The sequence below is a fragment of the Ananas comosus genome, linkage group 3, assembly GCF_001540865.1.
Source record: "Ananas comosus cultivar F153 linkage group 3, ASM154086v1, whole genome shotgun sequence".
In the NCBI taxonomy this organism is placed as follows: Eukaryota; Viridiplantae; Streptophyta; class Magnoliopsida; order Poales; family Bromeliaceae; genus Ananas; species Ananas comosus.
The window spans coordinates 11,208,239-11,332,456 of record NC_033623.1 but is presented as its reverse complement, the minus strand read 5'-3'; the positions used below and the strand labels follow the sequence as shown (position 1 = coordinate 11,332,456).

General features: G+C 35.6%; 11 protein-coding genes across 18 annotated transcripts in view; 6 read left to right on the top strand and 5 right to left on the bottom strand.

The window, feature by feature from the left end:
- LOC109708189 (vacuolar iron transporter homolog 2-like) lies at window positions 6,727-7,616 on the top strand. The gene has a single exon (XM_020229825.1). It carries the CDS (start codon window positions 6,758-6,760, stop codon window positions 7,484-7,486), a length of 729 nt encoding a protein of 242 aa, XP_020085414.1. The 5' UTR covers window positions 6,727-6,757; the 3' UTR covers window positions 7,487-7,616.
- LOC109707259 (endonuclease MutS2-like) lies at window positions 17,502-36,992 on the bottom strand. Of its 7 annotated transcripts, none has more exons than XM_020228404.1 (23): window positions 36,600-36,992; window positions 36,383-36,511; window positions 34,450-34,617; window positions 34,286-34,369; window positions 33,268-33,318; window positions 32,661-32,717; window positions 32,490-32,572; window positions 31,307-31,427; window positions 31,150-31,209; window positions 27,411-27,659; window positions 27,164-27,247; window positions 26,902-27,049; window positions 25,334-25,461; window positions 24,513-24,560; window positions 23,333-23,463; window positions 22,130-22,212; window positions 20,756-20,859; window positions 20,440-20,510; window positions 19,108-19,379; window positions 18,390-18,639; window positions 18,152-18,286; window positions 17,962-18,060; window positions 17,502-17,838 (listed from the first exon to the last, which is right to left on the bottom strand). In XM_020228404.1, exons 1-20 carry the CDS (start codon window positions 36,927-36,929, stop codon window positions 18,443-18,445), a joined length of 2,598 nt encoding a protein of 865 aa, XP_020083993.1. In that variant the 5' UTR covers window positions 36,930-36,992; the 3' UTR covers window positions 17,502-17,838; window positions 17,962-18,060; window positions 18,152-18,286; window positions 18,390-18,442. The 7 variants fall into 7 exon arrangements, with proteins under 7 accessions (XP_020083993.1, XP_020083995.1, XP_020083992.1 ...); XM_020228406.1 differs by having other exon boundaries at window positions 18,432-18,639; XM_020228403.1 differs by having other exon boundaries at window positions 18,152-18,639.
- On the top strand, window positions 40,143-44,767 carry LOC109707462 (elongation factor G-2, chloroplastic). Its single transcript, XM_020228724.1, has 4 exons — window positions 40,143-40,540; window positions 41,618-43,032; window positions 43,507-44,019; window positions 44,315-44,767. The coding sequence occupies exons 1-4, from the start codon at window positions 40,273-40,275 to the stop codon at window positions 44,483-44,485; spliced, it is 2,367 nt and encodes a 788-aa protein (XP_020084313.1). The 5' UTR covers window positions 40,143-40,272; the 3' UTR covers window positions 44,486-44,767.
- LOC109707463 lies at window positions 44,790-46,866 on the bottom strand. The gene is made up of 6 exons (XM_020228725.1): window positions 46,721-46,866; window positions 46,532-46,587; window positions 45,885-46,008; window positions 45,688-45,794; window positions 45,277-45,343; window positions 44,790-45,172 (listed from the first exon to the last, which is right to left on the bottom strand). The coding sequence occupies exons 1-6, from the start codon at window positions 46,788-46,790 to the stop codon at window positions 45,096-45,098; spliced, it is 501 nt and encodes a 166-aa protein (XP_020084314.1). The 5' UTR covers window positions 46,791-46,866; the 3' UTR covers window positions 44,790-45,095.
- On the bottom strand, window positions 49,689-56,001 carry LOC109707672 (hsp70-Hsp90 organizing protein-like). Its single transcript, XM_020229130.1, has 7 exons — window positions 54,917-56,001; window positions 52,984-53,272; window positions 51,213-51,298; window positions 50,516-50,739; window positions 50,356-50,422; window positions 50,188-50,247; window positions 49,689-50,091 (listed from the first exon to the last, which is right to left on the bottom strand). The coding sequence occupies exons 1-7, from the start codon at window positions 55,811-55,813 to the stop codon at window positions 49,978-49,980; spliced, it is 1,737 nt and encodes a 578-aa protein (XP_020084719.1). The 5' UTR covers window positions 55,814-56,001; the 3' UTR covers window positions 49,689-49,977.
- On the top strand, window positions 56,847-73,285 carry LOC109707398 (tubulin-folding cofactor D). 2 transcript variants are annotated; one of them, XM_020228635.1, is made up of 17 exons: window positions 56,851-57,210; window positions 57,661-58,208; window positions 58,973-59,075; window positions 60,148-60,324; window positions 61,204-61,395; window positions 62,423-62,539; window positions 63,164-63,268; window positions 64,879-65,049; window positions 65,188-65,403; window positions 67,159-67,357; window positions 68,160-68,365; window positions 68,533-68,757; window positions 68,850-69,374; window positions 69,986-70,255; window positions 70,641-70,685; window positions 71,833-72,006; window positions 72,317-73,285. In XM_020228635.1, exons 1-17 carry the CDS (start codon window positions 57,007-57,009, stop codon window positions 72,605-72,607), a joined length of 3,768 nt encoding a protein of 1,255 aa, XP_020084224.1. In that variant the 5' UTR covers window positions 56,851-57,006; the 3' UTR covers window positions 72,608-73,285. The 2 variants fall into 2 exon arrangements, with proteins under 2 accessions (XP_020084225.1, XP_020084224.1); XM_020228636.1 differs by lacking the exons at window positions 71,833-72,006; window positions 72,317-73,285 and adding an exon at window positions 71,245-71,435 and having other exon boundaries at window positions 56,847-57,210.
- LOC109707820 (pectinesterase-like) lies at window positions 74,922-78,197 on the top strand. The gene is made up of 3 exons (XM_020229349.1): window positions 74,922-74,952; window positions 76,732-77,427; window positions 77,509-78,197. Exons 1-3 carry the CDS (start codon window positions 74,922-74,924, stop codon window positions 78,195-78,197), a joined length of 1,416 nt encoding a protein of 471 aa, XP_020084938.1.
- Window positions 84,801-91,043, top strand: LOC109707068 (vacuolar-processing enzyme beta-isozyme 1). The gene is made up of 9 exons (XM_020228134.1): window positions 84,801-85,134; window positions 86,101-86,265; window positions 87,731-87,887; window positions 87,959-88,044; window positions 88,130-88,329; window positions 88,670-88,718; window positions 88,816-89,019; window positions 90,007-90,213; window positions 90,612-91,043. Exons 1-9 carry the CDS (start codon window positions 84,892-84,894, stop codon window positions 90,792-90,794), a joined length of 1,494 nt encoding a protein of 497 aa, XP_020083723.1. The 5' UTR covers window positions 84,801-84,891; the 3' UTR covers window positions 90,795-91,043.
- Window positions 91,113-94,606, bottom strand: LOC109707069 (cysteine-rich repeat secretory protein 15). The gene is made up of 4 exons (XM_020228135.1): window positions 93,959-94,606; window positions 93,478-93,815; window positions 91,567-91,665; window positions 91,113-91,363 (listed from the first exon to the last, which is right to left on the bottom strand). The coding sequence occupies exons 1-4, from the start codon at window positions 94,594-94,596 to the stop codon at window positions 91,359-91,361; spliced, it is 1,080 nt and encodes a 359-aa protein (XP_020083724.1). The 5' UTR covers window positions 94,597-94,606; the 3' UTR covers window positions 91,113-91,358.
- LOC109707214 (auxin-responsive protein SAUR36-like) lies at window positions 104,273-105,234 on the bottom strand. Its single transcript, XM_020228337.1, has one exon. The coding sequence runs from the start codon at window positions 105,049-105,051 to the stop codon at window positions 104,491-104,493; it is 561 nt and encodes a 186-aa protein (XP_020083926.1). The 5' UTR covers window positions 105,052-105,234; the 3' UTR covers window positions 104,273-104,490.
- Window positions 118,067-124,218, top strand: part of LOC109708019 (protein YABBY 4-like) — an 18,305-nt gene continuing 12,153 nt past the window's right edge. The window contains exon 1 of the mRNA XM_020229586.1: window positions 118,067-118,074. The gene's annotated coding sequence lies outside the window, so the exon portion shown is untranslated. The remainder of the gene's footprint in view (window positions 118,075-124,218) is intronic.

Here is a 124,218-nt window from a genome sequence, read left to right as displayed (position 1 = left end):
TAACACGGTGGACAATAATAATATTACATTGTTTTGTAGAATATTTTTGTTCTTATTTCTTCTTTTTCTTTTTTCTTTGGGCTTTTTTTGCAAATAGCCCCCTGAGCAATTTTTATTTTAAAAATAGCCCTATCAAAATTAAAATTGCAAAAATGGCCCTATCCCTGCCACGCAGGCGCCACGTCAGCGCCACGTGGGCAGGGCTGGGGCCAGGGTATTAAGTTGAACACGGTGAATCATTCACCGTGTCTAAACACGGTGAATGGTTCACCGTGTTCAACTTAACACACGGGCCCAGCTCTGCCCGCGTGGCGCTGACGTGGCGCCTGCGTGGTAGGCCCAGGGCCATTTTTGCAAATTAAATTTTGATAGGACTATTTTTAAAATAAAAATTTGTCAGGGGTCTAAATGCAAAAAAAGCCCTTTTTCTTTTTTTCTGTGGACTCATTTTTCAGAGTCAGTGAGAGACGATAAACGTTAAAACGGATTAAGGTCTCTGCACTTCGGAAATTTTTGTGTATCCATTTTGTTTCCTTTGGTTTGGTTTTAAACAATATTAAAATAGCATTCATATAGTGACAATAACTTTCTTTCACTTCTTCTTACTATTTTTTTACCTGTTTTCGGAGGCCGAAGCTGTTTCCACTTTGTATGCCTAGTTCATTTTACTTAATGAATGAAGCAGATAGCTCGCTATCTATTTCTCAAAAAAAAAAACTTACAATGTGTAATGTAAAGAGTATGCACGTACAATACGATTCTCTGTTTCAGGTACACACTTTTGGATATGTTAATGTGAAATTTTTGTACACACGCTAACCACTGATCCAGTTCTTAAAAAAAAATAATGAAATAAATTACAAAATTAACTGTTGCATACATATATCTATAAAACGAACTTATCAACTAAAGATTTCAAACTATATTAATACATTTATTCCCATTGTGAAAACTTAGTATTTTAGACTTGACTTTGATATGTGAATCTGACCAAACTATTTTGATTGCTCCAATAATTTAAAGAACATTATTATGTATTACTAATAAACATATACAAATACATTTATTAATTAGTTAGTTCATACACGCAGATCACCCAACGTGTTTTCTGATTTTGTTAGTGTATAAATTAATAGTCCTTCCACTTTGCAGCCCAAAGCATTGTCCTTTAGAAAGGCAACATAGTAAACTTTGGCCTGATTTGCTGAACTTTTTACGCGCAAAATATTCGGCCATCACACTATTCTTCAGCTGTTTTAGAGCAGCTTCTAACATTGCGTCCCGCCACCGTGAAAAGAATGACGTGCAGAAGTAGAGCAAAACAGGCCCTGATGCATTGCACCCCGATGTCTCAACCAGAAGTAGAACAAAACAAGCCCTAATTCTTTTACATGAGCGCTCATGCGCTCATGCCATTGGGTTATGTGGCTAGTCTCAAGTTCAGCATGAATCATCTTGTGCCCGATTCAAAAGTGATGGCTAAATAAAAACTTGACATGTCAGTAAATGAAGTAATCACTGTTCTCTAGAAACTTAACTACTGGAGAACGTGTCTTTAATAATTATATTCAACACTTTCCCCTAGTAGGACTTGAAATCAAGATCTTCTGCGCTCTGATACCGTATTAATTAATATGAAACATCTCTAAAAATTTAAGTTACTAGAGAACGATGTTTTTAGTAATTATATTCAACAAAAATTAATGCTTGATTAACAAATAAAGGATTCCATGCCATATAAACATCAATGCTTTAAAGAGTTCTCCATGTACTTTAACAAAGTTAATATGATATTTTGAAGATTGTATAAATCATTTTATACTTTTACATTATAAGTGTAAAATAATTTTTTAAAAAATGAACAAAACGGCTAGCATACTATCTTTCTCTCTCAAAAAAAAAAATCATATAAATATAATATTGTAGGGAGACTTTTTTGTGACAAATATTCAGCATAAGATTTGTACGTACTAAACTAATCTTTTTATATGATAATTATTAAAAACTATTTTTAATAGATCATGCTAGATGGTGAAGGATTTATTCAAAAGCAACATAACAATATCATGTTGAAAGGATGTCATAAAAAAGTAAATATTTTGTATATGAAATAACCATTACGAATTGATTCTCTTGTTTGCCACATCTAGTTCTAGAAATTTTTTTAATAATAAAATATGAACCTCGGGAAAACTTACGTACTAGGATGTGGCCCAAATGCACTGCATAAACCTAATAAGGTTATAATTAACCAGCTTTTGCGTCCACGTATACGTATTGAAGCCTTTTTTTTTTTTGCGTCCACGTATACGTGATTCGTTGAAGCTTTTTTTATTTTTGTATATGAGACCAACACAAAGTGTTATCATAGCTGCAATGATAGAGATTATATATATATCTGTCATTATTCTCTTACTGCTTACATTTCAAATGTGATCTCTTGGATATGCTTTAATATATATTCATAAACTACTATAGACATATACTTAAGTTTTCGTGGACCTTCTATATGTAAGTATAGGATTCGTTCAATGAGATCACTTTGATATGTTGGTACGATTTAAACTCGAGGCTTTTGATAGATCCAAAATATAAACTTGAATTAAATGGATAGAAATTAAATAAGATAGAGGCCTAGTACGTAGAATCCAAACTCATACCTCCTGTTCCAATACTACATGTATATAGTGGCTTTTTTTCAAAGTTTAACCTCCCACAGGACGGTAATATTGACATTTATAACTAGCTAAATACAACAATAAGTCGCAACCAGGTTCACAAAGGTGATCATATGATTCTTGCCAATTGAACTCCTTCCTACCTAGCTATTAATCTCTTAGTTTACATAACTAGTGTCATTGATCAAATACTTACAATTTTGGTGTTCTTTAAAAACCTTTAAAAAAAAAAAAATTGGTGCCCCTTAATTAAGGTTTTTTCTTTTAACTGTAGAACACAAGATGATTTCCTTTGCGATACTTAAGTTATCTTAAACAAACCAATCCAAAGATCCTCCTCATTCGACACCACAAAATCTATGCCTCTTGAATCGTATGTGTACATACATGCTATTTGTTCTTATCTGCGTAAATCTCACGGCGACCCGCACACGTAAAATGCATGAGCATGTCGAAACTCTCCCCCACTAATGTTGCATAGTTCCTTCCATTATTTTCTCTTTGAGCACTCCAAATATGCACTCACACCACTTTAGTTGTTCATCAACATATATTCTATTAATTTCAGGTATTTGTACGAGCAACTCACAGCATATTCCCAAGTTACTTCAGATGGAGAGTCATTCTCTTTGCCCAAAAAAATATTACGAAATAAAAGTCAAAGAACTGCCTCAGATGATAACTATATACTTTCTATGTGCAGGGGCAGATCCCAATTCAATTTTGTTTTAATTTACTTTATGCAACGCAAAGAGACGTGCTCTAATTAAGAACCAACATATCACGCCCAACTTAGTTAATAACTAAGCCATTTAATTCTAAGCCGTTCCTTATCTTTATTTATTTTTTATTAGGTGAAAATGTATGGAGATTCCCTCAACTATAGGGCACTTTGAAATGGTACCCTCAACTTTAATATTTTTCGACTCGAACCTTCTTAGGCTTCGTTTGGAATTGCAGAGAGATTACATTACATTCAGTGAGAAAGTACGATATGAAAATAGCATGTTTGTTTTCGTACATAGTATTACATTCTACATATCGCGATCCGCACACGTAAAATGCGTGAGCATGTCAAAACTCTCCCCCACTAATGTTGCATAGTTCCTTCCATTATTTTCTCTTTGAGCACTCCAAATATGCACTCACACCACTTTAGTTGTTCATCAACATATATTCTATTAATTTCAGGTATTTGTACGAGCAACTCACAGCATATTCCCAAGTTACTTCAGATGGAGAGTCATTCTCTTTGCCCAAAAAAAATATTACGAAATAAAAGTCAAAGAACTGCCTCAGATGATAACTATATACTTTCTATGTGCAGGGGCAGATCCCAATTCAATTTTGTTTTAATTTACTTTATGCAACGCAAAGAGACGTGCTCTAATTAAGAACCAACATATCACGCCCAACTTAGTTAATAACTAAGCCATTTAATTCTAAGCCGTTCCTAATCTTTATTTATTTTTTATTAGGTGAGAATGTATGGAGATTCCCTCAACTATAGGGCACTTTGGAATGGGACCCTCAACTTTAATATTTTTCGACTCGAACCTTCTTAGGCTTCGTTTGGAATTGTAGAGAAATTACATTACACTCGGTGAGAAAGTACGATGTGAAAATACCATACTTGTTTTCGTACGTAATATTACATTCTACATATCGCGATTAGTAAATTACAATATATTTTCTATGGTCTCACCGGAGAACACAGAAGCCTATTCCTATATACTTTGCCTAATACCGTTAGATGGGCCTTAATACCAAACTAAGCCTTAATTAATATCGGTCTTTTTTGTAAATCGAATTATCCTAATTACGTTCGTTAAATGATGTGCCTGCAGTGATTAGAATCATTAAATTTGATGAAATTATCAATTCATCTAATGAAATCCCTAACATTTCTACTAACATTTAAGGGTCTGTTTGGACATCTTATATTTTTATTGTAGAGTAATTATATACTGTGGTATATAGTCGATGCATTCCAACATTATTTTACAACAAATTTGTAATACTTTTGAGGTACTTTTGCTGTTTCTCAATACCCTAGAAAAGCATCCAAATATCTTTTTGTAACTATATACATTGTTTTGCATAAAAATACTGTAATATACCAATTTATATGACATCCAAACATGCTCTTAATTAAAAGGAAAAAATAGTGGTTTCGAAAAAAGAAAAATTTTAATCTAGCATTCACAAAATCTTTTTAAAATTTCAATATTAAAGAAAAATTGACAAAACTAGCGAAAAAATAGTGGTCTCGAAAAAATTTATGTCTAGTCTGTAGGTATACAACTAGTATTTTATAATCAAAAAGTTGAAAGTTGAGTGAGCCATTTTTTAAGAGGTTAATAGTTGAGGGGGTCTCTGTACATTGTTCCACAACTGAGGAGCCATTCTTTTTGGTGTAAGGCTTAGTTTGGTATTGAGGCATATCAAATGTTATTATATAAAATGGAGTTGAGGAAAAAGCATATAGGCCAGGATATGCTTCTGCGTTCTCCGGTGGGAATGTAAAATATATATCGTAACCGACTCATCGCGATATGCAGAACGCAATATTACGTACAGAAACAAACAGGCCATTTTTCCAACGTACTCTCACCGCACGTAACGCTATCTTCCCGTAATCCCAAACGAAGCCTAAGTCTTCGTTTGAGATTACAGAAAAATTACGTTACATGTAGTGAGAAAGTATGATGGAATAATACTTTGTTTGTTTCCGTATGTAATATTGCGTTTTATATATTGCAATGAATCGGTTATATATAATATATTTTTTGCGGTCCTACTGGAGAACGCAGAAGCATATATATTCCTATATACTTTTATCCTAACTCCATTTTATCCGATAATGTTAGACAGACCTCTATACCAAACTAAGCCTGAGTAGAGCGGTAAAACTCAAGTTCCATTATTTTCGGTATTTATTTTGGTGTAAGTAAAAAAAATAAATAAAACTCAAGTTATATTAGACCTCCACTTTATCTACGCTTGATTTTTTTTCTTTAGAGCGCCCAACTCAAGTTATACCATACTTAACTTTTTCTAAAAAATTTACATCAAAATAAACAATAAAACTAAATAAATTATTTTCACCAACATTAAGTTATACCAAAATAAATAGAAAAAATAATTAAATTTAAACTTCAGAGTGCATAAATTATATCAAAATAAATAATAAAAAAATAACTATATTTTTAAAGGGAAAACTTCAAAAAACCCCCTCGTGGTTTCAATTTTTTTCACTTTAGCATCCTGTGGTTTAAAATATATCAAGTTAGTACCCTGTGGTTTCTCACTTTATCACTTTAGTACCCTATGATTTAAAGTATATCAAGTTAGTACCTTGTGATTTTGCACTTTATCACTTTAGTACCCTGTGGTTTTAATTTTGTATCAAGTTAGTACCCTGTGGTTTTTTAAACCATAGAGTACTAAAGTGATAAAGTGTGAAACCACAAGGTACTAAAGTGATAAAGTGCAAAACCACATGGTACTAACTTGATACACTTTAAACCACAGGGTACTAAAGTGATAAAATGAAAAACCATAAGTACTAATTTGATATATTTTAAACCATAGGTTACTAAAATAAAAAAGTATGAAGCCACAGACTGATTTTTTGAAGTTTTCCTTATTTTAAAAAAATTTAAATACCACCGCACTGAAATTATGTTGGATTTAAAGACTCGCTGCTAAAGTAATAAAGCGCCCCTTCGCGTGGTGGCCACGCGCACTTTCCATATTTTAAGGTTCCCAAAAGTGTCATTTTCGAAGCATCTCCGTTTTCACACCACACAAAGCCAAAAAAGCAAAAACAATTGAGTTCAAGATAAGTTCAGTAACGGTCAATGGTTGTGTCACGTCATGTGTCCCTCCTCCCAACGGAATAACGGATCCACTGAAACCGCACTTGATCTTAGCCCGATTCTTTAGACCAAACCCAAACAATTCTCTCTTATTAATCCCCTCACACTTTTTCCATTATAAATACCACCCCTTTGGCGTGTGCCCTCCACACTCTCTCTGTCTCTCGATCCAACCATTCCTCCTCCTCTTCCGTAGCCATGTCTTTTCGTCTTACCTCGCTCGTCCACGCCTCTACCCCTTCTGAATCCGAATCCGAATCTGAATACCCCGGCTCGGGACGAGACCCGGAGGCCGTGCCTGAGGACTTAGAATCCGGTAAGCCGGAGATGTCGTCGGTCAACTACATGGCCCGGGCGCAGTGGCTTCGCGCCGCTGTGCTCGGCGCCAACGACGGGCTCGTCTCCGTCGCGTCCCTCATGATCGGTGTTGGCGCCGTGAACCAGACCGCCAGGGCGATGCTCGTGTCGGGGATGGCAGGGCTCGTGGCCGGCGCCTGCAGCATGGCCATCGGGGAGTTCGTCTCCGTCTACGCGCAGTACGACATCCAGGTGGCGCAGATGAAGAGAGAGAGCAGCAGAAGCAGCAACGGCGACTGCAGCAACGACCGCAGGGAGAAGGAAGAGGAGAGCCTGCCGAACCCGCTGCTGGCGGCGGGCGCGTCGGCGCTGGCGTTCGCGCTGGGGGCCGTGCTGCCGCTGCTGGCAGGAGGGTTTATAAAAGCGTGGGGGGTGAGGGTCGGCGCGGTGTGTGCGGCGAGCAGCGTCGGATTGGCGGGTTTCGGCGCCGTGGGGGCGATTTTGGGCGGCGCCGATCCGGCGAAGTCGGCGTTGAGGGTGCTCCTTGGGGGGTGGTTGGCCATGCTGGTCACCTACGGGGTACTTAGACTCTTTGGGTTAGCTTTTAATATGCAAGTGTCCTCCTCTTAAATATTATTCCATGGGTCTTAATTAGCTAAATAAAATGGTATTGATGGTTTGTGTGATTTAAATTAGTGGGGAGTAATAATTTGTTGTAATTTATGGCATGTGATATGGTAAGAATATATGCATGTGTTGTTATTTATTCGGTGTGAGTACAAATTATTAATATTTATATAGTATATTATGAATGCTTTAATACATTGTATAATTTTTTGTCATCTCGAGCTCGAGGCAGAATGCTTAGATGTGAACCACGCTGTTGCTCTTGTTGCATGCTCTGAGAAGCGCGATGGAATTACACCCAAGCATAAACAGCATAAACACAACAATGGAATATAGAAAAGTTGGAATCAAATTTCTCAAGCGGAGTCGGTAAAGAATGTGTGATCGCCACATCAGGGCACTTGAATTTAACAAACCACGTTGTAATATTATTGGCTAGCTAGGAGGTTATATATTATTTACTTATATTGATGCTTTTTTTTTCCCTTTATTTAAGTACATGTTTGCTACCGCATATTATCTACAAATCAATCTACGGCAAAGAAGGGTGCAAACAGAAAATTAATTGTACAAAAAGCACCCCATGAAATAAACATTGATTCTAAAATCTTATACTAGCCTAAGTTGCTACTTGAATAGATCTATATTCAACACTCCATTGGTGTACACTTTATACTTTATAGGACAAAAAAACTTGAACCTGGAATTATATGGGTGCAACCTTATTTCTTTTTTTTTTTTTGAGAAAAAAACAAACGTGCAACCTTATTTCTAAGTAAATAATTTCTTGATTTGACAAAAAAATAATTTAATAGTTTAATATAATATCTTAATTCAGTAGAGAACGACGATTCAAAATATTAATCTTAGGTTCAGTAACCACCACGTACGCCCCGTCTATTCTAACCAATGAGATCTAGCTAGTTTGTTACTGCGTTATCAAAATTAACCTCTAAGTCAGTTTGTTGTAGTGGAAAAAACAGAAAGAATAAAACATAAAAAAAAAGAAAGTAAATTTATAGAGGAAAACTGTTGAATATGATTTGAATTTTTGTATCGTAAGATTTTTTTTAACTCTATTATGTTTGAGTTACCTTATTTAGTTAAGATAATATCAATCTTTGTTGATTTGTATGCTTAGTTGCACTAGAATTTAACCACTAATATAAATATATTATTTTTTTCATGAATTTAATACGACATATGAGAGAAAATATAAGATATATTTCTGAATTAGGGTTTTGTATGGATATACTATAAATTTTCGCTCTATTTTTGTTTATGAAAATAGGCGAGTAATCGAACCACATAATATTTGTGTATTTTATTTTTCTTCTTTCTTTCTCGTTTTTTTTTTTTTTTTGATATTTTCATTCTTGACGAGTTGGATTTTTTTTGCATTTATCATAACAAACTGGTATCGAAACAAATCTAGTATATATCAGAGTAACTCGCCTATTCGTAACGAAAACTCTTAGTTGATTCAAAATCAAGTATGCTTCACCATTTTTTTGAAAAAAAAATTCCGTTAGTTAATTTCACACGAAAATTAAGCATCTTAAAACCATCAAACTCATTGAATACAAGTCACATGCAAAGTCCTACGTACCCCATCCGTCGCCTTAGAGAGAGAAACTCCTACACTCCTACTTAATCCCCCTCGTTCTCCTTCCCCTCACTGGTCGCCATGGCTTACCGGGAAGGGAAAGGGGGGGGGCTTTTTCATCTATGTATCCCGCATTCTTTTATGTCTTATTATCAGTCCTTTTTCTACTACATGTTGTATTTTGCTCTGCGTTCACCGCCCTTGACCGATACGCTGAGTTGAGCTCGGCATGTCTGTCTTTTTTTCTTTGCAACCATTACCATATTCCCCGACCGTCCCTAGAGCAAGTGGCAAAGGACTTGATGGTTGGTATTCGAGACCCAAGTTCGAATCCTAGTTGATTCACATTTCTAGCTAAGTTTATTTCTAAATGAAATAAACGAAGCGGATAGCGTACTACCTATCTCTCAAAAAAAAAAACCATTACCATATTCCTCTCGAGCTGTGTGATGTCCCCATTGGCCTCTTCCCGTGCAGCTCACAACGCTTTCGGTGGATCGAAGCTGTTTGTGGCATAGGGGTACGTTCAACCCCCACCTTTGACAAAAAAAAGTCTAAAATATGCCAATCACATAGAGTGATATGATGTTTCCAGTTAATCATTTTGCTTCTCTTGGATTCACTTGTTTCATCATAACATTAAAAAATATATATTTTTATCATATCTTTTGAAAAAAATTTATTGGCACCTGAACATAAATGATACGATTGCATTGCTTGTGTGACCCGCGTGACCCTGCGGCCCGAGCACAATGTTAGGCGGAGAGAATGCGTCTCAAGCGGTGGCTTATGTAGATCTGTTTAATCTATACAGACATTCTTATGTCCCGTCTGTTTTACAATAATAGCTATCTTTGTCCTCCTGTATTTTACTTTTTACTTCCTAATCCTTGATACCGATCAATAAAATCCTGATGGTGTTTTCTTCGGTAACAAGAAGTCTCATTCGATCTATTAATTTGAGGTATGTACGCTAGCAACTCGCAATTTATGAACAGTATATATACTCGATAGTTGTAATTACTGTAATTTCAGTAGTATACATCTTCAACTACAATGTATTTATAATAACATCTGACAAAACGGCTCACTCCTACGGTGTAGTTCCCTTATTAGAACTTAGTTCTGTAGCTTCACCCTACTTGGCCTCATGCTAACGCATGTTTAATTAGGTCTACAACAACCAACCAAGAAAAAAGTTAAAATAATAATAATAATAATAAATATACTTACAGAGGAAAAACTGTTAGCTGATTCAAAGTCTAATATTCAGCACCATTTTAGAAAATTTATTTCGTACGTTAATTTCTTATGAAAAGCATCTAAAGACCATCATATTCGTTGAATACAAGTCACATGTTCGAGATAATTTTACATAGCTATACTAGCTACTACGGCCATTAATATAAATCATGTGAAATATTTCAAACTTGGTGCTCAGAAAATTTTACGTGCTCGTTATGCGTCCTTTTCTATTATATTAATCTCTTCGCCACAGGCCTACTCCTTTTTCTTTAAGAAAAATAATTAAATTTATTTTATTTTAAAAAAAGTATAACAATAAAAAAACTATAATTTAGAGAAAAAAAGATAGCATGCTACCCGCTTTGTTTAATTCTTTTATAAATAAATTAAGTTAGAAATGTGAAATAATTAGACCTCGAACCTGGGACCTCGGATATCAACCACTAACTCCTTTGCCCCTGCACTATAAACAAGTATTAGAGAAAATTTCTTAAACCAACACATATAACATGATTGTAACTTTCGTTATCTTGTCTTTATATATTAGTGGTGTGCTAGCACCTATACTACAAAGGCTTTTGATTTATTTATGCATGTAATCCCAAATACCGTATGTGTTTGGCAATACATCAACAACACTGCGTATGACCTGTATAGTAGCATTCATATAATTGATACATCAATAATTAAACATTATTTGCTTAGTTATTACTAGCGAAGGATTATACTCTTAAATTTCAATATGACACCTAATAGGACGTCAACTCTAAAAAAGTTAAAATAATAACCCACAATTATATGCAAAATCCATCACAAATGCATATATACCAAGAGATTCACTAAATGCTATTAATGAGTACCTTAATATCATCTATGTGATAGATAATATTTAATTACTTGAAATTTTACATTCTGGATACAACAACTAATTTATAAATCTTAAATCTTTAGAATTACGTCAATCACGAACTATTATATATACAATATTGATTCATAAAACAGTATTTTAGAAAGATAAATTTAAAATTGCTGTATCCAAAATTACTCATTTAAAAGACGTTTTATGTTATTTCCTATTTTTTACCAAGAGGTCATTGCAATAATTTGTCTTTTGCCAAAGCAGGTCGCGTGGTGGCCACACGCCAACTCTTTTAGTTTAATTCCACTAGTCCACCAATCCACGAACTAGACTTTTAATTTTTATTTATTTCCTATGAGTTGCCTTGTCGTCACCACTTTGTGCTAATTTAAGAGTAACATTATTGGTATATTTTAAAATAGGGTCCATCTTTTATACCTACTCTATTCAAAAATTATTAATTTTCTATTTATCACAAATATTTTTTAAAAAATTTTACTAAACATTATTTATAATTTAATGAATTTTAGAATAAAAAATGTAAGATCTATATTTTTTTTAGAGTGTACAAATAGAATTTCTCGCTAATTAAGACTCGCTTTTCTAAAGGAATCCGCGTGGTCGCCACACGCCACTCGTTAATTTAATATTAAAAAAAATGACTACATTAATTAACGATGGTGTTCCTATGAGCTGTACCCTCTTAATTAGGTTACTTTCCCAGAAACTACAATCTAATCCTCTTATTGACTCTTTAGAATTAATAATCCTTCGTTACAATTACCACTTACAATGGTGTGGTGTGTCAGATGCTACTTGCCGAAGCTTGTTAATTGCTATAAATAATTAAGCAGCAGTGGAGCACCAGGTCTCAAATTGTGTCTTTGATCCATTCTCCTTTCTCTTATACACACTCTTCCTGGGTTTTTTTTGGATTTTTCTCCTCGCCCACACTGAAGGACTAGAAGAGCTTTTCGTAAGCATTAATTTTTCAGGTGAGTAATACAGATTCTTCGAGTTTAAGAGAAAAATATTCACTATCTAGTATCATGCATTTCTATCATGCAGTGTACAATTAACGCGATTCTTAGAGCAACCATGGCAAAATCAAATTAAGTAGGCGTTTGATATGTTATGCAGCTTTTATATGCTTATTTAAGAGATAGTTGTAATGTAGAACTGGTACAAGCTGATAAAATTAAGTTGAGATTCAGACATATAATACCAATTAGAAGGCGTTTTTAATAATTTTCGGAAGAATAATAAGGAAATTTTCGCTGCGTCCCGCTTTCGCTGACCATGCTGTAACGTACCATTGCACCAAATCCACTTATCACCTCAGGCCCAAATCCGAGCATTTAGCAAGCAAAACAAATTAAGAAACATCGTTTGAACAATTTAGTTATAATTTGAGCTCACTATACTCTAATTTTCACAATTTTCGTTTGCGACAGAGCCTGCGAATTCGACAACATATTGAACCTCAAACTGTTTACTGAGTAACTAATTAACCAAGGCCATCATGCAACGTATGGTACAAAATGGCCTGCTAAACTTCTCCCAGCATGCATCTTCTGAAGAGAGATCACACTGGAACATAGAGGAGTGGTACACTGAACAGGGCACATCATCAAAAGGAGCTAAACAACCTCCTTATGCAAAATCAACTTGTCCTAGCCATGTTAAAGATCGTCGCGCCTTCGAAAGGAACCTCACAAAGGTAAAGAAAGAGTGGATGAAGGTGAAAGAGGAGATGAGCTACGCGAGGCTTTGCAGCGAGCATTTGAGCGAGTCGATAGTGGAGACTGACAAGAAGATCGAAGAGATGCTCCAGGAGCTTGACCGCACCGATAAGTACGTACGAGATCTAATAGCCGAAAATGGCGCCTGATGCATTAATAATTCTCGTAATAATAGTACTCTTTTTTCTTTTCTGTCCTCCTGTTCCTTCTTTGTGATTAATGGTGAAAAACAAATTTTAAGTCTTGCTTTTAGAAACAAATGATTGTTTCATGGACCTGAGTTCGAATCTCACTGAGCTCCAAAAACTTGTTGTTTCACATACTTTTTAGAATACTCAAGGATATGCAAGCAGTGTCGTACCGCTCAACTATAAATCCTCAAAATATTCTCAACTTACTCTTTTTTTCATTTTCTAAGATACTTTCTCGATTTCGTATTTTTATATTTCAACAATCAATACCATTAAGCACTATCTACTTCTTATGAACTTTCCTAGAAACTTACAACTAGTTCTTGTATATACTTTTAAAATTTATTGATTTTCAGACCATTTGTACAATAAGTAAATAATATTAAAAAAATACAAAATTTAAGTTTTAGAAAATTCAGGATAAGTAGATTATATTTAGTGATGTCAATCATTGATTTGAATATCCCGTCATTAGATATGACTAAACTAAAAATTTTTTTTTTTTTTGAAATCCAGTTGCTTCATGTATGTAGCTATATTTATTTTTCTGAGGATGACGCCGGTAGCTTTTTACCTTTTTCTAAAAAAATAAAATAAAAATAAACAGGTTGTAGCTGTTAAATATATAAATATTATACACCGTTCACAGATTAAGCTCTCTAATAGCTTAAGCTTTTAGAGTACAACGGTTGTTTCACATAGTATCATAGCAGGATGTCCTGAGTTCAAGTCACGCCGAGCTCCTAGCATATTAATTCACAGTAGCAATTATCCAAAGTTAGCACCATCAAATCACCCAAAGTATCTTGATGATTTAGTCAATCCTAGCTGGTTAATTTGGTCACAGTTTTGTCTTTTCCTTTTCATTTTAATTACCTTTGTTTATATTAAAGGCTGGATTAGTTAGAGTTCAACACCTAATATTTAGTCACGGGGTTTGGCTCGGAACATTCCTTGACCCATCTCAAATGTTCAATGTATTATCAGTTTTGCATCCTGGGATTGGTTTGCTTATGTTGTTTATATAGTATTGTTTGGTAAAATACTATTTGAGAAATACCATTAGAAAAGGCGCATTCTTTGCTGATTTCGTTGTGATGTATAGTATAGTATTATTTGATAAAATATTATTTAAAAAAGTACTAACAAAGACATATTATCAAATTTCTCCACCTAATTTCTCTGTGGATCCGAATCTCATGATCACATCCGAATCTCAAGATCACATTTTCACATTTCTACTCTCCTTTAAAAAAGATGCTTCACAGCATTCTAATTTTCAAATGTCTAGATTGAAAATACTTCAGTTAAAAAAAATCAGAAAAAGCAGGACGAAGAAGACACACTTTGTGAATAGTTACGCCACGGAGTCGAGTATGGAATTTGGACCAGTTAACACCGAAGGCTGCATTGGCGGAAGTAAGAGAAGGACACACAATGACAATAGGACCGATTTTCCTAGCAGCTATCTGGTGGGCGACCTAACTAGAAAGAAATAACATTACTTTCTAAAAGAAAGGCAAAGATTTTTAGTTGGTGCTTTCTTAGGTCTTAAAAATAATAAATTTGTGGAACGAATCTTGTTAACATCCATTTCTTTTTCTTCCTCTTTTTCACTTTTCGCTTCTTTTTTTTTTTTTTTTTTTTTTAATGGATGAAGCGGATACCATTTAATAGTCACCAAGCTCACTATCATGTTAATCTCAGACGGTCCTAATTGGTAGGCTCGTCGCCATTCACACCAGTTGGCTTTGGCGGTCGCACACTCCCAAAGAAAATTTAATCAATAGTACAATAAAGATTAAATGCCTCTCACATGTCTCTCACATTCACTTGACCTATGTCGAATTGCTTAGCCGTGCTTAGCCAACGGCTAACTCTACATAGAGAGGTGGAGAGGTATATAGAGAGAGAGAGAGAGAGAGAGAGAGATTTGATCATGTTACACCTCCAAACATTGCTCTGCATTGCGCTACTAGTAAGTATAAGCTCTTCTGAAGGCCATGAGGAGATCACTAGTTCACTGCACCGGAAGGTTCAGCCACCTTTAACACCTCTTCTTCGCATCCGCGGTGATCGACATGATCCACCACCAACGCCTTTCGGTTCAGGAGACCCGGACCGTGACCCGCGAGCTATAATTACGTCTAAACGAGTTCCTGTATTCGTTCCCACTCCACCACAGCCTATGCATCGCATCTCCGCGAGGCAGCCCCGTCCAGACCCCCAACCGCTGCCGCCGCCACCGCCACAGACAGTGGGCACTGATCCACCGCCGTCGACAGATCCGCCGCCTCCCTCAAATTAAACAATGTTATCGAGTTATAATTGCTCTGACTTTTCCCTTTTTCGGATTTTTTACTTCAGTTTCTCTCTACGTGATTTTCTTATCAAGTAGGAGCACACGTTATTGTCTCTCACAGATTTGTCTAAAGATATATGTGGCTGGAATTGGGTTTTGCCTTTTGACCCAGTACCCACTGGGATAGGCAGGGTCCATAAATATGCAATTTGAACGAGTCATACAAATTTAAAGAGCCTCTTGTCACGGACTTAAGCGAAATCGTTTGTGACGAAATGAGCAAAACTAATTCTCTACTTGCTAAGTTAGGATCTACTCGTCCTAAGATTAAGTACAAATGAGTAAATAGATTCTAATTTAGCATTTGCTCACTTTCCGAAGGAGCGTCGCACAGGCTAAACTAGCGATTTAACTTAAGTTCACGACACTCTGGTCCTATATCTTTCTTCTCTCTCGCTGGCCGAAAACGGTGGGTCGTTCGTATACTTAATCGTTATCCATCGGGTCAAAAAGATTAGGCGAAAACCCACAGTATCAACAATACCAGATCAGATCCGTAGATTTCTTATCAGTTCACTTTTACTAGTCCAAAAGTATAAGCTAATAACTAAAAGCATTCCAGAAATTAAATGCAAGCGGCGGAGCGACTTAACAGCAAATAACTGATTAAACTAAAGCGGAGCTTCTTTAATCTGCCTCAGTTGTTTGAAATCCTGACAACTTTTTCATTACAATCGCTTTGTCTCTCACTGACATTAGATCAGAACCTTCAATAGCCCGCCTCTTTTCTAAGTTTTTTTTTAAAAAAAAAAAAAAAAAANGAAAACATATATAAATATGTCTATATATATATAAATAATAAACACTTTATACTAATTAAAGAGCTAATCAAATCCAAATGGATTATGGATAGAAAAAAAAAAAAAAAAAAAAAAAAAAAAAAAAAAAAAGCTTTAGATTTTCCGATGTCAAACAATCGGCCCTAAAGCATGAGCTGTAACAGCAAGATATGGGGCCCAAATCCTGCCTAAATTAGGTAAAGACTTTTGGCCCAATCAAATCACACGTTTTAGGACCACACCGAAAAGCCATCCTTCGCCTATAAAATGCACCATTTCACCATCCATAGACCATAGTCCATTTGATTTATTCACTCAAGAGAGAGAGAGAGAGAGAGAGGGGGAGGGAGAGAGCAAATGGGAGAGTTTACCCGGTTGCTTCTTGTGTGTATTCTTATACTCGGAATAGCCACAAGCCCTGGTCATTGCTGGAGAATAGGGCCTTTCTATCCCATGCACAGCTTCCGTAAGGTAAAACCAGCAGGCCAGCCATTTGTGGTCAGTCGACGAGCTCATCCAGTACCGCCACCGCCGCAGGGCCACTGGAATATCTTCCCCTCTCCCCCGCCACCACGGCCGTGACCACCGCCACCACGAACTCTACCGTGATATCATGTACCAGTATTCCGTCCAACAGCAGGCGATTCCCTGGCTAAATCTTTAGGTGATTTCAAATGGAAGCAGTACCAAACCGACGGCATTACATAAAGCAGGTTTTGAAGATATGGGAGTTTCGTAGCTTTGTATTATGGAATTGACTCGTGATGATGGGTTTATATATTTGGAATAATATTTGATTACATTGTTAATAATTCCCAGTACTAGAAAGTAGAAACACTATCTCACTGAATAGGCAAGAGTGTAACTCCTACTGATCAAGCAAATGGCCCCCATTCGAATTGCAGATGTTAAAAACTTAATTATTTAAAATAATGTTACCCAGCAACCATGAATTGCTCCTGAATTTTGAAATGGGGTACAATTGGGGCACACTTTTGCATACCCAGTTACCTTCTCTTTTTTCTTTTTTTTTTATTTTTGAGAGATAGGTAGCACGCTACCCGTTTTATTTATTTCATTTAGAAATAAACTTAGCTGGAAATGTGAATCAATTAGCATTCGAACTTGGGACCTCGGGTACCAACCACCAAGCTCTTTGTCACTTGCTCTAGGAATGGTCGGTTGCATACCCATTTACCATGAATAGGACTGACAATAGCAAGCAACTATTCACTTCAAGCCAACTTTAAAATCCATGCTTTAGAAAACTTACTTTAGGTTTGTGAATAGTTTTCTTTTCAACGGTTAGATTATAAGCAAGCAGAAAATCATATACAACGTCGATGTATGAAAAATTTCTGCAGTCTCACGATGATCCGAAATACCAGAGTTCATCTCCACTGCTGATTTAAACAAGTTTGATATCACATCAGTCTAATCGCAGAGATTGACTCCACATCGGAGATAGACCGCCGTCGGACAGACGCCACATCAGCTAAGGTTGCAGTTGATTTGCTCCCAAGCATGGAGCTAGTCTCCTCTACAACCATTTTTTCTTTGTCGTAATTTCACTTGAAGCAAGAGGGACATGGAAAAAGAATTATAATCACTTTCTGCTTGAAGCAAGAGGGACATGGAAAAAGAATTATAATCACTTTCTGCAAGATGGAAGTGTTTGTCGAATGTTGAAATACCTATTATAGAGAACAAATATGAGGTGGGACAGAGGGGAGTAATATTGCACAGGGCACGACTGATGTGGTGCAGAAAATAATTTCTTTGTCGTAATTTCACTTGAAGCAAGAGGGACATGGAAAAAGAATTATAATCACTTTCTGCAAGATTGAAGTGTTTGTCGAATGTTGTTATTCCTACAAAAAATACCTGTTATAGAGAACACATATGAGGTGGGGCAGAGGGGAGTAATATTGCACAGGGCACGACTGATGTGGTGCAGAAAGTAATTTCTGTCACATCCTTCTGTAAAATCTCGTGGAAGGCTGGCACCTTAACATGGTTCTGCATTTTGAACAAGAACAGATGTATGGAGTGCATATTATAATTGATATACGACCAAGACTAGGAAAAAGGAAAAGAAAGAATTTGCTGAAGGGTAATCTACGTATAGATATAGCAAAATTTATCTTGATCTGCAGAGATCTACGGTTATGGAGCTCATTGTTTAGATGTCCTCAGATGTTGAGTCACAATGTCACCAAATTTCAGTTTCAACTTCATGTTCCCTGCTTGGAGAAGAACCAATCCTTTTGATGCTTCCACTTTCAACACCGATGCCTGCTTGCCTAGTGAAGAAACATACACTACATCTCCTACCTCTGGAACTTTGGTCTGTTTCCCTGAAAAACAGATAACTGACACATGCTGATAAAGTACAAATTTAAATAGTGAACAAACTATGGCGACATTTAGCATGAAACAGCACTGGAAGGCCTTTTTGAAAAAAAAGGGAAAAAAAGAAAAAAAAAAGCCTATTCTGTGAATTCGCAAACAAGATGTTGCTTTGTTCAATTTTGTGATCTTAGTCAACTTTTAGGACCAAACTCTCTCTCCACCGCAGGGCCATGTTAGAGAGTTTTGAAAGATTAATGCACAATTTAGGCTGATGGATGCATTGTTTTCATATTGTCCACATGCCATTATTCAGTCCAAAAATATGAAAAATGGAAAGTAGTAAAAACTGAAAATAGAAAATGAATTGTGTTTTTGCCGAAATAGAGTAACTGGATTTTTTTTTTTTTTTTTCGCTCTGCAAAATGCCAATAGATAAAAGAAAAAATTTGTAGTAGCTTAGATTGCCTCCAATGAAGGTTTTCTTGTACCTATCTGCCTGATCCTTTCTGTAGGATCGCTAGTTGGTGGTTGCTGGTTGAGGTTTTCGATAGACTTCTCGACACTCTCTGCTCGCCCACTTCCTGATGGTTTTTCAGCTATTGCGCGTTCACGAAACTGTTGCATCTTACTGCGTAGGAGAGAGCGAGCTATAGCTGCATTATCCAAGATTGCTTTTGTCTTTCTGCTCCTCTGAAGAACGACATGATCTGAGATCCTCTGCTTTGCCACAAAAAGATTTTCGTGGAGCTTCTTCGATAGCCTGGATGACATATAAAGAGACAAAGCTTTAACATGAATGCAAGCTTCAATGTTATAAAAGTAGAATTCCATTATGTTTCCTGCCTCGAGAACAAGTATGCTTGTTTTGACGGATAAATACAGCTGCACTACAAGGCAAAGCAGGAAGAACCAAATAAAACAACAAGTGACTAAATTTTTTTAAAAAAACATGTTTCTCATAGAAAGAATATTAAGAAGACACTCTAGAGTCTAACAAAGTCTAAGATTTCTAGTCAAATTCCATGAAGAGAGGTCCACCATTCTGCATTAATGGGGAATTATATATACAACTTTAGACTGATGATCAATACTCTGCTATCTTTTTCCGGCATTCAACTTATTATTCATATGGAGTATTAGTTCCACCATTCTCCCAAGGGATGCTTACAAATCATCAGAATCAGTAGGCAAGACTGGCTGGCCAATTGACAGAGCATAGCATTTAATTCCAAGTCAGAGCACAATATAGTTTAGTAGAATATGCACTCCAGAGTGCCTAAGCAGCCATTGTAGTGCATACACTGACAAGAGTGAACAGATTTTGCAGATCTTTTAGCATGTCTGCATTATGTGTTCACTTTATTTGCTTTAGTCAATTTATTTGCGCACAAACTGAGCCAGAAACTAAATTATGCTCAAGATTGAGGAACATATGAGGTTGCAATTGCACATATAACAAAGAAACAATATGATCAACAAGAAGATAACAAACAACAAGGTGTTAGTGAGCAATATTGCTGACTATGTTTATCTAGTTTGCTTCAAGTACTGTGCATCTTGCCAGTCGATATCCAAAAAATGATTGTCCTGAATGATTGTCTATTTTGCTTCAAGTACCATGCAACTTAAGTTGATATCCACCAAGATGATTGCCTTGAGCAGTTTCACAGAAAATGGCATATAAAAAAGAGGTAAAAAAAAATGAAGGCCCAGCAAACTCTTGCAACAACTAACAATCCCAGGTGCCTTACAACATCTTAGGCTACAATATTTACACAAATATAGAATTTAAGCAAAAAGAGGAGAAGAAACAACCTTACATTAGAAAATGCTGCGCCTGTTGAAGATGTTGTTGGAAGTCTTGTTTAAATCTTTCCATATCAAGAATAACCTGCATTACATCCATATAAAGGACAGTATAGTAAACCAACCTCGAAGGAAACAGAAACAGAAACAGAACAGTTATATTTACCTATTTCATATTTTAGATGCATCTACTATTCAGACGAAAAAACACAAAAGCATAGTACAGGAATTTCCAAATGAATTGAAGCCATGAAGTACAGATATATAAGGTTCAAGACGTCTATGCTGAATTTCCACAAAAGTCGTAAGAAATAATTCAGACATATTTACCCCATTGATTTCAGCACTAGCTATTCCATGTAGGTTGCGCGCACCATCAATTACAGTATGGGGCAAACCTAATCTTTCAGCAATATTAATAGCATTTGAACGTCCTGTAATAGAGAGATAAGCGAACCGTGATGATATGTTAGTGAAAACAGTAGAAAAATATGTAAAGCATGCCCAACCATATAAAGTAGGCAGTGCATAATCATCAAAATAGAGAAATGAAAGTATGTACAGAAAAGAAGAAATTCTTTGACGAAAACTACTCAGCAACACTCTGCTGTGCAATCTGGATGTACTTACAGAAATATTCACTTGCACATTCTAATAAAATTACATTGAAAGAATTACGAAAAGAAGGCTTCAAAGATCATGATATGGTTTGCCTAGTGTCATAAAAATTAAAAGAAAGCAAACGCTTGTGATGTAATTTTAGTTCTTTCAGTTGGTTTGCAGCTTAGGCCTAGTTTGGTAATGAGTTTTCGAAAGCACCCAATTTTATACTTTAAAAAGGTCCAAAAGGTCCAAAAGTCTTCCCTCCATTTATGGTATAAAATTGCAGTGGCCACCATCACCAAAAAAGCATATACACACCAGAGAAAAATGTGCCACAATCTAATAGCATAAAATGAAGGGAAGATTGAAAGCGCTTTTGGATGTTTTTGACATTTTCGACATTCTATAAACCTGGGTGCTTTTAGAAGCACATTACCAAACTAGGCCTTAGTATCTTTTTGTCCTTACTTTTGGAATAGTTTCTCTACTGTGACGGGATGTAATCAGGTATTTAACAAAGAAAAGTTTGGAATCTATCATAGTGGTGAAGTTATGATCATCTGAGCCCTGCAAAAAATCCACCAAAAAAAAAATCCACAAGTTAAACGGACCCCTAAAACATGATTCGTTATTTGTCACTTTCTATAGTAGATAAACAAGGATCATGCTGGTATCTGACGATGAAGCAAAAACATACCAACTGCCAAATAATAAATAATAAAAATGAGAAAGGAAATGGCATTGCATAAATACATTAGTATTAAATATTTGTGTGCTTATGCAGCTGAAGTCTGTACGCCATGATTCACCCTCAGTTATCTATCTATGACTACATAGCCATCACCAGATCATTACATATTTGATAGGTGGCTCCGCTGCATGAGTAAGTGCTTGGACCTTATTTAGTGTTCTCAACAGGTTGATTCCCATAAGCAGGAATATGTAGCTCTTTGTAAAACACTACATGCAGATTTCCTTTTTGAGTATCATATGTCTAAAAAGCTAAATAAGGCAGTTCAACACAAAACTCACACCTGGGTTGCTATTTTTTAAGATTCAGTATAGCAAAGAGAGTTTAGATAAAATGAGGGAAAGATGAACCTGGAATTCCCCATAGTATCTTAAATGTTGGTCTCAAACTCTCTTCGTCGAATTCCACGCATGCATTCTCAAATACACTATTTCTGTGACAAGAAATTCATGAACATTTTAATATGGCAACCAAAGGTTGGTTACGTTGGTACTATTATGAGAAATAACATACCTAAACGATTTTTATACAGATAATTCTTAATTTGTACACAAGTCTAAGGACCTTATGATAATGTACTAGAGATAATAGAGGCCAAGCTTAACAAAAGAACTCATATTTAACATCACGATTGGCCAGGTCAGGCATACCATATTTCAGGAATTGTACTTCAAGAACATATAGGAAATTAGAGTTTATAGCTGGCCTGATATCTAAAGTATGGATATGAGAAACTAAAATACAATTACGTGTCAAGTACTCAAGTGTCAACAAATTACCATATGCCCATTGAATAAACATGACAGACATGCTGAACATGTTCATGCATTTTGGCCGTGAATTACAAGTGGGTGCACTTGCACTAGTGCGAATATGAGCCATCAAACCCTGGCCTTGAAGAGGCTCAACATATTAGATACTGATATGATAAATAGAAGAGTTTACAGCTGGCCTGATATCTAAAGTATGGAAATTACAGCTGGCCTTGAAGAGGAAATTAGAGTTTACAGCTGGCCTGATATCTAAAGTATGGATATGAGAAACTAAAATACAATTACGTGTCAAGTACTCAAGTGTCAACAAATTACCATATGCCCATTGAATAAACATGACAGACATGCTGAACATGTTCATGCATTTTGGCCCTGAATTACAAGTGGGTGCACTTGCACTAGTGCGAATATGAGCCATCAAACCCTGGCCTTGAAGAGGCTCAACATATTAGATACTGATATGATAAATAGAAGATCAATAGCATCAAGTGGATTAAATATCGGTGAGCAAATAAGAACTGATAAATCGTGATGAAGCCCAAATATGTAGCCAATTTAAGTATGTAACTACGTAAATGTGACTCAACGAAATGACACTGCCTAAGAGAGACACTGTTACTCAGGGCCACTTGCAACATCTTCATTTAACCAAAAAACACTAGTTTACAACTTAGTCATTATTGCTATTTGCTAGAGGCAAAACAGAGACTTCAATGCTTGGCATTAGAACAAGTTGGCACAAAACGCACTGTGTCATTTAACATTGGAACTATCATATACCTGTATTTTAGTGTTTTAAGCTCCCCATGATGAGTTGTAACTATCGTAAGGAAGGAGCCAGATTTAGCAAAAGATTCTAATAGTGACATCCCTAAAGCAGCCCCTTCTAGTGGATTTGTCCCTGCTCCAACCTATGAAAACAGGAGATGATAGTCTATTGTTAAATGCATCAAACAACACTAAAAGCCTCTACTATGATAAAAATACATAAACAAACAACTTCTCACCAACAGCAGACCCTGTCATATCCATTGCAAGCAGTTAACTAATAAAATGATAAGCGCATAAAAGCATAAGGCCTATATGTTTGATAAAATATGTTTAACCCATTAAAAGAAACTATTAAAGTGGTAATAAGTGAATAACCAACAAAAACGTCCCTTGCAGAACATGAGCAAATAAATGAAGGACGACTCTGTAATAACCAACCAAGATCCAACTCTGATTATCCAGCTTGATGAAGAACGAGGGGACCAGATATCAAACAGTTAGTGTGTCTGATTTGAACAAGTACATTTTCTTATCGCATATATAGGAAGCTTTTCTCAAGCCTGGCATCCAATATTGATCAATTATAGAAACACATATAGCTAATAATGGATTGTGAACTCGATTGAAAATTGTATTATCAATTTTCCCAATAAATAATAACCCGTTCCAGAGTCAGAAGGACACAAAGCATATACAATAGCACATATTGCATGACTTTCTCACAGATAAAGAAAATTCTTTAGATATCCTTCCAAAATTACAAACTTGCAAAGAGAAGCAATTAGTGATAGAGATCATCAAAATGAATGAAAGAGAATAAATCCTTGGATGCACAGGTTTTCTAACATTACACCACTTGACTTTTCAAACCCTACACTTTATATGTAGCACAAAGTGTTATATCTTCTGCAGTAATGCTTCACTGTTGATTCTCAGAGATAAAGCAGATGAAGATATCAAAACAAGAGTTTTGTGGCTTCATTTGTTGCAAGGAGCTCAATCAACAGTCTACACATTTAACTTGCATTCATTGATGTGTAAATTTGAAATTTCCAAGCCATTATTTAAATCCAAACATCTATTCGTCTTATATGCAATTTTTCGTAAATAAGAATCACAATTGACGAGATTATTCTGAGAAAAAGCACTTTCATAAATAAAGAAATAGATATTCACATATAACACTTACTTCATCTAGAAGCACCAGCGACTTAGACGTTGATAGTGAACGGATGGCCTGAAAAGGTAAATTTGGAAGATCATTCGATTTATATTGAGGAACAGACAACCAATCACATCAAGTTCTACTCTCATAAGTTAAATTACAGGTAAAGAGAACACACACTGTTAGTAAAAGCCTCGTATTCTTGCCCGTTGGTTTTTCTCTTGTGTCAACATCAGGACATTATTTTGATCAACTTATAAAGAAGACTGCTGCCCTTTCCTGCTAATTTAGAACCAGTTTTTCCGTTTTGCTAACTGCTGAATATTAATATCAAAAACAACTTTCTCTTAACTTTAGCTTTTAGATCTAACAGTATCTTTCGCATGACATCAGAGAAAGAGATCCTAAGATCAAATTCCGCCAAGCTTATAGTTCCATTTAATTTCCTTCCATTTTATTAAGTTCATGTTTTTGGCTTATCAAAATGTCTCAAACCCAGTGTAATACCACTATTTAACAGCAAAACAACGATGGTAAATGTTGTACACCTCAAGTCTAGAAAAATACTCGAATGAAATGCCACATAATCCTAAAGAAGGTTTCTACGATGCCTGATGTTAACTACTTTAACTGTGTCGATGATACATATTAAGTCAAGGAAATTTAATCACCTCAATGATTCGTAAATTTCAGAAATTCAATATGCACATTAACAATTACTACAAGTTGTTTGATTTCCACGTTTCCAAAATAATGCATGGCAGTGTGAAATAAATGAACATAGTAGTTTGATACAGCACAAAACTACCCAAAATGTGGATTAAGAGAAGACAAAATAAACCTACACCAATTTGCTTTAGGTGGCCAGAAAAGGTAGACAATGATTGGCTCAGAGACTGCTCATCTCCAATATCAGCAAAAATTGCATCAAACCATGGGATTTTAACTGGCTCAGATGCTAGGACATAAAGACCTGCAGTGTCCGTTAGATAAGGTCAGTTGACAAAATCTGCCATTTTTCCCTCAAAATTTACAAAATAACTATCCAAATGCCTAATTGATCACCGAAAAAGACAAATCAGAATGATTAATAAACCTTTCGATTAAGATCTTCATATTAGATCGAAAGACGTCATTATAATAACATTATATAGCGCAAGATCGAGGGAATTATAGCGCAAGATCTTCATATTAACATACTTGTTCATACTTGCATACTTGTTCATATAATATGAAGATCTTCATATTATATACCAGACTATCATATTATATAATGTCATCGATCTTGCGCTATTTAATATCCAGTCTTGTAGGTCACACAAGACTGGATATTAAAGTTGCAAAACGCATTGCGATAACACTCAAATCACATAAATTGTGAGACCCCAAATAGTCCTATATATGAGATATAATAGGGCTAAAACTCTTAACCCGGCTTAAGCACTTTGGGTGGTGGCAAGGCCCAAGAGGTTAAGAGAGTTAAGCGTGCTAGGATGGGAGTAGTCCTAGGATGGGTGACCCCCTGGGAAGTCGGGGCGACACAGATGGTATCAGAGCCAATTACCAGCCAGAAGTGTGAGATGAGTCTCGACTGAGCCAGGGTCTGAATGACGGGCTAGCGAGATGAGTCTCACATCGCCTGGTATTTGTGAGTCTGATCCTGACGAGGACGTCAGGGCTTAAAGAGGGGGAGATTGTGAGACCCCAAATAGTCCTATATATGAGATATAATAGGGCTAAAACTCTTAACCCGGCTTAAGCACTTTGGGTGGTGGCAAGGCCCAAGAGGTTAAGAGAGTTAAGCGTGCTAGGATGGGAGTAGTCCTAGGATGGGTGACCCCCTGGGAAGTCGGGGCGTCACATAAATAATATACCTTTGCCAGCATCAGTGATATTAAAAAGCCACAAACACCTATGCAATACATAATTTCTAAAGGCACCAATATGCAAAGAACAATTGAAATAGCTGAAACATAATGGAAATAAAAGAAAATGCAACAAATAAAAAGCATACTATCGAAAAAGACACTTCATAGCACTACACACTCGATATAGATAGCCTGCACACCATGAAGCATCTCAATGCATGCCTCCCCTTAGGTTCCTACACTATTCCTGGCCTTGTAATACTTGATCACATCTACAACCTCCTTTTTTTTCCTGATAAATTTAACTAGAATCCATTGGAAGCTATATTTTGAAATTTTTTCATGTAATGAACATTACCTTGGAAAAAAACATGTATAAAATAAGATAGTCTGGTATATAATACCACGAAGTTCTATTTTTACTTTCTTTGCAACAAGTTTGTCAAAGATAGTAGCTAATTGAGTAATAGGATGAGTGCAACAATCAACGCATTTAGAGAAAAAAAAAACGCAGAAGACGAAAGATAGCTCTGTAAATAGGTTACCTGTCTTAGCCATTAAGGATGCAAGACCAACTGTCTTCAAGCTGATTGTTTTGCCCCCGGTATTGGGACCAGTTATTACAAGCACATTAGTTTTCTCAGAAATCATAAAATCCACAGGAATTGGATGATTCTTTTCCAATTGAGAAACCTGAAATAAATATTCTCAATGACATTAACAGTGCAACAAATTTATGATGAGTAACTTCTCCAAACAAATCTGCAGGAAGAATGAATGCTATTCCATTTCAAAATTTCATTTCACCCTGAGTATCATGGACTCAAGATGCAATTTCGTTTCATCTTCGGCAGCCATATTCTTCCCATGCATGTTCCTTCTCCGGATCTCCTACAAGTTCAGAGAAATTGTCATGAGATGCAAAACTCTAGAAATTTAAATGTTGTTTATCAGCATTAAAAAGTGCATGGTTCAGGCACATTTAAGAATATTGAAAACAGAATCTTTTACTCATTAATTCTGGAGGAAACTAAAGAGGCCTAATCCAACTTACAGCAGTAGCATTACCAACTTCCTTCCTGGCATGGTGCAAGTTTTCATGATGCCGGTGAAGCAATAAAGGATGGTGTGCTTTGGGCATATAAAGTTTCCATGACCTCTGAGGGAGATGAGTAAAAGAAGTGATGCCAAAAGTTTTACCAGGATAGAAGTCTCGTTTTGGCAATTCATCATTATCCCTAGGCATATATAGGTCCGGAAAGGTACCATTGTAGGCAATACCATACTTCGCTCGTGCAGTGACCTACAATGCAAATGGAAAAAAAAAAATCCTATAAGGTGTCAACAATTTTGGAAACAGAAGAGGGCAAAAGATACCATATGCATGGGATTATAACTATAGCTAGAGAGTAAGTTAGGGAGACCACAGGAAAAAGACCAAATTTATCAACTTAAGAAGAAAATCAAGTAGTCTATGCATGACATCAACTTGCTTCTCTAGTTTACCTTAGGATACAACATGGAATTTATCACCTAAAGTTCTAACAGAAAACTTGAAATTTCTAGTTATTTGAGCATTCTAGTTGCAAAGGGTCGTAGGACGCTCTCTCTTCATTTTTCTTTTCTCTTCTTGCCAGATTTAACATAATATCCTCTCACTCTCTTTATTCATTTCTTTCTTTTCTTTGCATCAGTCTTCTAATTTTTTTCCCCAACGATTTGCCGTTACCAAGAGCTGTTAAATACTAGCAAGAACAAGTAAAAACATAGGAATTCAAGCCAAAAATCAAAATCAAACTTCTGCTGAATGAACATCGAGGTTGCTTGTCCCTTCACCACCTATGCACTAGTCAACCAGTTGACCTTCCATCTGGCGAAGTATGCAGCCTAGGAGTTCAGATTGGTCATCAATTACTCAGCCCAAAATCACAGACTTCGTTCAAAAGCTTCAGAATCTGTGCTTCCACAGACATTCAACAATTGATTGTATGAAATCATCAAGCTAAAATAATGAGGGAATAGCCAATGGTGTCCAGTGTGCTTACACCAGTTCACATTGGTCATCAATTACTCAGCCCAAAATCACAGACTTTTGTTCAAAAGCTTCAGAATCTGTGCTTCCACAGACATTCGACAATTGATTGTATGAAATCATCAAGCTAAAATAATAAGGAGAGAAAGTGTGCTTACACCACAATGCTGGCAACAGATTACTAATATGGTCTTTGTACTGCTATAAGGTGCTCTTTGAATCATTCCTCTATGTTCACAGTCACTTAGGACGGTAGTTAAACATCAGCTTCACAAGAAAAATGACAACCATTATACGAAGATCTCTCCCAAGAACTCTCTCTTTGACGATTATTATAACCACTTGCTGATCGAACTGATAGGTTCGTCAAGACATAAAAACAAAAGAACTGCAGAGTGCTTAAGCACTTCTGAGTCTGATATTCTTCCAGCAGCAATCTACGATACTTGCATGGGATCCAAGAAGCCTCTGACTTTCTTTGATAAATAAATATACTTTTCTTTCAACATATCAATACTCCTTAATAATACTCTGACTAATGAAATTTTGTTTAATATAGGCAATTCCGAAAGCCGCAGAATTTTGTGAAGCGGGGTTGGAGAACTTGAACTGCATGGAGATCATGTTCTCTGAGGTAGTTTTGACAGGAGAATCTGCATGCCTCCAAATCCATTTCTGGCATCATGCCTCTAAATCCATTTCTTAATGCAACAAATATAGAACATTAGAAGGTAGTGGAGATTCAGACGATGCTAATTTCAGGTCTGTCAACTTAACTGGATGATCGTCGACTAATAGTTGTTACTATGGCACTTCGTAACATTATTAAGATGAACTGAATACAAGATGAAGAATTCAATAGGTGCGATCACAATCCAGACTACATGCCTAGAATATAAGGAAAAAACTAATAATAGAGATAGTGCAGAAAGATTTTGCAAGTGTATCATTAGATGATAATATCATAGTTCGAACTCGTGATTGAATTTCTACCTCTTTAATGAGGGTAGTAAATAATTTATGTTTAAATTAATTTTTGGATTATGTATAAATTTACTTATTGTCATGCATACTGGGACTCTTTTGATATTCTGAATTAAGTAAAATTTTCTTAATTACGTTATTTGTAAATTATGCGTTTTCTAGTAGATATTTTAAATATATTTTTTGAGAAAATATTAAAAATAATGTTTTGTTAGTATTTTTATCAATTTACAACATTCCACAGCACTTTTCAGAGAAATATTAGCCAAATAGTGTTCAATTGCAGACATCACTCATATGACAGAATTACCAAGCACTCTATAGCTATTTTAAACGGCATAGCATGATATCCTACAACACTTCTACAACCGCATTACGCTATACAGCTTGGCCAAATCGGCCCATAGTCATTCTAGAAATTGGTCATAGTCATCATAGTCATTCTAGAAACCGGCCCATAGTCATCATAATAAATTCAACATAACTACGTTCGCTACCTAACATAACTATGTTCACCACCTGCTATTATGTGTATGTCATGCAAGAATAAACAAGTAGAGTTTTTACGGTAAATTCTATAATTAGGAGAATAGATGTTCACTACATCTGCACACGCCGGTAAGAGATATTGATCACCATAGTTAATTGAACATAACTATGATAGAAATATATGTAGGAACATGCATGCCAATAATATGCACTCTATCCTAAGGTTCTGTTTGGTTTTGGAATAAATCGAGGACAACGAAAATTATCCCTGCTATTCTGCTAAACAGTGTAAAAAAAAAAATAGCAAGATAACTATTCTGGTCAAACCGGGTTATTCTAGAAAATTCTAAAATAACTTTGGGAACAACTATTCCACCTTTTTATATGAATAGAGCTATTCTCATGCTACACTTAGCTTATTAATGGTAATTAAAGTAATATAAAAAATGGTTATATTATATATATTATTGTTAGGTATATTTAAAAAACTTATAATATAATATATAATAATAATAATATAATATTTAAATATCTTATTATTATTGTTATTAGTATTGCAACAACTACTAGTGCTACTATTATATTATATTATAATTTTATAAATTTATATTATACTTTTATCATATAAAATGAAATAATTATTATATGATCTAATAAATATATTAAATATATAATGTTCTAAAATATGTCTTTAATTATTTATTTATATTATAATTTTATATTATACTTATATCATATAAAATAAAATAAATATTATATGATCTAATAAGAATATTAAATAATATAATGTTCTAAAATATAATGTATTTACTTATTTATTTATATTATTTTTGAAGTATATTTATATATTATTATTGAAGTACGCTATATAATGTTATTGAAGTATTTTATAAAATAATACAATTATAATAGTATTTTATAAAATATTTTTATTATTTTATACTTTATGAAATATATTATTTTTTATGTGTTATTGTACATATATTAAATATTCTATATATGATATATGTAGGTAAGAACAATCTTAAGAACAATCTTGGCATTTAAAAAAATTTTAATCTACTTTTCTACTATTCTTCATTATTCTTAATAAAATTACCAAACAAGATTTTGGTTATCCTAGGGAATAAAAAAAATCAAACCAAACACATTATTTTTTTATTCCTCTGTATCCTAGAACAGTATGTTATCCCAAGAATAAAAATATTTATTCTTTTAAACATTGTTCCATTACCAAACGCAACCTAATAATCAAAAAGAAAGGGTATGAAATAGTCAAATGACCAACCACATCCAATTGAATAATGGTATGCAAGAGATTCCGTATATCATCGAGTTCTGCCACCATCTGTCAATAGAAAGGAAACAGAACAATTACATAGTTATAAATATAAAATGAGGAACACCAGCGGTTTCTAATAATTGATTTCCTCAAAACCTTCAACCTTATCACTTAATTTCGATAGGACCTCTTCCTCAGCTGTGGCTACTAGTGCTCTTGCTCGTTGCAACTCATCATTCAGTGGGATAGCAGCGATTGGCTCCATCACACTCCCAACACCTGAACTGCAACAGATCATGTGTATCAACCCAAAAAACACCTTTTGGGCATTTAGGATGAAATCATCACAATAAGCTAATAAAGTATGAGGAAAACTCTTTAAAAACAAAATGCAGCTATATAAGTTTGCAGGCAAATAAACTTAAAAATTTTTAAAGCCCTTCAAAAATCTCAATTATAATTATGAAATCACACTAAGGACACCTTGAGAGAAAATGTAAACAACATGGTATATGCAAAATCTTAAGATCATAAGAAAGGAAATGTAGTAGCATAGCAGCATAAGAAATATATTCCATCACAACAACTCATGATGACATTCAAGCTCTTCTAAATCAAATGGGAACTAAATTATATCGGCAACAGTGTTTACATTAAAACTTAGCTAATTTAATTTTTCAATCGACCTGTATTGAAAAATTAAACTTAGCTATTTTGACTAAACATTAATGGAAGCTACCTAAGATGAGCACATGATGTTTGTGTTATAACTTAGCTAACTTAGTCTTCCAATCTTCTGCCTACCTACCTGTATTGATTACACAATATTACCACCTCCGTACAGAAAACAAATGGAAGAAACATTACTTCACAAAGAGTATGTTTGCTATGCACAACTAGCAATAATTCATAGTTGGTTACAGTTCTCATTAACATGGAGAAACTCTATACCCTAAATCTCAAGCTTATAATAAAGCAGGTCTTCTGCATTGACTTGACCTGTTGAGTATAGCCGCTATACAAATAAAATTGCAATTTGTTTCGAATAACAAAATAGCAAAACTTAAGGTCTCAAAGGATCTAATACCCAAAAAATTAAAGGATTTGATACCCCATCATAATCTACTACCATGTAACTATAGAATATAGCTCCAGCACGTTCAAGAGATAATAAAGATTAATTATAGTTCAGCAAAGATTATTGCAGTCTCAGAGATATTAAATTATTGATAGCACAAAGAATAAAGAAATTCCAGTACGAAATTTCTAATTTAAGCTAATTATGCATTTTACGCACAAATTGGTACAGCATATCTAGCCAAAAATAAGTACAGCATTCAATAAACCTGGATAGGAGTAATCCGTTAAAATTTGCCATTTTATCTGGCACTACTTCAATGCAGAATCTTCCATTAACGATGCACGCTTGCTGAACCAAAGGAAGGGGAAAAAAAAAACCTTTACTATTCTATAAATGAAAATGATGAGAGTATGATTCGGGACAACTGAAACCATACCGGAGAGACAGCTTCACTTGAATCATTTTTAACCAACTTATCCATTAGTTGATATAACTGAAGAAGAGAAAGAAGGATGCACCAGTTACCAAATAAAGAAGAAAATGCAAGAATCTAAGTTGAGTAATGCTCAGAACACAGCAATGCAAATTAGAGGGGCCGTGCAGTTCAGCAGGCTTGTCTCAAATACTATTGACTCTCATAAGGACACACATAAAGACATGAATAGCACTCTTTTAGTGCAAAGAGCAAAGGAAGGTGGCTAAACGGAGAAGTAGATAAACAAGCAAAGAAAAACAGAAGAAATCGAATTCCATTTGAAAAAAACCAATTGAAAGGCTTCAATTGCTCCAGAACTCTCCAAAGAAAAGCATCTGATACAATAAAAGATAATAACATAGGACCATCTTACAAGTGTATCAATTAAGAGACTCTTGCAGATATCATTTTATATGCATTTGCAATAGTAACATCTTTTGCGCTATATTTTATCAATATTCGAAGTTTGAAGGAAGAAAACCAAACCACTCTTAATATAAAAGCATTTGCCATGCTACTAAAAAATAGTTATTCTAATAGAAAGAATTCTAAGTTTAATGCCTTATACCTTCCTTTCAAGGACCCGAACTTGCTCTCGATATCGCTTTAAATCAGAACTCTGAAATGACAAAGTTTTTAGAACTAAGCAAAGAAGATATTCCTGTTGTACTGCTGCAAAAGCAAAAGCATTAAGTAACAAAAAAGACATTTATAACAAATAAGGACATAGAACAAAACAGATCAATATTATAAACATAGCACGTGATCATCAAGTTCTTTCAAAATGCATACAGCTGACAAAGACAAGTTGTCATATTGTGTTCCATTTATCCACATGACAAACTGTGCATGAGTAGACATTTTCTAAAGTCATCTAAGATAAACAACAAGGCTCTGTTGAGTTCTCCTAGTGAAGGAATGCAAATGTACTTTCTCTTTACAAGTAGTAAACTTGTTCTTTTAATTTAACTGGACTCTTCTGAAATGGGAAGAGAAATAGAAAGCTTTTATGAATGCAAACATATTTTCTAGAGTCACCATAACTAAGATCCCTGATTTTACTTCAACATGCTTCATTTTCAGATCCATACAAGGAAGAAGAACTAGAAACAAAAGGCATCATACAGTGACCTAACCTGAGGATGAGGAGTTTAAATAAAAAGTTGATTTATCACCTAACCTGAGGATGAGGAGTTTGAAAAAGAAGAGTATACCTGTCACTCTAATGTTCATGGGGATAGAATATTGAAGTCAAAGAAGACAACAATAAAAATTTCCTCAGAACTTTAGAATCTAGTAGAAGAAACTACAAAAAAAAAAAAAGAAAAAAGGAAAAAAGCCAAATACATTAAGAACAGAGAATAAAAATCCACCATTCCTTTTGTTATCTTTCGTTCCCTGGGATTTGCATCATAAAAATATGTTGAAGCCAAAAAAAAATTTCTATTCATGGTGGATTCCAGCAGATACAGGAAAGAAAGGCACATCTAAGAGAAACCTCATAGAGATTCAGCGTTACTTCAGTTCTACATCTTCTGGATATAAGCAACCAAGAAGTCAAAAAATAAGGGTCGTAGGAAACAAACTGCGCTATCCTTGACAGAGCCATCTTCGTCTATCACCTGTTGCACTGACTTGATAAATGTTCGACTTATGACAATATCTAAAATCTGAAAAAACAGAGCTTGAATGAGACATAAAACTAATACACAGTGATGACTTTTTGGCTGAAAATTATACAACTATTTACCAGTTCTGTAAGTGGCATGAAACGGTCATACCATTCTTCATCTTCCTTCAAGGCAATTTTCACACTTACTTGCAAGGTTTCAGCAAACTGTATGAGGCAGAGAACAGCCATTGCTTCTTTTCCATCCAAAGGAAAACCTCTAGAGACACGATCTATTGCTGATTTTACCTATGCAAGGCTTAACAGGAAAACATTAGTATGCCAAAATCACAATGACAAATGAGGCACATGCTGCCAAAGAAAAGGCAAGAGTATTTCTGGAAAATATTATTTTCTACAAACTTTTTGACTAAAAGACAAGCTAGCTAATGAAAAAATTGTTGCCTAACCATTACTCCATGTTGACCAAGTTCAATGAAAATTCATTCAACTCTGGCAATGGTTTTGGTAAAGAAAACAGTAGATTCCGTGATAGACTGTAAAACATTGAGAACCTCCCTTACGGCCGAAATTTTGATTCAGCATAGTAAAAGAATGAAGAAAAACAACCAAAGAAGTTATCTAGTTCGTAACATTATCAGATGTTCTAACTGGAGGAAAAATGCATATAAGTTACAACAATATCTGGCCCGGTATTGAGCCACCTTCAAAGTGATGCATGCTCGGTTTTAGGAATAGCAAGAGAGAAGTTACAACTGTAAAAGATAAAATTGAAATAAATGATTACCAAAAAGTTTGACATTAAGAACAGACATAAATTTAGTTTTAAAACCCCAACTAACATGCTAGATGGGTGATTACAGTCAAGCTCGAAATATGAATGCGGTAGCATAAAGGAGAGACGATAGACAAGAGGAAATGGCACTAATAACTCAAGTATGATGAGTCACAAGATCGAACCCATGACTTTGCTCTATTGACAGCATCTAACACTGGGGGGTGATTCAGCGTAGTCGGAGTGCCAAACGACAAGATACTTACAGCAACAAAGTGGATATTTAAGAATCATGTTGGAGATTTAGTGCTAATATAACATAACATAGAAGCTTGAACATGTATATAGAATTGGCTTTCATTATGCATATAAATAACTGTTTCTATGATGGGGCTCCCAAACAAGAGGTCACTTTTATCATGTTGCAGCTGTTGAGACCTAAGTCACTTCATCAGCCAAGATCAATATTAGTTCAGCCTGCAGTTGATAAACAAATCTCACTTATTGAAAAAAGCACAAGATTTGTTCAATCATGTGAGTTTGGAGCCAAGAAAGAAACCACATACATGGTCTATTATTACTCCAATCATGCAACCCGAAATTTGCGGACCAATTGCTTGGTATGTGGAATGTGGTTATTATATTCCTGAAGGTATGAAAAAATAGTTACAAGACTAACAACCTAGTCAGATCACAACTGAAGGGAAAGGCTCTTCCTGAGGTCTTATCATGAAAGGAAAGGGATAAATACACATGATTTGGTCCAAACAATACAAGACTAAGCTCCTGGAATTAATTGAGATGCAGCTGGACTTCCCACATCTTCACAACTGTGACTAAATACATAAAGTGAACAACAAGATCAAATAACCGAATAAATATAAAAGAAAGAAAATGGTTCTTGATTATAAGAAGATTACAAGAGATACTAATTAGACATAAGTCATTAAAAGTAAATCCAGTTGATGCATAATGAAAAAGGCATCATAAGCCGAATTATCACTTAGTCAAGGTAAGTTTTCAAGGGCCAGAGGAGAAAGCCTGGCCCATTACTTAGCAATCATAATTAACAAAAATATATGATATAAGTGTACGTTTCACTCCAAGGTTTTGATGTGTCAACTATGAACAAGAATATCTGGAATCGAAAGGAAAAGAACTACAATGTCTTCATAGGCAAGATTTCTTGATTTCATCTTTAATGGAAAGACTATGAAGTTATCTCGTGTGACGTTTGAGATACAACTTCAACATTTTCCAAAAACGCAACAAACTCACCATGATGGTATCCAAACCCGCAAACTCCATCCCGCCGGCTCCATACTTGATCAATTCGACGGCGGCAGCAGTCTCCTCCAGGAGCTTCTTGCTCTCCTCGTAGCTCAAATCCACATCCCATAGCTTCTCCTGAGGCATCAAAAATCCAATCAATGCAACGATTCACCCAAGAAGAGCGATAACCAAATCGCCAAAGGAGGCGAAAGAGATCGGATACCCTCGTGGCCTCTCGGCCGAGTGCGGTGCCGGCGAAGGCGGAGACGACGTCGCAAACCTTGTCCCATTCCAGGATCTTGAGGCTGTCGGAGACGACGGAGGCGGCCGCGGCGGCGGAGGAGACGGGGGAGCGATCGCCGAGGCGGAGGCGGAGAGCGCGGAGAACGGCGGCGCGGGGAGGAGGAGGAAGAGGAAAAAGGAGGGCGATGGTGGTGGTTGAGGAGGAGGAGAAGGAGGAGGGGGAGGGGGAGGGGGAGAGCGGAGGACGAAGGAAGAGGGAGGTGGAGGGTTTGGGTGTGAAGGTGAGGGCGAGAGCGGTGAGGGGGGTCATGAGGGGGGATTCGACCGTTCGGATAAAACGGTCGAGTCTCTTTTTGGAGCTGTGGAGTGTGCGTGCGCGTGGGGAATTGGGAAAACGGGGGGGAAGGAGTTGTATTTATAGGCGCTGGAGCAACGGTCGGATCGAATCGGACTTGGAGAAGTAACGAATCAACATCCGACCCTTATTTAATTTCTATACCTTTAATTAAATTAAAATATAACTATTTAATTTAAAAATTATAACAATTTAGGGAATGTTAATTGAGGGGTCTCCATACATTTTTATATTCAGAGAATAAATAAGTAAAATTTTACTAAAATCGCATCACCTATAGGCCATTTAGAAATAGGCCTCTCAACTTAATTTTTTTCCTTTATTAATATACTTCTTATCTTCTACTTTTTATAGAAAAAAATTGAGTTATTTTTGCGTAAAATTTAGTATTTAATTAATTTCGTGCATGTGAATTTAATAATGCAAAAGTTTTAACTTTTCCAAATTTCATTGGCTGGGCTCCTCTAATATATTTCATCTTCATTTATGTTTTTTAGTTTGAGAGAAAGATATTATGTTATTTATTTCATTTATTTTTTAAAAATTAAATTTAGCTGAAAATAAAAAATAACTAAATTTTAAACTTAAGTTCTCAAATACCAGATTATATTCATTTCTCAAAAGAGAACGGTACAAGCATTTTTAGTGACCACACTCGAGTTCGAGAGAAAGGTTTGTTATATTAAATACAAAAAAATTCCACAGAATACGAGGGTCTACTTTAGATGCAAAAAATTTTTTACAATATATTCTTTTTGTACTCAGCTTTATGCTAATTAACCAAACCAATTGCACATAGTATAACTAGCTAAGAATTTGATGGTAGATACCTGACGTCTAATATCTCAAATTCAAAGTTCAATTATTTATACTTCTAATTAAGTTTATTTTTTAAAAATAAATGCACTAGTTAGGTACTATCTTTCTCTATCAAAAACTTTATATTACCGATAAAATGAAAGTTTGAAAAGTATGTGGTATAAAGTAGCTCATACAAAAAAGTATTCATGGCAAGAACATTACCACAAACAAAATCGATTCATGGGCTATGATTGAAAAATAAAATTTTCATATAAATATAATTAACACTAAATAATATATACATCCAACAAGAATTTAAAAGTTTGACTCTAGAGCATATTTGGTTTAATTACACGTAAATTTTTTTTTCAAAAACACCATTTAATTATTATTTTATTCGATTCCTATATTATAAGCCATAAATCTATAGTTTTAGATGAAAACTATTAAAAAATACTAATCAAAAGTGACGGAGTGTATGTTGAGCTCCCTTGATATAAAAAAATAAAATACATAGAAATAACACAAAAAATTTTAAAAATAATTTGATTGGAGCTTTCTATGAATCTATGTGGAGATTCATTTTATATTTTTTTCTATTATTTAACTAATGTCTCTCAATAAAATTGTTAGATTTTATCGAAAATAATATATTTGTTAATAGTAATATAAAGATTAACGAGTAAATTATATTTATGAAAAAAAGTATAAGTTCGTAAAACGCAAATAAATTTAAAATGCACCGTAGATATTGATAAAATATATTAATACAGCTATGTCTTTGAAAAAAGTTACATAATATAATAAGTGAAAATAATACTAAAATACAAATACAATAGGGTATAATTAAGCCAGCATATACAAATACAAAATAGATACGGTTCATAGTTTCCGAATGGTACAAAATCCGGTGTTTTTTAAATAAAACCCGTAAGTATTAACTCGCGGCCAGAAACGGTCCAGCCGCTTCGGCGCCCCAACCAGATGAGTCTAGTGGTGAGTTTTGTGCGAACCAAATTTGAGTCCATGTCCATCCAACCGTTTGCGGCTCCGGAGCGTGCCGACGTGGACGCTTCCCAGCCCTTGCTATCAATATGCCCACTCTTACCCTTCTGTCACTCATTACAAATTATATCTTGTATATTTTTTTGGTTAATTTTGTATTTATATGTTAATCCAATTGATTATTGGGGATATTTATGTGTTAATCCAATTGGTTTATTGGGCACAAATTGAGTACAAGAAATTACAGATTTGTTCCTGCACTAACCCTGGTTGGCATTTGTAGATAGGTTTCGATCCAACTATAATACATCATTAGTGTAATTAGTAATTCTTATTCTGTTCATATAGAAGTTATTATTATTATTATTAGTTACATTTACCATTTTAACTTTAATTCATGACTGTTAAAGCCGAAACTAATGCTCAAAGTTGTCCTCATTTATTTATTTATTTATTTTTAATAAAAAGATAGTAAATTACTTATTTCATTCATTAGACAAAAAAAATTTAGTAATAAAGATGAAAGCAGTCAAGACCTCCAAAAGAAAAAAGAACAAAAAGTAAAAAAAATCGTGACAGATGAGGAGCATGTAATTTAAAAATTAGTCAAGTTTTTTTCTCACGATTATAAGTAGTCTGACGTGTTCAAGCGATTGAGAGAGAACGACAGATTTCGCTATGAAGATTATATTGTTCCTCTCAATACAGAAAATCCACTAGATAGCCGACAATAAGATTAACCCTTTTAGTCTTTTTTCAGTGTTTCAGAAGTTAATTGTTCTACTCCATGGACCTCGGGCCTCCTCTGAGGATTCTATGAGTACTTATGATTTTTCTGTATAAAGAAGTAAATATCGTATAAGCACACAATTAGGACCGTTCCTCATTTAGTATGCTAGTTTTTTCCGATGGGGATTGCTTATTCAATAAAAATATTATAGCGGATAATCTTTTCTGTCCGATGATCAATATATATATATATATATATATTCATTAATAGACGGCAGATCTTTTATAGCACATTTTGTTATAAATTTAACCACACTATTTTATTTGGCAATTTATCAATCACATAATCAATCTCGATTGTTGGAATATTTTTGGCCGACTGACTGAATCGCTATTATTATCAGAAACCAATTTTGTCTGCTAAATGAACAGTAGTAAGACCAATAATAATTTACAAAAATTGGTCTGCAAAACAGGTACGCAAGATAGCTGCACCTCTTGCTAGCTTTGCGCACTTAATCCAGTGGCACTGCTGATATTTGAGGCAGAAGCGAGGGTACATTTAATGCGGCCCCTATCATTTTCCAAATAAAATTTCTTGTTCAGTTTTTTCTTCTTCCAGCATATTCCCGCATTTAAAATCCAAAACGAGAGGAAGGAAAGAAACATCCATCGCAGCTTCCGTTATCCTGAGCGAAAGCGCTAACGCAGTGGTAGAAGCTCACAATTCTAAGAAGAGCAAAAAGAGGAAGGAGAGTAAGCCATGGAGGGAGAAGCGATTCGCGGAGCAGCAGCGCCGGCCGCGCGCGCGGCGCCGCGTCGGCCGAGCCGCCCTCTCGCTTCCCGCCGCCTCCTCGCGCCGACGCCGCCGCTCTTCTTCGCGTCCGGCCTCCGCCGCGCCTCCGCCTCCGCCTCCGACTTCTTCGGCAACCTCCGCATCAGCTCGAACTCGCCGCCGCCGCCGCTGCTTCCGTCGTCTTCTTTGCTGCAGCGGAAGCCAAAGCTCTCCGTCGTCGCCATGGCCGCCGATGGTTAGCTTCTTATCACCAGTTATATCCAGTTCCTGTTGTTAGCTCGTGTTACGTTTCTATTTTGAATTATGAATCGGTGTGCTTTGTGTTGTAATTGTACAACTCTGAGACGCATTCGTTGTGTTTGTGTTAATGACTGAGATAAGTAGTGTAGATTGGAGTAGATTACCATTTAAATCATGTTTTGGATAAGGTTTGTTATGTTGCGGTGCCTATGAGTCCTCTGATTATTATGAGAATTATGTTCATTTGCTATCACTGGAATGTTATATTTTGTGTTTTTCTTTTTTTTTCCAAATAAAGGATTAATGACAGAAAGAAATGGTATACGCTCCCGTACTGCATAATTCACTGCGGTTAAGAGCTGTAAACAGTTGTTACCTCTGTGTCTCTGTCCGTCTCTCGAGATTCTCGGCAATTCGTGTTCACTCTACTGCAATTTTGGCGGAGGAGGGGCGAAAAGCTCCATTTTTGTTGTTATGGGTAACATAGTCTTTTGACCAAGTTTTCATGGTATGATGATTTTCAAAAGTAATCTCAGTCAATCTTCAATGTATATTTAACAACTGATGTACCTTAACTTGGATGGAAGGAGATACTTGTTCATAGTCTTGAATTTGATGAATTATTTCTTGGATAATTAGCCTTTAGCTTAGATGAAAAGGTGCGAACAAGCCATTCAAAGTAGTAAATTTTCTATTTGGTGCCAAATTTATATTGATGTCACAGCTCATATCATTTATTTTATTGCTGTTAGACATAGATATCGTATATTGAACATTAGTTTGATATCTCAAATTATGCGTTATTTGGCTAATAACAAGAATGTTTGTTCTCAGCTTACTCTTTTTACAATATATTTTTGAGTGTTTATACTTAGTGTAGTCCATAAGTCTCGGCTGAGTTATTTAATTAATGCTTGGACTTCACACTTTAGGTGTCTATTTTGTTGTCCATTCATAAATATTTGTTTTTTGTTCTGCTTTCTTCTTGGTTATGTCAAGAAATATTTTGAAACCATGAGATTTGCTTTTCCAGCGAGCAAATAAATCAAGTTTTATCTTCCTTGTGTGTCAGAAACGAAACGAGTAATACCACTGAAGGACTACCGCAATATTGGAATTATGGCCCACATTGATGCTGGAAAAACAACTACCACGGAACGCATTCTCTACTACACAGGAAGAAATTACAAAATCGGTGAAGTGCATGAAGGGACTGCTACGATGGACTGGATGGAGCAGGAGCAAGAGAGAGGCATAACCATAACCTCTGCAGCAACCACGACTTTCTGGAACAATCACAGAATTAACATTATCGATACACCTGGTCATGTCGATTTTACACTTGAAGTAGAGCGTGCTCTTAGGGTTTTGGACGGTGCAATTTGCCTCTTCGATAGTGTCGCTGGTGTCGAACCGCAATCTGAAACTGTGTGGAGACAAGCTGACAAATACGGAGTCCCAAGAATTTGTTTTGTTAATAAAATGGATCGTCTTGGAGCTAACTTCTTCAGGACTAGGGATATGATAGTCGCAAATTTGGGTGCTAAACCATTAGTGGTTCAACTGCCTGTCGGTGCAGAGGACAGCTTCCAAGGAGTTGTTGACCTGCTGAAAATGAAAGCTGTTATATGGACGGGAGAGGAATTAGGTGCTAAATTTGCATATGAAGATATCCCTGCTGATCTCCAAGAAATGGCTGAAGAGTACAGAACCCAGATGATAGAGACTATCGTTGAATTAGATGATAAAGCTATGGAAAACTATCTAGAAGGAATTGAGCCGGATGAGGAAACTATGAAGAAACTAATTAGAAAAGGCACGATATCTGGCAGTTTTGTGCCGGTTTTATGTGGGTCGGCATTCAAAAACAAAGGTGTTCAGCCATTGCTTGATGCTGTTGTGGATTACTTGCCTTCACCAATTGAATTGCCACCAATGAAGGGTTCTGATCCTGAGAACCCTGAAACCACCATTGAAAGGCTTGCTAGTGACGACGAACCGTTTGCTGGATTGGCTTTCAAGATCATGAGTGACCCATTTGTAGGATCATTAACATTCGTGAGAGTGTACTCTGGGAAGTTAACTGCTGGTTCTTATGTTCTAAATGCAAACAAAGGGAAGAAGGAAAGAATCGGGAGACTTTTGGAGATGCACGCTAATAGCAGGGAGGATATTAAATTAGCTTTGACTGGTGATATTGTTGCTCTTGCTGGTTTGAAAGATACAATTACTGGCGAAACACTTTGTGATCCGGAAAAGCCTATAGTGCTAGAACGCATGGACTTCCCTGATCCAGTTATTAAGGTTGCCATAGAACCAAAGACCAAGGCTGATGTTGATAAAATGGCCATTGGACTAATTAAGCTTGCACAAGAAGACCCATCTTTTCACTTCTCTAGAGATGAGGAGATCAACCAAACTGTTATCGAAGGAATGGGGGAACTGCATCTGGAAATTATCGTCGATAGGTTGAAAAGGGAGTTCAAGGTTAGTAGTTTAACCAATAATCACTACATAGAATCCATGTTAGACATGCTTTTTCATGTTTGTATATATACTTCAGAATTACAAAACTTTTTAATTGGTTTTACACTTTTACTCTTTAAAAAGCACCTGCATTTTTTTTATAAAGAAGTTATTCCTCCGAATGCCATGCAATTAGTTTAGCATTCTAAACTTGTAAATATCCCCCAAACTACTATCTAAATTGTGTTATCATCGTTAGATGTGCTTTTATAACTTAGTCAAATGATGTTATTACTTGACCAGAATGTCTAGTTGTGATATCCATTCATGTATTCATGAGGCATTGTCTTGAATCTGGATCCCAGAACAATATTATACATACACAATATGTTGCTGCCCCAATCTTTTCTTAGTGCCGGTTTCTCATTTGGAGATTTTCTCCGTTATCCAATTCTTCTAGTTTTATTTACTGATTTACATTTCATGCATGATCAGGTTGAAGCTAATGTTGGTGCACCCCAAGTAAACTACCGAGAGAGCATTTCAAAGGTCGCAGAAGTGCAGTATGTCCACAAGAAGCAGTCGGGCGGGCAAGGCCAGTTTGCTGACATCACAGTGAGATTCGAGCCTTTAGAGCCAGGAAGCGGTTATGAATTCAAGAGCGAGATAAAGGGAGGTGCAGTTCCTAAAGAATACATTCCAGGAGTGATGAAAGGACTCGAAGAGTGCATGAGCAACGGTGTCCTTGCAGGCTATCCAGTTGTCGATGTTCGAGCTGCCTTAGTGGATGGCTCTTATCACGATGTCGATTCTAGTGTTCTGGCTTTCCAGCTGGCGGCCCGAGGTGCTTTTCGGGAGGGGATGAGGAAGGCTGGGCCGAAGCTGCTTGAGCCGATTATGAAAGTTGAAGTGGTGACTCCTGAAGAGCACTTGGGTGATGTTATTGGTGACCTAAACTCAAGGAGAGGCCAGATCAACAGTTTCAGTGATAAGCCTGGCGGTCTTAAGGTATGGAAAGAAACATAATTTTGATGTTTTGTTCTTATGAACTACTGAGGCAACCCAATTTATTATATTGCTCTTATGAAGTCAATGTTAAAAACACCAAAGGATCTCACTGCAAAGAAGGCATTTCATCTAAACAACTGTATAAATTTGTAGTTCCACTTCAAAAGTTAAAAGGAATCGAGTCAGCTTTCCATGTGCGGACCCGAAATTCTTCTTAAAAATAAACATATTTGATTGCGGTTAACTATTGCTGCTTTTGTTCTTGACAACAATATCTACTGTTTCAAACACACAGGTGGTTGATGCTTTGGTACCGCTTGCTGAAATGTTCCAATATGTGAGTACTCTTCGCGGGATGACGAAAGGCCGTGCATCTTACACAATGCAGCTCGCTAAATTCGACGTAGTCCCACAGCATATCCAGAACCAGATCTCCTCAGCAAAACAGGAACCAGTTACAGCTTGAGTCATTCCTTATCCTAGAACATAGCTCATGGGATGTGATCTGTTTAAAGAATCTACTTTTCATACTTGTGTTTGCATCAGGGCTAGAAATGTGTATTTTCATATTTATTTCCAAAATATAACAAGGTCATTTTTGGAACAGCACATTGGCTAAGTTCCTATTGATTTTGGTTAACTATCACTCCTTTTCCTTCCTAATATATCTATAAACAGATCTTACTGTACCAAATCAACAATTTGTCTACCATTGCATGACCAATAGATGAGTTTTGTAACAATCTAATCCACGACTGCCGCCTAGTATGTGAACTCTTTAAATTGTTTTTTCTATTGCCATCTCTTACATTTTTTAAAATGGAAGATGGCAACCTGTGTTTGTTTGTTACAAATCTTATATGGCATCAACATAAGACTGCTTGTTCATTATAAGAATCAATCTTTTAAAATAAGAATACTCCCTCAAAGCAAGAAGACTCCCTCGCCAAAAATCACAGATGATCTTGCTTCTGACATGAATTTCCAACGAAAATTTCATTAAAATATAATCACTCAAACATAAAGAGCTACATCACTATATCGTACTAAAAGTGCTGCTGATGATGTTTGGCGTATCAGGAGGCTCTCTTAGGAGACATGTTGTGAACAAGAGCAACTGTTGTACCGATGACAATTGCTTGTAACAGTACCCCTGTTAAAATGAAGACATAAAAACAACGAAAAGAAAAGGAGAGAAGCATTAACTCTCTGACTAATCGGTCTACAAAATCCATCAATGAAGAGTTAGTTGCTCACCAAGTAAAACATGTCCAGCTCCTACGATTTCATGAGTAGTTATGGCCTTTGTTTGATGATGGATTACCTGATTCAAAACTTAATTAGCGTCGGCAAAATCAAGCTATTCATCTATGGGTTGTTGTTGTAGCCTCTCATATAGATGTACACACATGTATATAAAGAAAATGCCCATAGGTCCTATTAACACCAACATGCTACTAAAGGGCAGAATTTTTTGTGCTCATCCAGAACTGAACCTGGAAGCTACTACTTCTGCACCAGATAACTTTGCCATCTAAGCTAAGATAGTTTGGTTCATTTATGAATTTCATTGGTTCAAAAATTCTACTAAGAGAGAGGAGTAAACATAAGAAAGGCATGCTTTGGGATTACTCTATTGGTCTCCATAGAGGGAAAGAAGAAATTTACCTTGGTAAATAAGTCACTCCTAACAAAACTTCCGACAGACAATAAAGTAGCAATAGATGATAGGCCAGTATACATTCTCAGCGAAATCACTTGGCTGCGCCTTCGACCTATCAACACATGACTGCATTTAGTCAAGCTGCAAAGCTTTAAAAAGTAACACAACTTCAAGAGTAACATAAATGGGAATGCTTGCAGACCTAATTCTCCGATCAAAAGAGAAACAAGTCCGACAGAGACCGAAAGGATCGCTAACTCGTCAACTTCATGTTCTTGTGATATCGACAAAAACACCCATAGAAATCCAATCACTTGGTTGACGGCCTACATTTAATGTATCAAGAAAAAAGGAGAGGTTAGCCAGAAGATGCGAATGGATACATGAACGATAGATTAAAAGGAGTTATAATGATTCTACTAAGATGCTCCACTTTGATGAGCTACTAACAAGCAAAATGCTACCGAGAAAGGAAAAGAAAAAACAATATCGTCCAAAATGTTGAAGTGTTTGATTCATGTCCTATATATCCAACTTTTTATCGGATGCCGTTATTGTTGCCAACTCGTTTCACCCAAAAAATTAGGAAAAAGTGAATTCCGATACTTATTTTGTAGCAAGCTTTCATCATTCGGTTTCGCCATGGTATAAACAATTTCAAACGTACAAAGCAAAACAAAATAAATAAATAAATAAATAAAATGGAGGTCCTGGGCTTTGAATAAGAGCAGCTTCTAATTGCATCTGATCGAAGAAGCAAATCTAGAGATCTTCTCGGATCGAACTCGGAATCAAATTGCAAAAGAGGAGTCGAAGTAAAAATGGAGGAGCTTATGATCGATCACCCACCTGAGAGACGATGAGAGAAGCGAGGCGAGATTTTCCCTTCGCGACCTTCGTGTACCCTGAAAATAGCAAAGCAACCGAAAATTAGATCTTCGTCGCAGCGAAACTATTTTTTCGCTTTTTATTTTCAATTTTTTTTTGTTTGAATTTTTAGTTTCGGTGTTCTTGGTGTTGTGGTTTCGGGGAAGTTACTGGAATCGACGACCATGCGGTAGGAGAAATCGGAGCCATCCGTTCCGGTGGGGCGCCTTCGCTGCTGCATCGCAGGGTTTTCGCCTTCACGGAGAAGAGAAAGGGTTCAGAAAAGGAGGAGAACGGCCATTCCGCATTCGGGTGTAAAGTAAGAGGAGATGGTGAAAATGGGGGCCGAAAAGAATCGGCCCAGCCTACTGTCCTTCTTGTTTCTAGCCCAAAGAAATGCGGGCATAAATTAACAGGAGTTGGGTTTTTGGTCCAATGGATAAAAAATTTTTGGTCGATTGGACCAAAACATAGAGGAGAGCTTCTGGGGACGAGCTCAGACTCCAAGGCCCAAGGCAATTGGGACACGTGCCGTGCTGATCCGGCTGGAACAGCCTAAGCAGGCCGTTCTGTGCTGCGCTGTCCGCCTCTCCTCGGCCCCACACGGCCCAATTTCCTTTCGAGTGGTGCCGTGCCGGGCCGTAGGGCCCAGGGAAAGCTCGGAAGCTCGGGTCGGCCCGGCACTACAACTCCTTCTGTGCTGTAGCCCGGCCTGAGGTCGTGTTGGGCTGGGCGGCCCACGTGCAGCCCGACTTATTTTACATTTACCCATTCGTGAGGAGTATCCTAGCATTATTGTGAGTGAGCGCGTTAAGAATTAAAATTAAAATTTTTGTTCTGAATTTGAGTCACGTCATGCTTTTAGGAGCCGTTTGGTTGGATGTAGTTGCAGAAACAGTGTAGTTGGAAATACATGCAGTTGCAAATGCTGTAGTTGTAACTACACCTAGTCTGTTTGGTTTTCTACAGTTGCAACTGCTGCAATTACATTTTTTCTATTTGGTAATACGAAGCTGATAGTTGTATTTGTGAATTTTGTCAACTCTTCAGATAGAGTGGTGAGATTACCTTCACTATGCATAAAATAATTGTATAATTTTATTAATCATTCAAACTTACTATTTATCAATAAATAAATAGAGATATATAATATTTTTATATTTTTCAACAATTCTTCAACTTATTAATCGACACATTTAAAATTTTNGGCACAGCCTAAGCAGCCCGTTCTGTGCTGCGCCGTCCGCCTCTTCTCGGCCCAGCACAGCCCATTTTCCTTTCGAGTGGTGAAGTGCCGGGCCGTCAGGCCCCAGGGAAAGCTCGGAAGCTCGGGTCGGCCCGGCACGAGAAGTCCTGCCGTGCTGTAGCCCGGCCTGATGTCGTGCCGGGCTGGGTGGCCCACGTGCAACCCGACTCATTTTACATTGCATAGCATTATTGTGAGGGAGCGCGTTAAGAATTAAAATTAAAATTTTGTTCCGAATTTGAGTCACGTTGTGTTTTTAGTGTTATTAATTTTTGTTTCTCAAACGTTTTGAGGGTGTTAAATATAAAAATATTAATTCTTATCTATTTAATTTAAGTCTACGCTATTGGCTTATAAAAAAGCCCATAAGTATGGGAGAGAGTTAAATATAAAATTATTTATTTTCACCAATTTAATTTAAATCACGTTATAAGCATATTAAAAAATCTCGAGCCCATTCATGAGACTGAGTGTTTAAATATAAAAATATAATATTATTCTCTACTATCTTAAATTCTTAAAAATCAACAATTTNTATATGTATATATTATTTATTTATTTATTTATTTATTATTGTTAATTTGTGGGTGATCCTAATCCTCACTAACTACTGTAGTTGAAACTGCAACCAAGTTGGATGTAGTTCCAACTGCAGCAGTTGGACCCAATTGCACTAAACCAAACATAGAAATTGAGGTTGCATGCATTTGCAATTGCACTGCAGTTGCAAATGCGTGCAACCAAACAGCCCCTTAGTGTTATTAATTTTTGTTTCTCACGTTTTGAGAGTGTTAAATATAAAAATATTAATTTTTGCCTATTTAATTTAAGTCCACGTTATTGGCTTATAAAAAAGCCCATAAGTATAGGAGAGAGTTAAATATAAAATTATTAATTTTCACAAATTTAATTTAAATTCACGTTATAAGCCTATTAACAAATCTCGAGCCCATACATGAGACTGAGTGTTTAAATATAAAATTATAATATTGTTCTTTACTAGCTTAAATTCTTAAAAAACAACGATTTTTCATATAATTTAACAAACTGACCCTAGCAACTTGGGTTTACCGTCATGAACGTTCTATTAAAATATATAAAGCGTATTTAAACTATGAACCATATTGAACCATCTATTCAATATTTCAAAATTTTAATTTTACTATCAAATCTTTTAATTTGTTTACTTTAAATTATACAAAATTTAAGATATTTACTTATTTTAATAAATTTATAATTACAAAAAAAATATAAAATATGGCTCTCTCTCTTTATTATACGCCTCTCCTCTCCTCTCCCTGCGTCTCTCTCCCGATGCCTGCCCTATTCTCTCTCTCTCTCTCTCTGCCTCTCTTCCCTGACCTGTCTTCTATCTCTCTCGCGCGCTCTCTCTCTCCTCGCTATACGCCTCTTTCGAGACATTTATCCTCTCCCTGCCTCTCTCCCCTGATGCCTCTCGCTCTCTCTTCTCCCTGCCTCTCTTCCCTTTATATAAAATATACTAACTTAAGCTAAACAATACATTTAATTTTAAAATTAAAATATCGTTGACTGATTCAAATTAAGTAAATTAAAAAATTGGACAATAAAATCGAACATTTAAAAGATTGGATACAAACCAAAACAACCCATAGTTCAAGTAAGTTACATATGTTTTTACCTTCTAGCAATCTACTTTTTTTCGTTTTAGAATTTTGAGTTATTTTATTGTTCTCTTTGCTCTATTCCTTACCTAGCTACTTTCTTTTTCTGCAATTAAAAAGTTCGACTGAATCTTATATTTGTAATCATCATTCCTACCAAACTGACCATGAAAAGAATTAACATACCAAAGTAAATTAAAATCTCAGAAGGAAGACTTTTTCTTTTTTCTTTTCTGGAAGGACAATCTCAGAAGGATGTTAACCTCATTTCTACATCATTCGTTTAAACAACCCTCCGAAGAACATCATTATCAACAGATAGGCAAATTTCAGAGCTTACTAATGAAACACTTCTCACACTCCATAAATGAAAAACTTATTTGTCTCACTGTACTTGCAAGGATTCAATAATTAAGAAACGAAGATTATAAAGTTCCACAAGTTTCAAAAGGGAGTACTCTAAAAAGTTTGGACAAAACAATCTTAGCACATGGGGGCACACATGACAAACACAGTTGGTAAATCATAAATCTCCTTTTTTATCTCATCTGGACTATTCCAGCGCTAATAAGCTTCTGGATTTTATGCATCACCTGAGGATTCTTCAGGTGGTCTTGTGCGGCCCTCGGATTCTCCTGGAAATCGATCAATACCTACCCAATATAGCATGCATATCATCAGCACATAAACTTCATCCATCTTCAACTACTTAAAGCGCTACAAGAAATATCATTCTAATTGTTAGTTACCTGACGCATTATGGGATCAGACAAGATATTCTGTATCTCTGGGTCATGCATGGCCTTCTCCTGCAAGCGAACTCGAGTTAAACATGAAAAAATTGCTTATGAAAATTACCTTTAGAATAAGAATACTAGCGAAAAATAACAAAAAATATTGGCGTAAAAAGACTCAACCTGTCTCTCTTTCAATTCTTCTGGACTAATCTCACCCCTGTTAGCCTTGTTAATCTGTTCAACACATCTGAAATTTGCACACATAGAAGACATTTACAAATTAAGTTCTTAATAAAAGGAAGAAAAAGGGCAAACTCTGAAGATTTTAGGGATTCATTACCTCCTCACACCATCCAACAGTTCCTGATTGTTAGGGTCGTGCTTTAAGCCCTCCTGATAAGTCTCTAACGCTTTGTCATATTCTTTCATGAAGAACTGTATAGCGCCTTTCCTAGTGTAACCTTTCGAAAAGGTAGGGTCAAGTTCAATGCACTTCTCAGCATCCTTCAGACCTTCCGGTAAAGCTCCCAACTTTGTGTAGCATGCAGCTCTGTTGCTATATACCTGTGAAAATATCAAACAACTCAAATATTAGGATACCGGTGACAAATTATGTAAATAGCATAGAACAACATCACATGGATAAAATATACTGAACAATAGATTCTCATTTAAGTGTCATTGAGAACAAAAATTAGTCACCATAACTTAGGAACAGTATTTTCATTGAAAACGCCATAACTAGTCAAGCACATTGCAGATGGCATGCTCGTATCCAATTTGAAGATGCCCAGAATTTGACAAGTCCAAACTAATCAACAATAGTATTTTTGCATGTTCTTAAAAATGACTAAGAGTATGGTTACTTGATGCAGATTTACAAAATGTGGATTTTTGTTTAAAGCATTATTCATATACCACCAATCACTTGATTATTCAGAAGTAAAGGTCAACTTCATGCGGAGGGCATGAATTCTTGCTTATTTACAGTAACACATAATACAACAAAAGCAATTAAAACAGAAAAGACATATTACCCTTGGATCCTTCGGGTTCCTCTTCAGAGCTTCAGTGTAATGTTTTATAGCTTCAGGGTATTTTTGCTGCTTGAAAAACTCATTGCCTGAAAGTAAGGACAAAATTGAACAGATTAGCTGCAATTGTTGGCAAAAAAAGCTCAAATAAGACTAACAATGATTACGAAAGACAGACTGTTTCTGGCACAAAGGTACACCCATAAAAGCTAGCTAATGCATGCCCCATAATGTACATGGATAAATGGATATTGAGATACGAAACAGTTTAGTTCATGATAAGCCGCATGGGTCATACAGGATAAAGGCCAAAGAGTGTATCATTACATGATATTATACCAATGGAAACAACTTGAAGAAACAATTGAGAAAGACAATGACTTGCCCTGCCCAGCGTTAAAATATTGTCTGGTGCAGGTCAGAATTAGAAGCTTCCATTTATCATGGTCGGCAACACCGTCCGAGCTAAAAGAGTTCTGCTAAGAATATAGCAGATGCTGCCACCTGCATTTTCAGGAATACCAATTTGACACCATTGTCTTTAAATGAATTGAGAGAAACGGCTAAGCATAGACTCTTTGCTAAAACTAGCAGACTTCATATATAACTACAGCTACCTAACAGGTCGAGCCTACTAACAGATATATGATGATTTTTTAGTTGTATATGTAAAGGGGTACAAGCATTACATATATCACTTATCAATCAAAAGTGGGAACCGGTTAGGTTGTCCTTGCCAGTGAGCAAGGTTTTAAGTGCATGTCGGCACGGGCCGTATCCACCGTGCCGTACCATGCCAACAATATATCGGCACGATACAGACTCCGTGCCGATGGCACAGCTCAAAACCCTCTATTCTTTAAATTAGTAAGTAATTTTCTCAATAAAGTTCAAAAGATGTGATAAAAAGACATAATAAATAGTTAGAATATTTTGTTGCTAAAGAAAATAAATATTTCGTGCTATTATGTGTCGGCACACAAGAATTTTTTTGATCGGCACGGCTCGGCACGCACCGTGCCGTACCATGCCGGCAAGTTTCCGGCAGGACTCCGTGCCACGGCACTTAAATCCTTGCCAGTGAGAATTCTTAGTACAAAATTAACAGGGATTATAACTCAGTGTTGCTGGTTACTACCATACTAAAATTAGCATCAGGTGAAACAAACGCCTAAAGGCCATGGCGCAGGAAAGAAATCCAAAGGGAGTGGAAGAAAAAGTCATCAAGGAAGGGAACTGTCAAAACTACTAATGAGCATCAGAAAAATTAACTTAGTACATAGCATATAAAAAATCAAATTCACAATCCACAAAGTACTAAAACAGTGTGGAGATTAAGTTAAAGGGCAGTAGGGCATAAAAAGATAGGCGACAATATGTCATTTGGTCAACATCTCTGATACATTTAGCTACTGTACTCTATAAAGGAAGAACAAGGACAACAGCAAGCTAATACCACAATATCCAAGTGCAAAACCACGAAAGCTGTTCAGCTCCTCTCAGTAATTGGAAGGCAAAAAAAATTGCAAGAAACAACAGCATCAAAATTTAAAAAAAAAAAATGGCGATCATGAATTAAGACCTACGGTCAAAACAAAAAACTAGATAAAATCAGATAACCAATCAAGATCATTCAGTTTCAAAACAAGATACCATAACTACACTACCAAAAAGGTAGCATTTTTCAAGTTAAGTAACAAAAATAGCACGAAACGGAAATGAGGGCAAACTAAAAAAAAAAACATATATGAGAACCAGAGATTGATAAGCATACCTTTCTCTCGCTCCTCATCAGCTATCTTTGGATCAAAGTACTCTTGTTGCTCAAGTTCTTTCTTTGCTCTCTCAGCATCATTTAGCCTTTTGAGAGTGTCCGGATTGCGGTGTTCAGTTAAGGCTTTTTGAAAAGTTTCAATGGCAAGATCATAGTCCTTTGAGCATTTTGCAAGCTTCACTAAGGCAGTTCCTTTCCTGGTTAAAGCCCTTGCTATCATTTTGAAATCAGAGTGAAGCTCTCTGCCCCTCTCAACAGCTTTATCACAGTCCTTTATACATTCTTCATGCTGATAACAGATAGCATGAATGACAGTTATGAAACAGAGGAAAAAAAGCTCAATACATAACAGTAGAAAACATAAACTTATCTCAAGTTCAGCATATAGGCCATTCATTACTACTTCAAAACAAAGAGAGCAAATTACTGAGCAAGGATTAAAGTGCCCATCGGCACGAGCGGTACCCACCGTGCCGTATTGTGCTAGCAAGATATCGGCATGATACAGCCCCCTGCCAATGACAAAACTCAAAAGTCTCTATTCTTGAAATTAGTGAGTAATTTTCTTAACAAAATTGAAAATATTGGATAAAAATACATAATAAATAATCGACATATTTTGTTATTAAAGAAAATAAATATTTCATGCCATTACGTATCGGCACACATATTTTTTTGACCGGCACGCATCGGCCCTGCCCGGCACGCATCATGCGATACCGTGCCGCCAAGTTTCCGGCACGACCCCGTGGCATGGCACTTAAATCCTTGCCACTGAGTAATTAGACTAGAAACTATGCAAAGTAACTTTTGAGTAATGCACCAATAGCAGGGAAACAATTATATGTAGCAAAGGTCAAGGAATAGAAAAACGCCCTTCGTTAAAGAAATTATACTGAAAAAACAGAAGTCAGATTCCTCTATTACACCACTTTATCAATGTTGGTCTAGGTGTAGGTTGCTCTGAAGTCTACTAAGAGTTTGGTAGGTAAAAAAACTACTATTGCACAGCTAACCCTCAGGACTTCCACTTTCCTCAAGACCTATTAATCCATCCGACTTGCATAATTTTATATAATGTTCGTATTAGATATACCATTTTAGCATCATAATCTAACTATGGAATACAATATATGATCTACTGACATACAATATAAATGTTATCTAGAAAAGTGAAATTACATTCTGTTATCATATGACAATAAAGTTACAATATTATATATGTAACTAGACTACATTAAAACTAAATTGAAAAATTATTACATATTATTTAAAGAATAATATCATTATAGCAGGTCTATGTAATATGGCTAATGAACCCTTCATAATGAGCAAAATTAAATTCTAAATAACAAACTTACATTTTAGACTTGGGAACAAACGATGAAACTTATCAGAGACCAAAGGTGAAGCAATGACGGACAAGAACAACTTGTAAACATAATTTCAGTTATTCTCAATCAACAGAGAGGGGAAAGAACAAGAAGAATAGTAATGATTTTTGATGACGTAATGAAAAGAAAAGGTATTGAGGAATGCATTTCAAATTGCTTAATCAGAGATCTGCATCTATTAATTCACTAAGCATAAATGTCAGCAAGCTCATAACTATTGAAAGGCTATATATGTTGTTCTACATAGTGTAAAGCATTAATGTTGCAAGTATTTCCTTTCCACTTTTTCAAGTTAGTTAGCTGCAAAAGTTGTTCCAAGTTTCCACATTCAAAACAGGTGATAAGCAGCATCTAAAGTACATAATCGCCAACTTCAACAAGCAACAATAACATTAGCAAATAACCACAAACAGTATTCACCATAATCAGCAGAAGTACTACCAAAATAGTAAGCAGAAAATAGTATAACCAGTGAACTCAGTTAGTGCTACTAAAAAGTAAGCAATTAAGACAAGTAATAAACAGTCAAAATGCATCACCTTTCCCATCTCCAAGTAGACCGCAGCCCTATTAGTGAGATAGGAAATATCCCCGTCATCCAGCTCCATTGCCTTCGTGTAATGCTGAATCGCCGACTCAAAATCCTTCTTCTTGTACGCGGCATTTCCGGCCTCCTTCTCTTTCTGCGCCTCCGCCTTCCTCTCCCTCGCTTCCTTCTCCTCTCCCGTTACCTCCATTGGCTCTGGCGCCTGCTCCGGTTCCTTTGCTGGTTCAGCCTCCGGGGCCTTCGCCGTTGGCTCCGGCTGAGGGAAATCCCTCTCCCTCTCCATTTCGTCCGTCGGCGCCCTCATCTTCACGTTAAGGAGGACTCCGAGCGCCTGCATCATCCGCTGATCCGAGAGGTACAGATTGATGTTCTGAGGGTTTTTCTGGATGTCTTTGAGCATCTGGACGAAGTCCGGTTGCTGGAGGTAGCCCCGCGTGGTGGGATCGGCGGTGAGTTTCGTCCAGAGCTCGGGGCCCTGGAAGATCTTGCCGAAGGGCGAGGCTCCGGAGGGGGACGGCGGAGCTCGCGCTGCGCGCGCGGCGGCGGCGCGGGCGTCGGCGAGGCCGGATTTGAGGGCGTCGTTGTTGGGGTCGAGGGCGAGGCCCTTCTCGTAGGCGGCGACGGCGGCGTCGGCGTCGCCGAGGCCGAGGTGGGCGGCGCCGAGGCGGGAATAGCCCTTCGCCCAGTCGGGCTTGAGCTCCACGGTCTTCTCGGCGTCGGCGAGGGCCTCGGCGTAGCGGTGGAGGGAGGCGTACGCGGCGGAGCGGTTAGAATAGAGGACGTGGTTGGTGGGGGCGAGGGCGATGGCCTCGGAGAAGTGGCGCACGGCGTCGTCGAAGCGCCCCGCGGAGAACGCCGCGTTGCCCTTGGCTTTCGCCTCCTCGGCCATGGACGAAGGAGAAAACCCTAGATCGTGCAGAGAGGGAAATGGGGAGGGAGAGATCGAAATCGGAAAGGGACAGAGACGAGACAAGAGAGGTGGGGTTTTAAAGTCGTTGGAGGAGTATTCTGGGAGAAAGGAACGCGCTGGCTCTCAGGGGTTCTGGAATGTTCGGGAGGTGTTATGCAAAAGAAGGTGGGAGACGGAGTGGTGGGCGTGGTTTCCCAGAGTTGGAACTTGGAAGGGAATCCGATCTGTGGAACCGGATTGGATTGGGCCTGATGCTATTGGCATATGCTGTGTAGAGATAATTTATTTCCTGGCCCGGCCCAATGTAGCTTAGCACTGTGAGCCTAAATCCTAGTTTGGGATTACAATGCCCAAACAAGTCTATATATGCGTTTTCAAATTCCGAAAATCCAAAAATTTAAACCTAATAAATCCGAATTTTCGAAACTTCGCAACGGTAATATTTCGTGGAAATTAGTGAAATTTCATCAACGGGTCGGATTCGGGGCGGATTTTTAAAAATCCGAATCCGAACCCGACTCCAAACCTAAGATCCGAACCCGAACCCGAATCCGAACTCGAACTTGACGGATTTTAAAAATCCATATCCAAACCCGAACCCGACTAAAAATTCGAAACCCAAATCCGAACCCGAACCCGAAAATTTGAACCCGAAACAATTATATTTTTTTTCAATATTTCAAAATATATTATATTAAATCTAAATTTTTAAAATATAAATTCAAATATAACATCAAATTTTTATATATATATTATATATAATACATAATAAATTCGGGTTCGGGTTGGGTTCAGGTTCGGATCGGGTACAATCAAAATTATATCCGAATTCATATCTGTTGGATTTTTATTTTTTATATTCATATCTATCGGATATATTCATTTTATTCGAGTTTGAATTCAGATAAAATTTTAAGTATCCATGCCCATTGATATCCCTTGTAGCAAGCGTTAATATTTCTTTCCAGTGACTATAAAATTGACCGCGGGCCAAGAAACAGACCCGGGCCAATATTTAAAAGATCGAAGCTCGAAACTTCCGGGCGCAACCCATTAAACCCTTTCGCTTTCTCACACTCCTCTCCATCGTCGTCGTCATCGTCCTCCTTCGCCGACGACGAGCTTCGCCATTGGAGTCCCCCCTCCCCAAAGTCTCCTTCCGAGCTTCGCCAATGGCGGCCCCCCTCTCCACCAACCCCGCTTCCAGCGATGAGATCCCCTCGGATCCACAAGTAGACGAAGAGCACGAGCCCAAGGAGAGCATCCTCCTTCGCTACTTCCTCCAAGAGTGGGAGCTCGTAAAATCCCTCCTCGACCACATCGTCGCCAATGGCGGCGTCGCCGAACCCTCCGACATCAACAAGATCCGCTCCATCGTAAGCATCCCCTACCTCCCTCTCTCATCCCCAAATCTCTCTCCCGCTTATATCTAAAATCTCAACTAAAGATTATGATGGGGTTCCTACAATGTTGAATCAAGGTTACTGTTCTTGCATCTGAGATATATCTCCTATGCTCTTTGATATCTATAATCTCAAGTGCAGTAAATACTAAATTGTTAATCTTTTCTTCACTGATGCATTTCGCAACATGTTGGCTCAAGATTACAGTTCTTGCACTTGAAAGAAGCATTATTCTTTCTTTTTTGTTAGCTAGATAAACAAGTAAACTTTTTAAATTTTCAGATGTACCTGTAATCTCTCATAAAGACATTGCATTTTCCTGATTTCTCTTCTTTGGATAAAGGTTTTGTACTAGCTTTAGGTTGATCAAGATTATCGATCTCACATTTTTTGCGAAATCGTTCATTCTGTTTTTTTAATTAGATGGACAAGTATCAACAAGAGGGCCAGCTTCTTGAACCCTACCTGGAGAGTATCATCTCGCCTCTCATGTCATTAGTTCGGTCCAGGACAATGGAGCTCGGGGCAGCCTCCGATGCGCTTCTCAATATCATCAAACCTTTGTGCATTATTATTTATACGCTCGTCACAGTGTGTGGATACAAGAGCGTAATCAAGTTCTTCCCGCATCAGGTCTCGGATCTTGAGCTCGCAGTTGCCCTTCTTGAGAAGTGCCACCAAACTGCTTCATCCACTTCGCTAAGGCAGGAAAGTACGGGCGAGATGGAGACAAAGTGTGTTGTGCTCTTGTGGCTTTATATACTAGTCTTAATCCCTTTCGATATCTCCTCTGTGGACAGTAGTATGGCTTATAATGATCATGCTGATGGATCTGAGCCAGTGCCTTTGGTCATGAAGATGCTGGAGATATCTAAAGATTATCTAGCAAGTGCTGGTCCAATGCGGAGGATATCTGGGTTGTTGCTAGCAAGGCTTTTAACACGCCCGGACATGTCAAAAGCTTTTACCAGGTTTTTCTTACATGGCTTTTTGATATCTGTTAAAAACATGCTAAGTAGATTTAAATTGCAATGCTACAAGTTCAAATTTTGGATCGTTCCCATCAGATATCTAATATCTTCCCCCTACGATTTTTGCTTCTTGGAAGGTCTTAATATTCATGATTTGGTAGGATAGCATATTTCACCTACAAAGTGATTTATCTTATCCCAAAAAAATGACTTGAAGGCAGAGTATAATATCCAAATTTAGACATTTGATCACACTCCTCATCTACCAATATGTACAAGCTTCTCAAGTAAATTATGCAGATATACCGAATACGATATTTATGCATCTAAACAAGGCCTTAGTAGAAAATGAATATTGTTTGTTTTATACTTTTATTTTTTCTGATTCTATTTAAGTCCTTTTTAGTATATCAAAATATTAGAGAACTGGATGCTTTCTGGCATATAGAGCAGCATTCTTATTTCGATCTTTTTGAACATATTGCTTTGGGGTATTCATGAAATGAGAAAATCATACTCACATATGAACTCGACTTCAAATAGTTATAATGTATATATGGTGTTTCTGTGCTTAACAATTAATTAGTTTTTATTAGTGCTATTTTGCACACTTTAAATTGTTTGGCTGCTCATAAAGTGAACTGTTGTTTATTTCTTTCTTGGAGATTTTGTGCCTCTCTTCATAAAAATCTGAATCATGCTGATAATAATATTTGCAAATTTTCTGTCTAGCCATTATTGTTATGTGTCTTGTTTTGTTTCAGCTTTATTGAATGGGCACATGAAGTCCTCTTATCTGTCACAGATGATGTTGCCGACCACTTCAGATTACTCGGTATAGTGGAAGCTTTAGCTTCAATATTCAAGGTATGTCACTGCTTGCTTTCCTTACTAGGTTAAAATTCAGGGTGAGTCCTTCAGATTCGCCTTTTGTTTTAGATGGCTATATTGTAGCACGTAGCCTACATTGAGCACATAATTTTTTTGAGAAATTTGTAACATCTGCATGCACTAATATAAGCATACAAGTTGGCATATCTGTCTTCTCATCTTTTGTCTTCAATAATTGTGCCAGCGTTCCAACTAGTCCGCTAATGGTACTGTTGATTGACAACCATATAAAATCAGCCCATGCTAATTTTGTTACTAGTTGGGAAAGAACTTCATTATGGCACTAAGTTTTCTTGGTAAATACGAGTAGGTTATCCTATGGGCTACATTAGTTCAAATCTTGTCTGGTGTTTCTTTTTAATACTAGTGCTACAATGTGCAACCTCTTTTGCGCATAAGTTAAAATAATCTAGACTTGCTATTCTTACGCAAGCTAGATAAACCTTGGTCTTCTTCATCTTCTTTTTATCTTTTTCTCTTGTACTAGTTATGTTGCTCATAATTTTCTTCTTCATCCCTTTCGTGTTGATATTCTTTTTCTCCTTCTTGGTGACTAGATTCTTCTTTTTCTTCGTTGTGACTAGTTTCTTCCTCCTCTTCTTCTTGTCTTTCTTTGCTCTTGATCTTCTTCCTTTGCTTCTTCTTTTCTTTTGAAATTGCTTAACAATGAAATCACGTCTAGCCTGTTCTGCCTAATGCTTTGTTGCTATAATTTAAAGAATGGATGCTCTTCTATACGTTTATACGTTCTCCATAGTGGCAGCACATTGCTTTTGAAGTTGATTGGTTTGCTTTAATTTGATTTTTCAGTCACTAATTTGTGAAGCCATGAGTGTTTCAGATTTTTAATTTGACTCAGTTAATTGAGGTTCCTTTCCTTCATGATTTGGCTTTTTTTTTTTTTAATGAATCTGTCCCCTGGGAATGTCGTCCTTTAAAAAAATAGTTCAAGTCACTTCCCTTTTTTGGTCCTTCTATATTTCTGTTGAGAAGCTTTACCTTCCATTCTCTGTAACTGTGTGCTTGTTTATTGGTCTGGAAACTGCAGATTGGCAGTGCTAAAGTTCTTAGCGATGTGATTTCCACTATTTGGAGTGATTGTTCATTTTTGATGAAGTCTACTGCTGCTGCTCGGAGTTCCTTACTTAGAAAGTTTGTGGTCAAATTATCGCAGCGCGTTGGGTTAACTTGTTTGCCTCATCGTTCCCTGACATGGCAATATCTGGTTTGACAGTTTCTCAGTTTATATACTGCAAAAACATTAATACTGCATATAGTTGTTCTTATGTTTTAATTTTCTTGCTATGTGACCAGTCTTCCTGACTGAAAGTCGACAATCGACCTTTTTTTATTTTTTTCCCCTTCTTATCTCTAGGTTTTCTTTAGTTTACTGTATAGAATTTTATAGGTTGTTTAGTCATCTGTTAAATTGTTTACTTGAGAGACTAATTTAGAGACCTATTTCTTAAACTGGCTGTCGAAAACGTGCCCAATTAAATTGTCATTTAATCCTATTTTCTATGTTATGAGAAATTCTAATATAAAGTACATACTTGATCTGCACATTCTTTTTCTGTTACTTTGTTGGACCACAGTATGGCTTGTGAATCATAAACCTTGTCGGCTTGTCCTTACCAATGTGAGACTACAAAGCATGGGTTTGCTTGATCCATCAGTATAATATCATTCACCTATCTTTCTGATTTTCTATAACTTTGGACTGATGAAGTAGGAAGACAGATCTTGTCTACTAGGTGTTAGGTTGCCCTTATATTCACTCCTTGGCACCGCTGTCTTTACTAAAATGCTCATCTCTGTATTGGTATTACAGTAAGTTTTAGGATTGTTTAATTGTTCAACGCTATGAATGAGTTCCTCAAAGCTAAGCACTTATCATCATATATTTTGCTACAGATGGTTTCATGTAGGGTCTTATTGACAAATAGTATATATGTAAAAATCCTCTAGAGTTGTATCATGATTGCTCTTTTTTGGTCCAGCATCAGAGGACCCAAAACTATGTTTTGTTTTCATAGTGAGGACACCAGCTGTGATTGTTTTTCTGCATCTCTTTTTGATGGATTGATTTGTCTTTTTTGTGTAGGGAAAGAATAGCTCATTACATGAAAATCTTTCTCTGCATATTTATGGAAGAGATTCTTCAGGTGATTATGGTCAAGATGCCTACCAATTAAATGACACAGAAAATACAAGTATTCCAGATGAAGAGGATATGGATGTTCCAGAAACTGTGGAGGAGATAATAGAGTTATTATTGTCTGGTTTAAGAGATTCGGTATGTCTGGATTGTGAACTGCTCTTGTATCTCTCTCTTCTGATCTACAAGAAGCAATCATGCTTGGTTTGCTTCTTTTTTTTTTCCTCCTTTATATACAATTCTTAACTTGTATTTTCATCATGATGAAATAAAAATGTCTTTAAGAACCTGTAAAACATTCTTGTATTGACCTTTTGTTCTAGGTTGCACCAATAACAAGACTGTCATGCTAATCGGCACGGTCTAGCATGTGCTGCCCATGCCACCTGTGCCGCTAAGCTCGTGGGGCACATGTGCTTACATATAAAATGGGGTGTGTGTGCCAAGGCATGTTGGTGTGCCGGCATGCCATGCTGTTGGCACACTGGCATGCCCCATGCTAGTGGCACGACAATCTTTCCACCAGTCAATGGTGAAATATTGGGCTTACGAGCTTTCGGTACATTTTAAGCTCACTATGATAAGATATTCAGTCGTTTAAATTTTAGATTGTTCTATTGCTTTTTTTTTTTTTAATTGCATTTGTCTTCTGATAAGAGTGATCAACAATGATTTACAAATTTGTGCCTCCATCTCTAACTTTTTAAATAGTCATAAAAGGTCCCTAACTTTTTATATTTTCATATAAGAATGTCAAAATTTTCTGTCATTGAAGTCCTTATAGACTGTTTTCCAGTTAATTTAAGAGAATATATAACTTTAAGCTTTAGTTTTTATCGAGTTAGGATGATTTCACTCCTTACACACTTCCACCCTATCCGTTTTACTGCTATCCAGAGGCCAGGGTTTTGCAATTCTTGGTGGGATTTCCACTTATTCCATGCCCATGGTTTTGATGGGATAGTGAGGATAATTACACCGTCCCCAGTCATATCACCGAGAAACCACCATAGGGACTTCTGTAAAATTGTCACAAGGCATAGGGCTACTTTTCTTTAGAAGATTTTTTTGCATCAACTATTCGTCTCTCTCCTATCTCCTCTCTCCTCTCTCAGAATCCCCAGTAAGTTTTTCGTAAGCATTTTCTAACTATTTCACCGTTCAGGACACGATTGTGAGATGGTCTGCTGCAAAAGGTATAGGTCGGATAACTGCACGATTAACTTGTGCTCTATCAGAAGAAGTGTTATCTTCTATCCTGGAGCTATTTTCACCTGGTGAGGTCTGTACTATATGCTTCTTTAACTTTGGGTAATTGATGTTTTGAGAACAATGTTTCAATAGTTTCCATCATCTCTCTCTCTCTCTCTCTCTCTCTCTCTCCCTCTCTCTCTCTCTCTCTCTATATATATATATATATAACTGGAGAATTTTGAGCGAAATGTGATAGAGATACAAAAAAAATAAGTTAAGAGTTGTATTTTAAATAAGATTAACTGACAAGAAACAAATATATTAGATTTTATACAAAACCAAAAATTTAAATCAACCTTTTATTTTTTCTGGATCTTTCTTCGCTAACCACATCTTCTTAGTAGGTTTTTTTCCTTTTATTTCCTCTCTCTATTATGTAATTTTCTCTTTGATTTTTTTTCTCAGCAAGCATCTTTCTTAGACTACATATTATGTAAGATATTTATTTATTTATTTTTCTATTTTTCAATCATATTGGTTGGTAAAGAATAATTGATTTCTTAGTTTTTTGGTTGCTTGTTATATAACATAATTGAATCACACTATTGACATGCCCGCGCATTGTACGATTACAAATCTAGTTTCGAATAAAGGCTATGGCTCTTTATTTTCTTTATCAAAGGGAAAATTCTAATTCATTGCATTGCTGAAGGGAGATGGTTCTTGGCATGGAGGCTGCTTGGCTTTGGCGGAGTTGGCTCGCCGAGGATTGCTGCTACCTGGTAGTCTTCCCAAAGTAGTTCCTGTTATAATAAAGGTAATGTCCTGTTGTTACTTTCTGTGCAGAGACATATATTTTCTTCCATATTGTTATGAACCCACAAGTATAACTTGAAAAAAGCAGTGAATTCTGGTCCAAAATGCAGCCTGATTTGAAAATATGTTAAATTTCACTTAGAATCATCTTCTATATATAAATGAAAATGCTAGTAAACTACATTTGTTGTTTAACAACTCCTAGTTATATTGTTGCTTATCTGGATAAAACTTTTGTTTCCTTTTAGTTTCTGGCTTTCATTTTATTTCGGTAGTCACGTATAATTAATGTTTCGAGAGAAAGAAGCAGCATATCTCGTGATTGTTGGTACTAATTGGATCTGATGTCATGGAGATTGTTGGTACTAATTAGATCTGATATCATGGAGAGTTGGAGACATTCTCAGTTGGCAGTTCAAACTGTCCTTTGAGTGATTAAATGAAAATAGATTTGTATGATGTGAAAAGCATGCTTATCGCCATATTTTTGCTTGATAAGTGACCAAGATATGAACTGAATAGTTCATAATACACTAAAGGATTCTCTACTTTCGTTAGCAAACTTTTTCTACTTCTGAGAGGTGTCCAGATGTATCCATGATTAAATACTTCGTTAGTTGTTACAAGATGATGTAATTATTGAACTTTGAGTTTGCAAAATTGTAGTAGGATGTAGCTATTCATCTCAGCAGAGAGGGAATGAGCACCGCCTTGCTGTAACTCATGCTCCCTAATGTTGTATTTGGCTTAAGAATACCATTTGAGAACCAGGTACTATAGCAGTACTCCTAAGATGGCAGAGATCATGTTAGATGAAAAATTTTTTGGAGGAGGTTTTTTTTTTTGCTGCTAATACGGGACTCAAATGGGTAAAAGCTAATGATAGGTAACTTAATTAAGATGATGGTTACAAGTCAGTGCTGGTTTGTCCAGGGCATTCCTAGTTCAATTAGGTAAGGTTAGAAAGAGAGGGAAGGTGATGAAAAACTTGGGATGTAAATAACATGAGTTAATTAACAGGGTCTACGTTCATAATGACATGAAACTTGGTGTCCTCAATAGAAACCCTACTTTCTTGTCCTTGAGTAGCGTCCCCTAGCTGGCCAAACAACAAATGCTGAGCAAACACAATGACAAGTTGGCCCATATGGCCTTTCCTGGTGGTCTTTGAGTAGGCCCTTCAGCACTTGCTTTGTTAATAGCTAGTCATGATACCTCCCTGCGCACAGTTCTTAGCCACTTAAGTAATAGTTTAAATCAAAATTTGTGTGCTTATGTATATTATTTACTTTGCCATTTATTTATACTGCAGAATCTCATGTTTAGTTCTATTTGTTGTAGCATGTATGAAGTTCCAAGTACATATATATATATATATTTTCCTATATGTGAAGGTTTTGTTACGGGAAAACTAATTTCGTCCAAGCCAGCTAGGTTTACACTCAAATGGCCTGATCGTAAAATTAAATGTGACATTTTCTATAACTCTGTCTCTGTGGAAATGACTGACTGCTCCATTTGCAGCAAAATTTGTTTTTCAGCCAAGTGGAAATATGGTGAACAAACAATTTATGTGGAAATAATAACTTGCTAAAAGCAGAATTTTTCTAGGCATTGCACTATGACATACGAAGAGGTCCACACAGCATTGGGTCCCATGTTCGGGATGCTGCTGCATATGTGTGTTGGGCATTTGGTCGTGCTTACTCCAACTCAGATATGAAAGGCATTTTAGAGCAGCTTGCTCCACACCTTTTAACAGTTGCTTGTTATGATCGAGAGGTAATTATATTTTCTTCTTTGACCTATATTGCTATTTAGATATCTGTCAGTCCCGTCTATTATTTAAGTCTCAACATACTTTTGTTGAAACAGTCTTTTAACTTTTGTTGAAACAGTCTTTTTCTGTAATTGTACTAGGTGAATTGTAGAAGAGCAGCCTCTGCTGCTTTTCAAGAGAATGTTGGAAGACAAGGAGCCTTCCCACATGGCATTGATATTGTGAATACAGCTGATTATTTTTCTCTTGCCTCACGACCAAATTCTTATCTTAATGTCGCTGTCTGCATTGCTCAGTACAAAGAGTATTTTTATTCTTTTGTGGAAGAATTGCTATGCAACAAAATAACACACTGGGTAATTTACTGTTCTCTACAATAGTAGTAGCATGTTATTCTTTATTATCACATTTTTGGATATCACTTTCCTAAAGTCTGTTCTCTACCTGGATAGTAGAAACGTCGCTATAAGTAACTCATTTTATTTGTAGTGGTGTTATACAAGAATCAATTTGTATGTTTTGACTAGTTCTTTAAGTCTCATTTATTGTTTGATAACTTTTCTTTTACACGAAGTATATGTGTGAAAGGCACTCCTTATGCCTCGGCAGTTGGCAATCTTGTTTATGCAAAGACATGCACGCATCCGGATATTACCTTTACTATTGTACTTAATTGGTCTTGTTTGATAAGTTCCAATCGATTCTTAGAGTACCAAAATTCTGGAGCCATAAATTTTGTTTTTGATTGTTGTGAAAGATTTCAGCGAGACTATTGTTTGCCTGACTAACAATATGGAATTTTGATTGATATTTCTTACAAAATAGAACTTTCAGAACCACAGCACAAGTTGTAAACTTCCTGAAAGTCATTCAGTTTCTGTCGTCTGGAAGTGCTTCAATCTCTAATACACTAACTTCTACTTGCATGAATTACACAAATCAACTTGGTCTTTAATCCCAATCTATTGGTTTTCATTTTCATAGAACCCTTCCCTATTTTCTGTTGATAAATGTGTACATTTATATATGTTTACCATATGAGATATGCATTTGTCTATATCCATACACATACATATTACGTTACTGTCTGTGTGATATATATGTATTTGTCTTGTCATTTATCATGTCCCGCAATTAATTGACATGCATGGTTCATCATTCATGAGTTGTTGACATGAAGTGGTCGTGCTAGTAAGCTACGAGTAGAACTACAATATCTCTTGTGAGAACTTACATAGAGAAACTTCAGTTCTGTTTACCTTGAGAGCTTGTTTGGTTCATCCATTTTGGGTATGGAATGGGAATCGGTTTGATCAAATCCGGTTAATTTTGTTTGGTTCGCATGAATCGGTTTGAGATTCCTATTCCGGACTGGAATGGGAATGGCCCATTAGCCTTCAACTTGATTCCGATCTTCTAGTCCGGATTGAGATTTCATTCCGGAAGCTCACTAAGTTCTCGAAGCCCATGTGACCATCTCACCCTCCTTCTCTTCACCCCTTTCTCATCAAAAAAAAAAAAAACCTATCCTCTCTCAAAACACTATTCCTAACCCACATCAATAAAAATTTTTAAAAATAAATTTGATATTTTTTTTGGAAAACTTATTAGAGAATAGTATTATATTTTTCATAAATTTTAAATAATATAAATTTATATTTGAGAGTAAAATTAGTATTATAGTATCCTATAATTTTTTTAGTTTATACGAACCAAACAATGAAATGTGAATAACTCATTCCAATTCCCAATCCACAAATAAACCAAACGTCTTGGGGGAGTAGGCCATTCCAATTACCATTCCAATTCATTTTCATTCCATTATCCATTCCAATTCCACCCTTGAACCAAACAAGCCCTGAGGGTAAACATCCTTTTTTCCAAGACTTCTTTGAATGAGAATTGGTTATACTGTGTTATTGTTTCTTTAACTCTATTTGTGTTAGATGATCTAACTTGCGGTTGCCAATTATAAGACAGGTGAGATCACTTTCTTTTCTTTTTCTGCCTAATTCCCCTGTGCAGTTTGAAGGCTTATGGTTTTTAGTACGTTGGAAGTATCTTGATGACTTTTGAACAAAATATAATTTTCTCATTGTCCACTTTTCCAGGAGCGAAGTTTAAGAGAGCTGGCTGCAGAAGCCCTCTCTGCTCTTGCAAAATATGATAGTGCATATTTTGGTGGATATGTCCTTGAGAAATTGATCCCCTGCACATTATCATCAGATCTTTGCACACGCCATGGTGCAACGCTTGCTATTGGAGAGATTGTTTTAACTTTGCATCGGCTTGGTTTTATTTTTCCTAGTGGTTTGTATTCTAACTAGTTTGAGCTCCACTATAATGTTTTTTTATCTGAAGATTAAAAAGGTCTTCTTTTTATTCTTACCTTCTCTCATCAAATTGAAATCACACCGTTTTAAACATTGTCTCTCTTCTGATTCAAATGTTGTAGAGCCAAAAGAGTTAAAAAATTGTGTATTATGATTAATAATCTTCTACTCATTGTAGAGATTTAAACTTTTTGTTGTCTGTACCGGTCAAAAAATGCATATCTAATAAAAAAGAAAGTTGGATGTCGAAACTAATAAGAGCAACCAGACTCCTGTCGTTGTATGGTCTATGGAGTTCTTCTACCAATGTAATGTATATTTGATATACTTAGCGGTACTGGGCGTACCAGACACATTCTTCCTATACATATGTTTGTTCACATATTAGATACATGTATACAGTGATTCTGTTTAAATTTTCATCAAAAGATGTACCGAAATCTGTGATTTACGGATGGCCATTGCATGATCATACATGCTGTGTAAGTTGCTAAAAGACTAATCGGGGAGCTTATTTAGCAACAATTCTTCCAAAGCAATTTGTTACCATTTAAACTACAGTTTTGGTTCTTCCTTTTATTCTTTTCTTTTCTAGTTGTTTAGATCACAGCTTGCAACTTCTTTTTCAAAGGTTTTGCAGGATATCTTTGTGAGCAAAAATAAACTGTTTTTTTTCTAATTTATATCTGCTCCTACATAAAATCAAATTCCTCATGAGCATCACCACTCCATGCTACTTGTCTCTTTGAAATGACCCATATCTACTTCCTGATCCACAGACAAGCAAAAAGCTTTATCAGGTATTGTTCCTGCCATTGAAAAAGCACGACTCTACCGCGGCAAGGGGGGAGAAATCATGCGATCTTCTGTTTCTCGATTCATTGAGTGTATCTCTCTTTCTGCAATATCTTTGAATGAGAAGACTAAAAGGAGTTTACTAGATACCCTAAATGAGAATTTGAAGCACCCTAATGCTCAAATACAGGTAATCTCTTGTTGAAAACTTCCTGTCTAGTACTCTCCGAAATTTTCAACTAGCTATCAGTCCTCGTAACTCTGACCTTTCTTTTTTAATTACATTGTGTTATTTTTGTAGTCTTATAATTTTGTTTTGGATGTTGACCTGAACACCTTCTGGTTAACTTTATCTAGTGTGCTGCTGTTGATGCATTAAAGCACTTTATTCCAACATATCTGGTTGCTTCTGGTGATAAAGTTGCTAATGAGATTGTCACAAAGTACCTGGAACTCCTTGATGACTCTAATGTTGCTTCTAGAAGGGGCGCTGCACTGGCTCTTGGAATTTTACCATATCAGTTCTTGGTTGTCAGATGGAGTGTTCTAATAACAAAGCTCTGTAGCTCGTGCACACTGGAGGTATTATCTTGTCAGTGAAATGTATTATATTATGCCGCTGAAACATTTCATGCATTTTGTAACTTGCTACTCTTTTATTCTTTTATTTCCAGAGTAAGCCTGATGATCCAGATGCTGAAGCACGTGTAAATGCTGTTAAGGGGCTAATTTCTGTTTGTGAAACATTAACCAATACTTCCAATGAACAGAATTTTGGCGATGAAAGATCTTTTTATTTGCTTATTAAAAATAAAATCATGGAGACTTTGTTTAAAGCACTCGATGACTATGCAGTGGACAACAGAGGAGATGTGGGTTCTTGGGTGCGTGAAGCAGCAATGGATGCCCTAGAGAGGTGCACTTACATCCTTTGCAAGCGAGATTCTTCCTCCATGAAGCCACAGACTCATGAGCTAGATGCAGCTGATTGGGAAGACCAACTATTTGATGCAGATATTGCCAAGAAGCTAATATCAGGCCTTGCAAAGCAAGCTGTTGAGAAAATAGATAAAATAAGGGATATAGCTGCAAAGACTCTACAAAGGATTCTGTACAGACAGAAAGATATTATTTCATTCATACCTCATAGGGAGGTGCTGGAAAGTATCATTCCCAGCAGTACAGATCTAAAGTGGGGAGTAAGTGTCATGCTCCACTATTTTTTTCCTTTGGCATTTAGGAATCAAATATCTTTGATTATGATTTCTATTTTTTTTTGTTATCTTGCTTATCTGTTTCTTACAAATTTTATGATTTGCAGAATATCGATTTGAGTGTTATTTTAATTGGTCGGATCTTTGACAAAATCAGTTACTCAACATTGCATCAAAACTATCACGAGTTGAAAGCACCATCTAGCTACCTGATTAAGTCAATTACTGCATTATGGTCTATATAAGATTCATCTTATATATCGAAAATCAACCATGCCAAGAGTCTGAAGTCAAGCACCCTATGAAGAGTCCGAAGTCCAAGCACAATGACCTACACACTCGTCAAATTGATTTCAATTTTTGTTTCAATTTTGATGTTGCAACACATTGCAAGGAAATTAATTCATCAGAGGCGGCACTGTCTTGCTTTATTTAATTTCTTTTGGTTGACTTGCTGCTATAGTTGAATTCTTCTTTCAATGGTGCTAGTGTAGCTTCTTTAACCTATTACGAAGCTGGTTATGTTTTGTCTCAAATCTGTATATAGATTATATTTTCTTAATTGTTTCTAACTAGTTGTTGCTTTGCTTTTGCAGGTCCCTGCTGTGTCTTATCCAGTTTTCGTGCAGCTTCTTCGAATCGACTGTTATAGCAAATCTGTGCTTTCTGGGCTAGTAATATCTGTTGGTGGATTGCAAGAATCTCTGCGGAAGGCATCACTAGCAGCTTTATTAGAGTATCTTCAATGTTCAGAAGGTGATGCAGGTGAGGAGAGGAGAACGAGGGAGTATGTTTTGAGTGCTGATCTTCTGTGGGTTCTTAGACGGTATCAGAAATGTGATCGAGTAATTACACCAGCATTCAAGGTATTAAATGCACATTTATTTGTTCTGTAAACACAGATTCCTATTATAGATTACCACATGGTATATTACGCTACTTTGTTTCACCTTATTCAGCAGCTAATATATAATGTTTTGTCTGTGTTACTTATTTGAGTTTACCTGAGGTAATTTTGGTTAACATCTGAGCAATCTACTCAAATAACCTCCCAACTTTCAAGTACTTAGATTTTTTCTTGTATGACTTTTCTTTCATCCTTCTAAGATGCGGATTGCTGTGGGTTTGTCCGCCATGAAACTAGCCTACTAAAGAGTTTTTCAAGTGTACTGTCACACTTTTAGCATTACCTGACTAGTTATCATCTATTCCTACCTCATGAAAGTCTAACAGGTATATCCTTTTTTGCAGACAATAGAGGTTCTCCTTAGCAAAAAGTTCTTATTGAACATGCAGGTCAGTTTATATTCTATTTGAGCTCAGTTCAAGATTTTATCATATCTATTTGTTCTGCATTATGTCAAGGCATACAAGTCTACTGTATATATGTATGACTAATGTTAATATGAAAAAAGAAGGATGTACAATCTTTCATCCAATTGTGGGGCAAAATAAGTGCATAACTTGGAAAACACAGCCGGTGCAGCATGCTTTCTATTACAACTCCTAAACCTCTTCATTTAAGCAAAATAATTGTTTTTTAAATCACAATTTGGAGATTTTCTAAGCAGGCTACACTTCTTGCTTATAAACTTAGATTCCATCTGTAGTATTTCTTGCAATCTACTGGCTTAGCATCTCGAAGTTTATATCATAATTGGCAGTATGCGAAAAGTATGTTTCTATCATATGAATAGCACATGATGTGGCTATATATTTGGAAGGAACTTTCCAAAATATCATTCCTTTGCTGTTTTAACTGTCGTATTAATTATGTTGTTAGCATATGGCCTTTATTTTATTTTATTTTTTTTTAATCCCTATGTCTATGCTTGGATGATATTCATGTATATAGGATTGAGGCAGCATGAACACTGTATCAAACTGAAGAAGCAAATGAAGAGACAGTATACTATGTCCTTTTTTAAACGAGGATAACCAATATTGATTACTCCAACTATACAGAACAGCAACTTGCACTTTCTTTTTTGGGTTATTTGTATCAGAAATACTCCTAGTAAATATTTAACAAATGTCACTTGATTACAAGTTACAATTGTTGTTGGGACTTTTGAGCAAGGATTTAAGTGCCGTGGCACGGGGTCGTGCCGAGCCGTGTCGATGCGTGCCGGTCAAAAATATTCTTATGTGCCGACATATGATAGCATGAAATATTTATTTTCTTTAGCAACAAAATATTCTAACTATTTATTATGTCTTTTTATCATATCTTTTGAACTTTATTGAGGAAATTACTTACTGATTTAAAGAATAGAGGGTTTTGAGCTGTGCCATCGGCACGAGGTCTGTATCGTGCCGGTATCTTATTGGCATGGTACGGCACGGTGGATACGGCCCGTGCCGACGGGCACTTAAAACCTTGCTTTTGAGCATCATTGGTTGCCCCTTTACATTTAATCATCATAAACTGGGATATACTCAGGATTTCTGCACGGAAATTTTGGATTCTCTCACAGTTGAGTTGAAGGCATCAAAGGACTTTACAAAGTTGTGTTCAGGCCTTTCTATTCTTGGATATGTTTCTTCTTATACAGAGGCAACCAACACCAGGGCCTTCTCTCAACTTCTATCTTTTCTGGGCCATCGGTACCCGAAGGTAATAATACATGATGTGTATGCTAACGGAAAAAGGGTCAGGCTTGCTTGCCAAGAATTCTGTATACTGCTTTTTCCCTTTTAATTCTCCTCTTCACTGATTGATGCCACTATATCATTTGGGTCCAATACGTATAACTCCCCACAAAATTGTCTATTTACACGTGTCCCTGTAAAATCTGAATTTTTATTTATGCATTTTCAAAAGTACGGTACCCGGCATAAATACCCTTAAGCTGGAGAGTAATTTAAGTAATTGGCATAAGTTGGTCTTGTATTATAGAAGTTCCTTTTTTTTGCCCCCTGTTCAGATTCGGAAGGCTGCTGCCGATCAGGTATACCTCGTCCTGCTGCAAAACGGTAACCTCATCCCAGAAGATAACATGGAAAGAGCACTGGAAGTTATTTCCGATACCTGCTGGGATGGAGATGTGGAGGAAGCAAGGAGTAAAAGGTTGCAGCTTTGCGAGATGGCCGGTTTGGATACAAGTGCCTATCAGAATACTAATGCCAAAGACAAAAGGAAGGATGCCCAGAGAAGGGCTGCATTGGATGATGAAAATAAGTCATATTCATCGTTAGTTGGGTTTTCTGGCTTCTAGCGGAAGCATATAATTCAAGGCCTTCTTTAGTTGGGTGATGATATCAACAAAGCCACATTTAAAATTGGCAGACGAAATCCATTGAATCTAGTTTAATTCAGTAAAGAGCGACTGGGTTTAATGCATCCTTTTGTCCGCAGCAATATCTGCTCTATTAATAACGTCACCCAAAATATTTAGGTTTTTTTTTGGCCCTTCATATCTGAGATATGTCAAGATTGAACTCACTACCAAGCGATCTTTTTGGGAGGTCACTTGCAAGTGATTTTACCTGCCAAAACACCTTAGGATGAAAGGATGAATTGCTTGCGAATTGTAGAGTCCCTTCCTCCCATCATGACACCAAATTTATTTTATATTGTTGGGTTGCTAAGATTGTATTAGATATCTGTGGTTGATCCTGATGCATATGACACTTCAATTGGCTCTCACTTTGTTAATTGTGCTTAGTTTAAAAGAAATTTATGTAATTTGTAAAGGCATGATAAACCTTGTCGTAGAACTCGGGGACATATATGCACATGATGATTGTGTGGCTTGGCAAGGCTTTCGCTTTCTTTAGGGTTTGCTACAATTAAACTTGTAGGATTCACCCATTCCTTCTGTTTTACTTCGACTGGAACAACCTGTTTTGAGTAGCATGGATGAGGCACTTTTCTTATGGTTTCCTTTTCTTTCCCCTTGTTTTTTTTTCCAAATTTTCTTTCATGTAAGCGTCGTCTTTTGTCTTTGTGTAGAAATTGGTTAGTTCATTAGGCCTTTGTGGATGCATAATATTTTTGTCTAGCATATCTCATTGATTTACTCTAAAAACTTTTATATTTGGTAAATAAAAAGTATGATTAAATGTTTAGAATAGCATATTATATTTGGCATTCAAGTTATCTTCCTACAACTACCTCATTAGGTGAAAGCTGTTATTTTCAGAAGCAATAATTAAGACCTTGTTTAATGTGTTTGTTTTTTATTTTAATTTTATATTAGTTTGATTGGTTGGAGGAAAGGATTTTTTTTTGTTGACTATTATAATACATTTAGTTAAAGTAAAAGATGATAACTTGTCTAAAAAAATTTTGAGAGTAAAAAAAGTTTTTAATTTTTGTTTTTTATTGTGAAGTAAACACTTAAATGAAATGGTTGTAATCAGTCCACCATTCACTTCTACGTAAAATTTTATTTAAAAAAATAAAAAATAAAGGGAAAATTTTATCACTACCCTTTCAAATAAGTCTAATATCATGAATGCCCCTATAAAAATTGAAATATCATGAATAACCTTTTTAAAGGGAGAAACTTTCAAAAATAATCTTTACACTAATTTATTATCAATTTTGAATAAACAACAAACAAAATTCCAACTTTGCCCTTATTGTCATTACCATCTTAAAATATTTAATTGACTATAAAATCATTTATACTTTTATAAACACTCTTTTAAATTTATAAATAACCTACATTTAGAGATAAGTTTTTTGTCAATTAAAAAAAAATATACAATCCTGACAAGTTAAGCTAAAAAATAAAAAAATCAATTGAAAAAAATTTAGCAAAAAATTGTTTAAAGTATCAATTGACTCCTTAAATTAAGGTTAAACAATTTATTCAAAATATAACTTAAACATATATGCATGATGTGAATTAAGTTATTTGAACTAGCACAAATTTCTGTGCTTTGGCATCTCGAATTTTAAAATAAATAATATAAAATATCTTAATTTATAAACCACACAACAGTAAAATGATATATTTTACTGTTTATTTTAATATTTTAAAATAAATATATCATGCTAAAATACTTTTGTAAAAAATTTTAAAAGTTAAGGGCAAAATGGACATTTTGACTATATTTATGATAATCTAAATATTTTATCATTTTATAAAGAGATGAATAGTAAGGGTAAGGGTATATTTGAAAAAATAATAAGTATTTGTAGGGATAATTGTGATATAATCAAATTTACAGAGGCATTTATGATATTTTTGAAGTTTAGAGGGGCACAAATGAAATTGACCCAAAAATAAACATGAGGCCAAACCAGGCCTAAACTCTTGCTTTCACTATTGCAAGAAATTTTTATTTTGAATCAGTTATGGGTTAATAACGTCTACGTATTCGAACATGGAAATGAGTATTTCTGAAAGGGATGGTCTCCAATGTTTCATAGAATTATTTTATTGACGAGACGAGGAAAGTTGCGAAGCGCTAATCACTCTGAAACTGATTGCCCATTTCATGTATGTTCATGTGGGAAATGAGGGGAAATGAAATGGTACTACTTTCTTATATGGATTGTTATTTCTTTGACATAGAACAATGGCTGTTTCTTGCTTGGTCTATAGGCTAGGTCTATAGGCTGGGTCCATGAAATGAATTTTTCCTGAGCAATGTTATCTGTACAACTAGGTGGGGTTAGAGTATTTTTGTATTTGGTTGGGGGTTGGAGTTAATTCAGGATAGTGAAAAATAATATTTGGTTGGAGTAGGTGGGATAAAAAGGATAGTGGGTTATTATGAATAGAAAATAGTGTTTGGTTGGAGTTTGGTGGGGTTAGGTGGGGTAAGCTAATCTGGGATAACCTATTTGAGGTGGGGTTAGCTGGGTAGCTAATCCCATCCATTTTTAGAAGTGTTTGGGAATAAAATGGGGGTTAAGGGATTATTTCACCCCTTAACCCCCAACCAAACGTTAAGGTTAAAATCTATTTATTTTTTCTATCAACTTTTTTAATATTCAAAGTTTTAATAAGTTTTTAAAATTTTAGAATTGTAGTGTAAAATTTACATTCTATAATGGAGTGTATATATTGTATTTCTCATTTTTAGATCATGATTCATGATTAAAGTTATTACTGTATTTATTGTGTTGACAATATCTACTCCCTTCTACATCGGTTCAGATCTCTTCTTGCTCTACCACATTTCTCAATGATCAGTACTATGTGCACGTCTTGAAGCTAGGTGTAAGATTTACATTCTTACATTGAGAGATTAGGATTTACTTACCAGTTTTTTTTAATATTAAAAATTTAAAAGAAGTTAAGTATCCAAAGATATAAGATATACATTTATATGGATATACAAATAGCATTTTTCTTTATCTGTTGACTTATGCACTCACGCACTTAATTATTTTGGTTTTTTAACAATTTCATGTTGGATTTTAAATTGACTCGGTCGGTGAAAAATCCAAATGACCAGCACTCGCACTAAGCTGTGGGCTACGGGTCAACCAAATTGCTCGACCAATTAGGCAATAACTGTTAGATCAGAGCCAAGTAATTTTTCCAATACAACCATCACTTTTATATTCTCTCTCTCTCTCAAAAAAAAAAAAAAAAAAACATCACTTTTATATGAACTCTATTGAAGCATGGGCATAATACCTAGCAAACAGAGAAATAACGATATTTAAAGATGTGAAGTTTCATTTTGACTATATAACTTGCCCCTCTACAATTGCACTAATTTTCTTTAACTTTTTTGCTCCGGTGCATGTTAAATGGCCAAACGGGGAAAGCATCTCTTGTGCCGGTTTAGGAAGGTCAAACAAAAAGAGTGGCGTCGAGGTTGGAACCTCAAACAGGAATCTGATCATGGATCCTGACCTGATAGCATCTTAACCTAACTATTTCGGGTAATTCTTCACGTAATATGTTGACCTATGACCACCCTCTTTTCCACTCATTTATTAAAAAAAAAAAAACAAATAGTTACTATTTAAGATTTAAAATCTTAAGTCTAGTTATTTTATAATTTTTTGTATTATTAAATTTATTTTTAAAAAATTTAAATAAAAATCAATAACATACTAAATTATAATTAAAAAACTCGTTTCCAACAAGCCAGCCTCTTCCCCTCCGCTTTTTAAATTAAGCCCCGAAGATCCCGTTCTCCCCCGACCCCCGCTCACCCCCACTTCCTCCACCCCCACTTCCCCCAACAATGCCCCACCATCTCTTCCCCTTCCCCTTCCTCCTCTTTCTCCTCATCCTCCTCTCCCCCTCCCTCTCCTCCACCTCCTGCTCCGCTGCCGACATCGACCGCTGGTGCGCCGCCACCCCGCACCCCGCACCCTGCCGCCGCTACTTCGCCCGATTCCCCCCCTTCCAAAACTCTTCCTCAGACCTCTACCACTCCTTCCTGCACCTGACGCTCGGCCTCGCCGACCGCGCGCAGTCCCACCTTCGCCGCCTGGGCTCGCGGTGCCAGTCTGACGCCGAGCGCACCGCCTGGCTCGACTGCTGGCGCCTCTACAGCAACGCCGCCCTCCAGCTGAACCGCACCCTCTCCCGCGCCTGCTCCCCCCTCGACTCCCAGACCTGGCTCTCCGCCGCCCTCACCAACCTCCACACCTGCCGCCACGGCTTCGCCGAGCTCGGCGCCTCCCCCGCCCTCATCCGCCCCGTCATCCAATACAACCTCTCCGACCTCATCAGCAATCTCCTCGCCGTCAACAATGCAACCCCCGCCACCGCCGCCACCCCCGCCACCCCCGGCTGGATGATGACGCTCTCGCATCAACGCCGCCTTCTGCAGCTCGCATCGTCGCGCCCCGACCTCGTAGTCGCGCAGGACGGCTCCGGAAACTTCCGGACGATCAAGGACGCGCTCAACGCCGCCGCCGCCGCTAAGCAGAGCGGTCGCCGCGGGAGCGGCACGTTCGTAATCTACGTGAAAGCCGGGGCGTACAGCGAAAATCTAAACGTCGTTAGCGGCTTGAGCAACCTCACCCTCATCGGCGACGGCATCGGCAGGACCGTCATCACCGGTAGCCGGAGCGTCGCCAATGGCTTCACCACCTTTAGCTCCCCAACATTTAGTACGACGCTAAAATCACCGATTTAAGTTAAATTAATCACCTTAGTTAGTTAGTAATAATTGCCGATCATCACTGATTCAGGCGTGTTCGCCGACGGATTCATGGCGACCGGAATCACGTTCCGAAACACGTTCGGGCCGGGCTCGCAGGCCGTCGCGCTGCTCTCGGCGTCGGACCGCTCCGTTTTCTACCGGTGCAGCTTCGAGGGCTACCAGGACACGCTCTGCGTCTTCTCGCAGCGTCAGTTCTACCGCGAATGCGACGTCTACGGGACGATCGACTTCATTTTCGGCAACGCGGCTGCGGTTTTCCAGAACTGCAACATCTTCGTGCGGCGGCCGAGGGCCGGCGAGTCGAACGTGATCACCGCGCAGGGCCGCAGCGACCCGAACCAGAACACGGGGATCGTCGTCCAGTCGTCGGCAATCCGTGCCGCGCCAGAGTTCGTGCCGGTGGAGCGGGCGGTGCGGTCGTACCTCGGCCGGCCGTGGATGCAGTACTCGCGGACGATCTTCGTGCGGAGCTACATCGACTCGATCATCGACCCGGCCGGGTGGTTGCCGTTCAACGGGAACTTCGCGCTGAGCACGCTGTACTACGCCGAGTTCCGGAACACGGGGCCGGGGTCGAGGCTCTCCGGCCGGGTCAGGTGGCCGGGTTATCATCTCATTGCGCGGGCATCGACGATCAAGGAGTTTAGCGCCGGCCGATTTATCGCCGGCAGGACGTGGATACCGTCCACCGGAGTGCCATTTAGCTCAGGATTTTAATGAGTTTAAGTCTACTTCATTACACTAATTAATCTACAGTCAGTTTCAATTTTTATTAATTAAATGATTTTATTCTCGCTTCATTTTTCATTTCAGATAGCAAAAGAAAATGTTTAAGAAAAATAAAGAGTGTCATCTGTTTTTTTTTTAAAAAAATGAATTTAATTAAAAATATAAAACAACTAAATTTACGTATCAATCATTAAGAGACCGTTTGGTTATATATAATTGCAACTATACGGCAGTTGTAATTGTATGTAAATACAAATTGGATGTTTGGTTTGATATGCTTAACTCTAACTGTTGCAGTAGAAACTAAAGAGGGAGGTCTAATTGCAGAAGTTGGAACTATATCCAAATTGACGGCAGTTCCAACAGTAGCAGTTGGAATAACTTTAGACAAAAAATAATCTTACCTCTTTAAATATTTTTTAAACAAAAAATATATTTTTTTTAATATTAGAGGTAATCTCACCATCGTATATATAAAATAATAAAATTTTAAAAATTATTTCTCAACTGTATGTAACCAAACAAATTATTTATAGTTGCAGCGCATTTTACTATATTCAATCAAATATGATGCATGTAGTTGTAACTGCAGCATTTTCAATTATATACATCTCCAACTACACTGTATTTATAATTACATCTAACCAAATGGTCCCTAGTATTTTACTATTTACACAGTTACACATAAATTAAATCTTACGTAGCAATAGTCATAAATTAATAGTTAAGAAAAATAATTATTCACTTATAAAGTTAATTTTTACAACTATATATTTAGTTATACCAAGGTGATGAGGTGACAGTTTTTACTAGTTCCTTTTAGGATAAATAGTAATATTCTAGTTTCGTTATAGAATATAAATAAGTACGCATCTTATTATAGTAGAATAAATTACTTTGAAGAATGCTTTTGCTATATTTAAAATATCAAAATTGACTCGCTGATTTAGAATCTAGTTATGCAAGTACGTGAAAGTCAATAGCGTAATTGGAGAAACATATGTCTCAAGCGCGACACAGGGCACGAAGGGATTGGTGATGTGTAATTAATTAATTAATTAATTAACGAGGCATTGTAATAAGTAAAGTAGTAAACTAGTCGATCTCTCTCGGGTTACAACTCCGACTCGCGCGCCGGATCCGACTCCGCCGGGTCCACGACGTGTTTCGAGTTCTCGTAAGCCGAGCCCTGATAGAAAAACGTCTACAATGCTGTGAATGACACTACATGATCACGTCCCCAAATCATATTGTGCCTCTAAAATTTACCTATCTCATTATAATTTCTTTTTAATATATATATATATATATATATATATATATATATATATATATAGAAGATTGATTTGGTTAGTTTGAGATATAAATGATGTAATCCAACTACTATACACAAAACCGCATCGCTTTGATCGGCATAGCCAACTATATATTTGAACTAATCAAATTAGAATCTAGCTATGATGCTTTTAGAAATAAAAATCTGTATATTCTCAAATAATTTTTGATGAGAAAGATTTCAAATTAATGATCGATTTTGTTAATTTTGATATAAAATATAAGCAGTATATATCAAAAAAATAATATTGTTGATTTTGAGATTACTAGAAAAGTAATATCGAATAATTGCAAAATTTATCTTTTTAAATTCTTTAAATCCAATCTAACAATATCTATCATTGATTTGGAAACTCCAGCATAAAAAATAGCTAAAGAGTTTAGAGACATCCGTACTTCTCAAAGTATATATCTAACTAGACTTTTGTACGTAGCTGTGACTCATTATACATATTGAAATAAATTAGATCACACATATAACATATTTAGGATTTTTCTTTTTCTTTTTTTTTTTTGTCTGAGAGGCTAGATTTCCATTTCGCTCCATATAAAACCTTAGCATTCGTAATTAATAAAAAAAATATATTTTATCTATAAAATAATTTATTTTGTTCTGACAAAAAATATAATCTATATATTTAGTAAGAACAATAGAGAAAAAAAAAAGAAAGAAACAATGAAAGAAAACTACAAATATTTCAAACCTCATTTCTTTTTTTAAGAAATGCCCAGTGCTTGCTTAGATTTTACCCTACTTTTTAATACGGAGCACTTTTTTTAAAAAAAAATCAGGTGAATGCAAATTCATAGAGCGCAGGGGTCAAAAGCTTAATTAGCAGGTCAAGCTCTTCGCAGTGACTACTTAGCATGCAAATATCCAATAAGATAAATGAACAGTAAAAAAACGTGCGACCCCAATTATATATTTTTCATTTGTTCTTTTAAGGTTATATTTGAATATATAAATATTTTATTCGGTATATAAAATATACTTGAAAAGTTTACACATTTGACAGATGAGAAGTGTGATCAAATTCTAAAATTGAATTTTATATTTGGCATTCAAGTGTTTTTTTTTATAAAATAAATCACTTTATAAATGAGATATGTTATTCTACTAAATTATGAATATCACGATATTTTAAAGAAACAAAAAATCAAACTCTTTTCTTATAACGATACTAAACAATTTTGTACTGAATAAGTCGTTTTTAGTGCTAGGAGCCTCGGAGTCACACCGCACGTTTTATCCAAATTACTTGTTTATTCGGTGATGGTTATTATCATAATTTTACAGCATTAAAAAAATTAATATTATAAGCATTTTTAAATTTTTTTATATATTTTAAAATATAAAACTAACACTTTTAACCACTATACATCACTAATAAGTCCAAGTGGTTGATCCACAGAGAATTAACCTAAAAGAAGATTAGTGCTAATTTTGAATTAATCTATAAGCCGCTTCTTCTTGTAACGAGTTTGTCGTATAACTCTAACAATAATTAATAAGCAAAAAAAGGTTTGCTCATCTCCTCTAGTTTGGGTGCTTCAATAGGCTCCCAGAATCTATTTGATTCTGGATCAAAATTCCATAGAGAGCTAATTACCATATAAAATGAAACAAAGATTGATCTTCAAGAACCAGTTAGACCAGTTTGTTATATGACATTGTATTAAGTAATATGAAACAACCATATATTCTCCAAAAATATTTAAATCAATAAAACTGGTGATTTTGTTATCCGAATAGAATGGTAACTTCAGAAAAATAAATCTATAACTACTCAACACGCAAATCATGAGAAGTAGATCATTTGAGATTAGGCCTTTGAATGCACTTTTTCCAATCTGTTGTAGCAATAAAGCAATATACTGATACATTTCACTTCCAAATGGTCTGCTCAAACGAGAAGCTTGTTTCGACGCGGCAGAAGCTAGGCCAAACAGAAACTAAATTGGGCAATAACACGCCCAAACTTAATTGCGCGGGGGATATAAAACCTAATGGCCCATTGGGCCTTTCCGAAGAATAAAATAATAAACCAATGGGACCAATAACATGTTCACCTAACTAGACACTCTTGATTCTAGCTCAACAATCCAAATCGCGCATCCATATCTGATCTAACTCGGATTCCACAAACCAATTTCACCATCCAAATTCAACATGATATGGTCATAAAAAGAAAGCATCCTAAATCATCATGGGGATTGAGATAATGACCTGCAAATGGAGTTATATAAATTGAATAAGATCATACTATTTAATATGAAATCTGAGCACTATTTGGTTAAAACTGAATTACCGAGCCGAACCGACATAATTCGGTCAATAATGTTTAGGTTGGCTGATCTAAATTTTTGATTTTTGTAGTCAGTTTGGGTGTCTAACTTGAAAACCCAATTGACCAAATTACCCGATTAAATGAGCCAATATATTCTTTTATTAGGCTGAAAATTGGACTAAATAGAATAAAACTTTCTATTTAAACAAATAATATTTTTGTTACTATTTGAATGTTTGAATTAGATATCCGATAATAACTCTTTTGATATAAAGAATTTTTTTTTTTACCTAAAAATTAAGAGCTTAATTTTTTTTCCTTGAAAACTCTTGACATTTACAATTTATAGGATAATATATTTTAGCTAAATGTAGATTTATCTTATTGGAAAAAAATGTGACATTTACAATTTATAGGATAATATATTTTAGCTAAATGTGGATTTATCTTATTGGAAAAAAATGGGTCGAGCCAAAAATAGAGAATCCCTTCGAAAGTAAAACATAGAGTTATATATCGAATAAAATATTTATGCGTTCAAACAAAACGTACGTTCATAAAAGGTGCAATGAATTATTGAAACAGAAAATTTTCGACCATTCTCTCTGATGAAGTATTTGATATATCTAATTATTGAGACAAAGATCAATAATCAAATATGAAAGGTACAATGAATTATTGAGACATACTAAATATGTATTTAATTTATGTACATATGTTTTGATTGTATCGCTTCTTAGGGGCCGTTTGGTTGGATGTAGTTACAGAAACAGTGTAGTTGGAAATACATGCAGTTGCAAATGCTGCAGTTATAACTACACCTAGTCTGTTTGGTTTTACGCAGTTGCAACTGCTGCAGTTACATTTCTTCTGTTTGGTAATATGAAGCTGATAGTTGTATTTATGAATTTTGTCACCTCTTCAGATAGAGTGGTGAGGTTACCTTCACTAAACATAAAATAATTGTATAAATTTATTAATTATTTAAATTTACTATTTATAAATAAATAAGTAGATATATATAATATTTTTATATTTTTCAATAATTCTTCAACTTATTAATCGACACATTTAAAATTTTTAATTTATTTAATTTTAATATGTAAATCAAACTTTAAAAATTTAAGCGATTCTCTCATTTTTTTTTTATCAAATTTAATAATTATAATTAATTAAAACTTATTAAATTAACATACACGATCACATTCTATAAAAATTTAGAAAAAAAAAACTATATTTATATTTTAAATAAAATAAATTTAAAAAAATTAATTTTTTGCACAAAGCTTGTATTGTCTAAAAAATTTTATTAGTATGAGTTTATTTATAAGTATTTTTATTTACCTATATACATATATTATTTATTTATTTATTATTATTAATTTGTGGGTAATCCTATCCCTCACCAACTGCTGCAGTTGGAACTACGACCAATTTGGATGTAGTTCCAACTGCAGCATTTGGGCCTTCTTGTGCAGTTCGAACTGCAGTAGTTGACCTCAACTACACTAAACCAAATAAAAAAATTATGGCTGCACGTATTTGCAACTGCACTGCAGTTGTAAATACGTACAACCAAACAGCCCCTTAATGACTCAGCAGTTGAGAGCTCAGGAAAAACTAAAAAAAATAAAAATATATATTATTGAGGCAAATAAAAAGGTCAATTTGGAAAAAACAATGAGCCACCGCTTAAGCAGGTTCATTGCAATGTTTGTCCCTTTTGTATACGTCTCCTCTTTTCGATTCATAACTTAGTTTTTTTATTATTTTATTTACTTTAAGTAGAAAGTTTATCTTTTTCCATATCGGGTATAAAAATGTATGGATTATTATTTGAGTATTATCCCTATCGACTTTCCTTTTACTTAGTTATTTTAGTTATTAAACTAGTTGTTAAACTTTTATATATTTAAATTATTATAAGTTTTATAGTTGAAAGCCATTAATTTTACTTTTGTTTATGCGCAAAATAATTCAAAGCGATGATTAGAGTGAATTTAAATTTTTCATCGGTTAAAAAGAAAATCTAGTTTGGAGATAAGTTGCCCAAATACTATTATTTGGAAAAAGCTTTATAAATTTCTAAAATATTTAAAACTTTTCCCATTTGATACTTTTAACACAGTAGAGAAAAAGCAACCGAAAAATCACATGGCTTTTTTTTTTTTTTAATGTGAAAGATTTTAACCATCAATTTTAAATATTATAAAAACTCTTAATTACGTTACTAATTTCTTAAAAGAATAATTTCTTTCCTGAACAATTTCATGAATAGGCCAAAAACCTCTAGACAAATTATATACTTTATTTTTTTTTAAGTCCAAAATTAAAAGTGAACACTAAACTCTCAACCTCTTGATTGAGATTCTGAAATACCAATCATTAATTCGTATTTGTGTATTTTCTCATCATTGTCTTTTTTTTCTAAAGAGGAAAATACACGTAAAAATCATATATAATTATTTAATAAGAAAAACATCAAATATCACCTCTGTGGTCTTACACTTTTTTTTTACTTTGGTATCTTATGATTTAAAGTGTATTAATTTAGTACCTTGTGATTTTTTTTTTTTTTGTCATCTCCTCTGTTAACATTTCGTTAAATTATATATGAAAAACTTTAATTACGCCATCTACGTTTATTGAATATTTACTTTAGTATTTTTTAATTTTAACTTTATCACCAATTTAACAAAAATAAAAAATAAAAAATATAATAAAAGATAAAATTATAAAATATTAAATTAATATACTTTAAAAATAAAGTACTAAAATAAAAAGTGGGTATTTGAAGCTTTCCTATTTAGTAGTTAACAACAAAAGATGCGAAACTAAGAAGACGACCCCTGCGGGACCCACGGCACACGTCATCCGACACGCGTCGTCCTCTCAGCGCAATTCCATTGCATGGCGCTGCTACTTAAGCATACAAACACAGCAGCAGCAGCAGCAGCAGCAGAAGCATTTCACCCGCTCCCTTCCCCCCTCAAAAAAGCGCTTCTCAATCCATTCCACCGCTTTTACCAGAAGCACTTCTCCTGTCTCTCAGATAGGCCATGGCGAAGAGGAAGATCATCTCGTCGTTCCTCGTCTTCTTCGGCCTCCTCGCCGCGCTTTTGCTTGCTACTAAAGCGAGCTCGGCTCGGTTGGGGGCCGATTCGGATTCGGTGATTCGGATGCCGACGGAGACGGAGACGAAGACGGAGATGGAGACGGAGGCCGAAGAGGAGGACGAGATCGGAACGCGGTGGGCGGTGCTCGTCGCCGGATCCTCTGGCTATGAAAACTACCGCCACCAGGCACTCTATTTAATTTTTTGTTAAATTATTTTGGCTCTATCAGATACCAGCGGTATCAATAATTATGATCGTTAAATTTGGTAAAATTATCAATGAATGCGATAAAATTATCAGTTTACTAAATCACTTTACTTTCAAAAAGAAAAAAAGGTAAAGTTGAAGGGGTGTTTGAGAGGCTATTTCAAAACGGCCTCATAGTTGAGGGGTTTCCATACTTTTTTTTTTTTTGAGGGTTAATTTCATACCAGTCCTTGCAAATATAGTAAATTACAAACATATTTCTATAAAGTTCAACTTTCATATGTTGTTCCTGCAAACTTCTAATATTTTTAAATATATTCCTCTGATTTATTACCGTTAAAACACTATTTATTTTATAAGTAAAATGATATTTTTGCCATCACATATATGGCCCTTTTGGAGTCCAATTGTTAATTGAAGAGGATAAAATGGTTAATTTACCTTATTAACTAATTAGAATTAAGTATTTTATTTATGGTTACTAATTTTTTTTAACAGATTTTAACAGTAGGGATATATTTGAAAATATCAAGACTTTTATAGGAACACTATATGAAAGTTGAACTTTACAAGAATATATTTTCAATTCACTATATTTGCTAGTCCTTGCAGGGACCTGTTTGAAATTAACCCCTTTTTTTTTAAGTAATGAGAATTTGACGGTGGCAGCAGAAATTGGACTAAAAAACTCTAACTTGGTGAGAACAAATTTAGGTCATCGCCGGAATGATTTATATAGTGTTAATTGATTAGCTGGATTCTTTTCATCAAATCAAGCTTTGTTTCCTACCCACAAATTGAAATGAGGAGTAAATTGTGAGTTATTCATCATCATATTAAAGTTACCAAATCAAGCTCTTTTTTTAACATTTTTTTTGGCTTAATTTAGGATGGAATGAATAAGTTTTAAATGTATGCTAATATTCGCGGCGCTTTGACGTGTAGGCGGATGTGTGCCATGCGTACCAGATATTGAAGAATGGAGGGTTGAAGGAGGAGAACATCATCGTGTTCATGTACGACGACATCGCAAACAGCCCGCTGAATCCAAGGCCGGGGGTTGTCATTAATAACCCGAAAGGCGAAGATGTGTATGCAGGGGTTCCAAAGGTATACTAGTCCACAATTCACTCTCCTTTTAAAATTTTGAACCATTTGTGTACATTTTTACTATAAGGAATTCATTAGACCTGGTCTTATAGTCCATGACGGCCGAACTAGTAATTGGTACGTTGGATTTGAGCCCACAAATTTTGAATCATGGAGTAGTACTGGGTTCTACAACATAATTATAACCGGAAGTCATTTTTTTAATGCTTTTGTATGTTATTATGCAGTGATTAATCTACACGGTAAAATTAAATTGTGACGGTCACAAACTTAAGCCAAAAAAGGCGGTTCGTTTCTATAATTGTTTGCTTCTACAAGAGATTGTGCAAAAGCCAATTTGTCGCACAATGCAAGCTGTGCTGGAGCATTCATGAAACTAACTAGATATAGCGCAAAAGATTCCACAATTTTGTGCTTTTAGTATAAGCTAAGAAGCTAACTACATTTTAACTTTCTATTTTTTACTTGGGATGCATATTTTTGATTTGTATTAGTAAAGAAGGTCACACAGAATGGAGTGCATGGCGAAAATAGTCCAAAGATGTTATCGAACAAAGCAAATTTAGAAGTTGCTTGAAAGAGAAGATGAATTTAAATAGCCTTTAGCTCAGTTTGGCAACATGGTCCATCAGGCAAATTTGCAGCGCTACAAGCATTGTGTTTTACGCTTTCGTAAAACCAGGAGTGGTTGCAAATTTATATAGTAACTGTCTGTTCGTGGAACACGCGGTCACGCAAACCTAAACTCTTTTTGGCATATTTCGAGTCTTGTGCTTGTTCAGCCAAAGATGGCATTTAACTTTCTGTTGGAAATTTTTTGTTGCAGACCAAAGTTATGTTACCTTTTATGAAAAAGCATGGAATATCACCAAGGACCAAACCATTAAGTGATATTCCCCTGTTTAGCATGGCCTGATCAGTTCCTTTCACTAATCGAAGTAACTTGTCATGGTGATTTTTCATAAAGAAACTGTTGTCGAGAATTTAATATATAACCAAACCAAACACCCAAATTTTGGTCTTTTGGACCAAATTTTTCTAAGTACGTGAAATTATTATTATTATTATTATTTTCTTATTTCAGTTCTGATTTCTACAAAGGCAACTTTAAACTTTAATTGTTTTAATGACCTACAATTTAAAACATAAAGGCCTTAATGCTGTCGAATATATGATATATTTTTATACAATTCATAACTTTCAGATATTTTAAACGTATCGGTTGATTTTGATCTTGGATACCCAAGTGAAGATTTTGCATTGCTTATGTAGCTGCATTAAACATGTCTGTTGTTGTATTAATGAAATGTAATCAGAATTTTGTGCAAATTGACCTTGTATTCATCAGATTCTCTATCCATAACACTAATGACCAAGTATTTTAAATATTTTTATTATTCATCTTAAAGACCGCAGCATCATCTTCGATGTCCTTTTACCTTCTTTGACATACATTACATTGCAGGATTACACTGGAGTGCAAATCACTGCTGAGAACTTCTATGCTGTTCTTTTGGGCAATAAAACAGCAGTCCAAGGTGGAAGCGGGAAGGTTGTCGATAGCAAACCGGATGACCATATCTTCATCTACTACTCCGATCATGGCGGCCCTGGAGTTCTCGGTTGTGTTCTCTTCTTAATTATTTTCGCTCTCAATTATGGTGATGCTAACTATATATAGAACTTGTTTCAGGTATGCCCAATTTGCCATTTCTTATTGCTGCTGATTTTATTGAGGTGTTGAAGAAGAAACATGCGTCGAATAGCTATAAAAAGATGGTGAGGAGATTCACACCTCCTTTTTCTATGATGTTGGTAATAGTACAAGATCGGTGAATCGAAGAATATATGATTGTCTGGGCAGGTTATTTATGTGGAAGCGTGCGAGAGTGGGAGCATATTTGAAGGTTTAATGCCGGAGGACCTTGACATATATGTGACCACAGCGTCCAATGCCGAGGAGAGCAGTTGGGGAACATACTGCCCCGGAATGCAACCCGCTCCGCCGCCTGAATACCTGACCTGCCTTGGAGACCTATACAGTATTGCTTGGATGGAGGACAGGTCTCTTTTCTCCCTCTCCTCTTCTTATTGTTGGAATTTTCAGACCAGTTGTTCTTTACTAGAATAATTGGACTAATTATCGGGGATATATTACGTGTCCTGCTCTTACTGCATTACGTTAAACAACTAGTATTGGCATTGATAGAGTTGGAATGCTTATTGACTTAACCGATGTTCACATAATAGATTTGATCAGGTTCAACAAATCCGCTCTATTAGTAACAATTTTAGTTCTATTGACATGGCTTATACCAATTATGAATCTTGTACTACCATCCTTCTTATGTTTCTAAGTTTCGTGCAAGAAATCAGTGTTAATTCTCCCATATGTTCTTTGCAGTGAGGCCCACAACCTGAAGAAGGAAAGCATTGCAAAACAATATGACGCGGTAATTCCGCTGATGAACTCTCTGCCCGCAAATAACGACTACGGCTCATATTTCTTTTCCCTTTTCAGATTTATAGCTAAGTATTGAGTGTGGACAGGTTAAGGACAGGACTTGCAACTCCTCGATCGGTATGGGGTCTCATGTGATGGAATACGGCGACAAGAGCTTCAAGGAGGAGAAGTTGTACCTCTATCAGGGCTTTAATCCAGCGAATGCCAATGTTTCTGACAATGGCCTTCAGCATGGTGCGGTAACGGCCATCAATCAGAGAGATGCCGACCTCCTATTCCTGTGGAAAAGGGTGAGCATAACTTACTTTCCCTTCTTTTAATACTGTTAGATTATTTCACAGGCTAAAGCCCATTATCAATTCTACTATTTTGGCTTGAAACCTCAAACATTGCCTTGTTAGCCAAAGCTAAAATATGCGCTCGCGCGTTTGGTTTCGTCAATCTCGTGTTCTTTAGCGGACCCTACCAACGGCTGCTAAAATTTGAAATTAAAATTATCCTCTCCTAAAGTGCGTATCGGCACATCTTTACATGCCAAATAGAACTTTTATCATCCCATTGCTTTTTCTTTGAATGTAAACTTTGCATTGATAATGCAAAAAAGATAAACCTACTAAGATTTAGAATTGGAGGTTTGCCGCCTCTTACATTGATGGCTGAAAAGGCATCTATGTAAAGTGGTCTTTTTTCAGATTCTTATAATATAAAAAGAATGTTCCCGAAATGAATGGAGAGATAGTGAAAGGCATCTAACAAAATTTATTGGAACTTTGATGAGGTAAGGAGGTGCCTTCTTCCTCTGTTCTCAGTGGTTGGGAAAGCGCTTTGTGAGCAATCGGTAAATTTTACTTGTATAGTGTGGAAAGTAGTAAGCAAGGTGTCCATAATGCAAAAACTAAATTTTATGCACAGGAGATTGAATATATGTTGACTCGTCCATTTTACTTCTCCCATTTTCAATGCGGAACTTTATATCGACTGTGTGAGCAGTCACAGGTTTGATTGTGCGACTCCCCATATCTAACCGATGTTTTTCTCAGCAAAATATCATTTAGCTAAAATTAATGAGGATGTTGCCGTGAAACAGTTCATTTTTCTTAGGATGCAATCCATAGGGAACCTCTAGACACAGGCTTAAGTTATATTGGTTTTGATGAACTGATTTTAGAGATATTTATGCTTCTTTCCGTGCGAACTCTTGGAATTCGATGTTCTACAATTTTGTCATTGAACTAGTAGATGTTCGTTATCTTATATTTTCTTTGTTTTTTTATCAGTATGAACAGCTGGATGAAAGATTAGAAGAAAAAACGGAAGTGCTTAGTGAGATGATGGAGATGCTTAAACATAGAGAGCATCTCGACACTAGCATTGAATTTATCGGAAAGCTTCTTTTCGGAATACAAAGTGGTCCCTCCGTGATCCGAGCTGTTAGACCGCCAGGTCAGGTGTTGGTTGATGACTGGGATTGTTTGAAGAGAATGGTAACGAATAATCCTCTATTCTTATCGCTCTGATCCTTTCTTATCTACTAATACTTTTTTTTCAGAAGGAAAAATGATAGTTTAACTTTAAATATTTTGATTTACTGCCTAAGTTTCCGCTGCTTTTTGATTTCAGAGAATTCCATTATATTAGAATTAGATAAATTCTGTCAAAGAAGTTGTACAATATTCCATCAGAAAAATTTAAGAAGTGTTAATTTCTGATGGAGGAATAGTTAACTCAAACATTAGATATGATAAGGCAGTAAAATTAATATTTTCAGAGTTCATATTCTCATCTCCATTTGTGCTGTTGTTCAGTGAATCCCTATGTTTTAACCTAGTTTTACAATATAGATTGAAGTAACTAATATTTATCAACTGCATTTTCACCTCAGGTAAGAATATTCGAGTCTCATTGCGGATCGCTAACTCAGAATGGCATGAAACACATGCGGGCGTTTGCGAATATATGCAACAGTGGGGTTTCCGCGGACGCAATGAAGGGAGCTTGTGTGAGTGCTTGCAGAGGCTATAACTCGATTAAATGGAGCCCCGTAAGCCGCGGGTACAGCGCTTGATTGCAATGCTGATGCAAAATGTACTTCTCGCGAAATATACCTGCGGTAAGTTCCCTTTCTTCTAGTTTTATGTGAATAAACTCTTTAATGTATGAACCTGATGTAAACATGATCGATCACATCCGATGTTATCGCGAACAGATATATGATCTTTATGGTCGTAATGTTTGCTAACTTGGCTCCTAGAATGTTTGTTGCCTTCAAATTTAGATATTAAATGGAAGGGAAATATGGAAATGTATACCTCCACTTGTGTATTTTTCTGCTTTTCTGAGTGTGGATGAAAAAGAAGCCTATTTGAAGAACTCATCTTTGATAAGAGGAGGGAACAAAAAATGACTTCGTATTGTTAATGAAAGTACTACAAATATGGATCTGTGTTAGCGAAATCGCGACATCTCGAAGCTGCTGCAGATGTTTGCAGAAAGAGAAAGTGCACGTTCTTCGCGGAGAATGCATTTTGATCTCTCATGGTAATAAAACTGAGAGGGGATTTAGCCTTTAGGATTTGTGTAGAACATGGGACCACAACTGGAGCCACTTGTGAGAAATATCAGCTGCTCATTAACCTGCATTTAGGGAGTAAATATATATATATATATATATATATTCAATGTGTAAAGTACATAAAAAAAATTAGATAATAATAAAAGGTAAAATTATGTAAAGTTATTTGAATTGGTGCAAGTGGTCTAGGTGAACCAAGCAAGTTCTTAATGTTAAGAGACCTAAGAGAGAACTTAAAGAGGAGGTAAAAGGATGGGGAACTTACATGCTCTTTTGAGGAAGGAAATGAAGACCACAATGAGGGCCAATCCAGCCAGAATGCCCACAATTATTGCCACAGTTCTTCCAATGTCATCCTCTGAATCTATAAACAATAAAAGAAATAATAATAATAATAATAAAAAGAAAGAAAGAAAGAAAGATCAAATTTAATGAGTGCTAACAAAACCCATCACTTCAAATCTATCAACATCAAAGAATTTGATGGTTAGTATTCGAGATTTTAAATTCGAATCATAGTTGATTCATATTTTCAGCTAAGTTAATTTTTAAAAAAGAATAAACGAAGCTGATAGTATCTATCTTTTTCTTTAAAAAAAAAAACAATAGAAAAGCAAAAGGAAAGTTAACAAGTTCTTGTAAAGTTTGTCACTTTTGAAGTGCTACTTAAATATATTCTCTCTTCTTAGAATATATTCATATCTGGAGTAGTGATTGTGATCAGAGAGAATATATCCTCCTCCACAAGCTCATTACTTTATGTTTGGGTGGTCCACTGTTCATTGTCCTTGTTGATAACTAAAAGAGAACCCCTTTTGCCAAGTATGCTACTCAAGTATTATGCTAAAAAGAAACTGTGTGTGGATAATATGGTTTTAGTCCACTAAGACACTCAATTTTTTATGTGGATATGGCTAAGTATTAGACATCAAATGGGCATTCTCTATGTTAGAAACAATGTTGTAGCAAATTATGAACTTTTTTAACTTTTCTAGTGCATTCTTTTTCTCCTTGAACCTTCTTTTGTTAAGTTATTAATTATTTGAAAACTCATCATGCAGGGAACTTATTCTTTTCATATGGTCCGACACTACCCTGCTTGTCACCTTTCTCAAATGAGCCTTGAACCATAAATAATCTTCAGGTGGTCACAATCAATAATTAATACCTGAGCTCCATAATTTCATAGTTTTGTGGGGGGCCCTCATCTTTAATTTTCCCAAATTGAAACCAAAATTAAGGTGTACTGTCCTAAGTAATAGCCACAAATTCTGTGGGGTTCTTATTAATGAAGAGGAAAAAAAAATATATGTGAACCATTGAATTCAAATTGTGATCAATTGTTTTTTTTTTTTTTTTCGGAAAGATAGGTAGCACGTTATCCGCTTCGTTTATTTCATTTAGAAATAAACTTAGCTGGAAATGTGAATCAACTGGAATTCGAATTTGGGTTTCGAATACCAATCACCAAGTCTTTTGCCACTTGCTCTAGATAGGGACGATTGGTAATTGTGATCAATTGTTGGTATTTCTTTTCCGCTTTGGGTGCAGTTAGTTGGGTGGCAGGGAATGTTTGTTGGTTGCTTGCTGGGCCAGGAAAACCCTTCTATCAAACTAGTCTTTTTCAATTGTATTTTACTTGGCGCGAATCTTAAAGCACCATGGAGTAGAGTTCAACCGTTGAGAAGAAATGCGTTGACAAAAAAATCACTGTACCCACCGATATAAACTATAACTCGTTTTAAAATCAGGAAAAATAATGCATTAATTAATTTTCTTCTACTTGTAAATAAAAATAAATAAAAGTGGGATAAAAATAATGGTTTCGTATTTTCTCACTTTAGTACTTTGTGGTTTAAAGTGTATCAAGTTTGTATCTGTGGTTTATTTTTCTCATTTCGTCAGCTCCTCCGTTAATAATTTTCGTTCAATCATATATACAAAAAATTTCAGATATCCTATCTAGATTTATCGAATATTTATTTTAATATTCTTAAGTTCTAATTTTATCACTGATTTAACGAAAAAAATTAGTAGAGAAAATAATAAAAAGAGAAAAGTAAAACTATAGCGTACAAAATTGATATATTTTAAATCACGAAATATTAAAATAAAAAAAGTTCCAAACTATAGAGAGGTGGTATTTGAAGTTTTTTCTAAAAGTAAATACACAAACCTCCGGAAGGATGAAAGTAGTAACCGGAGGCCCAGTATCTGGCGTAGCACTGCGCCAAGTAGACGTCGGCGGCCATGGCGGAGCCGCAGGAGTTCTTGAGCTGCCCGACGGCCTGGGCGAGGCACGCGGAGCAGTCGGCCGTGCCGAGGTCGCCCACGCACTGCGCGTAGCCCTGCACCGACCCGGAGCTGCTGACCCTGAACACCACCCCGCTCTGCAGGTCCGCCAGCACGTCGTCCCGCCGCCGCAGGAACTCCTCGTCGTTGCTCGTGCTCGTGCTGCACTTGCGGTACGCCAAGCTCGTGTCCTGCTGCCCCAGAAAATTCGTGCTCGCGTACCTGCTCGACATAAAAATATTAAAACACCGTTCTCTGTCCGTCGAGAGCAGTTGTTTAATTTTGAAAAACGAGTTACTATATATATATAAAAAAAAAAAGACTTCAGTTTTTAGAGAAGAACGGTTGTTTTGTTTGCAAAGTACCGCACGAAGCAGCCGTCGAGCTGCAGGGACGCGGCGAGCGCGTAGGAGCAGACGAGGCTCAGCTGCGCGACGGCGCTCCGCACGCAGGCGGCGCAGTCGTCGCCGGCGAGATCGCCGCGGCATTGGTAGAGGCCGTAGACGGCGGAGTCGGCGGCGGCGGCGGAGGAGGAGAAGCTGTTGTAGGTGACCTCGGAGGCGGTGGTGGCGATGGAGGTGAGGAGGGAGTCGAGGTTGGCTTCGAAGGGAGTGTTGGGCTGGAACTTGGAAGGAGAGCACCCGGCGTAGACGAAGGTGGAGGGGGAGGGGGAGGAGCCGTGCACTAGTTTTAGTAGTTGAGTGGACGTGAAGGAGAAGAGGAAGAGGAAGAGGAAGAGGAAGAGGAGTTTGCTCATGAGGGGTGGTGACATGTTTAATTTCGTTGGTGTGAGAGAATTTGAAGGAGAAAGAGAGGGAGAGGGAGTTTTGAGTGTGAATGGTGCTTTTGCTTTCGCTTTTTTGAATGTTGGGAGTGGTGTTTTTACCACCTTTCTTCTTTTCTTTTTTTTTTGTATTGTTTTTATTTTAATGGGGAGGGTGGAGGGGGCGTACGTTTCGATCCTGGTCTTAGAGGAGTGGAGAAAAGCATGAGTGCATGTCATGATTGGGCTAAGATTTGGTACCGTTGGAAATATATATATATATATATATATATATATATAGGTTAATTCTTGAGAGAGAAAGAGAGAGGGCTCTGATTTTGGTCTTTGCTGTTACAATAAGAATTGTCAGCGTAACACTTTTTTTTTTTCTTTTTTTCCTCGGACAGGGTAGGCTAGCAAAAGAGAGAGAGAGCATAATACTTTGAAACGTCAAGGGTTCATATTCGGGACAGATTTTTTAAAAATTAGAATCGAAATTCGAATCCGAAACTTATCTCGGACCAGTTGAATTTTGAAAACACATAACCAAATCGATCAATCAAAAGAGACTGAAACTTGAAACCAAATTTGAGAACTCAAATCCGAAAGCAATCATTTTTCTTTACCAAATTTTAAAAACAGACCATACTATTAAATTTTTAAAGTATAAATTTAATTTTTTATATACTACATAATATAAATCAGGTTCGGGTTTGGATTTGTCGGATTGTTGGCCCTCACTATTAATTTCAAAAGCTCGAACGGTTAGAAATACACAATTAATTCATTTAAAGCGTACAGATACAACGCTCACAGGTCTTGATTGTGATTCGGCACAATCAGCCTCATATTACTTCGAATATGACTTGATTCAATTCAGTTTCACATCATTCCGAACATGGCTCGGCTTAACCTGACCTCGTCCCACAAAGCAGGATGTTGGTCTATTTAAGCTAACAAAATTTAAATTTGGATTTCGGTCGTGTGTTGAAAAAAAAAAGAAAAAATCATGCCCAAACTCGAATCAATCTTATTTTTATTTTTATACCTGCGACCAAAGTCATACCTATTTAGCATCGATTAAATCTGATCAATTTGGATTTAGATAAAATCTTAAATATCCATATCTATTAACATTCCTAATAAAACCATCGAATCCTTCAAAATAAAAGGGCAATGCACTAATGCACCATGTAAGAATATGGAGAAACCCAAAATAAATATTATCTTTCTCTTAAAAAAATAATTAAAAAATTATTAACATAGGGATCAATAATAGAATGATGGGTCCTTCAAAACAGGGGAAGCCACAATTTGATATGCTGGTAAAAAGAAAAAAACTGGTACTAGTAGGTCAATATAATGCAGAACACAATTGCTCTAAAGTGGCTCGACGCGCACCAACTTATACTATCTTGCTCCTTTTTAAAGAATAAGCAATATTAGTAAATTATTTGGACTCTTAAAAGTGCTTTTACAATTAAGGCATAAACTGTCAACAAAGATTCAAAGTGTCACCATCACTAGTAGTGTCTCACACACCAAGAAAGTTTTCTACTTAACAGAGGTGCAGCAGAATCATAGCTCTAACAAAATATTTTCACGTACCAAAAAAGTATATTAACTAAAAAATAGAGTGCTTATGGCGGATAACCTACTCAGAAGGGGATGGGCAAGGGATGCAACTTGTGTGTTATGTGGAGATAATCTTAAGACGACAGATCATATCTTCACGGAATGCATTGTTAGTAAGTATTGTGATAGCACTTGTAGAGATGAATGATAGGGAGGGGTTGAGAGTCGTACGAGAGAGATAGATGGTATTGACATCTTTCTAGAATTGTATGAAAAGACGTATGAGAGAGATAGATAATAATGACATCTTTTCAGAATAATACGAAGAGACTATGTGCCTTAGCGGCAATCTGGTGGACAATTTAGCTAGAAAATAATAAAGTGATTTTCATGAAGTTTGTATAGGACCCAATCCTTACTGTAAGCGACATCAGAAGACAAGTGAGATTGTGGAGGGGCATCATTTCAGTAGGAAATACAATTCGCAGTCTAGCGCATTTTATAGGGTTTTTTTTTTTTTCTATCTTAGCCTTATTTTGTTTTATTTTGGTTTGATTCTTTCTGTCTCTCTAGGTTGCATTTCCTTTCTTTTTCTTTTTCATAGTTTCTTCTTGTTTTCTTTCTTTGATGTCGTCTTTTTTATTTGTTTATTTATTTTTTTCTACAAAGAGGCCAGATTTTCTTACTGTTATAGCTAAGTTCATGTTCTATATAAATGACGCGGATAGCGTACTATCTTTTTTTAAAAAAAAAATATTTAATTTTTTCTTATTTTTTCAGTTCTAATTTTCTATGTTGAAAATCTTGATTTCTTCACATATTTACATGATATTATTAGATATCTAATGTAAATTTTATGCGCAATTTCTATAAACCTGGAGAGCCTTCTCAGCCAAATTAAATCTATCTTCCACAAGCAATTTTATCAGGTATTTATCATATTTTTTCTAAACTTATATAATCTCAAATGACTCGATAATGAGACAATTTGGATCATCTATTCCTTCCAACAGGGCTTGATAATAAAACATATGTAATCCCAGCTTATGAGGTGGCTGATTCTTGTTCCTGGTATTTCGATCCGCTTAATCCATGAATTGTTTCCACCTTTGCAGTTTCTCCTGCGTGAATTGTGGTACTAGGAATTGACCATGTAACATATTGACCTGCTCATGTACTCTTTTCTTTGTTCTCGTGAGATACAACAAGTAATTTATGGCACAAGAAACCTAGTATTGACAAAATTAATTCTGTGCCAATTTTGTTGGACATTTTTGGAATAGATTGGTTGAAAATTTATATTTGTTAAAATGGATTAGTCAAAATTTTATTTGCAAACGATAGGCTTATACGTTGCCACGTATAAGCCATGTAAGTGATTGCATTTTTGGATACTAGAGAGTGCGGTGAAGTATTAATCATATCCCTAGTTTGGAATAGGGAAAATTATTCGACACTCTTTTTCAAGCACTACTGATATGACGTAGACGTGACTAGTTTAGAACTATTTTACAAATAAACTTTTTACAAGCTTACCTTTATAAATTAAAATTTCACAAACCTAATATTTTTTAAAGAAATTGGATTTTGGAATCACATGCTATAGCCTATAAGTGCTTTTATAGGTACCACTAACCACTGACCTCTAGGATGTTAATAGGTCCTGATATTCAAGATTTTATCTGAATATAAATTCGTAGGATGTCATGTCGATAGGTATGTATATTCAAAAGCTTATCCAAATTCGTATTCGAATGAAGTATGTTTACTTGATGCAAAATAGATATGTTTTTGATTATGGGTATAAGAAAGAAAAAATTCGAAAGAGTCGGACTCGGTTAGATTGGTATGGCTTTTATCTGACCCGATCTGAGTCTGAAGCTAAACCGAATCTAAACCGATTTTATATTACACAAATATAAAAATCTAAATTTCTGCATTAAGGATTTAGGTTGAGTATGATATATGATATATTTTAAAATTTGGTAAAAAGAAATGATTGCATTCGAGTTTGGATAAGTGATTCAACTTTGGATTTCATTTTTTCTATCGGGTTGGATTTTCATTATGAATTTTAAATATCCGATGGTTTAGATTCGGATTCAGATTTTGGCTTTGATAGTTAAGTTCAGCTTCGGATTTTTAAAGAAAATTTTCGAATCCGACCCGTTGACATCTTATCTAACGTAGTTACATATATTTAATAATTAAAACGGAAACAGCAATAGGAACATATATTTAATAATCTCAAATTTCTATTTAGCTCCCTTAAAAACTCAAATTTATAATATTATAATTTTATTATAAAGAACTAATATATTTTTCAAAATTTGAGGGGGTCCACGGCCACTGCGAGTCTCTCGTAATGGCTCCGTCTTTGGCCACTATGATTTAAAAAAGAAAAGGTACAGAACTAAATTAGACTGTGAGCCATTTTATATCAACTACCTAATTTTTTAGAATTTAGATTTTACTTTCTAATTTTTAATTTATCTGATTTGAGGAGTCCAACTGGAATACTAGCACGAAGTATTTGGTGCTATCCGCCGTTAGATTTACCTCTTTTATCATTTTTATCCGTTCGATTATATTATTCAACCAACCACCCACTCAACCCTAGGGAGCCCACATAATCCTAACCATCCAAGGGCGGAAAATTTAATAGCACCAAGTCATTGGTGCTATTAATAGTATTCCAGCCTAGTTCCCGATTTGAGTTAATTAACGATTGTTTGACTTCAAAATTTTTAAATATTGGATAGTAAAATTAAAATTCTGAAATATTGAGTAATTGATTCAAAATGATTCATAGTTTAAATTAGTTCCGTATACATGCGAAAGACACCATTCCAGCCATCACAGGTGAAACACAGCTGCAGGAAAAAAATTTTAGGGGCCATTTGGTTGCATGTAGTTGCAACTGCACTGCAGTTGTAACTGCATGCAAATGCAAATTCAGTGTTTGGTTTGATATATTTAACTCCAACTGCTGCAATAGGAACTACAAGAGAAGGCTCAACTACAGCAGTTTGAACTAAGCCCAAATTTGTCGCAGTTCCAACTTCAGCAGTTGGAGAGAGTAACTTTAAATAAAATGTATGCTTACCTGCTCAATTATTTTTTAAACAAAATTTTTTTTTCTTTTTTTATATTGAAGGTAATCTCACCATCATATATATATATATATAAAATGATAAGATTTTAAAAATTATTTCTCAAATGCATGCAATCAAACAAATTATTTATACTTGCAGCGCTTTCTACTACATCCAACCAAACAAGATACATATAGTTGTAACTGCTATATTTTCAACTGCATATATCCTAACTATACTGCATTTATAATTACATCTAATCAAACAGCCTTTTAGAGTGGTGCTTAGGGATGTAAAACGGGCCGCCCGGCTCGGCACGGCCTTGGGCCGGGCTACAGCACGGCACAGGTACTGTAGCACTTGTGCCGGGCCCCCCGAGGCACTAGGCAGTGCTGTGCTACTTCTTTGGAGCCTGACGTTCCGGGCTGAGAGGAGGCGCGCGGCTCGGCACGATACGGCCCGCTTGGGCCGTGCCAACCGGGCCTGCAAGGCGCGCACCCCATGGCCTGCGCCATGGGGTCTCCGAAGGTCTGCCTAACCTTGGAAGTAGCACTTTTGGTCCAATGGACAAAAGAATTTGGTCCATTGGACCAAAGATTTCTTTCATTTTTTTTTTAAAAATAGATAATACAAATTTATTTATTTTTTAAAAAAATTAAATATTTACTTTAGTATAATTATTTTTATAATTTTTTAATATTTTAATCATAATATTAATTTAAATAAAAATATTTATTATTTATATTTTTAAATTTCAGACAAAATTTTTAAAAAATTTTAAAAATAAATATTTACTAGGCTGGCCCGTGCCTTCCGGGCCGAAGGGCCCTGCTGGGCCACATTGTAGACAAGTTGGGCACGGTACGGCCCGGCCCAAAATAAAATCCGCACAAGGCCGGACCGGATCCTAGCCCGTTTCGGGCAGAAAAATGTAGGCCGTGCCGGCCCGACACGGCCCACATTACAACCCTAGTGGTGCCGCGATTCGGTGAGTTTACAAATAAATCATTTCTCACAAAATTATACCTGAATTTGGGCTTTTTGGCCCATAGCAAGTAGAGAACTACGGCCCTATTTAGTATGCCCACCGGCCTACAAAGCACTTTTTTATTTTTTTAAGCAGCAGGCCCAATTTTGGTTTTGGTAGGGTCCACTCCCAGGAGTAATGGCCACTTGCAAACCAACAGGAAAAACTAGTGATGCTAATGGATCCGAATTGATGGCTGTACCGCCCTGACCCATCTTGAATAGGACAATAAATAAGGGCCAAAAATAAAAAAAAAAAGTTTCATAATGTTTCGCCAAAAATTCACTCCCGCATAGAATCGAGCGGTAAGTGAAAAAAAAAAAAAAAAAAAGCATCACTCCAAATCCGCCCAACTTACCAAGGAAACAGGCCGAAAGATGGGAGATCAGTTCCGCATTAGGATCTGTCCAATTTACATTCCTAATTAATTTAAACCAAATTGATAAAAGGATATAGTTTGTAATAAAATTAATTCTTACAAATCAATCTGTCTTAACTAATCCACTAAATAAACCATAAATCGAGACAATCAACCAAACGGCTAATCTAAGTAAACTGTTTTAGATACCGATTATGTTCGATTTGTTTTGACCCTCAAAATGATCAAACTGAAAATCTTATTTCCAAAAGCAATTCACCACTGAATCAAAGAGGGATAAGAAACAAAACTAACATATCAACCTAATCATTATTTGTTGAATAAGCAACACATAAAGCAAATACGAGGAGAACACTATGTGAGCCTAGTTCTTGTAAAATAATCGCGTCGATAATCTTAATTAATGCATACAAACAAAACGCAAAAGCAATACGAACAAAAAGAACTATGCATTAAGTTTGATCACCACACCACCAATTCCATCATCTTTCTCTGAAAAAAGAAAATATATAGTATTGTGATGCTTTTGCTAAAATAAATTGTGAGGACCCCTGGTGCGGGACACGTCAAAAATCATCATCCCAAAATTCATACTTTCGTACGAATCTTAATGAGTATCTTAAAAGTTGGTTTGGTGAGAATGCTATGCTGACCAGGTTGTCACCCGCATTAAACACGAAACATGCGATGAACCACCCACAATGTGTTTCATGATGCAACTAGTTCAATGATGTGAAAATTTATGATTCAACAATGTACAATTTCAAAAATGGAAACTTCCGTCACCGCCTAGTATTATTGTCATTAATTTATTTTTTAAACACCAACCGTATATAATTTGATATGCTGAAAGAAATTTTTTTTTTTTGTTATTGTTGACTAGCTTATAATACATTCGGTCAAGCGGTGAATAATAACTTTTTTAAAAAGAATATTTGAAAAAAAAATTATTTTTATGTTTTTGTTTTGTGTTGGAAAGTAAGCACTTTAAATAAAATAATAATCACCAACAATTCACTATTTACTTTTATATTTTTTAATATATAAAATTTTATTCAAATAAGCCTCGGTTTGTAATTTTTGCTTGTGTTTAGAAGGGGATATTAAATGGGACCTTTTAATTGAGTAGTGCTTCTTGTTAGATATTCCTCTAACTCTAGAAATATCATCAATAGTCCTTTTAAGTATTCATAAATAAACCCTAAGCCCTCTTAAATATACAAGAAATGATATATTGCAATTTAGAAGGGCATTTATAAAAAGTAGGCCAATTTGCATAAAAAAATTTACTTATTTTGAACTTTTGCAAAACCGGACAACCTTTTTCATTTTTGCAGATTCGGTCCGAATTTTCAGCAAACTGATCAAAATACCCTTATTATTTTTTCTCTCTCCTCTTTCTCTCTCCTCTTCGTTTCTCTAGTTCTTTCTTTTTTTCTCTCGCCGAAAAAAGTAGCGAAGGCAGAGGCGAAGGCGGAAACGGTCTGCCTCGCCTCTCACCCTCATGCTCTCGCCCTCACCCTTGCCCTCGCCCTCGCCCACACATCCCCCACCTTCCTCGCCTCCGATCCCGTCGAGGCCGCGCCGCGATTTTTTTTTTCCCTTTTGCTTTTTTCTATTCTTCTCCGACTCTCCTCCACTGTCTCCGACGATGACGTCTCTCTCGCTCTTCCCCGCACTTCTCGTCCCTCCCTTTCCCTCCTCTCCGCCTTCGACGACGATGTATCTTCGCCGGCGCCGACATCGACACCGTGAAGGTCACTGCGGCGCTGCAGCCTCGGAGTCGGGGGTCCTTAGCGGCGTCGTTGCCGGCGCCATGGCCGTTGGCAGAGAGGGGCGACAAAAAAAATATAAAAGAAATAAAAAAAAATAAAAATACAAAGTTATAGAAAAAGAAGGATGAAGATGAAATTACATCGTTAACTGTAAAAAAAATTATAAGTTGCACTACTTAAGATGTAAACTGCAGTTTTAAGATAAAAATTACACTCTTTAAACGAAAATTACACTCTTTGAAAGATATTTACATTGTTTATCCTCTTATTGCACTTTTTCAGATATAAACTGCATCCATTAAGATAAAAATTACACTCTTTAAACGAAAGTTGCACTGTTTCTCCTCTTGTTGCACCATTTATCCTCTTGTTACACTGTTTTTTATTTTAAACTGCACCCCTTTAAGAGATATTTATATTGTTTTTCTCTTGTTGCACTGTTTCTCCTCTTATTGCACTATTTATTTCTTATTACACTGTTTTTATCTTAAACTGCACCCTTTAAGAGGAAAAACAATGTAACAAGAGGATAAATAGTGCAACAAGAAGAGAAAACAGTGCAATAAGAGGAGAAATAGTATAAATATCTCTTAAATGGGTGCAGTTTAAGATAAAAAAAGTGTAAGAAGAGGAGGAATGGTGCAACAAGAGGAGAAACAATACAACTTTCGTTTAAAGAGTGTAACTTTCATGTTATTGGATGTAGTTTACATCTGAAAGAGTGCAATAAGAAGAGAAACAGTGTAAATATCTCCCAAAGAGTATAATTTTCATCTTAAAGTTGCAGTTTACAATTTAAGTAGTGCAATTTGTAATTTTTTTTTGCAGTTAACGATACAATTTCATATTCATCTTTTTTTTATATAATTTTTATTTTTTTTTTCTGTTTCTTCTATTTTTTTTTTGTCACATTCTCTGCCAACAGCCACGGTGCCAGTGACGACGCAGCTAAGGACTATTCCGCTCCAAAGCTGCAAAGCAGCAGTGATCTCCACGGTGTCGGTGTCGGCGCCGGCGAAGATGTATCGTTGTCGAAGGCGGCAGAGAAGGAGGGAGAGGGAGAGACGAGAAGAGCGGGGAAGGGCGAGAGTGACGTCGTCGTCGGAGACGGTAGAGGAGAGTCGGAGAAGAAAAGAATTAAATGAAAAAAGTAGAAAAAAAAAAGTCACGGCAAGGTATTGACGGGGTCGGAGGTGAGAAAGGTCGGGGTGCGTGGGCGAGGGCAAGGGCGAGGACGAGAGCATAAGGATGAGAGGCGAGTCGGACAGTTTCCGCCTCCGCCTCTGCCTTCGCTATTTTTTTCGGCGAAAAAAAAAAGAAGAGAAAAACGAAGAGGAGAGAGAAAGAGAAAAGAGAAAAAGTAATAAGAGTATTTTGGTCAGTTTGTTAAAAAAGCGGACCGAATTTGCAAAAACGAAAAATGTGACCCGGTTTTGCAAAAGGCAAAAATAAGTAAATTTTTATACAAATTGGGCTAAAAATTACAACTTTTTTAAAAAAATGCTTTGATTATTAGCTAACTGTTTGAATATCCTTAGCTAAGCACCATAAAAATAGACACAAAATATGAAATATGGCACAACTCAAACAGAGCGATTTGATAATTTAAAAAAATTAAAAAACAAGCGCGACAAGACATAAACACTATTAAAAAAAATAAAATTTTATAATAAAATAATATATATTTATCATGTATATAATATTAATTTTGTTAAAATATTATTATATTTCTTATAAAAAATTAATAACCTTTTTATTAATAATTCATATATTTTTTAAAAAAATTTATCACACATAATTTAACTATATNGTCAAAAAAACACTATTATATGTATTAATTAAAAAACCAAAACATTTATTATTTTATATTATATATACATAAAAAAAAAATAAATTATAAAAGTTTAAGTTAAAATTTTTTTAAAAAAATTATAAGTTTTAGTCAAATAAATTAAATACTTAATTTAATATTCTACGTATGTAATTTTCAAAGAGAAAAATAGTAGTAAATCACCTCCTCTGCTCCAAAGAGAAACGCAGCAACAGGAAAACATCAACAGCAGCATCAAACAAATAATTCCCAAATCAAACCATTTAATTTCGACCTTCTCCAAAACCCTAGAAGCTTCATCACCAATCGATAATTCTACACCCGGAAAACCAAAAAGCCGAAAAAGAAAAGGAAAAAAGAAAAAAACGAGAAAATTTAAAAGGGGGAGGGGGGGATCGGGTGTGGTTATGTACAGCGAGAATTACAGCAATGGTGGGGGGCGACGAGGTCGATCATCTTCTCCGGCGAGGAGCGGCGGAGGCGATGCGGGTGCGGACGAGCTCGAACTGCGCGACGGGGACGGGGATGGTGATCCCGCCGCAGGGGTGGCGGAACCCGAACTCCGCCTCCGCCTCCCTCAGCAGCTCCCCGAACAACGGGTGGTTGAAGTAGATCACCGGGACCAGGTACCTCCGCGGCGGCGCCGCCGCCCCCTCCCTCCTCCCCCCTCCCACGTACACCGCCATGTGCCCCTTCGGCGGCGGCTTCGCCTCCTCGCCCTCGATCAGCGCCGCGCCATCGCCGCCGCTGGATCGGAGGCGGCGGGTGATCAGGTGGCGGCCCCAGTCGAAGATCCTCGCCGCCATCGCCGGTGGCTTCCTAGGGTTAGGGTTGGGGTTGGGGAAGGAGAGGGAGAGGGATTGGGGCGGAGGAGGCGGGGATTGGAAGGGGGAGTAGGGTTTGGGATCGAGGCGGAGGTAGCTTCGGTGGTGGTGGTGGCGACGACAACGAAATGCCCATTTCCACAAGGTTGTGAGTTTTCGCCCTAATCTGAATCCTCTGTATCGCTTCATCGCTTATCAAATTCGATCTCGAGATCCTCCCCTTTTCCTTTCTCCTTTTTTTTCCTTTTTTTTCCTCTCTAAATTTCGAATTGAGATTTTTTTTTTTTTAGCAACTAAAAAAAAAAAAAAAAAAAAAGGAGAGGAGTTTGGAAGGAGAAACGCACGAAGAGAAAGAAGTGGGAGTGACACAGTCACACAATACGAGAGAGGGTGTGTGTTAAGCATAATAAATGGGTAAACTTTAAATATCACCCCTCTAGTTTAGTATTTTTTTCATTTTAGTACTTTATAGTTTAAAATTTATCAATTTAATATCTTCTGATTTCATTTTTTTTTTCTTTTTGTCAGCCCATTTGTTAATTTTTTATTAAAATTATATACAAAAAATTTTATATTCTCATCTATAGTTTATCGAATAGTCACTTAACTATCCTTTAATTTAACTTTGTCACTAATTTAACAAAAAAAATAGTGGATGGAATAATAAAAAAAAATAATCATAAGATACGAAAGTTATACACTTTAAACTATAAGACACTAAAGCAAAAAAGTGCGAAACCATATGGGTGGTATTTAAAATTTACCATAATAAATCGAAGATGAAAATGCATGGGTCTCCCATAACTACAGAACGCTTTCAGATCACTCCCTCAAAATTATTATAATATATCAAGTTTCTAAATTATTTAAGTTACTATCATCTATTAAGTTGGAATTTTAGTAATTTTACTAATTTCATCGGCCATTTTCTCTGGTCGGAATATTATTAAAATTTAATGAATCGATCAAAAAATAGTACTAAAGTTTTTAATCAATTTGAGTCAAATTATTCAGTTTTAAAACAAAAACGCGAATTGAGGGATCTATTTCCAAATTGGCTGTGGTTAAGTGGTCTTTGTACATTTTTATCGGAGAGTAATAAATGGGAGGAAGCAGTTGAGAATGAAACGGAATTACAATCTTAAATTGAGTGGCTACGTGTGGCTACGTGTGGCTTCGTAATAAATTCGCAACTTTTAATTTAAAAAATATATATTTCTTGTCCAATATATATATATATATATATATATATATATATATATATATATATATATATATGACTTACGTGGATTTGGATCGGGTTTAATAAACCAATAGTGTGACTAGATATATATCTTAATTAGCTATGAAGAGATCTATGTACTAATAACCCTTATCTGTGCAAAATTTAAAAAATTAGCTCAAAATTTACTTTGTAAAATTTTAATTGGTCAAACAGCTAACTAAAAATTTTAAAAATTTATGATGAGTTAAAACAACTCCAATCAATTGAAAATAGACCACAAGATCAAACTACACGGCACAGTTGGATACCATCTGTGTTGGAGATAATCCAAGCCGTTGAAAGTGAGAAGCATAAAATGACAAAAGGTTGATTGCACCGTTGGTCCCTAACATTTTTTTTTTTTAATGGTTTCTAAATTATTTTTTATTTTTGTGTGCTATTAGATTCCTATTCGTGGAACTTAGAATTCAATCATCTAAATCCATATAAATTTTGTGGAAATTAATCGTGTCAATTTCAATAAAATATTGCCTACTTTAACTACCGGCCAATCTCAGCACCGATTTGTTCATATTTTTGAAAAAATTTGATAGCACATTTGGCTCGACGTGAGTCACGTCGAATGCTCCAAAAGCAAAGCAGTTAATGTGGTGTAGGATTGATGTGAAACCGTTATAAACGTGGAGGACAATACTGAGAATGATGAGATTAGATTTGATGCGACTGACGCATATTTAGAAGAAAAAAAGTAAAAATTGAAAACCACCTTGAAAAAGAAGATAAAAAATAGGGAAAAACTTGTAGAATTTGCTAAACTATGGGCCGTTTTGAATTGGCTATCCCATCTTTCAATATTTTAATTTATTTGGTTTGAGTGAATTAATGATACTTTGATTTTAAAATTTGAATGCGTCGTTTATCTTTTCAAATTTAAATAGCATGCTTTATACAATTCTTACTATTATGAATTCATTAAACTAAATATCTAGTATAAATTTTGAAGTAAAATTATTATTGGCTAACTCAATTAAATAAATTAAAAGGTAGGAGTGCTCCTGCACTGTTTTATCACACTAGAAAAAATTTCATCCAACGGCTAAAGCATAAAGGGTACGATTGTAATTTACTGTATCAATAGATGCATACGGTATCACTAAGAAAAGCTCCTTGTACTATCACAATATAAGCAGATTCTTATGCTTTTAATTTTCATGCTATAATTTTTTAACTTGAAAAAACATTACACTTTAGTTTTTAAATTTTTTTAAAATTTATTTTTCATTATAAAAAAGCCTCTATATTCTTTCTTAATTTAATTATACTACAATAATCGAGACAACTTATAAAAAAAATAACATAATTATTTTGTACAAAGTAGATTTTTTAATGACTAGAGATTATACAATATAACATATATGAAAGTTCAGAGACTAAATATCTTGAACGGTAAGTATGAGGAACATCTTACAGTTAGCAATTCTACGGGGCTATCCATACATTTTTTTTTTGCCATTTTTCAAAAATTTCCCCATGTTGTTGTTGGAAAAATTATATCTTGTATTTAGTGTATTATATTTATCATGCACCAACTAACACTAATCATCTATCCTAATCTTATTTAATCTTTTAATTCTAAATATTTTAAAATTGTAATATTTTGTATTTGATATCTGAATCATAAGAAGATATGAATAGCTATAATTTTAGTGGTCCACGAAATATAAGATGCACCTCATGCAAGCAAATATTTAAGGCCACTCCAATATTTAAGGCTTATATTCGGTCAATTAGTTCTATAAGTTAATCTGAACCGTCCATTGTAAACAAATGAAGGATGAATAAAATAAAAAATATTAAAGCACCGCTCATTGAAAAATTAAATAATAAAATTAAAATTTTGAAAAAGTTAATCGTTGATTCAAAATAATATATAGTATCGATGAATTCTCTATATTTTTTAGTTAAAAAATAAAAATGGTAAAATGTACTGATACCTCTTGAACTACAGTATTTTTGCAAAGAGATGCTCGAACTTTCAATGTTGGTAATTACACTCTTTAAATTTTATCAAATAGTTTAATAGACTCTTCTTTAGTGACTTATTAATTACACGACTTGTTTTGATCGAATGTTATGTATATTATTTGTAAGACATTAAAGTATAAAAAATCTATTTTTTTCTCTCAATTTTAATAATTGAACCGAACTTTACGATTAAAGAATAAATTGAACCGAGCTTTAATTTTTATCGCTTTTTATATTTTAGAATACAAGAAAAAATTATTTGTGGTTTAAAACTTTGTAAAATTATATGCAACCTATACGGCCAAAATAATGTATAATTAATAACTTGAATTGAAAATATTGGTGTATTGATCTATTAGATATAGTTTAGAATATATAATCATCGAAATTAAAAACTCAGGTGTGTTTTTGTAAAAAAGCAAAAGGTTTGGGTGTTTCTATACATTTGAACGCGAAACGCGGAGATTGAGAGGAGGCGACACTGGAAGTGGACTTTTACAGGGAAACAAATTACGACCTTCCCCGCATGATGAGAGTCGAAACTCTTTACGGTGTAACTCTCGCACAGGTCGCGCATCACTGTGGAAGCGAAACGATTCGTGAGGGATCTGATCTCGTCCTTTAACGTACGTACGGATCATTACTCCGAGATATTTTTGACCGTTCATGGTCAACAGGTGTGAAACCGATGAACTGAAGGACAATATTGCCTGCACCAGGTGTACCGATAAGTCTCATACACCGTACATCTAAAATTGTAAACTTTGAATAATATGTTTTTAAAAAATCTTTCATTTTTATAAATTAGATTTTGATTTGATAATAAGCCTCGAGAGATGAGAACATACGATTTTTAGAGAAATTTTTAATTGACATATACAGTTTTGAATCTTTGTCTTTTACTTTGTTTTATATTTTCAATCTAATTATTGAATGCATGTTCCGTTTCTAACACTAAATCTAAATATATAGAATTCAATCAAATTCAAATGAAAGAAATTTAGATGAATTCATTTAAAACCAAATACTTCATTTGGATTAAATTAGAATTCAATTGGATTTTATGTCGTTTTGCCGTTTGGTTAAAATAGATAAATTATTTTAAAGTGATCATTTTTCTATTCTATCCTCAATCATACAACAAAAAGATGCTATAATTAATTTACAGAAACGTGTGTCAGGGTTATTGGTATATCATAATTTGCAATAAAAAAAATTCATCAAATACAAATTATTTCAAATACTGAAAATAAACGGGGTGAGAGTCATTAATATAATGAAAAATTCTGTCAATTTTTTTTGGAATCAGTTGAGCAATTTTAAGTGCGAATTTTGAGCAGTTAAACAAGATACTGATAAAAATTTTGAGTTGGCGGAGGAACGGTGCATAATTGTAAGAGAATGCTCCAGGTGCAGGGAATGGTTAATGGGGGTGAGGTGGGACGAAGTGGGAGCGGTGGGGAATTCTCTAGGGAGTGTGTGAGATTGCGTGCCGTACGAAATTCCGGTGCATCGCACGAGAGTAATGTTGGCGAAAAGGGTGGTGGGACGGAAAGCGTGTGCCCAAATACCTGTTCTAATGCTTGCTCTCTTATCCACTTTTTCAATAAAGAATAGTAAAAATAATAATAATTAAAGAGAGTCTAGTGAGATTAGGGATTAATTAGGGATCTAGTTATGGTTGGTTTTTGAATATTCTAATCCTTTTAAAAGTTCAAAATTGTTGCCATAATAAAAATGGAAATTATTCGCACACTAGGATTTTGTTTGGGATTGGAGAAAAAAATTATATTACGTGCGGTGAGAAAATATGATGAAAATATATTGCATACGTAATAATATAATGATTCAATTACGATATATTTTTTGAAAAAAAAAAAGTTAAATGTTTGCTCTCTTCAAGATGCAAATCATATATCTTATTCATCCTACTATATTGTCAAATGTGTTAATAGATATAGTATCATTTTAAAAAGGTAAGTAAATAAATTAGTTTTGCACCAAGAGCAGAGGCTTTGAATGAAAATGAAAATAAAAGAATTTCAGTAAAGATATTAGAAATAAGTCTACTCGCAAAGGAAAAAAACAACAGTAGTAATAACCAAAGCCTAAAAATTATATCATTAAAAAAATTGTATAATCTACGAAAAAGATGAATATCACACACTTGCATAAAGAGAACTAATCATTTTAATACAAATTCTATTCTAATTTACTCTCATGTTTAAACAATATTTCTACATAAAAACTAGTTGTATCGATTGGTTTTTAGGGACCGATGCTAATTAATGGAGCTTCATTAAATGAACAAACTTACCGCTAATGAAGCTTTAATTATAAACAAACGTAACATGTAAATTGAAAATTAATTTTAAATAACTTTGTGCATGCGTCCATTTATAAAAAAAAAAAGAAAAGAAGCAGTGCTAGATCTATTAATTAATTTTTTACTGTAATTTTTATGTTTTAATTTTGTATTGTCAAATAAAGATCAATTGAATAGAATTGCAAATAGTTTACAGTCGATTTCTATATTTTTAATATACACATTTTTATAAAAAATAAAATAAAATAAATATGACACTAAAAAGAGTCCTTACTATTTTTTTTAATAAATATTCAGAGTATGTTGACGTGGCCATTCGACGTGGCCAACTTTGGAGAAAGAGAAGAAAATGTGGAAAAATAGAAGTGACCTCCACCACTAAAACCGGGGGAAGTGTGCGTACGTTGTCCTGTAACGTACGGTCCACACGAAAACGCCAAATTCGAAGATTATTATGGACCGTTCATCAGGTACACTTACTTGTTCTCCTGTAGTTATGGCTTTCGCGTAGAAACATCAAGAACACGAAGCTCATACGATGCTTCCTTAATTTGGCTTTTCGTAATAATAATAATTACAACGCTTATTTCACGGAGAGATTTCATAATAAACATTTTAAAATATCTCCTAATTCAAAAGGAAATGGATATAATCAAATAAGTAAAAATGATCAAAATATTTCCTAATTCGAATTTTCAGTCGTTGGACGAAAGAATATGCGGTTAGAATGAAAGTAGTCCTTTTTAATTGAATGGGTTGTTGGTTGAATAATATAATCAAATAAGTGAAAATGATCAAAAGATAGATCTAACGGTAGAAAGTTTGATAGTATCAAGAGCTTAATACGTACCATCGATATAGTAGCAGGACTATATATATAAAACTCTATTTCTCAAAAAAATAAATAAAGGGCATTAGATAAATTTGGATCGACCGTCCCTAGCGCAAGTGGCAAAGGGCTTGGTGGTTGGTATTCGAGACCCAAGTTCGAATCTTAGTTGATTCACATTTTCAGCTAAGTTTATTTCTAAATAAAATAAACGAAACGGATAGCATGCTACCTTTCTCTCAAAAAAAAAAAATAAATAAATAAATTTGTCTGATGTTTGGTTTAAATAGATATTATTATCCTAAAAAATCTAAAAAATATTTAGATTTACTTATTTTTTCGAATTTCAAATTTTGAGTATCAACCATCATACTCTTAGCCAAACTACACAAGATAAATATAGTCAGTAAAAGTATTCGAATTTATAATTTTAGCTCGGGATGTCACCTAAAGGTTTTTTGATTAATATATAACTGTGAAGACCTAACTCCTTATTAAACTCAATCTCTCTGAGCATAGCAAAGCGTCACTTTTTTCCAATGTGAACCTAATCTAACCCTTCACAAACCCATCATGTGAAGGGTAGTAGTAGTCTAACCCTTCACAAATCCATCCGTGCTAAGCAAACTAATCCTTCCCGAGCTCTAGACCGTATAAATCTGCTGATGGATGAATAATTGGAAAACATAGTAGTAGTAGTAATAGAAGCAATTGCAGTAGCGTTGGTTGTAACAGTTATAGCAGTAGTGGTAGCTCTTTCTTTCGCTTGTGATTTGTTGTTTTTCTGTCTTTGTTTTTTTGTTCGTCTTTTATTTTTTTTTGTCTCGCCCTTCTCGCTCAAAAGCCCTGTCTGCTTCCATTATGTAAGTCTAATTCATTTTCTTAATGAATGAAGCAGATAGCTCGCTATTTAATTCCCAAAAAAAAAACTCAATCAAATCACACTATTTAAACTAGTCAAGAATTGTCAAACTACTGATTCTGATACTGCTTATCAGTGAATTCTGATTCAATCTGAAGCCACATCGACCAAGGATAGGAGATACCTAATAAAAGTCATCCAACCTGAAAGCTTAAAGTTATTCGATTTTGCCCTATTATTATATATTAATTATTTTTTTATATTATTCAATGTGAGATTATTTATACATAAATTCCTAATAGCGTTTGGGATCTTAAGTAAAACAAATGTCTACATGTGTAAATAATTCTGAAGGAAGTGTATACAAGGATATAATTACATGCATGTAGAGGATAAGCGTTGCTAAAAAAAAAAAAAATAATTAAACTAAATATTAGTTAGTTGGTAAATTAAAGTCAACTATTCGACGTTGAAACGTGGCAGGAGAGGGACATTTTAAATATTTTATTGTTTTAATCATTAAAGAATCGTACGCATTCCGTACTGATTTGAATGCGTGATCGATGGGAAAACACAGCTTGTTGACTCTGTATTTTGACGTTAAATTAAGTTGAGGAGTCGATAATTATATCTTCGTAATCAGTTCACGTTAGCACCTACTCCTTTGACAAAAAAATTTTAAATTAAACAAAAAAAAAGGGTTCCCTTTTGTATACATTAAAAAAAAAAAAAAACTTCAAATACCCCCTGTAGTTTTGTATTTTCTCATTTTATTACTCTGTGATTTAAAGTGTATCAAGTTAGTACCTTGTGGTTTCGCACTTTCTCACTTTAGTACCATGTGGTTTAAAGTGTATTAAGTTAGTACCCTGTGATTTCGTATTTTCTCACTTTAGTACCATGTGATTTAATATTTTACTAAATTATATACAAAAAACTTCAAATATCCTATCTAGGTTTATCGAATATTTATTTTAGTACTTTTTAGTTTTAACTTTTGTCACTGATTTAACAAAAAAAAATATCTCAAAATGAATAATAAAAAGAGAAAAATAAAACCATAGGGTACTAACTTGATATAAAAATGAAACCACGAGGATTAACTTGATACACGTTAAATCACATGGTACTAAAGTGAGAAAGTGCGAAACTATAGGATACTAACTTGATACACTTTAAACCATAGGGTACTAAAGTGAGAAAGTGCGAAACCACAGGATGGATATTTGAAGTTTTTCTAAAAAATATATTATCTGTGCACCTATCAGTAAGTATAAATCTTAAATGCGCTTAGTCAACTAAAGAGATTAGTTAAAAAAAAAAAGAGAGTAGTTTTTAGATGTGTAAAATATAAGATTTATATATATACTCTATAAATAAGTTTACGGATAGTGTTGCTCTAAAAATGGAGGTGCCTCGTATTAGTCATAAATTGCTCTATGTTGAAAATTAAAAATAAAGTAATTTTTTCACCGTTTTTTTTTAAAAATAATTTGTTGTTAGTTGCTATTTTACTTTCCATTCATTAATTTCTTCGCAGGCTTGTAACGAAATAAATTAAACGACAGAAAACAAGTACCAAATTATTCAAAAATAGTATTAACTATCAAGATCACGACCAATTGAGCATCCATCTCTATTTAAATTTGACTTGTACGCAATCCATTAAATTCTCTGATCCAATATGCGGATGACACAATTGTTCTCTCCGAGCCTAGGAAATACTTCATGCGAAACCTGCAATTTATTTGGCACATTTTCGAGTAGGCATCCGGGCTGAAAATTAATATGGACAAATCTGACATGTACTATCTTTGACCTAACCCCCAAAGAGCCAATAGACTCGCCAGCATCTTAGGTTGCAAAGTTGCGACCTTTCCGTTTCTCTATTTAGGACTACTGCTCTATAATAAACACCTTCGCAGGGAAGATTGGGCTCCAGATATAGACCGTATTTCAGCTAGAATAGAGGGGTGGAAAGCCAAACTCCTCTCTCAAGGGGGCAGACTTACGCTCATCAACTCCGTACTCACCAATTTGCCGCTTTTCTACTTCTCCATTTACAAAGCGCCGAAATGGATTTTACACCGGATCGAATCCCTCCGAAGATCCTTTTTTTGGAAAGGTTGTTCCAGCATCTCTGGAGGAGCTTGTTTTGCTAGTTGGAAGTCTATCTGTAAAAGCAAGAAAGAAGGAGGATTAGGGATCAAAGATATGGAGGCCATAAACCTGGCCTTACTATCTAAATGGTGGTGGCATTACTTTAATGAACCACATTTACTATGGCACAATTTGATCTCATCTCTCTACTATGTCAGACGAAGACCACTCTATGAGGGAAGAAGTTTTGTACCATATTCCCAGTGGTGGAAAGGTGTACTTCAATGCCGCGATACCTTCAAGTGTGGCATATCTTTCGAGCTTGGTAACGGACGAAACATTAGACTGTGGTCCGATATTTGGATTGGTGAAACTACCCTGAGCACCTTGTTCCCAGACATTTATTCACAAATCACGAACAAGGAAGCTCGAATATCACAATGCCGGAACCATAATGGCTGGAGATGGCGTTTCGTCACGAGAGGCTTCGTGCGTCCCACTCGGCTCATACTAGTAGACAATTGCAATTACTCAAAGAGACACTTCTATGTAGACACCCGTGCAAGACAAGACTCGCTCTGATGGAGATGGAACACCAATCACCTGTTTTCGGTTAAATCACAATATCGGTTCATTACTGACGGTGGATGTAGAGATCGGTGGAACCAACACATCTGGACCTTGAAGATACCGACCAAAATCAAGATTTTCATCTGGACGTTGCTTCGAAAGAGACTACTCACTATTGACAGGTTGATCACCAAAGGCATGCCCTTAGACCCGCTATGCGTGCTATGTGGGGTTTTCCCGGAAAGCTGCGACCATCTATTCTCTAATTGCATTTTTGTTTGCTTCCTCCTATTCTCTTTGGCAGACCTTGATTCATTTCCTAAAACCTCGGGACCAGCCTGCGAGCTTTGGGCCAAAGTGTCCGACAACCCTGTTGCTGCGTTAAAATCCAAAGGCCTAACTCATCTGGCGGCAACTTGGTGGGTCGTCTAGACTGATAGAAATGCCGTCATCTTTCGGGCTGCACCACCTAACGCAGTACGTTCAATTGACCGCATCAGCGGACTCCTAAATGACTGGAGTATATTGTCTTGATTTTGCTCCTCTCCAAGCATTCCCGCTCCTCCCCGTCCCTTCTTTTTCTTGCTTGTAATTTCTGTACTTTCTTCTTTCTTTGTTTTCAATTTTTATTGCCTTCGGAGGCCGTTGTTGCTTCCATTCTGTATGCTTAATTCATCCCGCTTTATGAATGAAGCAGATAGCTTTTTTTCAAAAAAAAAAAAGAAAAAAAGTCCAAAACAGTATAGAGATTCCTTAGTCGATGCTAGAAATTGGTATGCAATATTCACCAAACACAAATTTTAGCAAAGTTGATTAGATATTTTTTTTAATTGGTAGCAGGGAAGATGATTATTTTGTTTTCCTATTTAAAAGATTGGTTGATTTATTTATTTATTTATTTTGATTATATATGCCTTGTGTTCACATCACGTCAAATGGTCTCTATTTGTGTCTAAGTGGCCTTTGAGAGCACTTTAAGGCCAAACCACTTTCAAATACAACCTACATGCATTACACGATCCAAATATACTTTACTTGTTAGTTGATTTTACTAGTATTAATTTAGTGATTGGAGCCCTTAATTTTATTTTTTCGATATAGTTTTTATATGTATATGATGGTGACAATAATATGTTTTAATCTACCAAGATCACACGCTAACGTACGTACTTATACAGTGAGGCTTTAAATTAATGGGATCCACATTTTCTCAATCAATGCATGGCCTCTTTTTCTCACAGTATGTAAGCGACTTTTGAGTGACATTTCAATGGAGTGCACAACGTTATTTATCTCCAAATTGTTTGTTTCTAATGATTAGGAACAACACCAATTAAAAAGATGTGACTTGATAATGATTTGTCTTTTTTTTTCTAGGTTTTTGGACTAGGCTATGCCAAAAGTGATGTAATGATTTTTTTTTTTTTTGAGAGAAAGATAGCATGCTACTCGCTTCGTTTATTTTATTTAGTAATAAACTCAGCTGGAAATATGAATCAACTAGGATTCGAACTTGCGTCTCGGGTACCAACCACCAAACCTTTTTGCCACTTGTGCTAGGGACATTGGGTCGGTGTGATGTAATGATATTATCGTGAGTCGATAATAAATTGTTTAGAAATTCACGCAAACAATATGGCCCTTGCAAATTTTGCCTCATGAGAAGCAGTTGCTTGGTAAATTATTATAGGCACGTAAACAAGTTGAATCCAAGTTGAATCCATTTGATTATCATATAGTAATGGAGTTGGGCTTTTTCTTTTTTTATAAAGAAGAAAACGAAAAAAAGAAATTGCATCTCGAAACCTCCATTGACTCAACATAAAATAGAGAATAAGTTTAGAAATTTGTAATGAACCCAGGCCCAATAAAGGAAGCATCAATTTTCTTTTTTCAGGGCCAAATTTGGATCTGAGGGCTAATTTGTTGGATTAGTCCCAGGCCCAACTCGCACAAGCTGAGTGTGCACCGACCGTACCTAGCGCAATTGATTTATATTTGGCATTTCTCGATGTTTATAAATTGTCTAAATTATATTTGTCTCTCTGTGTCTTTGTCCATCTCTCGATTACTCTGGTTTGTATTTAAATGTTTCACATGTTACCACCCTCCACTTTGTCGTTGTTTCAAATAGGTTACAAAATTTGGTGTATTCGGGGAATTTCATTGCAAAGCTTCATTAAAATAAGTTAACATGTCTATTATATTTTTCTACATCTTAATATTTGTCTAATCCGTAACTTAAAAATCGATTAAAAAAATGGAGATTGACTACCATGGCAATATTATTCTAAAGACGAATAACTTTATCTACAAACTTGTTTTATAAAATTTTACGACTAAATTTAATTACCACTCAAAATTTTCAAATCTATTTGAAATAGTGGCAAAATGTATACTTTTTCATATAGTACTGGAGCTACCATTGAGGAATGCTTTTGTAATTTAACCTAATTATAATTTCTTCCTTTTGTTTATGAATTTAGTTCTATTCTAAAATTTACATTGGCTATTTATTATCCCTTTCATCAAAAAAATGATAAATAACTATGACTACGTCCTCCAAATTACTTTGTTATGGGCACTTAAAATAAAAAAATAATAATTTTTGGAAGCGCAGAAAATTTTACATATCTAAAGGTTGAGAGAATCCACTCTCTAGTATAATTATTTATATTGTTATTCTTATAAATTGTTGATATATTAATACAAATAATGTGAATATATTTCTATAAAATAATAGTGGCATTAATAAATAATAATTTATATATAAAAAAAATCTCTTTTTTAAAATGCGTCAAAGTGTTCCCGACCAAAACCCTAGAAATGTACAAGGAGGTACACCATGTACGCTGTACGCATGGTAATAAAGACCTTGATTCACCAACGCCTACAATGTATCACCTCCTCTAACGAGTCGCATCAACGTGGCCGTAAAGGTCACAGGTTCATCAGATCATGATCAGATCACAGCCGTACGATCTACTGGCCCTGGCCTATTGTCCGTACGATCAGCCGGCCTAGTAATACAAACAATAGGTTTTGTAACACCTAAAACTTAATTGTTCTTTTTAAGTTCATTAACATTTTATTAGATACATATTTTGATAATTAGGCCGATTTTAATACATCCTTTGACTGCTTCTTTTTTCTTCTTCTTCTTTTTTTTTTTTTTTTTTTTTTTTTTTTTTTTTTTTTTTTTTTTTTTTTTTTTTTTTTTTTTTTTTTTTTTTTTTTTTTTTTTTTGAGAGAGAGAGAGAGAGAGAGAGAGAGAGGTAGCATGCTAATTTTTCAAAATAAGAAGTTGAGATTGATTATAACTCTTGAGGTGACCTGCTATTGAGATATATGTAGTATTCACCATGATTTGTCTTATTAAACTAAAACTATTGTGGACTTTTCAAATATATACAATAATGATAGAAATTCTAATTATATCCAAACTGTGAATTTAACTTGAAAACAACGCTATGAAACTTAATTTTGTATCGCATTCAATTTTTTTAAATATAAAATATAAATTCAGAATAAAATATTTAGTTTAAATTTAAAATTTTAATTTACATCAAAAATTAAAAATTGATTTTAAGTTTGAGAGTATGATTTAGGTTTAAATTTAAAAATTGAATTTAAATTACAAAATAAAAATTTTACACTACAATACTACGTTTAAAAATCAAATTTAAATTCAATATTCTTTTTGAGTTGGATACTTAACAAACTGAGCATTATCTAATTTGGTAAACAACAATATTAAGGAATTAACAAATAGTTGCTAACGTAAGTGGTAAACTATTTGGTAGTTGGTACCTGAGGTCTCTCAAAAAATTTATTAAAAATTTATTATATACTGCTACAATACTACCTTATTGACTAATTTAAGTCGGTAACATGTTCAGCAGGTTACTTAATTAATATAAAATCCAAACATATCCTTTCACTAATTAATAGTTAGATTTCAATACCTATGATGTGTTGAAGCATACCTTTTCTTTAACTTAAGTATAAAGCTTATAAAATTTGACAGATCTGGAGTGTGAGCGATTAAATTTTTAGTAGACAAACTATTTTTGGCCTTGAAAGTCATTTTTTCTCCAGAATAAGATAAATTAATAGTTATTATTATTATTATTATTATTATTATTATTATTATTTTTTTATATACCTCTGCTGATATTGTTTTTCCTCGAGGCCCTCGCTGCCTCACCTTTGTAGCCCAATTCATCCATTCAATGAATGAAGCAGGTAGCGTGCTACCTATTCTCAAAAAAAGATAAATTATTTTTTAGGTATATGTCTTGTCTGAATATCAAAATAGGCTATCCAATAATAATTTATTCGGTATCGAGATTCTCTTGTATAATTGAAGGATAGAAATTTATTTTTTGCTATTTGAAAGATTTTGGTATCCATCGTCAAATAGAATAGTATATTTCACTTACAATATGATTTATCTTATTCTAGAAAAATAATTTGAAAGCTGAATATATTATTCAATTTTGGATAATTGGTCACACTGTTAAATTTCAATAAAAATTTTCATACTTAATTTGATATGAATGAATAACTTATTTTGACATCCGAGCAAGACCAAAGTGTGCTATCTTATCAACCCGATCATAGATTAAAAGACATTTCAATAAGCAAAAATTAAATTTCTGGACCGACTGTCCTTAGCGCAGGTAGGTAAAGAGCTTGATTATTGATATCCCAGATTCCAAATTTGAAGTATAGTTGTTTTACATTTCTATTAAGTTCATTTCTTTAAAAAAATGAATAAAACGGGCAGCTTCTTTTTTTGGAGAAAACAAAAAAAATTCTAACTCCAATCGTAATAAAAAAATTTTATTTCGAATGAGTTATTAATTATTAGATAAAATTATTTCAATATATATATAATTCTATATATATATACACACACAATATTACTAAGTCACTGAATAATTTTAAAAATTAACGACAGAAAAAGGAGTTATATATACATTGCTTGATCTATAAACTACTGCTGTCCAAAGTTTATGTTCTCAATCATACGTAAGCCTTTTGAAATATTGTAGAATATGTTCAATAAATTAAATTTGGACTTTGAAATCTCCATTATGGATTTTTCTTATGGTGTTCCAAATAAGAGATGTAAAATAGTAATATATATATCGGGTTCAGGTCACATTTGCACTAGTTATATATCGACTGACCATAGTGTAGGGGGTGGAGAGTTTGATGGTCAGTTTTCGAGGCCCCAAACTCAATCAAAACTTAGTTGCTTTAAATTTCAACTTAGTAGATTTTTTTTAAAAAATGAACGAGATGGTAAGCATGTTATTTTTCTCTCTCTCAAAAAAAGTATGACCAGTTAAATCCTTTTTACGGAATATTACTATGCTCACAAATTTTACTCAACGTATGCTCTCTTTGAGCTACAAAATGTCTGAAAATACAGTGCGATTGAAGAAAAACAATTATACTAAGCTTTTAATGCATCGAGACACCTACTTCACCATTAATTTTGGATGAACGAGTAAATTTTAAAGCAGTGTGGGGGGTAAATTAGATTGTTGAAGTACATATTCTCCGTACAACTTGTGGTTGGTGATTGAAAGGCTTTACTATATATGTATTCCACACCTATATGGTTCAACTAAGTGATGCAGTCAAATTTAGCGTTAGAGTTTCTGAAAAAGTGTTACTGATCAACTAACTGAGCCGATAATTCCGCTAAGTTCAATAATTTTTATAATTAGCGTGAAAAATCTTTAAACTACCATAACTTTTCTATCGTGTGTCCGTTTTCAGCATGCGAACTCCAATTCGAAAAACACTTTTTGAAATCTACCTATTGAATGACAAAACAGTTTTGGCTGAGTCTGGAATCCAAATTCAACTATTCAGATCTCCATTTTTGCTTTTTTATATTATTTTCAGAAAGTTTTATATATTTTTTTATTTTGAGTCTAATTATTTAGTTATTTCTGATGAGTTTAGGTATAGCGATAAATTAGAATTTATTATTTTCAATTATGTAGAATTCTGGTATCGACCCTTTATATATATGTGTGTCTTTCGATTAATATAATTAGCCTTTAGAGTTAATTAATAATATTTTTCTCTGGTCGAAGAATTGATTCTTCGTGTATCTTTCTCTTTTATATATAGTTCTTATAGTTCGTTCTTATAGTTCTTCCCTTGCAATGCAGCTTAGCACTAGGGTTGTCAATTGGGCTCACGAAATGACAAGTGCGGTCCATACAATTGGGCCTAGTGATGGTTAGTTCTCTGTAGATCTTAGCCCAATTTGACACAAACCTCAAATGAATTCGAGTCCAAGCTCGACCCAACCCTGTCCAAAGCTGTAAATTGAGACTGGGGTCCGTATATACATGGTGTAGAGAAGCTCTAACTAGGGAACCAACCTAACATATAATTTAAAACATCAACAGTGGGGTTTGTCAACGAGGTGGTCAACTACTCTGCATGGGATCGTCATGCATGCTTGGTTACAGCTAAGTTCTAAGTTGACTTTGAGGCCAGGCAATCTCTTTAATAGATCCTAAGACTTATTAATTGATGCCTCAATTTCTATTCCCGTGCACTCTTACAACTTTGGCAGAGGCCACCGCCATGTCCAACTCCTCGAAGCGCTCGCCTACTACCTCCACCATGCGGCCTCTCTTTCTCTCTCTAACTAAGCTGCTTCATGAGCCCTAATACTAGATAGGGTTCGTGCACTACGAAGGAGGAAGGAGACAAAGTAATGAGTATAACATAATGAAAATAATAATAATGTATCATAGGTACTTCGGAAGCGGATCGAATTTATTAAATTCAGTTACATCGAACCTAATCGGTACATATTTATATGTGTACTGGAATAAAAATCGCGCACATTATTTTTATATTATTGTCCTATCATATTGATTTTTTGAAAGTGTACTTAACGTGGTTCACATGATCTCCACCATGTATGCATGCGAATTAAGACTAGTTTGTAATCTGATCTCCGTCATGCGTGCTCCTGAATTTCCACCGTGCATGCGAATGAAAATGTTACAATAATGACTGAGTTATTTTCCATCAAATGGATCGATTTTTTGGGCATGAATAAGATGAGTTAAGAGAGATTGAGAGAAGGGGGGAGCTAGCTAGGTCAGGTTGGTTATATAACACCAAGCAACAAACATGAGCAGGGTGCATTAAGTGTGGCCAACTTTTTATTATTCTTTGTTGTTAATTTTCTCGGTATTCGCTCACCCATCTCCTCTTCCTCCCCCATCGTCTACACCGACAAGGTTCATCATAGCTCTGTGTCCTTACGTATCACTACTTAGCTACACACACACATATAATACATACATATATATATATATATATATATATATATATATATATATGTATATATATATATATATACACACATACATAGAGAGAGAGAGAGAGAGAGAGAGAGATGATAAGAAGTAGAGAAGTAGCTATAGAGATGGGCGCAAAGCCTAGTGCAAATAATATAGGTCGCACGGAATTAAGAGAGTAGAGAGAGAAAGAGATACACACATACATAGAGAGAGAGAGAGAGAGAGAGAGAGATGATAAGAAGTAGAGAAGTACCTATAGAGATGGGCGCAAAGCCTAGTGCAAATAATATAGGTCGCACGGAATTAAGAGAGTAGAGAGAGAGAGAGAGAGAGAAAAGAGAGAAGGAGAGAGTGAAGGGGTTTGGTATGGTGGGGGAGAGAGAGAGAGAGAGAGAGAGAGAGAGAGAGAGAGAGAGAGAGAGAGACACAAATTGAAGACAAAGTGCAGAGTTTCTCGTATCACGAGTTACTCGTGATGCCCATTCAATAGGATGATCAGACCAGACCACATCAGATCAGATCAGATCAGACCCGTTCAGATCATTTAAAGGGAATCTCTCCCACTAAAAACTATTGCCTATACTTGGTCCATCATATCAGCCGTGAACCGCACTTTTATCTCAGCCGTCGATCCCGTCTGCTTCCCTTCTGTCAACCAAATCATCGATCTCAATAAAAACATTGCATGGATATGTAATTTTAACAATCTCACTCACTCACTTACATGATAAAAATATAAGTATGGAAAACAAAAATGAATTTACGTAGTATTTGGGCTGGTTCACAAATGACGTGGTGGGCACAGTCTAAGGAATGGTTTCTCGTCCTCTTTGATTTGTGTATGGGTCTATATATCTCCCCCTGGTATGGTCTACTACGGCCGTGGCATTAACCACTTCGCCACGCAGTTGAACGAGCGACACGTGCACACCATCATCGCCCAATAACAACATCAACCATGGGGATATGATGGTCCACGAGGGAATGATGACGTGGATGTAGCTCCACATGGAGGCCCCACCTCCTCTGCGCGTCATTGAAGGGCGATGGAGTTATTGTAGTTTGCTTAAGGACCGGTCAGTGTGCTGTGGTCCTGAGAAAATTATTCATGGTCTTGGTCTATATACCACACTGCAAAAAAAAAAAAAACTCTTATATTTGTTTTATATATATATACACATATATATATATATATATACACACGCACCAGTCATATAGTAATACTATACAATTTTAATAATTGTAGTAAAAGAGATATATAAATTTAGAAGAAATGTGTAAATATGAGGATGCTTAATTAGGATGCTTATTTCATTTCAACGGACCCATCCTAAGAAGGTAGGGGATATGCTTAGGATATGCGTTTCCTTTTTCCTTTCTTTTTTAATCTCATGAAGAAAAATGTTTGTTAGGTAGGCCAAGTCCGGTTCAAGCTCACTTGTGTGAAATTATCTATGGAAATCCATTAAATATGAATCCAAAATCTTATGTTCATTTTTTTTTTTGAGAAAAAAATAACAAGCTACCCACTTCATTCATAAAGTGGTATGAACTCTCCAGTACTACTCTCTTAATTATTATTTATTTATATGAGACCATTTTTATAAATAAAGTTCTTGTAAGTCGAAGAAAAGTCGTGAGAAGGGCATTGACCATTCACAAATAGTAAATATAGTGTGAGAGTATATAATGGTACGTTTGGATTGATGAAGTTATAGTTCGGCTGTAAATCAAGTTTAATAAGAATAAAAATATTCATTTTGTCGTGTATATATATATAACATGACGCGACGCGTAGCCATGAGCGCGTTTAATCTAACGTAGGACGATATATGCATGTTATATTTGAGGGAAAGACCAATATCTTTACTCCGACCAAATTAATGCGGTGGAAACTGTAAATCTTTATCACAGTAGTACGCCATTCATGGAGGGTGGAGTGATGTAGGTAGGCAATAATCTGGGACAGTCCAAGCACGCACAGCTAAAAGAAAAGCACGGCGAAGTGTACGCGAGTGTGTGCGTGGCGTTGGTGCGTCGCAGGCTTTAGTGTAAATGGGTGGGGAAAGG

Bases quoted from the DNA above. Each gene is read 5' to 3' on its own strand.
- LOC109708189 (XM_020229825.1), top strand. From the start codon at position 6,758: ATGTCTTTTCGTCTTACCTCGCTCGTCCACGCCTCTACCCCTTCTGAA.
- LOC109707259 (XM_020228403.1), bottom strand. From the start codon at position 36,929: ATGACCCCCCTCACCGCTCTCGCCCTCACCTTCACACCCAAACCCTCC. The intron at 32,573-32,660 runs GTATGGTTTCAG...CCTTTGGTTCAG, and splicing joins CAAGTGAAGCTGTCTCTCCG to CAAGCGTGCATCGTTAATGG. The intron at 31,428-32,489 runs GTTTATTGAATG...GATCTGTTGCAG, and splicing joins AACGGATTACTCCTATCCAG to TTCAGGTGTTGGGAGTGTGA.
- LOC109707462 (XM_020228724.1), top strand. From the start codon at position 40,273: ATGGAGGGAGAAGCGATTCGCGGAGCAGCAGCGCCGGCCGCGCGCGCG. The intron at 43,033-43,506 runs GTTAGTAGTTTA...ATGCATGATCAG, and splicing joins GGTTGAAAAGGGAGTTCAAG to GTTGAAGCTAATGTTGGTGC. The intron at 44,020-44,314 runs GTATGGAAAGAA...TCAAACACACAG, and splicing joins ATAAGCCTGGCGGTCTTAAG to GTGGTTGATGCTTTGGTACC.
- LOC109707463 (XM_020228725.1), bottom strand. From the start codon at position 46,790: ATGCAGCAGCGAAGGCGCCCCACCGGAACGGATGGCTCCGATTTCTCC. The intron at 46,009-46,531 runs GTGGGTGATCGA...CATTAAATGTAG, and splicing joins CTTCTCTCATCGTCTCTCAG to GCCGTCAACCAAGTGATTGG. The intron at 45,344-45,687 runs GTAAATTTCTTC...GTTTTGAATCAG, and splicing joins GGAGTGACTTATTTACCAAG to GTAATCCATCATCAAACAAA.
- LOC109707672 (XM_020229130.1), bottom strand. From the start codon at position 55,813: ATGGCCGAGGAGGCGAAAGCCAAGGGCAACGCGGCGTTCTCCGCGGGG. The intron at 53,273-54,916 runs GTGATGCATTTT...ATCTGTTATCAG, and splicing joins TCTACTTGGAGATGGGAAAG to CATGAAGAATGTATAAAGGA. The intron at 50,740-51,212 runs GTAATATGTCTT...ATATTTTCACAG, and splicing joins GGAACCCGAAGGATCCAAGG to GTATATAGCAACAGAGCTGC.
- LOC109707398 (XM_020228635.1), top strand. From the start codon at position 57,007: ATGGCGGCCCCCCTCTCCACCAACCCCGCTTCCAGCGATGAGATCCCC. The intron at 61,396-62,422 runs GTATGTCTGGAT...TTCACCGTTCAG, and splicing joins TGTCTGGTTTAAGAGATTCG to GACACGATTGTGAGATGGTC. The intron at 62,540-63,163 runs GTCTGTACTATA...GCATTGCTGAAG, and splicing joins AGCTATTTTCACCTGGTGAG to GGAGATGGTTCTTGGCATGG.
- LOC109707820 (XM_020229349.1), top strand. From the start codon at position 74,922: ATGGCTGTTTCTTGCTTGGTCTATAGGCTAG. The intron at 74,953-76,731 runs GTCTATAGGCTG...ACTCTTCCTCAG, and splicing joins TTGCTTGGTCTATAGGCTAG to ACCTCTACCACTCCTTCCTG. The intron at 77,428-77,508 runs GTACGACGCTAA...TCACTGATTCAG, and splicing joins CTTTAGCTCCCCAACATTTA to GCGTGTTCGCCGACGGATTC.
- LOC109707068 (XM_020228134.1), top strand. From the start codon at position 84,892: ATGGCGAAGAGGAAGATCATCTCGTCGTTCCTCGTCTTCTTCGGCCTC. The intron at 88,719-88,815 runs GTAATTCCGCTG...GAGTGTGGACAG, and splicing joins TTGCAAAACAATATGACGCG to GTTAAGGACAGGACTTGCAA. The intron at 89,020-90,006 runs GTGAGCATAACT...TTTTTTTATCAG, and splicing joins TCCTATTCCTGTGGAAAAGG to TATGAACAGCTGGATGAAAG.
- LOC109707069 (XM_020228135.1), bottom strand. From the start codon at position 94,596: ATGACATGCACTCATGCTTTTCTCCACTCCTCTAAGACCAGGATCGAA. The intron at 93,816-93,958 runs GTACTTTGCAAA...TATGTCGAGCAG, and splicing joins CTCGACGGCTGCTTCGTGCG to GTACGCGAGCACGAATTTTC. The intron at 91,666-93,477 runs GTTTGTGTATTT...TATTGTTTATAG, and splicing joins CTACTTTCATCCTTCCGGAG to ATTCAGAGGATGACATTGGA.
- LOC109707214 (XM_020228337.1), bottom strand. From the start codon at position 105,051: ATGAAGCGATACAGAGGATTCAGATTAGGGCGAAAACTCACAACCTTG.